General features: G+C 41.6%; 3 protein-coding genes across 3 annotated transcripts; 2 read left to right on the forward strand and 1 right to left on the reverse strand.

Annotated features, from left to right (window-relative positions):
• The first annotated feature begins 19,979 nt into the window (after window positions 1-19,979).
• Window positions 19,980-27,106, forward strand: LOC117538966 (very long-chain acyl-CoA synthetase-like). Its single transcript, XM_034204981.1, has 10 exons — window positions 19,980-20,563; window positions 21,114-21,323; window positions 21,788-21,943; window positions 24,046-24,170; window positions 24,255-24,449; window positions 24,543-24,633; window positions 25,032-25,230; window positions 25,320-25,417; window positions 26,294-26,424; window positions 26,524-27,106. Exons 1-10 carry the CDS (start codon window positions 20,101-20,103, stop codon window positions 26,698-26,700), a joined length of 1,845 nt encoding a protein of 614 aa, XP_034060872.1. The 5' UTR covers window positions 19,980-20,100; the 3' UTR covers window positions 26,701-27,106.
• Window positions 27,107-45,769: 18,663 nt separating this feature from the next.
• Window positions 45,770-54,071, forward strand: LOC117538926 (very long-chain acyl-CoA synthetase-like). The gene is made up of 10 exons (XM_034204906.1): window positions 45,770-46,330; window positions 47,877-48,086; window positions 48,703-48,861; window positions 48,953-49,077; window positions 49,182-49,376; window positions 50,064-50,154; window positions 50,416-50,614; window positions 51,497-51,594; window positions 51,710-51,837; window positions 52,858-54,071. The coding sequence occupies exons 1-10, from the start codon at window positions 45,853-45,855 to the stop codon at window positions 53,032-53,034; spliced, it is 1,860 nt and encodes a 619-aa protein (XP_034060797.1). The 5' UTR covers window positions 45,770-45,852; the 3' UTR covers window positions 53,035-54,071.
• A 2,505-nt stretch (window positions 54,072-56,576) lies between these two features.
• On the reverse strand, window positions 56,577-114,813 carry tjp1b (tight junction protein 1b). The gene is given in 32 exon segments (XM_034204790.1): window positions 56,577-58,282; window positions 59,395-59,538; window positions 60,046-60,263; window positions 60,434-60,453; window positions 60,455-60,897; window positions 61,182-61,236; window positions 61,238-61,319; window positions 61,423-61,641; window positions 63,258-63,349; window positions 64,367-65,218; window positions 66,284-66,463; window positions 66,762-67,112; window positions 67,209-67,309; window positions 67,420-67,630; window positions 67,722-67,804; window positions 67,905-68,000; window positions 68,085-68,269; window positions 69,598-69,817; window positions 69,909-70,017; window positions 70,619-70,769; window positions 71,607-71,712; window positions 72,609-72,745; window positions 75,046-75,190; window positions 75,293-75,388; window positions 75,391-75,460; window positions 76,619-76,725; window positions 77,751-78,072; window positions 78,878-78,980; window positions 79,081-79,205; window positions 79,693-79,749; window positions 107,628-107,778; window positions 114,329-114,813. Coding segments are annotated over 32 exon segments (5,478 nt in total). The 5' UTR covers window positions 114,481-114,813; the 3' UTR covers window positions 56,577-58,187.
• Between the last annotated feature and the right edge of the window lie 4,523 nt (window positions 114,814-119,336).

A 119,336-nucleotide genomic window follows, 5' to 3' on the forward strand; every position in this document is an offset into this window, starting at 1 on the left:
ACATTATAGGTCAAACACTGTCCACACTGTAATATTTAACTTGTGATACCTTGAAGACTGATACTGGCAGATCACTGCACCCTGTACTGTAGACTGAGAGAACTAGATTAAGTTTTCTGCCCCTCCGTCGTTATGTCTGTTTTTATATTTTATATAACGTTAATGAGATATGCTGTGCGTAGATCATAAATGTTTTTTTAAATGTATTTAATTTGTTTTAATAAATATTTTCATATGCTTGCAAATTAAGAGAGAATACATTATTTGTCGTGAGTGTGGAGCGCCTCTTCAGCAAGGGTTGCATTTGATATAAACCAATAGATTTAAAAAAAAAAACACTGGTCTGGAGTCCTCTAAGGCTCGGCTACAAGGATGTGTTTGTAGATACATTTATTATTGGTTTGGGCTTTTCATTGATATTTTAAGCAGAAAAACCTCAGATATAATCGATCTTATCCTTTCAGATTGTGTTTCGTATTGTTGTCGTGTGCAGGCATCACAGTGGCTTTGAGGAGGAAGTTCTCCGCATCTCAATTTTGGGACGACTGCAGGAGATATGATGTCACTGTCATACCCAATGTAGGGGAAATCATGCGTTACTTGTGCAACACACCAAATGTATCACAGACCTAACATTGGTGATACTACAAACCTCACCAAAAACACAACTATTTCAGACCTGTTTTATCCCCGACACAAACCTAATGTTTTCAAATGGGTCAAGTTGACACACAGAACATACAGGTCAAAGCTGCAGCTCTGCCCAAACACTGTAATCATTAACTAGATCAAGCATATTTTTCCATCTAGACAAGCATTCAAATAATCATTTGAAATGTTTGACAGCTTATCATAGGCGGCGCGTGAGGCTCAAGTTTGGGAAGGCTAAATAACTTTTTTTTTTACCTGACGCTGACCGCCCCTGGCGTAAAGAGCGAAAAGAGATCAACTCAGTGAAAGCAACGCCTGCATGCTGACCAATCAGAGCTCAGTGTGTGGAGTTTAAATCTATCAAGTCATATTACAGGATAAAGGAAATACAGTTTAAACTGCCGTTGCAGAGAAGACGCCGACGTGTCGCACTTATCATTCATATCACACTTGATATCACATCATCAATCAGATCATCGATCATATAATATCACAATATTTCCTTATCTGAGTCAGCTTCTCGAGCCGTATCTGGCCGTGGCGCGTGTTGCATTGTGAGTAGCTCGTGACGTCACTGTGTGTGAAAGATACGAAACACTCAACTCAAATGTAATTAAAGTCAGATCCACTGGTGTCTTAGATGGGGCAGTATCATAAAACTGTTGTACGCTTTCAAACACTCGGTAGTTTATTTATTTTTTAACCAGTTGTTATATTGCAGGTGAATATAACAACTATGTGGCTTGTATCCTGGATTATATGTTTAAGTCATCATGGATGTTTAAATTTCATATTTCCTCTCTGAAGAACCAGCACCTTACCGTGGTAGAGAGGTTTGTGTGCCCTGATGAACCTGGGGGCTGTGTTGTCTGGAACCTTGTGTTCCTGGTAGGGTCTCCCATGGCAAATTGGTCTCAGGCAAGGGGCCAGACTAAGATTGGTTCAAAAGACCTCATGAAAGACGACACAAGAAGTGAGGATACCCGGCCCGGAGGAAGCCCGGGGTCCCCTTCTGGAGCCAGGCCCAGAAGGAGGACTCGTCGGCGAGCGTCTGGTGGCCGGGCTTGCCACGGAGCCCGGCCGGGCCCAGCCCGAAAAGGCAACGTGGGCAACACCTCCGCTTCTCCGTCCCGCGGGCCCACCACCTACGGGAAACATCGATGGGGTCGGGTGCGCTGCCAGAAGGGTGGCAGTGAAAGCGGAGGGTCTCGACGGACCAGACCCGGGCGACAGAAGCTGGCTTTGGGGACGTGGAACGTCACCTCTCTGGGGGGGAAGGAGCCGGAGCTTGTGCGGGAGGTGGAGCGTTACCAGTTGGATCTGGTTGGGCTCACCTCTACGCACAGCGTCGGCTCTGGAACCTTACTTCTGGATAGGGGTTGGACTCTATTCTTCTCCGGAGTTGCTCAAGGTGTGAGGCGCCGGGCGGGTGTGGGGATACTCACAAGTCCCCGGTTAGGTGCTTCGTTGTTGGAGTTTACCCCAGTGGACGAGAGGGTCGCCTCCCTACGCCTGCGGGTTATGGGGGGGAAAACTCTGACTGTTGTGTGTGCTTATGCACCCAACAGCAGTTCAGAGTATACGGCCTTCTTGGAGACCCTGGAAAGAGTCCTGTATGGGGCTCCTGAAGGGGACTCTTTAATCTTGCTGGGAGACTTCAACGCACATGTGGGCAATGATGGAGACACTTGGAGGGGCGTGATTGGGAGGAACGGCCCCCCTGATCTGAACCGGAGTGGTGGTTTGTTACTGGACTTCTGTGCTAGTCATGGATTGGCCATAACAAACACCATGTTCGAACATAAGGATGCTCATAAGTGTACGTGGTACCAGAGCACCCTAGGCAGAAGGTCCATGATCGATTTCGTTATCGTATCATCGGACCTGAGGCCGTATGTTTTGGACACTCGGGTAAAGAGAGGGGCGGAGTTGTCAACTGATCACCATCTGGTAGTGAGTTGGGTCGAGTGGCGGGGGAAGCCTCTGGATAGACCTGGTAAGCCCAAACGTGTAGTTCGGGTGAACTGGGAACGTCTGGAGGAGGCCCAAGTTCAGGAGGCCTTCAACTCACACCTCCGGCGGAGCTTTTCGGGCATTCCTTTGGAGGTTGGGGACATTGAACCAGAGTGGTCGGTGTTCAAAGCCTCTATTGCCGAAGCCGCGGCGGGAAGCTGTGGTCTCAAGGTCCTAGGTGCCTCAAGGGGCGGTAACCCTCGAACCTCCTGGTGGACACCGGTGGTCAGGGAAGCCGTCCGACTGAAGAAGGAGGCCTTCAGGGATTTGTTATCCCGGGGGACTCCCGAGGCAGTTGCAAGGTACCGACAGGCCCGAAGGGCAGCAGCCTCATCCGTGGCCGAGGCAAAGCAGCGGGTGTGGGAGAAGTTCGGAGAAGACATGGAGAAGGACTTTCGGGCGGCACCAAAGTTGTTCTGGAAAACTGTCCGACACCTCAGGAGGGGGAAGCAGGGAACCATCCAAGCTGTGTACAGTAAGGATGGGACGTTGTTGACCTCAACTGATGGAGTGTTAGGGCGTTGGAAGGAACACTTTGAGGAACTCCTGAACCCGACAACTCCGCCCTCTATGTTAGAGGCAGAGCTGGAGTATGACGGGGGATCAACACCAATCTCCCGGGGGGAGGTCACTGAGGTCGTCAAACAACTCCACAGTGGCAAAGCCCCGGGGGTGGATGAGATCCGCCCGGAAATGCTGAAGGCTCTGGGTGTTGAGGGACTGTCATGGTTGACACGTCTCATCAACGTTGCGTGGAAGTCGGAAACGGTACCGAAGGAGTGGCAGACCGGGGTGGTGGTTCCCCTTTTTAAAAAGGGGGATCAGAGGGTGTGTGCCAATTACAGAGGCATCACACTACTCAGCCTCCCCGGGAAAGTTTACTCTAAGGTACTCGAAAGGAGGGTCAGGCCGATTGTCGAACCTCAGATTGAGGAGGAACAATGCGGATTCCGTCCTGGTCGTGGAACGACGGATCAGCTTTTTACTCTCGCAAGGATCCTGGAGGGGGCCTGGGAGTACGCTTATCCGGTCTACATGTGTTTTGTAGACTTGGAGAAGGCGTATGACCGAGTTCCCAGGGAGTTACTGTGGGAGGTGCTGCGGGTGTATGGGGTGAGGGGGTCTCTACTCAGGGCCATCCAATCTCTGTACTCCCAAAGCGAGAGCTGTGTCCGGGTCCTCGGCAGTAAGTCGGACCCATTTCCGGTGAGGGTTGGCCTCCGCCAGGGCTGCGCTTTGTCACCAATCCTGTTTGTAATATACATGGATCGGATTTCGAGGCGTAGTCATGGGGGAGGGGGTCTGCAGTTCGGTGGACTAAGGATTGCACCACTGCTTTTTGCAGATGATGTGGTTCTAATGGCTTCATCGGTCTGCGACCTTCAGCACTCACTGGATCGGTTCGCAACCGAGTGTGAAGCGGCTGGGATGAGGATCAGCACCTCCAAATCTGAGGCCATGGTTCTCAGCAGGAAACCGATGGACTGTCCACTTCAAGTAGGGAATGAGTCCTTACCCCAAGTGAAGGAGTTCAAGTATCTCGGGGTCTTGTTCTCGAGTGAGGGAACAATGGAGCGTGAGATGGGCCGGAGAATCGGAGCAGCGGGAGCGGTACTGCAGTCGCTTTACCGCACCGTTGTGACGAAAAGGGAGCTGAGCCAGAAGGCAAAGCTCTCTGTCTACCGGGCCATTTTCGTTCCTACCCTCACCTATGGTCATGAAGGATGGGTCATGACCGAAAGAACGAGATCGCGGATACAAGCGGCCGAGATGGGTTTTCTCCGCAGGTTGGCTGGTGTCTCCCTTAGGGATAAGGTGAGAAGTTCGGTCATCAGGGAGGGACTCGGAGTTGAGCCGCTCCTCCTTCGCGTCGAAAGGAGCCAGTTGAGGTGGTTCGGGCACCTAGTTAGGATGCCACCTGGGCGCCTCCCTAGGGAGGTGTTCCAGGCACGTCCAGCTGGGAAGAGACCAAGGGGTAGACCTAGGACCAGGTGGAGGGATTAGATCTCTTTGCTGGCCTGGGAGCGCCTTGGGATCCCCCAGTCAGAGCTGGTTGATGTCGCCAGGGAAAAGAAAGTTTGGGGCTCTCTGCTGGAACTGCTACCCCCGCGACCCGACCACGGATAAGCGGGAGAAGATGGATGGATGGATGGATTTGTCTAATATTAGTTTACTTTTCATTAATGAAGTATGACGCTGCGCTGTCAGTACACTTGTCCCTGTTTGTGATTGGTCAAATGTAGCTAACCCCGCCCCTTTCACGTGAACGCGCTCTCAGCTGGAGAGAGAAACCCTGGCTTGATTTACCGAGTTGATAACCAGCGCCGTAGGACCGTTTAGCGAGATCTCGTTTGTTACACAGGCCTTATTAAAGGTGGGATATGTCATTTTGGAGAAACCAGCTCGAGTGCGCTACAATTTGAAAATACACAACCGGAAGAAATCTGCTACTTCCTCACAGAGCCCCTCCTCCAACACACACGAACGCGCACATGACCGATGAGGGCACGAGATAAATTTGTGCACAGATGGAAGGCTGACAGGCAGGTAGGCCATCCAGTTATTTTAGCCGGGCCGGCTAAAATGATTGGTCATGCTTTTTACAGCGCCACGGCTTCCACAGATGACATTTTTTAATGGATTTTTTGTCAAAGCACTTAAGATATTCATTGCTATCGGGATGTTAAGAGCATTCCATGGAATATAACAAAAAGTGTATCTCGAGCCGGTTTCTCAAACTTACCTACCCCACCTTTAAGATAACTCAAACATATCCAGGATATGTTGAACTGGCTTCGTAGTACAGGGCACTGGTGGCTCCAAGATAGTTTTTTGCTGTATTATTCAGTTTCTAACATAAATACACAACGTTTTCGGGTTTCCGACTTGGGGGCGTTTTTCATTTGCTGACATTGGAGACAATCGTGAAAATATAGCAACTTTACTCTCAGTTTATCTTCATGTTCCATTTTAACCTGTTAAGCCCGAAGGTCCCCGCCGGCGGGGACCCTGGGTCTTTTTTTCACGATACTGTGTCTCAGGGGATCTTAATATTTAAGAACCTATTAATGTGTTATACCAGATTAACGGAAATAATCTCAGCTAACTGCCGATACAAACCATGTTTACCAAAACAAAACACAAGTCTCACAAGAAGCATCTAAATTACCCCTGAGCGAAAAATGCTAACGGACATTGGCACAGAACTCAAGATAAAAGTACCCTTATTACTTATCATAGCTGCACATACAATATATCCAATTAAAGCTGAGACTCCATAGATTATGTAGGTATATAGTATAATCACTGAGTGATCCGGACTCGCGACAGGGGAAGCAAATACAGTCATCACAACACGTACCTTTACGAAGCTTCTAGGGAGATCGTCTCACAAGTAGCTGTCAATCTGATCAAAGTACGTGTTCAATGGCATTAAAACGAGAAAAAAAACGGCTGAATCTGTTAATCCATAGGTTCTTAACGTCCATGTATAAAAAACTGATTGAATTTATAATCCATAATTCAATTTTTATGTAAATATCGGAGAGTAAATGCTAGCTGCTAATGGTAGCCACCACCATAGATATATATAAACACTAGATGACTCACCCGCGCTGCTGGCCAATGGAGACCGACGTTGCCACTTGGCCGCCATCTTGCTACAGGCAGTTCTCTCATTCATAACATTATGGTTTACTATTTAAATAACCATAGCTTGCTCAATTTTCAACCAATTTTCAAACGGTTTGGTTTTTTATAAACATCAAAGATGTAGTTATGATACTGTATACTTATAGTCATGGACTTTCTTATGAAAATAACATTAAGCAGATAAAGCAATAGCTATACACACACACACAAGGTATTTATATTAAATATTTGCCGGTGTATATATTTCCATTTATTTTTATTATATTGTTAATATTTAAAATAAATTATACAATTAAAATATATTTATATTTTATATATAAAAATCGGTCTCATGTTACCACTCTGTAAGCCAAGAGTTGTTAATTTAGCAATGCCTTAGCTTTAAGAATAGGGACACAACTAATGACAATAGCATATGGTGGTATATTATTTAGATATTCACACCTTTATCAGAAGAACCAAACCAACATAAAATGAGCTCACAGACAGGCCAGTTCTGTCTCATGTATCACAATTATACGAATATATAAATAATAGTAATATGGAAATTAATAAGTTACTTTTTTAACAATTCAATGTTCACTTATCAATACTGTGAGCCTGATTTTTCTTACATTCTCCAACAGAAAACACAACTCAGTGTACTTTTAAGAAATTGATCTTAATAGGCTTTTCCCCTTATAAGGCAAAAATATGTTTTGAGGCTCTGGACAAAAATGGCTATTTTGATTGTAAAGGTTGCCAATCCCTGGGTGTAGTTTCAATGTTTGCACATGTTTATTCAAGTGTATGAGTGACATAGAGCAAGTGAGATGGCCAGTGGTTCTCAAACCTTTTACACAGAGTACCACCTCAAATTATATTGGGCTCTCTTAGTAACACCATCATAGACCTTCCTGGGTACCACCGAGATAAAGGATTTAATATGACCAGCCATATGATGCTCTCATTTGTTAGTGACATTCCACATGCAAATAAAACAAGATAAGATGGTACTTTATTGATCCCAATTTGGGAAAACATTTTTAGTTACAGCAGCATAAGGGACAAAGCATTTTACAATGAATTAGAAATAAGCAAGAAAAAGAAAGAAAAGAAAGAAAGAGGAAAATATACATGTTGAGTTTGGCAGGATATTATATATATATATTATACATAAATATAAGGAATATGGAATATTAATGTTAAATATTAAATAGATTATATATGTGTAAAATGTACAACGTGGTTATATTCAAGAGAAACTATGGAGCAGAGAGTTATCTTCCAGCCAGAGGTGATTTGTTGAGTTATGGCACTGCAGAGCTGCAGCAGTCTGTTGGAGAAGAAGCTCCGTTGACTATCCAGCTGCAGGTGGAGAGGATGGGTGGGGTTATCCATGATGGACAACAGCCTGTTCAGTGTCCTCCTCTCCACCACAGCTTCAAAGGGGTCCAGCTTGATGCCGATGACAGACCCAGCTTTCCCAATTAGTTTATTGATCCTGCTGGTGTCACCGGCTCTGATGCTGCCCCCCCAGCAGACCGGAGCAAAGAAGAGTGCACTGGCCACAACAGACCGGTAGAAGATCTCCAGCATCTTACTGCACACGTGGAAGTATCTCAGCTTCCTCAGAAAATAGAGTCTGCTCATCCCCTTCTTGTGCACAGCATCAGTGTTGATCCTCCAGTTCAGTCCGTTGTCTAAGTGCACTCCCAGGTATTTGTAGTCCTCCACAACAGCCACATCCTCTCCCAGAATGCACAGGGGTAGAAGAGATGTCCTCACCTTCCTGAAATCAATGACCATCTCTCTGGTCTTGGCCACATTCAGAATACTCACAACATTAGGCTGAGGTTCATCTTCTGCTCTTCTTGAAGTGGTTGTGCTTCTTGTTGCTTCCGGCAAAAATAAACATAATTAAAGACATTTTGAGTGTTTAAAATGTGCTGTAATACACAATACATTATTTATTCCTAAACTTGCAGAAAGAAAAACTAAAGTGTGACATTTAATCACATATTTATCAATCAATCTTATACACCTTGAATTCTTGTTGGCCAATGATACACATACCCTTTGAAGTAGGGTTGCCAGAAACTGACCATGATCAAAATCGATTATTCGGCAGCCCTGGCGAATAATAATCGATTAATCGACCGACCCCATATAAACCACCATCATGTAGCCTGTATTAATAATAGCAGCATTGAAATACATTCAATAATTAGCCTATTGTTCCACGAGGAGGAACTCTTTTTACCTGCCGCTTTGTTCATCTTTAGTCGCACGTGTGAGGGAGGGCGGGGTCGGTGTGTAGCGTGCTACAGCAGCAGTCTGCTCTGCACGCAGGCTTCCTCCAAGTTTACAGTAAAACAAACTGGTGGTGTGACCAATGGCCATTTACAATTGTTAATACTATTACTATTATTAGCATTAGTCTATATTTTGGTTGAAACTAAGCCAGAAAAAAATAATAAAACATAAATAATAATAAAAATATATATAAATAAAATCGATTTTTAAAAATAATATTCGATTATGGAGACTGTAACGAATAATCGAATAATCGCTGGCATCCCTACTTTGAAGATGAGCTGGGAAATTGAATACTGTTGGCACAACACCATCTTTAAGCCGGACAGTCTGCCCCGTCCTGTCAAAGTCCTCACTCCTGCAGTACTCACTGCAGAGCAGCGTCCTGCCAGAGGAAACAAAACCGTCCCTTCTTAGGGCGAGTTCCCACTGCCTCCTCCTCTCTCCGGTTTTGGGAAACCTTAAAAACATGAGAAAGGTAGCCAGATATATAAATTATTGTCAACATTGTCCGCCCTTCTTTCCTTTAACATTAAGCAGGGTTCGTACGGGTGCTTGAAATCCTTGAAAATGCTTGAAATTTGAAGTGGTATTTTCAAGGTTGGGAAAGTGCTTGCATTTTGGGAATGGTGCTTGAAATTTAGATAAAGTGCTTGAAAATGTAAATGCTTTACTTTTACAATAAATTGCTGTCTGACTGAATAGTTCGCTTTTTAGATGAAAAGAAAATAATTGCTTCGCTTCTACATAAAACAGCTCTGCTGCGGCCTTCCCGCGCTATGCGCGCGACCTGCAAGTGTTTGTGTTACGTGTGACCTGGGCATTCTGATGAGAGATAGATGACTGTGTGCCAGGAGGTTGCCGTTTCAACGAGCGTTGACTAGCAGAAGACAAATACAAGCCATGGCTAAGACGAGGGTCAAGCCCACGAGTAGCCTCCTGCAAAGTTTGCAAAAATAACGATGTGAGAGTCTGCACTGACGAGCCACAAAACTGAGGAAAACAAAAATAAACCCCGTGAACTTTGGAAATTACTCAATAACCAGCTTGGCTGCAGTAAAAAACTCAAAACGAGATTTTCTAACTTAAACATAAAGACAGATAACAGGCTCATCACAGACAAACTGGATGTGGCCAAGTACTTGAACATTTTTTTCATAAACATAGCCACAACTCTTGTAAATAAATTACCCTCCCACTCAGGGCTTTTTGGGGTAGATCACATCATGACCTACTACAAAAACCTAGGGGTAAGCAAAGATGATTTCAGTCTAGTAAGGGTAACAACAGCAGAGGTACTCATTAAACTGAGCGCCCTCCAACCTAACAAGGCCACTGGCCACGACAATATCCCCTCCAAATTCCTCAGAGACACAGCAACCGCCATCTCACCAGTCATAGCTCACATAATTAACCTCTCCATAAAACAGGGAAAAGTACCCAAAGACTTCAAAATTGCAAGAGTAACCCCCCCTACACAAAAAGGGCAGCAAATTGGACCCAGGCAACTACCGCCCTGTTTCTATACTTACCTCCATCTCGAAAGTCATGGAAAAAAGAGTATATGAACAGGTCGAAAAGTACCTCGCGGAAAAGAAACTAATCTATGAATTTCAATCTGGCTTTAGAACATCCCACTCCACTGACACATGCCTTCTTTATTTGAGCGACCACATCAAACAAGAGGTGGACGAGGGCAAGTACTGCGGCATGGTGATGCTGGACCTACAAAAGGCTTTCGACACTGTCAATCACCCCATTCTGATTGACAAGCTAAAAGCAATTGGTTTTGATAAACTATCGGTGAGCTGGATGCAATCCTACCTGGAGGGGAGAGAACAGATGGTGGAGGTAAACGGTACTCTGTCCCCCCCCCTCCCAGTGAGCTGTGGTGTTCCACAAGGAAGCATATTAGGTCCGTTACTGTTCCTAATTTATGTAAATGACATGTCATCAGCATGTGACTGCAACTTGTTCCTGTTCGCGGACGACTCAGCCCTGCTGGTCTCTGGCAGGAACAGGTTGCAGGTTGAAAAAACCCTCAGCTCCGAGCTCGGCAGAATCTGCACCTGGCTTGCCAATAATAAATTATCATTACACCTGGGTAAAACAGAGTCCATTCTCTTCGGTTCGAAACATAATCTCAGCAAATCCGACGACTTCTCAGTTGCAGTGGGCGACATTATTGTCACAAGTAAGAAGGAAATTACATACCTAGGATCTATTCTTGAGGCAAACCTCTCCTGTGACAAAATGGCATCCAATGTAATAAAAAAAGTCAATCAAAGAACTAGATTCCTATACCGGATCTCCTCTCTGGTAAACAAAAACACCCTGAAAACTCTGGCAGGAGCACTCATTCAAGGGTACTATGACTATGCTTGCACGTCATGGTACCATAGCACCTCCAAGGCGCTAAAAATAAAACTTTAAACATCGCAAAATAAACTGGTCAGACTACTGCTTGACCTTTCATCTAGAACCCACCTCACCTCTGCCCACTTTGACAACCTAGGATGGCTTAGAGTAGACGACAGAGTACAGCTACTTGCAATGGGCCTGGTCTACAAGATCCACTACACCTCTATGGTACCCATGTACATGTCAAAATTCTTCCCAAAGGTCAAGGAATACCATGATCATAACACCAGAGGGAGCTCCACAAATCATGTGAAACCCAGATTTGGCACAAAAAAGGGGGAATACACGTTTCGCAATTATGCCACATCAAGGTGGAACGCTCTTCCCACAACTGTAAAGGAAAGTAAAACTATACTTACCTTCAAAACCTCTCTTAAAGAGCACCTTCGGGGGAGAGCATTGCAAAACTGGCCCCGGTAATGGTACAAATCTCAACCTGTCGTTCAATGGACAGCTTCCCCCCCCATCTATGTATATACTCGCATTTTAGACTCTGTTACTAACTGTATATCTGTAGACTTGGTATGTCTTAAATGTCCGGTTAGGATGTATTAGAACGAAATCTAAAATGAAAATTGTAAATAAGCAATCTGTATGTAAAAAAACTACCTGTATGTAAATTGTAAATAAGCCATCTGTATGTCAAATATGTCTTAAATGACATGATGAATTGGAAATGGGGGACCCTGATGTAAACAAGACGAAAGTCTTTCTCTGGTCTGCATCCCCTTAACAATTGTATGTTTTGAGCTGTACTGTACTGTACCCAATATACAAGCTGTTAATAAACTTTTCAATCAATCAATCAATCAAAGGTACGCCGTAGTAGAGCATTTTAGATTAGGCTAACGTTGCATGTTACGTTTGTTTAAGCTAACGTTAGCTAGCTGAATAGCGAACTCGATTGAGAGATAATATTAATTGCAGAGGACAATCATTTCAGAGGAGCGTACCTATGTTATGTGCGTTACAGTCGCCATCCTGTGGTGTTCAGAGGATGAAGCACTCACGACATTTCGTGTTATAGTCACGAAATATAATCTATTGATTCGACACAGAGCGATTTTGAAAGCAATGTATTTCTACTGGTAGTATGTTTCGTGCCTAAACCAAATGTGACTTGCTCTATCGAAATCAGTCACATTGACCCGAAGACACATTTTCGTTTGTATTACTGGTCTGGGGGAAGCTCGCGAGTGTGTTTGTGTATTTTTGCGTTTGTGTACCGGGGAAACACTCACAAGACCACAACACCAGCTGTTGTTATGCTTGCTGTGACGTTAAGTTACTCAGTTCTCCGCTTGTAATTATGCCGAAGCTTCAAAGTTGTATTTATCATCTGAATTTGCCGAAACAAGTTTAATATTCTGAAAGCCAAGAATTGTTTATTTGAAAACAGATGAAAACAAACTGTCTTTATATAAAATTGAAGTATTATACAAGTAAAACTACATGTTGCTTTAATCCCATGTAATTGTAGAATGAACACAGTCTTCCTTTGAAGATGTATAAGTCAGGTGTCTTGAGTAGTCAAAATTGCCTACAAATCATTGTACACATTTGTAAATATTATTTTCCACTTGTTACCATTGTGAGTCTATTTCTATGCAGCTCTGCGTGATTTTGTAGCTACAATTCAGACTAATACGCTACCAGAGGTGGAATAAGTACTCAGGTATTGTACTTGAGTAAAAGTATAAGTACTCAGATCTTGTAGTGAAATTATAAGTACTCAGATCTTGTACTTAGCAAAAGTAGAAGTACCAGAGTGTAGGAATACTCTGTCACAGTAAAAGTCCTGCATTCAAAATATTCCTCAAGTGAAAGTAGAAAAGTATTCTCATCCAAATATAGTTAAAGTAGCGACAGTAAAAGTAGTCATTGTGCAGATTGGTCCATTTCATAATATATGATATGTTTTATAATGATTGATCATGAAAGTGTTCTCAAAGCTGGTAAAGGTGCAGCTAGTTTGAATGACTTTGTATACTGCAGGGTAGCTTGTGGATTTACTCCAGGTGGAACTAAAGTCTGATTTAACACTTGATTAGATTTCACATCATTCATCCACATCTGTAAAGTAACTAAAGGTATTAAATACATGTAGTGGAGTAGAAGTACACCATGTACCTCTGAACTGTAGAGGAGTAGAAGTACACCATGTACCTCTGAACTGTAGAGGAGTAGAAGTACACCATGTACCTCTGAACTGTAGTGGAGTAGAAGTACACCATGTACCTCTGAACTGTAGTGGAGTAGAAGTACACCATGTACCTCTGAACTGTTGTGGAGTAGAAGTACACCATGTACCTCTGAACTGTAGTGGAGTAGAAGTACACCATGTACCTCTGAACTGTTGTGGAGTAGAAGTACACCATGTACCTCTGAACTGTAGTGGAGTAGAAGTACACCATGTACCTCTGAACTGTTGTGGAGTAGAAGTACACCATGTACCTCTGAACTGTAGTGGAGTAGAAGTACACCATGTACCTCTGACTTGACTTGACTGCCAACCTAAAAGTACCTCAAAAATAGTAATCAATAATGTATTGAAAAGTTATTTGGCTGATTGTTTTATATTGGCTCAGACAGGTTATATGGGACATACAGATGGGTCACTCATTTTGAAATATTAAACTTAGTTTTCTTTTCTTTAATTTTTCATCCTCATGTAGAAGGCTATCACGAAACACACATTTGGTTGTTTATAGCATAAAGAACATCTGATTTAATGTAAGGTAGGGAAATAATCATTTGAGTATGTGTATATAAATATGTAATTTACAACAGCTGTAAGATGCTTGAAAAGCTGGAAAATGCACCTTGAAAATGCTTGAAAAGTGCTTGAATTTGACTTTGGAAAAGGTGTAAGAACCCTGATTAAGGGTAAGGACAAAAATACACACCGAAATTATCATATTTTTGGGGTAATTGTATGTATGTATGTAATGTATGTATGTATACTTTAAGAATAAGACAACCACACTAAGAGTAATAAAAAAGGTGTCCAAAAGAAACATTACATAATTGTGTAAAGAAATGGTAGCAACATATTCTAAAGAGGCTGGGTCAACATCAATCTTGCAATACTATTATCTCACATAGCCCCACTGATCCTGTGTAGCAGGACTTGTAATGTACATACATCCACTAAGTAATTAACGATTATCCTAATTATAGTCATAATATTGTCATATCTTACACGTGATTCCACGGGTTCTTGTTTGCAGACTGCGGCGATTAGAGCAGCCGTAGGCTGCACAAAAGTCAGGCATAGTCTACCTGACTATGCCTGACTTTTGTGCAGCCTACGTTCTGTAAACACAAAGCCAGCAATGTCCTGTATCATAATGTATCTAAAAATGTAAGATGTTTTTAACAAGCCAAACCACTTGGAAGAAATCATGTGTAACTTAAGTTATGTTGAAAAGAAAGAGCAGTTCTGCCTCTCCCACTGGTGTAAAGTTGCTGGGTGAACTTTGTAATACTAGGTCTCACTCACAGCCTCTTGTTATTAGCCAGCTAATAAATACAACCACATACACAAAGAAAAGCTGCAATTTCAACATGTCCAAGCATCCTGTATCATAGCCATGCTAATAACGTTTATAATAAACAAAACAGTTTGTAAATCAGTCAAGATTTCAGCGATTAAAGAGTATTTGTGTGCAGATCACTCACCTTACAACAGCTACCATAGCGCGTACCATATGGAAGCAAACAAGAGACAGAAGTATTCGAATTGTATTAGACACCGAATTTATAGCATTGAAAATAATTACTTTGAAAATCATGTATCTGAATGTTTTTGCTCCGAAATTTACCTATGTGAAATAAAAATGTAAAAATTCAAGTGAAAAAAATTCGAATGTTCAAATTCAGATCCCAAAAATTCGACGTCAAAAAATTCGGTGTATAAAATTCGATGTCAAAAATTGCGATGCAGCATCATCCGGGCTACTCAGACAGGATAAGCAATCGAGCCCTAATGCAATCAAACTGACTTGGCCTATCAGAGCACGGCTTTGTCAGTCATGTGATCACAACAACCCGGGAGAAAAATGACGGAGAACAGCGGGGCTCGCCGCTCGGGTAAGTAGTCAGTTTGTGCTCTTTATCTTACAAGCAGTGAGGGCTCGACAGCATTTGTATCTTACATTAGCTAAATGAGTGAAGTAGCCTTGTGCCTTGCTGTTAGCAAGCTCCGTAGTTATCATTAATTGAAGTGAATCACAACGTTACCGTGTCCTTTTGTATGTGTGTGTGGGGGGGGGGACGGTTTGCAAAGCAACTTAACGATCACTTCGGTTAGATAAGTCAAGTAGACCATGCTACACTATACGAAATACTCTCTTACAAAAGCCCTGCATTTAAACATGTTAATGTTACTTTAGTAAAAGTATGCTAGTATAATTAGCAACAAGTGTTGTTAGAGTATTTAAAGTAGACACAAGTTATTCTATTATATTATATCATTTGATTTATTGTTATTACCGATGCACGAGTTGACTTAACTGTTGTAGTTGGAGCTCATTTGAACAATGAGCTAACTAATTATTACTTTCATAATGGTGTAATGTGCCGACTATTTTCTACATTAATAGATGAAGGTCTGGTTTGTTCAAAGTCTCAAACTAGTAGGACCAGAGCCCGAGAGACTCTAGGGCTCTGAGTAGGACATGCTGTCATAATTACCCAGAGTCCGAAGTGACACCGTTACAATGTTAAAGCTGTTGGATAAATGTAGTGACGTAAAAACTAAAGTATTCAAGATAGTGTAGTGGAAAAGAGATAATGTTTTTTTTTTTAAATGTTACCAAAACAAAATCTCTTGTTTTGGACTGACAGTAATGATTCAAGAAATAGTAGATAAATAAATACACACATCAATGTGTTGTGGATGGAACACAACAAATGGTGCTCTTACCTGTGATGCCTCCTCCACACATTATAACCAGACTGTATCATTCAAACTATAAGTAACAGTTCTAGCTACTTGACTTCAGACAAACAATTCAAAAGACAAAATCAACACAATGTATTGAAAGACCAATCTTTATTTCTCTCCTTTTGTTTGTGTTATTAAACCCTGTCAATCTAAAAAACTGAGCAACTCAACAGTTAACTTTATATTTCTTATTGTCCAAAGCATCTATTACACTATTTGTTCCCCTCTCATATTCACAGGATGGATGATTAGAGACTTTGGGGGAGACCTCAGCTTTATGATTGTTGCTTTGGCCGGAGAGGGCTGAGGGTCTTTCCCTGCGAGGAGTCCTCCTCGCAGGGAAAGACCCTGCAGGCCTGATGGAGGAGGACTTACACCAGCTGCACCTACAGAACTTAGCCCATGCTGGGCATAGCTGTTACCACCTGCACAGGCCTAGCCTGTCAATTAACAGATTAACATTTAGTGTAACTTATGTATATTATTTCGTTTTTATTTTTTTTTAAAATGGTGATGGTTCATGCTTGATAACTTTTAGTTCACATTTCAATAAATTGTATCTGCACTCCTTTTGTCCGTTATCCTTACTGAAAATGTTAAATTACACATTCACATCTGACTGAAGATTGGTACCATTTATTTATGACGTTCCAAACTCGGCGGCACAAGGCACAAGTATTGTGAAGCTCAAAGTGCAAATGCATTTGATCAGCTGACTTTTTTTTTGCCAAACTTTATAGGCCTGACAATCACACTGTCTCTGTGCAACGTAAAACACAAAACAACACAAATGAAGTTCTTGTTAGACTACAAAACTAGTCAGTGTGCAGGTCTTTGTGTTACAATACAAGTGTCTCTTAGTGAATGTCCTGTACTGCTCTTAAATCTCATCACATCAGCTTCTCCTTTCCCTCTTGGATGTTCTTCTGGACCCTCAGAGAAAGAGAACATGGTGAAGCAGTCCTGTCTCTCAGGCATGTCCTTTCCTAACAGAAATATCAAAAAACATATTATTGCAGAGCAAGTATGTTATTTAAGAAAGAGGTGTGTTTGTTTGTTCATAAATATAATGATTTTTTATTTGAATGTGTTTTTTAAATCCAACAGTGTACTACAAAGATAATCAGGTTATGAATAAACCGTTCTAAATTCATCAACATTGAAATAAATGTATTATTAAAATAATATTTAACTGTTATCAAAACTTAGTGCAACTGTGGAAGCTTGCTCTGTCCGGTTGTCTCACTGAAAGACAAAGGGTCGCAGCTATGTGATGTTGCTTGGTAAAATGTAAATGTAACCTTTTGCTAAGAAAGTACACTCAACATCACTGATGTGTAGGTGATCTAGTATTCAGTCATGTTTAATGGCATGTCTATCAGTGTATTGGAGTCATTACTTTATGCATTCTTTGTAAAGCATGAAAAAGGTGTACCTTGGAATCCGTGCTGAAGTTCTCTGCTGTTAGGACTCCAGATCTGTCTCTCCTCCTCTGGTCCAGCCTGTCTGGATCACCTTAAGGAGACTTTGAACAAACAGATGTAAAGTTACATGCATGGGTTACAGACTTCTTTCCATGCAAACAACTTTTTATCTTCTTTTAAAAACAGGTCATAATCTTATTGTTATACTTAAGAAATTGCTGGATATCACAGTCCTTATACTGTATCAGTTTGATTGAGTATTATTGTGTAGGTCCTTTTTATTTTACTGTTACTTTGGATGAGGTTTTCATGAGTCAGTCAAATTTGTTTTCATATGCCATATTCATATGTATCACACACGTAAGGGTAAGACACAAACCTATTGAACAAATGCAATGCAATGGATAAGCTTCATTTCCACTGAAGTCACAGATAACGTCATATATCATATTTAAACAAATCATTTCCTTGTCACTAAAGCATTGACTACGCTATTCATCATCCTTAAATGCAGGAATTAAGTTACATGTTCTGTTCTACAGCCACGATGAGGCTGTTTCTCAAGTGTGAGGATAATACAATTAAAAGAGGCATTGGTAATAATATTAAAAACAACAATGTTTGGGTCGTTCGTCGGATAGGCGGTTAGCTGCAATAAATAACTCCAGTTCAACAAACCATATTACAATATCTAAGGGAGCGTTATTATCTTGAAATGTGACGTTCATATTTTAAAGATACACACATTTAATTGTGAGGTTGATTTAATATACACTAAGCCTCTCTTCAACAATACGTTGACGTTAGCTAGTCTATTTTATGCTATAGTAGAGCATAGCGAATTTAAATGAACCTTAACAATGCATACAGTAACCTAAATAGCAAACTAACTATCTAACGTACAAAGATGACCTTATTTTAGCAACCTCGCACAGAAGCCTTTTGGTATACAGTAGCATCCCACTTAATGTTTTACACTCTTGGATGCTACGCATAGCATCGTTAGCACAGATGGAGCTACGATTGCTCAAATGCTAACCCAACTCTAAACATGCATTAACGTTAGCTTAATAAAAACACCAGTAACATAACATAAAGTACGCAGGGTTGACTTACCGAAGAAACTGCATTCATGGACGGTCTGTTTCAACGGCAGATAAATCCTATATTTGCAGGACGAATAGTCCACCAGGAACCAACACAACAAACACGGCCGAGTTCAAGTAGTGTTCTCCTCATGAGCTGAGCCGCTGTAGCATCACGGAGCTAACGGAGCTAGCAGAGAGGAGCTAGGAGCAGCAGCCCCGTTGTCATGAAGGGGGAATCTAACTATATACAGAATATGTTTTTGTAGATCCAGGCTAGAAACATGTTCATTTTCTGATGTTAAGTTGGACATTTTAACAAAGAGTCTACGGGAATTGCTCCCATCTGCATCCATCGCCTACAGTTTGCAGCATTGGGCTTCACCGCACTGTCCCGGGGTTTGCCGCTTGGCTCTGATAGGCCAGAAGTCGGTTTGATTGCATTAGGGCTCGATTGCTTATCCTGTCTGAGTAGCCCGGATGAGGCTGCATCGCAATTTTTGACGTCGAATTTTACACACCGAATTTTTTTACATCGAATTTTAAACACCGAAATATTTGACGTCGAATTTTTTTCACTTGAATTTTTGGGATCTGAATTTGAACATTCGAATTTTTTTAACTTGAATTTTTACATTTTTATTTCACATAGATAAATTCGGAGCAAAAAAAATTCAGATTCATGATTTTCAAAGTAATTATTTTCAATGCTATAAATTCGGTGTCTAATAAAATTCAAATACTTCTGTCTCTTGTTTGCTTCCATAGTACCAGAGTAGCTGTTGACTGTAGCAAGATGGCGGCCGGTTAGCTACCCTGGAAAATCTCCCATGAGCCATCTAGTGTTTATATATATATCTATGGCCACCACAGCTAGCTGCTGCTTCCGGTCTCGGCGATGCAGCAGTCTCACACATACACATGACCAAATAAGGAATATGTGGGAGTTCCCCTCGATTCCATTGGCTCTGACTGTCAGAAAGAGATGTCACATGTCAAAATCGAGCAAGGGGGGCCAGAGATATGGAAAATCCACCCAAATGGCCCCAGAAGAGGTTTGTTTTTGCTAAATCTGTCTAAAAGGGTCAAATATCACTTGTTTTGCATCAATCTTGATACAGGGTACTTATTATATGTTGTACTTTGGATTCCTAAAGCTTTTAGTCTACTAACCCATCATCCAAGGTTAGTTTTCACTATAAATACAAAATATGTTTTGGACGGACACTATAATTTACAGTTTTTTTACCATGTTCAATCTGAATTTTCTTTAAAATAAAAAACATCTATATTGAATCTGACTTTTCTACATCCAACTCACAGGTTTATCATTAATTTGAGAAAAAAGATTATTAATTTAACCCTTTTAGAAGGGAAGATATGGTAATTTATTCTGGGAATGTCATTTTCGAGCCTGAAACCTGAAAAACAGGCTCGGGGTTTAACAGGTTAATGTTTATCTTTTGTTAATCAGTGATCATTCTGACGACATGATCCTAGATTAGTAACCCTTATGCTGGCTGTGCTCCTCCTTTATGCTCACACCTTTGTTTTATCTCCGTTATAAACTGGTCAGACTTCCACAGGCAGCTGGAGTTGATCACACATCACCATGCTTGTCTGGATACTAGTGTTTGCCGCGGTGGGTCTTCTCGTCCTATTTTTCCGCAATCCGCACTTTTTCCAGGATGTCCAATTCGTGCGTAAAAAGTTGAAAACGAGGAGCCGCATCCTGAAATACATGCAGACCAACTACTCCTTACTGGATCGGTTCATAGACGCAGAGAAGGAGCATCCACACAAGCCGTTCATCCTGTTTGGAGATGAGACCTTTACCTACCGGGACGCGGAGGAGCTCAGTAACAAGGCGGCCCGGGTGTTACTGCAGAGTGGCCTGCTGAACCAAGGAGACACGGTCGCGCTGTTCCTCGGAAATGAGCCCGTGTTTCTGTGGCTGTGGCTGGGTTTGGTGAAGATCGGATGTTCCGCTGCTTTCCTCAATAGCAACATCAGATCCAAGTCCCTGTTACACTGCTTAAAGTGCAGCGGAGCCAGGACTCTGGTCGCTGCGGAAGGTAAGTAATCAGGTTGATTTGAGATGGGCGTCATGAAAACAAGTGCTGGATTTATGTGATGTGCCCTAACTTCAGTGTAGGTTTTTAGGGAGATCAGTCTTTCTTTTAATCAATTAATTGAGTAAACTAATTAAAATCATTGTTTTAATAATAAGAAATGTTTTCGGAGTAGAACTGTCACTGTTTTAAGTCAGTTTTTTATTTTTATTTTGTAAAGGCTCTGGGAGATGCAATTTGCTTTCGACTAGGCCTAATTCATTTCTTTAGAGTAAGAAGTAACTAAAAGTAAACTTGTGTCACGTGGAACTATCTTTTTTTTCAAGTAAATGTCCCTTTAGTGTCAGAAAGGAATGCACAGAGGATAGGCAAACTCATAATATTTTTTTTCAGGAGGTAAAATCCACATTTCAAAAAACAAGTAGATTAAATAAGATCAAAAATAATTGGTATTTTTGACTTCTGAACACTGGTGCATGTGCAGTTAACCACTGCCTCAGCTGCAGGGAAGCACAAAGGTGCAGAGGAGATGCTCATTTTATTTTCTTGTCAGAGTTACAGGATGCTGTGGATGAGGTCTTGCCTGCTCTGTTGGAGCAGCAGGTCACTGTGTTCATCCTGACTGACAGATGCCAGACTGCAGATGTGAAGAGCTTCAAAGATAAAATGAGCCAGGCCTCCTCTGAGCCGCTGCCCAAGGATTTAATGTCACATTTAACCCTGCGGAGTCCAGCAGCCTACATTTACACATCCGGGACAACAGGTGAGTTTCCTCAGGTGCAGAAATCCCCTTTTGAATGAGAAATAACTGACCTGAGTTACCTGGACTTCTTGTTAAAAAAAGTCTCGAGGAATTAAAGTTGAATTCAGTAAGGACACTTTGTTTCTCTTGCATTTCTTTAAGATGAATACAAAAAACATAAACAGAAGAAAGTCTTGATGAATTAAAGTCATTGAGGACAAGTGAAAATGCACATGTTTCGGAAAGTAGAGAGCATATAAATGATGTTTTTCATATTGTTTTGCTGTTTTAATACAAGTCCAACATTTACTCAAGTTCATCAATACATCTTTGTCCCCAGTGGATATTTATCAAGTTGTTTTCAAGAATTTAAAGTAACATGAGTTGATACAAATGGTACAATGGTTATTCTGTGGGTGAAATAGGCCTATTTCTTAAAATGTTCAGTGTACAACACAACATGCCTCTGGCTTCTCCTTCTACAGGTTTCCCTAAAGCAGCTGCGATCTCTCATGCCAAACTGTGGCAATTAGCCTGCTTCCCGTCTCTAGCAGGAATGAACTCTGATGATGTGATTTATATCTGCCTCCCACTTTATCACACCACCGGCTTCCTTGGATTTGCTTCAGCTATTGACAGAGGTAAACACTTGGGTATATATCTAATGATCTGGTAAGGAAATGTTTTAACAGCATCAGTAGTTTTGTTAGGCAATATAGGTGGTGTTATATTGTATTGTTTTCACTAGGGATGCTCCGATCGCCAATTTCGGGGCCGATCGCTGCAATCAGTATCGGCCGATACCGATCGCCGATCCGATCGAGTGGGCGGGGCCTAAATGGAAGATTTAAACATCACTTTAAATCTTCCATTTAAAGTGATGTTTAAAACTCAGTTAATGGGGCTCATTCACTGGAGCTTCCACAAACAACAATCAACTTAATTATTACATTCAAATGATGTACATTATTCAAGTTTACATTCACTTTGGATAACAACACGGGAGAAATTAGCGGAAGCGCTCTCTTTTCCTCTCTCCCCTCTCCTGACAGCCTGTCGGTATCTCATGCAGCTCACTGATCCAGTAATGAGTGACCCGACAATGAAGAATACATATATTTATAATAACTAGTTTAGCTTGTTCCAGAGGTAGATAAAATAGCTAAGTGTGTTAGGTCTAACTCTTACGGTACGTCCACACAGCAGCTTTTCAAAAATCTTGAAAATCTTGGAGCTGGGCGTGTCTGAAAGCTTGGGGATTTTTTGCGACCAACAACCAATCACATGAATCTCCCGCCCCCGACATACAAAGCAAAAAAAAACGGGGATTTTATGCGAGCAATATATAAACTCCCCAAACAGGCGAAAACCTACCAGTTTCACCCACTGTCTCTGCCACCTCCCTCCATGCCTGGTTCCTCCGGTTTGTATCCCGTTAAATAGTTCTGGTCGTAAAGAACCGGGTGATTTGCTACCGTAATTTCTCGTTTGGAATATGAGGAAATGAACTGCGGTCTGGTTCTCCCTGTGTGTGTGTTTCGCTGCGCTTACCTGTCCGGCGGGCGGAGCTGCAGGATTTCTGCTTCACACGTTGCATACCGCTATTTTACTGTCTTTTTCGGACACCTTAAAATAATGCCAGACCGGTGAAGCCATGTTGGCGAGCTTGTTTTGCCGCACACAGAGAAAAGTGTCATGTATTTTACGTCATGCGATCGGCATGTTTAGAGAGCACCGATCGATCGGTAGAGAGTGAGTATCGGCCGATCTCGATCGGTGACCGATCGATCGGAGCATCCCTAGTTCTCACTAATTCAACAAATTAATACATAGTTGGTTATTTCAATCAGGGATAGCTCAGATAATAAAATATAAAGATTAAAGCACAGAGGGGTCGAGGAGAAACCCAGTCAGACTGACCCAATGGCATCGAACCCTAGCAATGAACAAACAAGCGAGCAGTGTATATGTGGAAGAATCTGAAAGACTGATCTCGGTTTGAAGATCCACTAAGTGAGGAGGAAGTGTCTGTTGTAGCAGGAGCAGCACAAGGCTCCCCATACTGCCCTGAACTCCAAGTATGCCAACTATTCCTTCCAGCACAAAGTCCGAGAGGACTCAGAAATAGCCAGCCGCAAACATGACTTCACCGTGGGACCAGTTTGACGGAGATGTTGATGATATTCAGGAGGCAGCAAGGGGAGGGGGAAGCCAATCAAAAGCTGAAAGCCATGATGGCAAAACAATTGTTATTGCCAGCATAAAAAACAAAGAGGAGGTGAGGATTGACAACATCATGATGAAGATGAAAGCACTGAAGTTCGAGGAGGCAGAAGAACAGGATGCGCATCAGCCTGGCTCAGCTGATCTGCATCCTTCCAAAGAAGATCCAAATCCTCCAGTGGGCATTTGAGACATTGTGAAAGGCCTAAAACTTGCTGCCTCTTTTTTTCAACCCCATCAAGTTCAACACGGAGTTTCTGGAACATAATAACTGGAAAACTGTCCACCTCGCAGCCGCATCCTTCCTTGAGTCTGACTCCATCTTTGTCCAGATGGATCAGCGTAACTCTCTCTCTTATCATAGTTTTAGTAAACATTGGAGTTTTGTGGCACAGAGGAACAAGTCCTATAAAGCTTTGCTGCACAGACATGTGTTTGTGGGTCGATCATAGATTTGTTGAGAGGCCAAAATTACCAATCCTATCCTCTCAGTTGTTTTTTTGTCTGTTGCTGTGTGTAGGTATCACAGTGGCTTTGAGGAGTAAGTTCTCTGTGTCGCAGTTCTGGAACGACTGCAGGAAATATGACGTCACCGTCATACAGTACATAGGGGAAATCATGCGTTACTTGTGCAACACACCAAAGGTATCACAGAACTAACATTGATGATACTTTAGTGCTCACCAGATATAAAAATAACAGTTTGTTTTAATGTTTTTTCCCCGACAGAAACCTAATGATCGAAGCCACAAAGTGAGACTTGCAATAGGCAACGGGATCAGAGCCGATGTTTGGAGGGACTTCATCAGCAGGTTTGGAAACGTTAAAATCAGAGAGTTTTATGGAGCGACTGAAGGGAATTTTGGTCTGATAAATTACAGCGGCAAGATCGGGGCTGTGGGCCGAGACTCCTTCCTCCATAGGGTAAATTCCCAGATTTAATTTCACATTATGAGGTTAAAGCTTTTAATCAATGAGCAACGTTTTGACTTTACTTTTCTTTCTTTTATCTTGCAGAGATACTTTCCACACGCTGTGATCAAATTCGACGTTGAAACAGAAACACCTCTGAGGGACTCCTCTGGTTTATGCATAGAGGCTGCCAAAGGTGCATTATTACTGGGGCTGTGGGGAACAGAAGTAGAAGTCACATTTTAAAATGTAAAGAAATGTAGACTCAATGTACAAATATTGTACCATTACCCCCCCCCCCCCCCCCAAGAAAGAAATACAGGAATAAATACAAATGTTTGACATATTTTATACCTGATGGAGTAAAGAATGTGAACTTTTGGACATACAACTGTTTTTAACTATTATAACGTTTTACTCAAGTTGTTACTTTAATACTTTTAAGCAGCTCTTTTATTGAGCAAAAATACTTATGTATAAGGTCAACACACCAGTATATGTGTGTGTATATATTACAAACACGTACCTATGTGTATCTATTTCACATTGTGCTATAGTGAGTACGGGGTCATGATTGTGATGAACTAACTGCAGGTGAGCCTGGACTCTTGGTTTCTCAAATATCCTTGATGGCTCCGTTCTCGGGGTATATGGGAGACCTGCAGCAGTCTGAGAAGAAGAGGCTGCATGACGTCCTGAGGAAAGGAGACTTGTACTTCAACACTGGTGACCTGCTGCGCATTGAGGAGGATAACTTCGTCTACTTTCAGGATCGAGTGGGAGACACTTTCAGGTGAGTGCATTTTGGAGTTTCAGCCACCTGATGTTTGACGTTCAATGACCTTGAACACAGCGTTAATGTGTGTTTGTTTCTAATGCTAGATGGAAAGGGGAGAACGTGGCTACAACTGAGGTGGCTGACGTGATCACGATGCTTGACTGCATTAAAGAAGCCAACGTTTATGGAGTGGAAGTGCCAGGTAACCTCACTGTATATCTACTCTTTGTTCTTTCTGTCACAGCAGAAAAGTGATGAGCAGAAACAGTGAAGTTACCTACAGCCGCAATTTACCAACTGTTGTTTTCATCATTAAATAATCTGTATCAACGGGTTCTGTTGAGTAATGGCCAGTCTAATTTAGAGAATCTCTTTGATCACACAAGTTTATAATTTAATACCTCAGTGTTGTATTTTATATTGCGCCAGGTCTGCCAGGTTTTTATTGGAGTGTACAGGTGTTTTTCAGTAAACAGTCAGTAACATTTTATTACCCTTTTTTGTATAGCAGGTATTCGCACTTGCTTAAATAGGACCCTGGTTATGTAAAGCAGTCAGGGCAAAGTGCAAATAGGTGAGCTGAAAAGCTTTCCAGAAAACATGGGGGAAGTCGTTATTTTAATTTTACCCTATGATTTGTTCTGCTCACTAACATGGTCGACAATTGCAGTTGGCATCAACTTGGACATTAGTTGAAAAACCTCCGATATAAAAAGTATTTAATAAATTGTGCAGTGGAAAAACCGACTTTCGGACATTTAAAACAAAAATTGTAGTTTGTACTGTTTTCAGATCGAGAAATGTTCTGCCTATAAGTTAAATGCATGCTATTTTTCTGGTTTCCACAAGGGGCATTGCTGCTCAATATAATATCAAGTGATATTTCAATTTTGTCATTTTATTTTTACACAGACCTCCTGTGAAGGACATCAAAGCAATTTTTGTAACGTCACTTTACTCCTTCACATGCAACCTGATAACATTCATTCCCTGCTCACAATTTGTAATTTTTTTGAAGCTCAAGCTGAAATGACCTCTGCAGAATATGTTTATTTCACTTCTGTTTAACTTATTTCAGGTCATGAGGGGAGAGCAGGAATGGCTGCCATTAACTTAACTGAAGGACTCAGATTTGACTCGGCAGCTGTTTTCAAACATGTTGAAAACTTCCTGCCGGCCTACGCAAGGCCACGATTCCTGAGGATTCAGGTACTTCAACTCCAGTATTTTCTATACTTTACTAAATTGCTTTGGTTTACACATTTTATTCTTTCCTTCCCTTAATAACTCATTGTTCTGTGATTACAGAGCTCCTTTGATGTTACAGGCACATTTAAGCATTTGAAGATGAAGCTGGTGGCGGAGGGTTTCAACCCAAATCAAATCACCGACCCGCTCTACTTTCTGGATGAAAAAGACAAGAGTTATGTCCCACTTACCGTGGACACATTTAACTTGATCACCTCAGGCCAGATCAAAATGTAAAGTCTTCACCTGATGCATTGTCACATATCAGCCACCTCTGATGTCCAGTGGAGTCTTGCGATTTTATCATATTGGTTCAAATGTGTACTTCTACTTTTTCAGTAATTTCATGTTTATTACTATTTGACTTAAATCCTCCTGTAAAAAGCCTGTTTGAGCTGAGATGAAATGTTATAGTTTTTTTGTGTGAAACAGAGCTGATTCAAACAGTGACGTGTGGACCATTCTGGTCAATTGAGGCCATTGTATGTGTAGGAGCTGGACACTCAGCATGTAAACAACACATTTCTTCTTGTGTCATTGTTGACTTCTTGTTGTCCCCCTCTTTAGGGATCCATTTGAGGAACATTTATTTATGTTTCTGATAATTTTATGAATTAAATTCTACTTATTTTCTATAATTAAACTCTGGGCTTTTATTGTAGCATTACAAATCACACATTCATCTTATTTCTACTAGAACAACATAGTAATGCAGTTGCTTGTTAGTTAGGCCCTGTCCACACAGAGACGAAACGGGTTGTATCCGCTACAGTTCTCTATCTATGGTATAGAAGGTTCGTCCACACGAGGCCGACACGTATACGCGGATAACGTCTCCCAAGGTGGGTAGATCTGCGGATGAAACGCTTGCGGTTCCGTGTGTACGCCCTATATGATCATTTTCTGATAACGATGACGCCATATCCCCGCCTATCCCCACCTCTGCTGCTCACCCCCGCGTCATTGCTGATGTGTTTCGCCAACAACAACTATGGCGGATCACAGGGTTGCTTTCGTGCTCCATACGCTACTGACCATGTTAGTGCAAAATCTACAGCTCCTCTACCACAACCATTAGCAACAAGTGGACATGGAGAACTACATGAACTACTTGTTGCTAAATCCACCGCGGAGAATAAACAGAAGGGCAACCAACCCACCAGGTTAGTGCTAGATCGTATACCTCCTGGGTTTTAGGCGGAAGTGTCTGCCACCCAGGACAAGAGATGAGCATGGCCCATTCTCATTTCACTAATTTCCCCTCACAACCTGGCCGAGGGGGGCTTTTAGGGAGGGGCGAAAGCGCACGCAGCAAAATAATCGTTTTATTTCAATTATGTTGTTTTCGTAATCGTTGCAAGCCAAAGTCGAGATTAAAATACGATTAATTGCACAGCCCTACTACAACACACGGTCAGAAACAGAACCAAAGACACAGAGGGACAAACAGTTCGTTGGCAGAAAATGAAATGGCTGCGCTACACAAAAGAGGATCCGAAAGGGATTCAGTTCAAATATGAGCTTTCCGACCAAGCTGCAAGTTGAAAAGCAGGAGACCAGAGCTGCTCATGCAATTGAACCAAAGAAGATGCACACGGGTCCACCTGGGATCACTGCTGTGAAAAATAAAGACTAACTCACACTGTGCAGAAATGGGAGTATCCCTCACTCCTATGTGGACTTCTACCAGTCTTTGCAAGTCATTCAGGCAGTCTAAATCTAAAACGTACATGATCTGCATGAAATATGCTGTTGTTGTATATAATTATATTGCTATATTGGACATTCCCAATGTTTTAAAGTCTTTTTTTATTTGCCAAACAATTATTAGGCCAGCTATAATGTAATGTATTGTTATTCAGTGAATAACTGATTATAACAATTGATTACTGTTACTTTTCAACTCCAGCCTTTTTCCTATTTTGATCAGATACGCCCTTTTTCTTAGTGTATATGAGATACTAGGCTTGTTTGAGATGAGCGAGACCGACGCAGACCTGCGCAATTGCGACTGCCGTCTTGCTAGTGCGTTTCATGATGGTTAGTCATTTTGTCCGACTTGCTCTTGAGACTCGACTGCTTGAGACGTTGAAAAGACGCCAGCAGCCTTGAGAGCGAGGCGGAGCAGTTTCTCTCCACGAGCTGCAGAAGCGAAATGCTTGATGGGAAACGGGGGGTCACATATTGTAACCCTAGTTCTATAAGCACAGGGGGAGCACTCTACTGGACTCTATGGGTACTACTCTCATCAATGATACGCGAGCGTTCACACACTGAAGTTGTAAATGTAGCCGGCCAATCAGGGCGAGCCTACCTGAATGTGTGCGCATATAAGGCAGCTACACCTCCAGACTGTCATCCTACACCCTCTTCAGCGAGCGGCATAGGAAAGACAGGGCCCCTAAGTAGGACCCCCCCCGTTCTATCTCACACAGGCTCCGCCCTCTACTGGCCTCTGGGTACAGTGGGTGGAGCCCCGATGGATAAACGCTCTGTCGCCCTACAACATCGACCCACCACACTGCCCCTGACCGGCCTTTGGTCAGGGGCCGCACCCCAACTTCCTATCATCCGGTTGTGACCGTGGAGAAGTCGGGGCCGCAGCTTAATTGGCTGGGTAGAGCCTAATTGGTCTGAATAAGCACATAGCTCCACCATGCATGTGCCAGCGCAAGTCACTATATACTGCACACTACGTTTCCCAGGTCCCTAAGGAGCATGGGGAGAATGTAAGTGCACCATATCCCCCACACTCACACACGCTTACCTCATGTAGAGTGTGTGTGTGTGTGTGACCGTAGTGGGGAAGGCTCTCCCCACCTTCCAGCCCTGTATATGGGGCTTACTGCGCACCACGTTTCCCAGGTCCCTACGGAGCATGGGACAACGTAAGTGCATTATGTCCCTGGGGGTCAGATACAGCTAACTGACCCACAGCCCTCCTCCTTTCAACAGTCCTGTGTTGCCCCAGCAAGCACCGACGATGAAAAAGGAGCCAGACATCTCTTAGAGATACTTACCTTATGAACGGGCCTGGCGTAGACCAAGACACCGCCGTGCATAGGTGGACGACTAAAGCCATCTAGCTGTATAACCCTTGACCTGGAAAAACTCCTAGGGTTCTTGGGAACAGAGGAGGGGTTCGGTCTGAGTGTCGGTCTAAGTGTCGCCCAGCTACGGTCACCACGAACCAGAAGGCAACTCGGGTGCACCGATAGAGCGGTCAGTTTGCATATGTTACCGGTCTCATGATTGGGATCTGAGACGGCTGAGAACAATGACAAGAAGTCACATACGTTAGCGTATGGAATTTTCTGCTTTATTCGAAATCATAAAATATATTTATATCTCTCAAAATAACATAGTTCTTTATGTTTCTCAAGAACATATAGAATTAATTAAAACAATAAACTCTGAATTGAAATAAATCAACTTAAATACATGTGTAATATTCCCTTTTCTTTACACAATAAGTGAATTATCTGTATTGTGCATATATACCTTACATGTTACTACACATACTCTGAGTGTGTCATTCACATGTTAACTATTACAAACTAATTCCTTATAAAGCTACACATATTAACAAGAACACTAAGTGTTCTTCATAACTTATGAAACATTTACAATGAGCCTTAGCAAGGTGCTTAGTTAACCACAATAGCATTTTACATGAATACAACACACTACTAACATGGCTAGGCCACTTCTGTAATGAATTCATGTGGTAATAAACTTCTCTATTAACATTGGATTAACATTAACTCTTCTATTCATCTACCAACATTTCTCTAAAGCCAACATTAATTACAACGAAAGGCATTATATCATTGCGTTACAACCGTGTATCGCTAACCAGCTAAAGTTCTAACTTCTAAAGAAAGAATACCAAGCTAACGGCTAACTCGCGCTAGCATCGCGAGCTAAGGTACATGCTAACATGCTAACCGGAGTTGGCTATTCTTATCATAAATACCTCAAATTGCATTTAATTGCTCATTAACCGTGTCGAGTTTTCCCAAACTGTTACTGAATTGATCCGTTAACATTTTATAACATTTACTGATTATTTATGCATTTCTAGACAGTTTACCCACCTGAGAACAATGACAAGAAGTCACACACGTTAGCGCATGGAATGTTCTGGCAATCCCTTGACTTCTTCGCTCTTATCCCAAACCAGAACGTCAGACCTCTAGCCAATGTAAGTGTAGAGCACCATATACAGGTTAAACTGTATAACAGCACACAAACTAAATATCAGTAGATACTTGTGACGAAGCTTGGTGAACATGAAATTGTAAATAAATGTAAATAACAAGATTAAATAGTAGGGTGTCTGCTTTTATGTAACTTAAGCATTACATGCCCCATATTTTACAGTCCGGTACTCATACTCTCTTGGCAGAAGTCAAAGCAAGCAGCAAAGCTGTTTCTTTTTGCTTATATATCTCTCTCTCTCTCTCTCTCTCTCTCTCTCTCTCTCTCTCTCTCTCTCTCTCTCTCTCTCTCTCTCTCTCTCTCTCTCTCTCTCTCTCTCTCTCTCTCTCTCTCTCTCTCTCTCTCTCTCTCTCTCAATGATAGCGCCTATAGGGAGGAGAGCTCCAGAGGCTCAAACGGTTCTGTAACCAAAGCCTCGAGCCCCAATGAAAGTTCCTGTTGCGGGGTGGAGACATACACCACTGGGCGCTGTCTCCTGATCCCCTGCAAAAAACGATTAATAAGCGGTTGGCTAAAGACTGGTCCGCCGACTAATCCCGCATGACAGGACGAGATGGCAGTTGCATACACCTTGACTGTGGCATGAGCAAGTCCCGTTTCCACCAGTAGTTATAGCTAGGATAGAATAGAGCCCAATGTACAGGACAGAGGCTCTAGACTCCCTTCCTCGCACCACGTCTGTCTGTCCTCTGACAGAGTGGCACGTAGCCTGCCCTCCTTCTCGATGGGGCGTACACCTCGCTCTCGATGGGGGCTGCATTGAGCAAAATCCCAAGATACCCCACCTGCTGGTGAGGTATGGGATTGCTCTTCTTCCAATTGACCGCAAACCCCCAACTTGGTTAGGTGTAAGATCAATTGTGTTGTGTGGAACATTGCACATTCCCTGGACCTGGCCATGACTATGAGGTCGTTGAGATAAAATAAAACCCTCATGCCATGGTTGCGAAGCGGCTGGAGCACTGTGGTCACACATTTGCTGAACGTGCGTGGGGATAGGGAATAGCCGAACGGCAATCTGTTGTACTCGTAGGCTATCCCCTGGAAAGCAAAACGCAAAAAACGTCTGTGCTTTGGAGCAATTTTGACATGAAAGCAAGCGTCCCTCAGGTCGATGGTTGTGAACCAATCGCCCGGCTGCACCAGTTCCAGTAATTGTTTTATGGTTAACATATGGAACTTTTTGCAGACAATGTGCTGATTCAGGATGCGAAGATCCAGAATGGGTCTGAATTCTCCTGTCTTCTTGGAAACCAGGAAGTACATGAAGTAAAGCCCCCTTTCTCTGTCCTGAGAGTGCACAACAGACACAGCCTGTTTTTGCAGCAGGGCCTAAATTTCTGTTGAAAGGAAACTTATCTCCTCCTGGGATGATAGATTTGCCTCTCTTACACTCCTGAATGGAGGAGGGAGGCTGCAGAACTGAAGTGAGTAACCCAGTCGCAGTATCCTGTCCACCCATTCTGTCAGTACACAGCTGAGCTTCCATTCCCCTAAAACTGTGTTTTAGGGGACATGCAAGGAGCTGTGGAGCTGCAGCTAAGAAGCTGTGGTACTTTCTGGTGGCCCTCTCCTCCACCAAACCTTCTATGAAAGGAAGATTGGCTTACGTGGCTTTCACGTAGATACAGGGTGCCTCTCTTCCTCTACTTAGACTTCTTACTTTCCATTTCGAATTGTTCAATTTTTGGTGTATTTTTTCACCCCTTCTCCCTTGAACTAGTTCAGGAGAGGGCATTTACGTAGACACGTTATGCCCCTCTGCGTATACTGTTTCTTTCTGTCCCTTTGGGGAGTGCAATTACGTCAAGGTTAGACACAACATACCTCTTCACTGTTATCCCTCTTCACTGGTGTCCCCTGTCCCCTTTTCATAATTTCCACCCTATTCTAAGGGGAAGCATTTACGCAATGTGGTGCCTTTTCATTTCAGTTTCTTACTTTGTATTTCTTCACCTCTTTCTTTTACGATTTTAGGAGAGTGCACGTACACACGTTGTGCCTCTGTTTCTTACTTCTCTTTTCATACCCCTGTTTCTCAGACCTATTCCAAGGGAGTTGACACGATGTGCCTCTTCACTTACTTCTTTCTAAGGATCAAGGTTCATATGGTGAGGGATTCCTTTGAGCGAAATGCGCCGGCCCGTGCCTTTACCTTGGACTTCTATTAGAACTGCTCGGGTCTTGATAGATTGAGTGGGGAAGTTCATGAGATACCGACATTAAAAGGGCCGGTTTTCTGCGGAGGAATTTTGCGTTCACACCAAAGAGAGTACTTAGTTCCGATAACTTTTAACCCCATTTGTAGTGCCTGCTAGAGAGGTGGTACTATCCTGGGGAGAAAAAAGTACCAATTTTGATTGGCTGGGCGAATTGCAAACCACGCCCCGTAAAACTCTGAAAAGTTTTGTGAAGCCGCCATTGTATTTGCTGACATTAGCTTTATTAGCATTAGCATTAGCCCCGCGCACCAACGGAGAGAGAATAACAATGGCAACACAAACAAAACATGGGAGCGGTGGAGTGATGAGGAGGTGTCGGCGTTCTGGTGATTTACTCGGAAGGCTTCAGTAGAAGCTGCTTGAATTTATAATGTACAGCAAACCAAAGCACAAGAGCGGCACTCAAAAGAGAAAGGGCAAGAGAGAACAAAGAGATGTAACGGCTAAACTGACCAAATTAGACCGTTTTTTTGTCATACATCGTCCTCGAAATCTGAATTAATTCGATAAAGTGATAGTGTGATTAGTTCACTGTGCCGTTGTCAGGCTGTGGTGCTCTGAGGCAAGGGCAGGCTGTTGTTGATAGCCTACATGTGGCGCTTATGAGTGGTTGTGTGTGTCCGTGCGTGTGAGAGCGCATCAGCGTGCGCTTATGTTTTGGGCGATTTATATTTGTTTATAAAACGTCAGATTTAACATCTTTACAGGTGGACAGGTCAACTGGCCCGGATGAATTGGACGCCAGCATCCATCTTGTTTGATGTTTTCCCGCCTCCTAGTGGCCAACAGCTCCACCAGCACTACATCTAATAAAATGATTCATTCAGCCAACATCTCTTGAAAACTGGTCTGTGTAGTTAAGTCAGAATTAGGTTTGCATATTCACATGAAAATATAAAATAGTTCATTTAAAGCACATTTACCATTTGTCCCCAGGCTAATTCTGAGCAGTGAGCATGGCAGCAGCTATCAGAGTAACCAGCCGACAAATTAAGAAAAATAATTACCGAAGAGAGAAAGCATTACAGACTACATAGACCTATATTTAATTTTCCTCCCTAGTGTTTTTCTTCACATGTCAAAAAAACGTTGGACTGTTAAATTGTTCAGAAGGCATACATTTTTCGATCTAGCACTAACCAGACAACCATGGCAACCATGCTCGGGGGACTTATTCGCTGCTTTTGGTGTATTTTGTGGCGGAAGTACAGCACCACTTACAGGCCCGGCATATGTACTACGCAGGGGTCTGCAACAGGCGGACCGCGGTCCGGATCCGGACCCAGACGCCGACCTATACGTACCCGCACCTATAATCAATATTAATAGGGGATTTCAATTTTGACGGGGCGATTCTATTTTAACCGCTGCCAACAGGGGCGAAAGAGACGAGTGAGCGATACAGGAAAAGAAACACAGAAGAAGAGACGAGAGATCGGCAGGGAGAAGCGGAGAGGAAAGTGAGTGAAGAGAATAATTAGCGATACAGGGAGAGAACTAAGCGGAGAGGAGAGTGAACAGGTGTGTTAGCGGCAGACAGGGAGAGACAAATAATTACACATGGCGCTCTCCAAGAAGAGGAAAGTGGACAGTGAGAACAGAGCTTGTAACCCTGAGTGGACGGACTCATTCATGTTCATCCTGCCCACTGGGAGCACAGAACCAGTGTGTCTCATTTGTTCAGAGACCGTGGTGCTCATTAAAAGGGCCAAAACGCCACTATGAGACAAAACACAAAGTGTTTGACCAAACATTCCCTCTCAAGTCAGAACTGAGGTCACAAAAAAAAAATTAGCACCTGCATGTGTATATGAGAATGGCCCTGACACAATTTCAGCCCAGATTTAAACTCCTAGCAGGACAAACTCAGCTCAATTCTCGCACTGAATACAAAAAAAGTGAGTGAGGGACTGCAATATAAGAGGGAAAGAAAGAGAAACTTTAAAACTGTTCAATTGTTATGATGTATAAAGACTGATAGTGTTCTATAATCGTCTGAAACTGTTAAGTCATGATGTGAAACGGTTAACAAAGAAAAAGGGAAACTCAAGTTGCTGCTACACTTTATTTTATTTATCTAAAATTAAGCACTTTTAAGATGCACACATTTTCAAAAGCTATTTTATTTATTTTCTCTATTTTATTTTTAAATGCAGCCCGAGAGGAACATTACACATATCCACAGCATGTTACTGTATAGTTCAATGTTAATTGACAATAAATATTGTACTTTCTTTCTTTGATTGGCAGTCAGTTGTTGATTACATGCAGACGTTGATAAAGCTACAGGCTACTTCAATATATATCCCACTAATTCATAAAGCAAGTAAGATATTTTGATGTTCCGGACCTTTGCATGGGGAGATTTTCTCTAACTGGACCTCGTTGAATTTGAGTTGAATACCCCTCTACTACAGCGTTTCCAGCGGGTCGAGCGGTCTCATGTGGACGGACACGTTTCTTGAGCTGATTCCGTGTGGACGGAAGACTTTTTTGATATCCGGTTCGTTTTCGTCTCCGTGTGGACGGACCGGGGTCTTAGTTTCTCCAGCATTTCTTAACTGAGTAAATTGTTAACAGTATAAGTAACATCTCTGTTTTTCTTGCTTTAAAAGAAAACCAGCTAACCATTGTGCATCACTAGGATCATAAACCCACCAGTTTAAATATCAAGGTTATTGTCAATCAATACTGGAAGGCCTGTATCGCAACACACCTATGTGTTGAGTGTGTCCTCTTCTTCTACGTCTCTTTAATTTCACCTCCCCTTTAAGGACATAGGGATGTGATGTACACCAAATGTCTGGTATCTTTCACACAGTGTTGTTCCAGTGTCTACTTGCAGTTCTCTTGGCTTCCCTTGTGTTTGATTAGGCTTTATATGTGACATTTGTACAAGTGAGTGTCAAAGCAGCATAAAGCAGGTATGTACAGAAACATAGTGCCTTTTTTGTATTGCTATGACCAAATAATAATAATTAATAGTATTTAAATATGTGTTCAAAGCTGTGTCTGTAAAATATATTGTTCAGGGATTTAGTTGGATCAAAACTCAAGACTTTGTTTTATTTAAATTCTCAAGTCATGTTAAGTCTTTGGAGTTCAGTCTCACAGCAGGAAAGCCCCAGGTTATTTTTGTGACGTACATTTGACCTGTGTCTCTGTGTACGTCAACCTTTAGAATTAGCAAATTAACTCAGTTTTAGGTTTAAATGTATTAATTTCTGGTTATTGGTCTGTTGGTTTGAATACATACATTTCATTGTCTGCAAATCTAGTTTTAGCCCTGCTTATTACTTGGGACAACCCTAGCAAATAGGCGTTTCAAGAACATTAGACCCTCACCACTTGATATTTGTGTGTGTGAGACTAGTAGCTGGGCCCCTCCTCATAAATCAGCAGACAAAAACAGCTCAGTTTAAGCAGAGCACGCCCCCACCCCTTGCTCAGTTTGCGGATTTATAGTATAGGTTGCCATTAGCAGTGCGTCCATAGTTGTTATGACTTCTGATATGAATATAAATCAGTGGATTTCAGTCTCTGCAGCTGGAATTTAATATCCTTTTCTACAATTATTATCAGAATAATACAACTGCAGTAAACGGGTTTAACCTGGAGGTGTCGCATGTGTAAATCAGTGAAAAACAAAAGTTTCTCTCCTTATGTATCATCTTATTCAATCCACTTTCATGGTGGTAGAGACTCAGGATTGTGGGGGTTAATATGTGACAAACTATCATACCTTTTTAAAACACCACAGAAGACTATAATATGTGTAACAGCAATGCAGCAACAGGAACTTTTATAGCAGGTGCTAATGCATTTTGTCTCAATCTCTCAACAGTATAATAGTATATTATAATTTATAGCTTACTAGTTACTACAGAAAGAGAATAAAAATGCAAAGTTTATTCCAAAAACAGACACCACAATCTAAACCATAGTCAGCTGTGGATTTAATAAAAACTGTTGCTTTGTGCACAAACGCTTGTTATGCATAAACATGCAAAAAGTATATTAAAATTAGGGCTGTCAAGTTAACGTGTTAATAACGCGTTAACGCAACAAAAAAAAATTAACGCCACTAATTATTTTAACGCGATTAACGCATGTGCATTTTTTGTCCTCGGCCACCCAGTAGTTTCAGAGCGCATCGAGTTTAAAATACCATCTACAAGCTGATGCTGACAGCCCCGCTCCTGCCGCCCGCTTGCTGCAGACCACACTTCCACGCTCACCGGCAGGCCCTGACTGGCCATCGGGAGGACCGGGAGAGACCTTACGTGTATTGTTGTTGTTAGCATCTGGTGCTAGCTAGCTGCGCTAACGGATATAAGGAGCTGTTTCAATGAAAACAGAGGAGTGACATTTCGCCGACAACTGCGCCGAGCAGTTGACTTTATGCAGGAAGCCAGACAGTGGGACAATGTACGAAAAGTCAGCACACTCAGCTCGGATAGTGCGCGCAACATGATCGCAGCGTCCAGGCAGCTCCCGTTCGAGCATATGCCTTAGGCGCATTCACACTGCGGTACTTTTCCCACAAAGGTTCATGTGAACTTAGTTCATGTGAACTCTTTTATCGCGTTCACACCAAAAAGAGCCGGTACTAAAATTAGTTCATGTGAACCTTTTTACCCCCTCGAAAGTCACTGCTAGAGAGCAGGGACTTTCGAGCGGCTCTTTTGTGAGAAAAGAGCTATATTTCTGATTGGCTGGGCGGATTGCAAACCACGCCCCGTAAAACTCCCAAAAAGTTTTGTGAAGCCGCCATTTTATTATCCTCGCATTAGCATTATTAGCATTAGCATTAGCCCAGCGCAGAAACGCAGAGAGACTAACTTATGGCAACACAAAATAAAACATGGGAGCGGTAGAGATGAGGAGGTGTCGGCGTTCTGGCGATTTACTCGGAAGGCTTCAGTAGAAGCTGCTGGGACTCCCAGCAGCTTCTACTGAAGCCAGTCCCCAACTCCGGGGACTTCCGGGCGGAGACTTTGGGCGGCAGTATACGCCGTGAAGTGGTTTGCGGCCTGCCAGTAAACCCAAAGCAGAAGAAGAACAAGTGACGTCAGCGGCTTCATTTGCCTAATCCACCCCCACGGACTTTTTCCAGTGTGAACGCGATCTGTACTTAGTTCATGCGAACTAAAGAGTTCACATGAACTAAGTTCACATGAACCTTTGTGGGAAAAGTACCGCAGTGTGAATGCGCCTCTTGAGTTGCACATAGAGAGGCGAAGTCACGCCCATCTACTTCCGGTCCATGGGACCCCGGAAGCGAAAAATTATACATTGAATTCAATGGAGAGAGAAAACGTATCTTTTGATCCTGTTTGAATTGTGCCACGAACTACACATATGATGTTTGTCAATCTTAAACAATCATTTCCATGTCAAAAAAGTCACATTTTGTCGTAAAACTGTTGAAATATAAGACTATGAAAAATACGCGACTACAAAAACTACCCAAATCCCATTCTGGGTCGCGTAAGTGATGTCACAGGCGATAATGCTCCAAGTGGTTGGTTCACTTTTACAAGATGCCTGTATGCTTTGTACCAGGTTGTAATCACAAAACTGATCATACCACTTGCTCGTTCTATCGCTTCCCGTCTGATGAAAGGACCAGGAGTCGCTGGATCAGACATATCAGGTAATATCATAGGTAATATACATGTTGTGCATGGAACATAGTCAAGTTAGCTACCTAGCTAGTAGCGACGAGTAGCGAGCACGTTAGTTAGCATTACATTACTTAGCCTTGTCATTTTTAGTAGCCTTACCATGAAGTTATTATTTTATTACATGAAGTAAACCAAAATGTTAAACAGTAACCAAACATGATGGTAAGTATTTCGTGAAACTTTTGAAGAGTAGCCTACTGCGCCCTCCACCGGGTGCAGATTTACAAATCTCAACCTGTCGTACAATGGACAGTTCCCCCCCCCCCCCCATCTATGTATATACTCGCATTTTAGACTCTGTTACTAACTGTATATCTGTAGACTTGGTATGTCTTAAATGTCCGGTTAGGATGTATTAGAACGAAATCTAAAATGAAAATTGTAAATAAGCAATCTGTATGTAAAAAAACCACTTGTATGTAAATTGTAAATAAGCCATCTGTATGTCAAATATGTCTTATATGTCTTAAATGATATGATGAATTGGAAATGGGGGACCCTGATGTAAACAAGACGAAAGTCTTTCTCTGGTCTGCATCCCCTTAACAATTGTATGTTTTGAGCTGTACTGTACTGTACCCAATATACAAGCTGTTAATAAACTTTTCAATCAATCAATCAATCAATGCTAAGGAAGCAGTTCAGGGAGAGTCGAAGGCAGGCATGGAGCTTTGCATGACATTCTTCTGGATGTGTTTCATTGTGATGACAGTGAGGGTGAGTCAATCTGTTTGTTGGAAAGACAGTCGTTGTGTGCTTATTGAGAGAAAATTGTTAGAAGAGATAATTATTCAAAGTGTTGTTACTTTAAAGTGTTGTTACTGACCTTTTTCTCTTTTATTTTCTTTACCTCACCTGTAACTGCTGAGACCCTGAGGAACATGCACACTGACCTGCTCTGGCAACCTGATTTCCACTGTACGTAATAGTATTTGGTTATGGTATATTATTTATATACATCAAAGGCACAATGCACCCCCCAGAGACACACATGTATTGAGTGTGATATTTTGCATAGGTCATGTGAAATCATCTTTACATACTAGAAAACTGTAGGAGCGGCAACTTGTTTTGAAATAGAATTTTTAATATCCGATAATAAAGTTGATCTGTTTTCTTTATTACATTACATTACATTGCATTTAGCTGACGCTTTTATCCAAAGCGACTTACAATAAGTACATTCGACCAGGAAGACACAACCTTGAAGAAAACAGAATCATATAGGTACATCAGGTTTCATAGAGCGAAACATTTCAAGTGCTACTCCACTGGCTTTAGGTAAGCCAGTCCTTTATTAGTATAAAAGTGCTTCGTTAATAGTTCTAACGCTCGAAGTGGAGTCGAAAGAGATGAGTTTTCAGTTTGCGCCGGAAGATGTGCAAGCTATCTGCCGTCCTGATGTCAATGGGGAGCTCATTCCACCATCTTGGAGCCAGGACAGCAAACCCACGTGTTTTCGCCGATGGGAACTTGGGTCCCCCTCGCAGCGAGGGCGCAACGAGTCGTTTGGCTGATGCAGAGCGTAGTGCACGCGCTGGGGTGTACGGTTTAACCATGTCCTGGATGTAGGAAGGGCCAGATCCATTCGCAGCATGGTAAGCAAGGGAGGAGCGGAGTGGTGTGGGAGAATTTAGGAAGGTTGAAGACCAGACGAGCCGCTGCATTCTGGATGAGCTGCAGAGGTCGGATGGCACATGCAGGTAGACCAGCCAGGAGGGAGTTGCAGTAGTCTAGGCGTGAGATGACGAGAGCCTGGACCAGAACCTGAGTCGCTTTCTGAGTCAGCTGGGGACGTATCTTCCTGATGTTGTAAAGCGTGTATCTGCAGCAACGGGTTGTAGCAGCGATGTTTGCAGTGAAGGACAGGTTGTTATCTAGGGTCACACCCAGATTCCTTGCAGTCTGAGTCGGGGAAACAACTGAGGTGCCGATGTTGATTGTTAGGTCAAGAGTGGGACAATCTTTTCCCGGGAGGAAGAGCAGCTCAGTCTTGTCAAGGTTGAGCTTGAGGTGGTGAGCAGACATCCACTGAGAGATGTCAGCTAGACAAGCAGAGATGCGTGCAACGACCTGGGTCTCTGAGCGGGGAAAGGACAGAATTAATTGGGTGTCATCAGCGTAGCAGTGGTAAGAAAAACTATGCGGGCTAATGACTGATCCGAGCGAGTTTGTGTACACGGAGAAGAGGAGGGGACCAAGAACAGAGCCACTCTTCCCAGCTCCATCCATCACCATTCTCTGTTCCTGCAGGTCCTGCTTGCTAATCAATGCTCATATGTTTTTACACAATTACAAATAAAGTCAATGAATTGTATGACATGAAGTTGTGCTTCATTCGGAGTCAATAATAAATTAATTCTGCCTTCATTCATTCTGCCTTCAACTGCACAATGATTGTGGACTGCACCGACATCCATGTAGCTGCCCCCCAGTAAGATGAACCAAGCAAAGAGGGTCACCATCATGCCCAAGGACATCCAGCTGGCCCGCCGCATCCGCGGAGAGAGGGCTTAGACTGACCTGAGACCAGCACACCCAAACACAACGGCTCTTTTAAGAGCCACCTACAGTTTCAAAGAGTTGCAATCCTACGTTATTATAATGATTAAACTGGTTCATGTATCACTTAGTTTACTGAACCGTGATGAATGAAAGAAATTAGTGAGGTAGTGGTTTACTGAAGTTACAAAGACATTAATATATGAGTAACAGGTCAGTGTAAACACAAGCTTCTGTCAATTATGGATCATTCAAACTATTTATATAAAAATATGTAATAAAGTTCTAAAACAAGTATTCGGTATATTCCTTGATAGCTTTTGGAGAAGGTTGTTTTTAAGTTTACTAAAATCTATCGTTTCAACTGTTTCACTTTATAAAAAGGGAACAGGTGAGTAGAGCAGCATTGAGTTTCTTATTCTGTCAGTAAATTATCCAAGTGAAATGTTTTTCATTATTTTAGTCAACTCTAAACAAATTGATTGTACCTTTTAATAATGACCTTACATGGTCGGCAAAGTTAAATTAACTTCAGAAAATCAAATCTGTTCTGAGAAAAAACTAATACATGTTTAAAGATAGGAACTTGCCATCCCACTGAAAAACAGTCCGTAGAGATTTAAAGGCGTAGTTGTAGTTCAGTCCAACGTTTCATTTGGATTCATTTGACAACAGTCAACTATTTTCATAAAGAATATATATATTTTTCAAAGTCAACTTTATTGTCAATCTTACTCAGTTTGTGTTTATAGACAGAGAGATCAAAAAGACATTTAAATACAATTATACAATTTACAGATATGTATACAAATATATATATCCTATATACACCATCATGTATAATGATGGTGTATGATGTAGAAGGAAGTGTGGTAGATAACAAGTAAGGCCCAATCCCAAACCACTCCCTCGACCCTACCACTCCGTGATGGAGTGAACTCCGTCTGTAGCCACACTCGCAGCTCAACGAGGCTCCCTCCTGTCAGATGGAGGGAGTAAATACAGCAGCAAGCTTTGGGACGGCCTCCCCTCTCTCCGGCAGAAACAGGAAATGCCGTAACTGTATGTAACAACGGTTTCAAATCAGCATCTCTTAGACAAAAAATGTAAATTAATAACTCAAATAAAACTCCAAACATCTTTCATTGTGTTACTTTTTTGTAAAGCTCTTTTAGTTTTAAACCTGATGTTTATAAGCTTCTTAGTTTTTGCAACAGTCTGTAAATGTACACAACTTTATAATAAAATGCGCACATTTACCTTTTTCTAGACTAAACACAGGTATGATCCTAAGTTAAAACATATGAGGTTATCATGAGGTTGTTAACATCGCAGTTTATCAGTGGATGTTTGCTGGAACTACTTGTAAACAGCTTGTTTCCTGACGGACACACACAGCGTTGAGACCGGTCAGGTAGAGACCGGTCTCAAGTCAGCACCGCTGCAGACTCAGTTGTTTGAGGGCTTGATAGCCCACTCCCCCTCCACACCGCTCCACACTCGTTGGTTTGGAACAGCCCTCAATATGGCGGACCCTCCGCGTGAACGCGCAAACGGAGGGGTAGGGTGTAGGGGGCGGTTTGGGAATGGGCCTAAATATAGAGTTACATACAGATCCATGTTACAGCAAAAGATGGAATAACTAAGAAGCACGCAGTATAATAATAATTACATGCAACAATTAAATAACTGCTCAGCATCTCCACCACAATCCCAATCTGCTGTGTCCTGTTATCCTCCCCTCTGCATAACACCCCATCACACATACCAAACACAACGCAGAGTCCGAGGGTGTTAAGAGTATGTTTATTTAAATGTCCTCCTCTCTACTGGCCAACACAGGGAGCATATGCTGGGTGTAGAAGTTCTCCAGGAGGAGGAGATTTCCATGCCATGCAGGGTCTTTGGGGATGGGGATGATGATCGCCTCCTTCGTGGTCCACACAACAAAGTAGCAGAGACTCCGGTCTGTGATGTGCAGCTGCCCTTGGACCTGGTGCCAGTATGAGTGATTCTCCTTGAGAATATATGACCCACCCTCCTCACGAAGACAGAAGGATGGTAACTGGACTGCCTCCGTGATGGTCATGTTCCTCTGGCTGTGTGGACACTTCACCTCCAGTAGGGCAGATGGCTGCACAAGTCCATCGGGTGATGCTCCCAAAACACCCGACTCACTCACAAAGAGACCAGACTCGATTCTAACACTGTCACTTGATAGGCCTCCACAAAAGCCTTCACCCCTTCGGCCTCGTTTACAACCCCCCAGTTGACAGTTGACGATGTCTCTGGCCAGTGGGTTGTATGTCTCCTCTCGCTGTTGGTAAAGTTGAGACACCGGCTGGACTACTTTTTAAGTGCCAGGCTTCCTCCACTGGCACTCAACATCTGTGGAGCTGATCTGCCACATGGCAAATATTGCCAATGCTGCAACGTGGCTGCATTTGTACATCCCCTGTGCACAATCACAGACAGCGCTCTGCATCGCGCCATTGTCTCCCATGCAGATCTGTAAAAATAAAGTAAGTACCATTTGTTAGCATGCTATAATAGATTGAATGAGCAATAATACAAGGATGGTCCGGATCTGGGGGTGGGAGGGTTTATTTTTCCATAGTTTTGTCCTCTTGTCTGATTGTTGTTATTGTTTGTTTTTTCTGTATTTTTTGTAATTTGAGCTGTATTGGTTGTGATTGTACATTGTATTTTTCTAAATGTGTATGAATACATTTTTGAAAAACATTTGATCAACAATAAAAAAGGATTTGGTCAGGATCTAGACTCAGTGTGTAGTTTATTAATTAATCAATGCTCTCTACATTAGGAAAACACATACCAGTGTACCAGAGGGAGTCACACACAGCTGTGCCTAGATAACCAACATCCTGGAATCTACACACAGCAAATAAACTCAAATGACACAACGAGAAAAAGGAGATCACACATACAGTATAGTCGATATAAAACTGGCCGCTTCAATCTGAAGAGCAACTAAAACAAAACACGGGAGTGTACCTTGTTCTTGTGAACACTAATGTTATCCACAGCATACACAGAGACCACGAATTTCTTAAGGAGAAAACTAGTTACTAAAACAAAACACGTTAGTGTACCTTGTTAGCTAATGTTAGCTAGCTGACATTAACGTTACACATTGCACTCATATTACTCACCGAAACCTTGTAAAGCCGGTCCCGCTGCTCTTACAGAACCGACTAACTCCCCTTTCGTGTATGTACAGCTCTCAACATGCCCAGACTTGAAGTGATGTTCACCTCGTTTTATACTTTTCGACTCATTCTGAAAGAAACAGGTGATATTTGCTAACGTGACGGCCGTCTTTGTGATGGTGACGCGTTTTGTGCGAGACCAGAGACCTGTAGTTCACTGAGCGGTTTCACACAAAAAAAAGTGTAACTTCACAGTTTTACGACACATTTTAATTTTTTTGACTTGTAAAATGTTCTTTTAAATTGACAAACATCATATGTGTCATTCGTGGCACAATTCAAACGGGATCAAAAGATAACCTTTCTCTCTCCATTGACTTCAATGTATAATTTTCCGCTTCCGGGGTCCCATGGAGGCTCCCGGAAGGGGAGGGACTTCGCCTCTCTATAGCTCCAACGATCCATCACACAAACACACACACACACACACACACACACACACACACACACACACACACACACACACACACACACACACACACACACACACACACACACACACACACACACACACACACACACACACACACACACACACATACACACACACACACACACACACACACACACACACACACACACACACACACACACACACACACACACACACACTTTGTATTGTATTATTGAGAGGTTCCAGGTTGAATTGAGGCGAATATTTGTAATGTTCAGAGGTTGTTGTGTTTAATATTCATGAGAATTGTTGTCATTGTTCAAATGATAATAAACATGTGCATAAAGCATATTTGTCCACTCATATAAGAGTATTAAAAACTTGAAAAATATTCCTCTAAGGTACATTTAGAACAGATAAAAAATGTGCGATTAATTTGCGATTAATCGCGATTAACTATGGACAATCATGCGATTAATCGCGATTACATATTTTTAATCGACTGACAGCCCTAATTAAAATACATCCTGCTCGCTGCAGCCCGAGGTACCCAGCACGTGTCAGAACTTCAGAAATATGCGTTGGTCTCGCGACACTTTAACAAACAATCGATGCAGCTCGTGGGATAAACAGTTTATGAGGCAGCTGTTTTGTAGTTTGTTGTCAGCAACGTAAGGCTAGTCCCCACAGACTCACATACATAGAAATGTGTTAATAGTTATCTCAGCATTAACTGAATTATTTGATAAAAACCGTAGCCTTACTACAGGCTGATATTAGGAGTCGCTAAACATATCGTAGTAGCAGCCTGCATAGACTTAAGGGAACATCGTTGTCCACAATCATAAACCTTCTCCAGCAACTGTGTTTGTGCAACATAGCTTGAGAATATTCCAACACGATAATAGCAATGAATTTGGATATAAATAAACGTGAAATTAGTTCACGGTGGCTGAGAAAAACAACCGGTCTGGCAACCAGAAAACACTCCGGAATGAAGGAGGGGTCAGCGGGACAAAGTTGAGCACCGCCCCGGGTTGAGTGGGTGAACCTTGTCACACACTTCACATGAATAAAATTCATTTCTCTGCCTCTCCGTGACACATGCCTCCTGCGTTGTGGTCTCTGCAAAAATGTACATTTGGTTCACCGTTTTAGCCGGACTGGCTCTTCTGTCCCTCTCCTTCATCAGGACACTTTTCCCGTACTTAGGCGATGACTGCGCGTACATCCTGAGGAGCATTAAACTCGGCATCAGGCTCACCAAGTACAAGAAAGGCAAACAGTTTTACAGCGTCTTGGACTGCTTTTTGGATGCAGTGAAGAGCCATCCGAATAAGATCTTTGTGCACTTTGAAGGGCGGGAGTATACGTATGGAGAGGTGGATAAACAGAGCAACAAGGTGGCCCGGGCTCTGCAGACTGAAGCCCGGCTGAAGGAGGGGGATGCGGTCGCCTTGTTTCTGGCCAACGAGCCCAGTTTCATTTGGACTTGGCTCGGTTTGGCCAAGCTGGGCTGTCCGGCTGCTTTGCTCAACGTTAACATCAGATCAAAGTCTCTGCTGCACTGTTTCTCCTGCTGCGGGGCAAAAGTGATCATTGCTTCTGAAGGTGAGTTGCAGAAAGATGGTAAAAGTGTCAGGGGGGCGCATACAATGAGAGTGGGGGTCTTCGGGTTTTCCAGTTAATCTGTAAGCGTGCACAATAGTGCAAAGTACAAAGGCCAACAATGAGGTACAAGTACTTTCAGTGTTTACATTTTGTGCAACTTCCAGTGTTGCCTTTACTCAAATGCTGTGCTCCAATCACAGTTTGGAGATGATTGAACTAAGTAGTACAGTACTTTGATTGTATGCTAATTCATTATACTACATGTTTAGTACCAAATTAGTACCATATGATAATTTCACATATTCTTTTTATTGATCGAATTACTGGAAAATGCTATGGAATATTCAGATTTGTGGATCTAAGATTTTGGCCATATTTCCCAGCCCTACTTCATTACTGTATTTCCCTCTGACAGCTGTATTTACCTTGCAGGAAAGGATTTTTTTTAGCCATGCAATTTACATACATTTGATAAGATAATAAGATGATCTTATCAACATAGTGACCTTTAAGTTTTCTTCAGGTACACAACAGACAGCAGACTGCAAAGGTAGCTCCTTTGTTTTGAATTGAGCCTGAGAAACCAACCATTCCTACTTTGGGTTGTAACTTTATTAGAGAATGAAAAATAACATGAGTTGTGAGATTTTTTAATATCCTATGATTATTAATATTTTACACACACTATGTACTGTATGCTTCTCCTTCCTGAACCTTTAACACACACACACACACACACACACACACACACACACACACACACACACACACACACACACACACACACACACACACACACACACACACACACACACACACACACACACACACACACACACACACTGGGCCCGATGTTCTGTAGTGCTATTACGCCCTGTCATTTAATTATTGGGATTACTCACCGTTTTAGAACATTGTAAAACTTGTTTGCTACTGTGCTGCTACTTAAACCTAATTAACAGATCTGAGTTGATCTTCCTCTGCTGGATTACAACTCAAAGACACTTTGATTTGAATATTCTCATCAACAATAAGGCTACATATTGCATTTGTAGGTTTGTAGAGGTTCTAATCAGCCTTTATGAAGACCTTTTCCTACAGATTACAGGCTGTTAATGATCAGTTTGTTTTAGTCTGCACTACCGGTGAGAAGTTAAAACAAATGAACAGGATAAAGACTGAAAGATGTGTTAACTGTTATTATATGAAAGGCCACATTTGATAATAATGAGTTGTATCACCCAGTCCTAATCTCCAACAGTAGTTGAATCACTTTCCCTCATGGTTTCAGTTACTTCACTGTACATTCAGTCCTGGATACTGGGTTCATTTGAGGCACTCTGAGAACTTGTTTCTCCGCTCTCCCACTTTAGAGCTAGAGTTCCCCCCCAGGAGAAATACACACATTTAGGCTGAATATCCTGCACCATGTGCTCGTGTCCCAGTGGGATGTGAGGTAACCCGATCCAAGCCTACATGTGCTGCATTGCGCAACACAGCGCTCTGACATTGTTGTGCAGAACTTGAATGCCTCTCTGTGTTTCAGAGCTGCAGGGAGCTGTGGAGGAGGTTCTACCGACGCTGACGGAGCAAGGCATCAGTGTGTTCCTCCTGTCAGAGGCCTGCAGCACCCCGGGAATCAACTCTTTGTCTGACAAGATCTCCCATGCCTCGGATCAGCCAATGTCCCGGGACCTCCGGGCCAACGTCACCATCAGGAGCACTGCTCTGTACATCTACACATCGGGCACCACAGGTACACCAGGAACTCCTCTGAAAACTGTAGCTAAAACTGATGCACTTTTATATCCTGCAAGTAATCCTGAGTGCTTTTGAGGGGTTTTCCTTTTGCTGAGGGTCCCCTTCAGAGAGAGTTTTCCTTTCACACACTCCCCCCCCCCCCCCCCCCCCCTGCCTGAATTCCTCCAATGGACTCCTTTGTTTACTTCCGTGACATAGTGTCAACAAGAACCCTATCTGCTCTGATTGGTTAGCCGGCCGTGTCTGTTGTTATAAGAGATGTGTCAGAAATGTCTGGCCCCTTAGCTTATCACTTACAATGTGTTGGAGCGCTAGCCAATAGAATTGAGAGTGTTCCATAGTGATGTCACTATGTTACGGTATTTAAAAAAGGAGTCCAATGGAGGCATTTCAGGCAGGGTGGGGAGTGTCAGGAAGAGAAACTCCCTCTCGGGGGATTTCAGCTTCTGCAGACCAATTACACGCACAAAAAACCTATGTAACACACTACAGGAAAGGGAAAACCCAAAAAAGCAAATTTAGAGTGCGATGTTCCTTTTTAAAATGTATTGTACTAGCTGTGCCTGTTTTATGTAAGAACCTGAGATGACTGTATTATTTGACTTCTGAAGGTTTGCCTAAAGCAGCCGTTGTCACCCATGAGAGGGTTTGGGCCGCCTCCTTCATCCAGGCAGCGTGTGGCATCACATCAGAGGACATCTTCTACATCAACCTGCCGCTCTACCACAGCGCAGGCTTCCTCATCGGGATGGTGGGAGCCATCGATAGAGGTAATATAATCCTCCTCAAACTGAAAAGCACTTACAGACAAGTGTTGGCCATTTAAGAAGCCGATGTATACTTGTATTTATGTATTTGCAGGTATAACTATTGTTCTGAAGAGGAAGTTCTCTGCCTCTCAGTTCTGGGACGACTGCAGGAAGTACAATGTGACCGTGATGCAGTACATCGGGGAAACAATGCGCTACCTCTGCAACACACCCAGGGTAAAAGTGACCTCAAACGGCTTGTTCAATTGTTAAAGTATAAATTTGATGGAAATTATGAAGCTTTTTATGTCCCTGTTTGACTCAAATCTTACTTTTTGCAGAAAGACAATGAGAGGAACCATGGAGTGAAGGTCGCCATCGGTAACGGAGCCCGCACTGATATTTGGACAGAGTTTCTGGATCGCTTCGGGGAGATTAAAGTCAGAGAGTTGTACGCTGCCACCGAGGGAAACATCGGCTTCATCAACTACACGTCCAAGATCGGAGCCGTGGGGCGGGTCAATTTCGTCCACAGGGTACGTAGAGGAATATGTTTGCAGCAATGTTTTAGTAAAGACTGAAACATCTTAATAACTATGAGATAATTTGTCATGAAAACTAGTGCAGACATTCTTGCTTTCCAATGGATTAATCCTAATAAGACTGTTTTTTCCTTAATCGCTAGCACCATTTCCTGAACTCAAATAGTTGGTTTGAAGTGTTCTTTGGATAAGGATAAGCCTACTGTACATCTAGACACTGAAAATCACAAGAAAGCTCCAGGGGTATATTTTTTGTATATGGCATTAGTCATGTTAGACCTATAAACATCGTTTATACTCTAGTAACTGTTGAAAAGAGAGTGCCTTGGACTTTTTTGTGATTTGCATGATATGTTTTATGTTGGTCATTCTTTAACTTTTTCCATTGTGCCACCATCAGTTTGGTATACATTTTCAGATTCCAAATAACCTCAATATTAATGTTGGTACCATCAGCCGAAAGCACTTTGTTATTAGTTCTACCTAGCAAATGTTAGCATGCTATCGCGCTAAACTAAGATGTTGAACATGGTTAACATTATACCTCCTTAGTATCAGCATGTTAGCATTTAGCTGAAATCCCCACTGTGTCTAAGTACATCATCACAGAGATGCTAGCGTGGCTGTTAAAGTTGTCCGACACAATATGACTCTTACTGAATAACTTTTTCTCTCGTCTAGTTTTTCTTCCCGTACACTTTGATCAAGTTTGACACTGAGAAGGAGGAACCTGTGAGGAACTCTGAGGGTCTGTGTATCGAGGCAATCGCAGGTGAGACACATTCACAGTTGAAAAAACGTATCTATTTTCTTATTGCACTTTCTTTGACATAAGACCAGCAGTTCCTCATCGTTGACTTAAAACCGCAAACTATTTCTCAATTAGTCGAATAAAATCAAGCAAATTTACAACAATATATATTTATTGTTTTTCTTTTGATTAAGCAAAAAAGTAGCTCAATAGTAGGTCAATAGCGTGACCTCGAGTCTCAGGGAAACTGTGATTGACATTTTGAATGCATCTTGTTGTCAGGTGAGACGGGGCTCATGGTGGGGAGGATCACTCAGAGGTCTCCCTTCGTTGGATACGCTGGCAACCATCAGCAGACCGAGAAGAAGAGGCTGCGTGACGTGAGGAAAAAAGGCGACCTGTACTTCAACACCGGAGATTTACTCCGGTTTGATGAGATGAACTTTGTGTACTTTATGGATCGAGTGGGTGACACTTTCAGGCAAGTAGCAACTCACTTTGTGTTGATGTGTTAGTTTTTTGTCTCTGAATAGTATGTTTTATTTTAAATGTTTCAGCACGGATACCTCAGATCTAAACAGCTCTGTGTGGAGATACCCTTCATTTTTTGGGAAGATACCTCGAAGCTGCATACAATTTAAAAGAGTCAATTCATTTTCTTTCTTCACATTTATAATACTGGCTGAATTGGAGGGTTGCAGTTACATAATTTCTAACTTTGGACTGCCCCTAGCAACTGTTTGCTCCCGGCCTCTGCAGTCAATGTGTTGATGTATCCCAGGGCTAGATACTTAACCCCGTGTTTCTCCCGATGGCATCGCCAACGGTGTGTGAATGTGTGTGAATGTTAGCTTCCTTGAGCAAGTGGCACATTTGAGGGGTCGTAAAGACTGGACATAGTGCAATTTACCCCCCATTTATACATCATAAGCTTTATTTCCATTAATTTCCACACAAATCCAGATACTGCATCTTCTTAGTTTTAAGGCAGCCTAAAAAGGAACTTATGTTGGGGGTCAAAAGCCACTGATCTCATGTCTATCTCTTTCTCGTAAACGAAATATCTTGGGAACACCTGGACGGAATTTCCTCAAATTTGGCACAAACATCCACCCGGACTCTACCGATAAAGAAGGATTAGGGGGTCAAAGGTCACTGTGACCTCACAAAACACGTTATTGGCAATAACTCATGAATTTATTTGCCAAGTTTGACAATTTGATGCAACTGTAAACTGCAGCTTGAGTTGTGAGTCAGCAATTCCAGTTTCTTAAAGTCTGGTGCTAGCCAGGTCAAGTCATTTGGGATAACATGTTGCACAAGTGTCTCTTATTTTAATTCATGATGGTTGATGTTGTTGCAGATGGAAGGGAGAAAACGTTGCCACATCAGAGGTTGCAGATATTCTCACATTGGCTAACAGCATTTTGGAGGCAAATGTCTACGGTGTTAAAGTTGAAGGTAAAAACACTTAACGAAACCACAGATTGCAGTGTAGACGACGAGGATAAATGCAGTATTCCCCTTGTTGCTTTTTCATATTTTCTGGATGTATTTAATTAAATTGTGTGTTAAGGTCACGAGGGGCGGATCGGCATGGCAGCTGTCACTCTGAAAGAAGAAGACTTTGATTGTTTGCACGCCTACAAGCAGGTCGTCAACTACCTCCCCGCGTACGCAAGACCTCGATTCATCAGGATTCAGGTAAATACATAAATGTATATGCTTTTCTGACTTTTCCCATGCACCTTCTGTCTTGTGAGGTCAAACATGATCCAACCTGGTTTTGATTTGACCTCTTTTGTTTGTTTCTGAACCTCTCTGTTCTGTTCAGATCAGGTCACCCTTTTAAACTTGGATATCTGGATCTAGATTTTAAGACTTTTACAATCAATAGTATTTGGCATCGCCTCTTATCCAGCAAACAAGCTCTACTTGTTGGAGGTCGTTGTGGCTGTACTCTCTAAGGAGAACTACAGACACTACTCAGGTCTGAAAGAATGCCCTCAACTCCTCTGCATTCTTTGGTAGAAATAAAATCCTTTTTATTCACAGATATTTCTCCCCAAAAGGGGCTGGAACTGATCATCAGTCAAAAATATAAAACAGTATAAGACAAGGCTCTTAGTAGTGAAGTTAGATATGAAACATTATTGAGTTTTCAAGTATGTTTTTGACCTTGGAAATAATACTTTAAAAATAACAATAATATTAATCGAAAAGTATTATGTCTACATCAATGAAATTATACGTGATCATCGGGTTAGTGCATTATATTATGCAGCAATATATGTAACCTTTTGTATGAAAGCCATTTCAAACATCACTGTTATTTACTTACTATTTAAACAATTTTTTATTTAAGAAACTTCATTATTACACCACATCTGATACCTAACCTACACCCATGTTGCAACTGAGAGTCAGGATGTCTGATGTTACTGATAACAGATCTGCTATCAGTGCTCTTGTTTTCCCTAATTTAAAATATGTACACTTCACTGCGAGGAACTGGCTGGATGTTATAGCTTAACATGAGACTTCTGTGGTGTTACAAATAGAGTCAGCTGCCTGCATGTGTGAGGTGTGAAATGTGGATCTGTGACTCCTGGCTGTTACCCGATACGCTCATTATGCGTCCCTCGAGTGTCGTTCATTGTTTCGTTGTTTGCTTTCAAATATAAGAGAAAACTATTTTTAAAGATCCCCCCATGTGTCTTGTAGCCCTGCCTGGAGATGACTGGGACGTTCAAGATGAAGAAAGTGAAATTGGTGGAGGAGGGATTCGACCCGGCTCACATCGAAGATCCTCTGTACTTTTTAGATCCGGAGAAGAAGTCGTACGTTCCCCTGACGGAGGAAATCTACAGAGCGATCGGTGCAAGGGAAATCAAACTCTAACCTCATCATTGAACAAGACGATTGTTTACAAAGATGCAACATTTCATTCATGGAGCTTGTTTATAAAAATGAACTAATCTCAGGAACGGACGGACTATGAAGCGTTACGTCATGTTTCAATAACCTAATTTTACTAACATTTTTGATTCCTCAAGTTGACCTCAGCTCTAAATCTCAAGAATATGAAAGTCATTTACACTAACTGTTTGTCTCTTTTTTGATTTAAATACCCCTTTTAGATCAAATATGTCTACCTCCCGAATATAGAAAATTGTGCAAATCACCATTAAATCCTTCTGTTGACCCGGAAAGATCTTTAAGCTGTTTTAAATTAAACATATTAACGTTTTTTTCTTACTTCCCCTCGCAAGGTAAACTTCCTTTTCAGCAGTTTCTTACCCAAGCTGTACGATGTGAAAAATAAATGCTGCCCATATCTTTTCTGCGGTTTGTTTGATATATATTTTGTCCGGCGAGACATTCATCCACAGTCATATGAGAGCTGGATTGTAAAGAAATTGCGATCCCCGGACCAACTCTTCCCATACATCCTGTACCACAAAGCGTACGAAACAGGCGAAAACATGGAGTATCTTCAGATACATGTTTACTTGAATATATTATATATTATAAGCAATCCTACACTTGGACACTCAGGCCAAAAGGAGCGACTCAATGTAGGCTTGCAAGTGGGAAACATCCAAGATTTTGAGGGAAGAAATCTTTATGACTTTCCATATTTAACGCGTCCACTCCCGACTTTGAGAGAGCAGAGGAGCGTCGATCGTTAAGAGTCTCTCTCATCACCTCCACAGCGTAAGACTCCTCTGTTTCTGTCACTGCCGAAGAACCACAACTAAACCTCATTGGCAGAAAATGTGAATATCCAGGGTTTCAAGTAGAGATATGGCAGGTTAGGGCCCTAAATATTATAATAGTGCATGTGGTAATTACCTGAAAATCAGCCTTGACAAATGTGTGTGAAATGATTATATTCTTGTACATTTTATAAATTAAACAGATTGACCCCCAAATAAGAAAAAGTGTAAAATTGTTATTTCAAGTACTTATATACAGTTGCAAGAAAAAGTATGTGAACCCTTTGGATTCTCCACACATAGCGTTGTGTGTTCCTTCCAAACAACTCAACTTTGGTTTCATCTGTCCACAGAATATTTTTGCCAGTAGTGCTGTGGAACATCCAGGTGCTCTTTTGCAAACTTCAAACGTGCAGCAATGTTTTTTCTGGACAGCAGTGGCTTCCTCCGTGGTGTCCTCCCATGAACTCCATTCTTGTTCAGTGTTTTACGTATCGTAGATTCGTCAACAGAGATGTTAGCAAGCATGTGCCAGAGATTTCTCTAAGTCTCTAGCTGACACTCTAGGATGCTTCTTCACCTCATTGAGCATTCTGCGCTGTGCTCTTGCAGTCATCTTTACAGGACAGCCACTCCTAGGCAGAGTAGCAACAGTGCTGAACTTTCTCCATTTATAGACAATTTGTCTTACCGACTGATGAACATCAAGGCTTTTAGAGATACTTTTGTAACCCTTTCCAGCTTTATGCAAGTCAACCATTCTTAATCATAGGTCTTCTGAGAGCTCTTTTGTGCGAGGCATGGTTCACATCTGGCAATGCTTCTTAAGAATAGCAAATTCAAAACTGGTGTGTATTTTTTATAGCGCAGGGCAGCTTTATCCAACACCTCCAATCTCGTCTCATTGATTGGACTCCAGGTTGGCTGACTCCTGACTCCAATTAGCTCTTGAAGAAGTCTTTAGCCTAGGGGTTCACATACTTCTTCCACCCTGCACTGTGAATGTTTACATGGTGTGTTCAATAAAAACATGAAAACATATAATTGTTTGTGTGGTATTAGTTTAAGCAGACTGTGTTTGTCTATTGTTGTGACTTAGATGAAGATCAGAACACATTTTATGACCAACTTATGCAGAAATCCAGGTAATTCCAAAGGGTTCACATACTTTTTCTTGCAACTGTAGATATGTTAAATATTAGATGGGGTCAAAGATAAGAGGAATAAGAGATTTTATGTTGAGTTGACACGGCTTTAGTGCATGTCCACAGTGTGTGTGAATTTGGTCCATAATGTTGACAGTATGTGAGGTACAGCTATGTCTTACAAGCTACTTTTAATAATTAAACTCTGGTTGTCTTTTTCCCCTGACCCTTTTTTATGATTGTTTAGATAAATAGTAGCTCTTGAAATGATCTTTTCAATACCAACTAAGCAACATTGTTTATCAGTGAACCTTTGCACTGATCTTCTGTTCACTCTTATATCAGCTTGTAAGCATGAACATCGCACTGTCAGACCTCAGTTTTATGATGTATTGTAAGAGGGATTGTTTTGGTTTTAGCTTGTTATTCTGCCTCTAAATCCTCTGTTAATCTAGAAGCCTTTGTAACACATTTAAAGACAGTAACTTTGACTCTTGGGGGTGATTGACTTTTGACACTGATACTCAGACATTGTCACAAGCTTAGTCACGTGACCAACATGTTGACATTTTGGATTTATCTGAAGTTGAACTTTACTCCCCCCCCCCCCCCCATTACTCAGTAAATACAAATTGAAGCCAATTTGTCAACTGCAGCACTGTGATGTGGAAATCTGAAATGACTTTTCACCGAATTAGGAGACATCTAGTTATTTTTTCATATTCTTAGAATTAGTCATTTTAACTTCCTTTTTTGTTGAAACACCATAACTGAAGAATCCTTTAAGCCAGCTTTATACATTTAGTGGCTAGCATACCTAGCTAATGCAGTCTAATACACCTGCAATAAATCCCACCTTCAGGAAAGTTATAAGGCTGTTATAATGCTATATATAGTACTAGTATATAATACTGTAGGGTCATTTTGGAGGCTGGAGTGTGTGATGCTGTTGGATTGTATTGTATGATGTTTCTATTATTTTGTCCTCCCTTTTTACATGCCTGGTGGAAGGTTAAATAACAAATACCTCTCAGTATAACACTGAGAGTTCAACAGCAGCCTAAAAAATACCATCAACACTTCTCTGAAACAAAAACACTTTCATGAAGGTAACATTTACTGTAAGACTGTTATAGAAGAATGCATTAGCTAGCAGCTGAGAGCATGTTTTCAAAACACGTCTGGAGGGGTATTTCTTAAAAAAAGGGACTTATTTCTGGCACAAAACAGCCAGTGAATCAGAAATAACGCCAGAAAATTCATTGGAACATCAGTACTGTTGTGGTTAGCAAAGCAATGGGATGCATTCCACTCTCTCTGTTATTCGTTAAATAAAGACTGTCAGCACTAGATTAATATTAGTGTAAGCAGAATCATACACCTGACAACTCAGAGTGAACATGTGGAATAAATAGTGAAGCAGCTGAGGTCGGCAGAAAACGAGAATCAAGCGTTGTGTTCTGACAAAAAAGACTCCAAGTTCAGAAACCACACAGGAATCCAGAAGACAGCGAGGGTGTGTCGTTATGTAAAACATCTGGAAGATTCCATCAACACAACACACTCATCCAAGCAGCAGTTACTTTAAAAATGAAATTTATTTATTAATACAGTGGTATACTTAGAAATGTGTTGCAAAGGAAAACAAAAGAAGTTGAACCGAATAAAAATAAAAATAAATAAAAATAAATGTCAGCCACACGGGAAATAAACTAGTGTTGGGTTGAAGCAGTGTTATCATATCAAAAGAAAGTAGTACCGATGTGCCATAATAAATTGTCTATTAGTACAAAAATACATTTCAGGGCACACAATACAGCATCCAGTATCACAAATAAAGGGAGGGACCACTCTTCACAGCAGACCCCCTCAAGTACATCTTTTAAAATCATTTAAACCAAGCACTTCTCTATTTTGTAAATAAGAATAAAAAGTTTTCTGACTGTTTAAAAATGCCTTAAGTAGTGTGTGTATATGTTGGTAGAAAAGTCAGACTTATTACTGCTTATGTCAGTTCCAAGGCTCAGGGGTATAACCAGAATACAAACATAACCAATGTAACCGCTTTCTCTTTTTTTAAACAAACGTTTTCTCTTTTATACAAAATAACAAAGATGTACAAAAGTTCATTTACAGAGAACCAAGGCCATATACTAGCAATATGTACAGCCACAATTTAAACATCTTCTAGCTTTTTGTATTTCCTCAGACTTCATATGCATAGCAGTAAAAGAAAGCATACCTTTTCATCAGCCTCAATTATTCTCGTGTGCTAAATCCAAGTTCACCGTTTATGAGAAAATGCAGAGACAACTTTATCTTCCGTAGTGATCGCTATAACTGAAGGATCCGATGTTTTTAAAGTTTCACTGAAAAGTTAATATGCAGATAAGGCATCACTGCTTGCAGTGTACGATGGGATTTTCATGTGTTGAACTTAGTAGTAGCAGGCTTCTGGACCTGAGTCATAGCACATGCATAGATCTCTAGACAGCAGGAGTTTGTAAAATCAAGTCAGTATATTTATCTACGGTAAAACATTGCTACAAAACATCAGTTTAAACAGAGAGAGCCTCGTCAGAACCAACGGGCGTCTCAGACTAATACTTAACCTTCATTCTTCTTTATTATTATTTTTTTTCCTTCATGAGTCAGGCTCATTTCTCAAGTCCTCAGAGATCCTTCACGAGTGAAACGCATGACCACATAACTCACAAACAAAAGTTTTGCATATACTAACTTTGCTGTTTGTGAGTGTTTCTTTTTTTTTACAGTACGGAAAAAATCCCATTGCAATATTAAATGAGTTTCCAAAGTTCTCCTTTCTCTTGCACTGCTCTGACCTTTTACAAAATGAGCTAAAAATGTCAAAACGAGAGTATTCAGTCTGTGGCACGGGTCATGCATTCCAACTTCAGTTCCTTTAAATAACTTGTTTTTAATCTTCATTTTTTGCAAGCCTTGAAAGCACCGGGGGAGAAAAACAAAGTAAAGAACAAGAGTACAGCGTTGGGGGTGCTGGACTCCTCCTTGTGTAGTGTTTTCTTTTTTTCTTAATGTTTGGGCACAGTAAACAACATGAGAGTGTCAGGTTGGTACTTCATCGCCCCCCCCCGTGGAGAGGGAGCACGGCAGGGGGAACTGCGCTCCTCTGTTTTCACATTCAGTAACAGGCCAGCTGTCGCCCTCTTCAGAAGTGGTCAATGAGCACTGACACACAGTTTGCACCCACCAGGTAGTTGGGGTCTCCGGGGAGAGATTTGTTCTGCCAGGTTTTGGGATCACCTGCAGGGAAACAGAGACATGATGTCAGCCGCTGGAGGAACTGCTTTACTCTTTAAATAACAGATACAAAACACAGAAGATGCTCGAAACACACATTTGAGGATGAGTGAATGCATACATTAATGCAGGAAATGAAATCCCTTTGCTCATCATGACTTCATGTAATCACTTGATGCTTAATGGATCATTTAATGAATGTTAACTCAGTTACTTCATGCATGTTTATATGCTTCCAAATGAGTTGGATTCAAATGACAGAGTCTGGTTAGCTTTTGTAAAAGCACAAAACTACCAGTTCTCATAGAAATGTGTTTTTCTGGTTGTCAGACGTGAAATTCTACATGTAGCTGCATGACCCAACGTCATCTTTCATGAGGCGGATGGCTTCAGGCTTTTTTCTCCTTAAGTCCTTTCCTACAGTAACTTTAGTTCCGAGTAATCTTTTGACAAGCAAGAAGAATGTATAGAGCGTTGTCTCTGCAAACATGAAGTTCTTTTAGTTTTATTTTAGTCAAAAAAATGTATAGGATTGCAAAGCTCAAACAGTGGAGAAAAATAATGAAAATAAATGATTGTTATTGTTACTATTACATTATTATTGTCAAGATTGTTTTATCCATTCATAAGGAAAAGCTATTCTTAAAACCCAACACCATTTAACAGAATGTTGCTCCTCAAAATAATTGATTTGCATGTTTAAGAATAGCAGTTTTGGAAAAGGCTGATCATTAATTTCATCACCAGTTGTACTTCGATGATTGTAAGAGAGATGGAGGATTTGGACCGTATGTGATGTTTGGCAATGTAGCTTGAGAGAGGTCAGTCGAAATGACTTTAAAATAGTTGAAACATTTTCTGTGACTGACTCAAATCTATTAATCCGCTTAATGTTTTTTTCTATGCAGAAGCCCAAGGGTTAAATAAACAAGGCGCCTCATTTCACAAGCAAAAAAATAAGAAAACTCAAATCTCCAAACAGCACATGCATGAAGAAGAAGTGAGGGGAATATGGAAAACAAATGAGTGATTCAAATGAGTCGGTCACTGAGAAACTTTCGTCTATAATCACAAAAGCCAGCCCAAAGACCCCAGAAGGACAGAGGACAGCGTACCCGACGAGGAGTCGGAGGATTTTAGAGCAAAAGACCAACCATCAGGGGTCATAGACGCACAGTGAGGGAGGCGCAGCTCCACCGGCTTCAGGAACTTGAGTCCATGCGGGCCACACATCACCAGTGGACTTAGCAGCGTTTCTCCTGCAGGACACAACAAGATTTAAATTCCACAAACATGCAGGATTTAATCAGCACACAGGATTATTCACGAGCCAATCAGGAGGCGACATGGAGACGGCTGCCAGGCCTTCTTGACTGAGAATCAACTGTTAACTGACCCGCCAGGTTAATTACATTATCACACTCCCCTGCTGCTTAATGGTCATTTTTAAAAGTCCTCTAAATATATCTCATGGCAAGGATGTTATTTTATTTAAGAGCTTTTTTTAATTACATAACTACAGTCTTGCAGATACATCAGCAATTTATTCAGTACCATCTCTTTAGGGCTTTTAGCTTCATACTACTTCTCATAAAGAGTTCTATGTTTGTTTAATTATACAGCAGCATCGATGTAAAGTGTAAACATAATATATCATGTAGAAATTCATTAGAGAAAACATGCATGGAGCCAAATATACATTCAATTAAATGTAGTTTTTTCCTCTGAGATGCAGTGACTGTTTCTAGGATGTAAGGAGGACTGACCTTTCTCCTTGTCGAGGGGGGGCAGGATGCTGTTGTCCCGGCACACCTTGAAATAGATCTCCTGCTCCACGCTCTCGGGGATGGCCCCCTGGGGGATAATGATGCTGACGCCCGTCTCGATGGAGCTCAGGACCCCTCCGTTACAGTTGAAGACCCCCCGGGCGGTGGCCACCACGGTGTGTCCTTCATCCTCGTCGTCATCGTCCAGCGTGCTGGGGCTGAGGGACGGAGGCACACAAGTCAGCATCATCACTCATAAATGCGTAGGCAGAGAGTAATGCACAGCAGGGGTCGAGAGGACGGACCCCCTGTGGACAGACACGTGTCTCTCTGTCTTTCAGCGGCTCAGTAGTCTGCTCATATTGGATGTGAAAGTGTACAGTCTCACCTTACAGGGATGGCCTTGGGGAATGGCGTTGATGTTATTGTGCTGGTATTTGGGCCTGTTGTCTATGGTGCGGGTGAAGGTGTCCAGGCCGCTGTCGTGGTCCAGAGGCTGGGGGGACAGCTGGGGCTTCCCCCCGCTATTGCCCACCATCCCGATGAGCTCCGTCTTCACCTGGGTGTCGTTGGGCAGCAGGTTGTGGTTGAACTTGGGGCTCTCAAACTTGCGCTCAAAGGGCCGCGCCGTGCTGGTGTACGGCTTGGGGACGTAGCGGTTGTAGCTAGTCGGAGCGTGACCACCCAGGGTCTTTGGCGGTGCTGTGTCAGTGCCGTTGACCGGGGGTTTGTCGGGGAGGCCCCTCGGGGGTGGGTAGCCCCCCGGTGCTGGCTCGTCCCTGCTGGGCGGCCGCAGCGCCGGTAGCTCAGGTTTAGGGATGGGGGAGGTCAACGGCTCCGGTATGGAGTTCACTGGATCAAGGAGGATACAGTCACTTAAATATAGTCTTTGTTAATCTATTATATCCTTGCACTGTAGAATTTCGGTTTTTAATTACATTTACAGTAAGCACAATAAAACTGTGTTGTTACATTTACAACATTGCATTATAATGTATCCTTTTTTCAATAAATAAGAAAAAAAATGTCTCAGTGTAGTTTCTTATCATTTAGCTTTGACCTAAGAATAAATTAAAGCTGTATTACAAATTGTGAAGAACATTTTATAGACAAAAAGAACAATTGTGTGAGCTTACCCTCGTTGGGGCTGAGCTTGGGCAGTGTGTTGGGCGGGATGGCGGACGCGGGGGGGGCCGTACTGTGATGACGGGCTGATTATGGGCAGGGGTTCATATCTTTTCTCCACTGGACTCACCTTCTCAGCAGACTCAACTCTGCAACAGGCAGACACAAAGAAGACGGTTAACCAAACATTAAAAGGTGTGCAGCGGGTGTGTCTCCAAAACTCTTCAGTGCTGGCAGGAGGCGCGGCTCTACCTGTTGTATGGGTAGGACAGCTGAGCTGGTTTGGGAAGGTCGTGGAAGCGGTTGATGCCAGGGCTGGGTTGGCCCATGGCCTTGCTGTCGAAGCTACGGCGGTCAAAGTAGGACAACTGCTTCCTGTAGTACTCCTCATCCTCATCTGGGTCATAGTGGTTGGAACGCATCATGTCATCCAGGGGTTTATTAGTGTGGGGCTTCTGTGGCTCAGGGGCCCTGAAGAGGAAGAGAGACAAGTCAAACAGCTGCAGAGACTCAAACAACAGGGACGGACAGCCGGGTCTGGCCTAAAGCCTGCTCGACAATGTTTCGGTGGAATATATCCTGATCTCAGCCTAAATGTTGGTAACAATTTATGAAATTATGAAATATGTCTGAAAACCATCTGGACATCCCAGACAGAGTGAGGAGCTCAGGTCTGTAACAAGACTGGTGTCGAGCTTCTCACAGCAGGGAGCAATGAGGTTCACAATGAGCCTGCTAACATGCAGAACTGGTCATCTTGGTAGAAACTGCTGTCGGTTAGTCTAGTAGCTCTGTAGCCCCATCAATGAGTAACTATTCCACGTCAGGTATTATGTATGCTAGCAGCAACACACAGAGTTAACTCAATTATACAAACATGGGTTAATGATTAGAGGTAACAGAGTTACTCTTTATTTTGTTAAAGTTTCAGCTATTCTGTTTACAGTTCTGTCATCAGATTATTTAATACGATTTGTTAAAATATTGTTGTTTCTTTTGATGTGAAATATTATTTATTTAATTTAAATAAAAAGCAATGTTAATTTTGTTCACAATTTGTTAAGTTCATTTAATAATATATGTATTTTTGAATCAAGTATTCATCTTTATTGTCTTCATTGTTAGTTTCCACATGCCTAAAACAACCTCAAGCTACATCTAAAAGTTGATGGCTAAATGAGAGCGTTTGAGAAATTGTGCAAGCCATACAGTAATAGTCTGAATAGTCGATTAGTCGTTTCATTAATCGATAGATTAATCGATTATCAAATTAGTCGTTTGTTGCAGCCCTATGTTATCCCATGTATAAATAACACGTTCAGCAACTCTTGCAATTTGGGATTTTATTTTTGGTTGGTAGACCTCGGTGAGCCGGTCATTTCAAAAGTAGCTCACCAGCCAAAAAAGTGTGAGCACCCCTGGTCTAAACAAATGACATGTTATGTCTTTCCCTAGCCTATTTTTCTTCTCCTCAACGGTAAAAAGTCATGAGGAAAAGATACCGTGGTGCTAAGAAAATCCATTGAATTTATTTAAGACAATTAGATATTAGTACAGTAAAAACTCAACGCTGTATGATTCAAGATATTCGTCCTATAAAATACAGAATCACACCTAAATGAATCCACAATGCTCAATCATGAAATGCTACTACTAAAAAGTGACAGCAGATGTTATTGACTGCCGGATGGTGTGTAGCTTTAAATGCTGCATGGAATTGTGGGTTGGTTTTTATCTCCTTTTCTTTGGTAAAGTGTGGTCCAGTGTATTCTATGCTAAAAGTGATAAGAAAGTAGACATTGAAGGACATTTCCTTAGCATTCAGAGAATTTGACCAGCTCTTATCATGGCTGCCACTTAGTTACTTTCGGGTCATTTCACTCAGTTAAGATTTTCTGATCTCAAAGTCTATTTGCCCACAGCACTGGCCTTTGCATGTGTTTTTTTTTGTCTTTGCACACCACACCAGTCTGGCCTGCTGCACAGCGCCTTGTGTCCACTAGGTGGAGCTGGAACAACGAGCCTTTGCAGGATCTGAGGTGTCCTTCAGCCTCCTCTGCAGCCGGGGGTGTTGTGAGGACTCTTACCTATAGGTGCTTTTCTCCTGCTCCAGGTTGCTGAGGGAGTTGGCTTTGAGGACTGGGCCAGGTGCACTTGCAGGTTTAGGAACATCTGCAGGCTGGAAAGCAAAGGTCTCTTTAGTTCTTCTTGCATCTGATCCAGAGTTCTGTTCACATGAATGATTTGCATGCACACGGATATGTAGCACTGTGCCTGACATCTCACAGGCCAGACGATCAAAAAGCAGACGCTTTTCTCACAAAAACAAGCTTGCAGTTTCAAGTCTTACATTTCTGCAGTTTTTTGACTGATGCAGCTGCTGTTAGGGGAAAACATAATTTAGCCTCTGTGGAGTTTTCTCGGTTTCCCGTGCTGCTTTTCAAATACTTGCTTATCCAAGAACACATTTTTAAACCTCTGTTACAGCTAATGAATGCTCCAATTTAACATTTAGCCTAACATGACCCACCTTGTACCAGACACTACTGGTAAATATATATTGAGTATAAGTACGGTCCTCTTAGTTATAGTTTTTATAACTAGTTTTAGTTCAGGTCATAGCTTAGATTTGAGCTATCTTTTTTTATTTTCCTATGTCTTTATCTACCTCCTTGAGTACGACTTGCCTGTCTCTTACTACCCTATTTCTTTCCTTTAGCAATGTTTGTAACTGTGATGTTACCTTAGAGTTGTAAATAGAGTAGCAAGGGGGAGTAAACCTATTGATCAGTCTATCAACAAAGAAGGATCTCTGTTTTGATTATCAATGAATTACTTAAATAGTTTGTCATCCAACAAATGGCACAAACTGCTGTTTTCAGGCTCTTAAATATGCTTTTTTTAAATATCATATTTACCTAGATATTTTTGGGTTTCGGATAAAACAAGACATTTCAAGACAACACCTTGGACTGGGATGGACATTTGTAACTATGTTCTGAGTTTTCGTAGACCAAACCACTTATCAATTAATCTAGAAAACAATGAAAGGATTCATTGCTACTGAAACATTATCCTTAGTTGCAGTATTAGTGTAGAATGTAGAGTTATTACATGACTTGGTCTACCACCTAAATACATTCACACCAATAGAATAAATAGCATATGTGTGATTGATTGTGTGTGAGGATTTTACCCTGAGTGCTGATTCTAGTCCTTCTTTAGCGCGGTCCATGGACACAGACCGTTTATTCTCAAACATCTTCACTCTGTTCAGCACCGACTGCGGCTTCATGGCCGGGTCATCTTCCAGGTCTTCCCTCAGCGGAGGAGGGAGGGGTTTGGAGCCGGGAGTGGTCGCTGGCTCACCTGGGGAGGGCAGGTTCTCCGGTATATGGGGGGGAAGTGGAGGTTCGGAGTTCATCATAGGGTCGTGCGTCCCCTGCTTGAAGCCCCTGCTTGGAGGCCCGGGAGTGTAGGCGGGCCTCAGACCAGAGTCACTGTAATACTGCTTGGGGGGCTCCGGCGATCGGGGTGAGTTAATCGGGAAGCAGTGTGGTTCTGCATCGTAAGGAGAGCGGGCGTCATAGCCAGCAGGGGGTGGGGGCTCGTCGTAACGAATGGGCCCGGGTTTACTGTGGCGGCGTCTTCCATCGTAGCCCACTGGTGGGGCCTCATCGTAGCGCGGCTGAGGGGGGCTGTAGTCCCGCCCTGGACAGTCGTCAAAGGGGGAGCGGGGGCTGTAGGCCATGGGTTGCTGGTGGCCCGGCTGGTACGCCCCCCCGGGCTGGGACGAGGTCTGCTGGTCGTAGGGGGGCCACTGCTCGTTGTAATGAGGCACACGGTTGTCGTAGTGCAGGTGAGAGTCAGAGTTGTGAGGCTTTGGTTCTGTGTAGCCGCCGCCGTCGTATCCGTAAGGCGGGTGGTCGTATTCACGGTATGGCTGTTTGTCCTGGTACGGCGGCTGGTGACTGTAGCTCAGAGACTGCTTCAGGCCATGGTTGATTCGCACGGGGTCCTCCATATTGTACAGATCTTTCTTGTACATCTGTGAAGAAACAACACTGAATTAACACACACACACACACTACATCATCATGTCGAGGTTTCAGCAAATCACCATGATGGAGGACAGAAAGCACTCAGAGAACAATAGTTTCCCAACACCAGATTAAAAATAATTTCAAGATGAATAGTTCGATATAAACTGAAACCTTGAAGAACTGAAAATGTGAAACAATAACCAAATCATTAGAAAATAAAATCCTCAAACCATTAAATTAAGCAATCAATTCAAAGTGCAATTACACAAGCAAACCCTTGTCCATTGTTCAAAAACTGTTCTGAATGCCTGTTTGACAGGAGGCCTCTCAAGAATGATAATAATCCATGTGGACACGTCTTGGTTTTACACATTAACACATTTATAAATAGTAAACTCACAAGCAATTTGCACATTTCTGAGAGGCCTCATTTCAAACATATGATGTGTAGCCTGTAGACAGCAAATATAGTTACAGTACTTCCTATGGAAGAGTGTTGATTTGTTGGCATCATATCAGGACAAAACGACTCAACAGAAGACACAATGCAGTGTGCTGATGTAAGTTTGTCATTCCGTGGGGAGAATTGCTTGAGGGAAATCATTACCAAGAGTACTGTCTGCAGGTTAGCGTTCATCATGCAACCAACATTCAGTTTGCATCTAATGCAACGTCAAACTACAACAGACGACAAATCTACCATTACGATGCCAATGTAAGTGCTACTATCGTTTATCTACAGAAGAGACTTAAAGCTGAAAGGAACCCAAAAACATTAGGAGCCATGCAAAGGAAGTAAGAGCAACAGTTAGGGCTGGCTGTGGATGTCTTCACCCGCGTCAGAGACTCAGATGCCCCAGTCCTTCTGGTCTCCCAGCCCACTGTGGTGCATGTGGACAAGTCTGTCGCACATTTTCTGGGAGCCAGAGGCACACAGTGGGCTCAGTGAGGCACACAGTGTGGGCGTGTCATGCAGAGAGCAAGTGGAAAGCATGTGCGAGAAGACAGGCAGTTTAAACAGCAGGCTGGGGCCCAGGCCCGGTCCGAGTGGCTGGTGAAACAGCGGGTACCTTTGTTTCTGGACCAGACTGGTGGGGTTCAATAAGCTCAGGGGCAGAGCTGGGGCTGCTAAGTGAGTCAGCCTGAGGAGCTGCGGCTGCAGCAGGCGGCTCCTCGGGGTGCAAACCCTCAATCTGTACAGACTGCTCAACAGCAGGGGGCGCTACCACCGTCTGAGCAGCCTCCTCTTGCTGTGAAGTATTGTTAAGAGACATTTATAACACAGCCTGCATACACAGTACCGCTCACCCCAACACAGACCTTTTTACTTACACTGAATCAGTTTTACACCAGCCAGAGAATGTGGTTAGATGATAACATACCAGTAGCTTCTAAAACAGGTAAAAAAACTTAGCAAAGGACATTTAATCTTAACAAAGGTCAGGACACAACACCGAACACAAAGAGCGATTCCTCAGCGCTGCAGTACTTAAAGCCATTCATCCTTCTCTGAGGAGCACAGCCTGCAAAGCTAGAAATGAACTTTACCTGCTGCGGAGCGGCCATCTTGAAGCCAGCAGGGTCTATGCGGCTGGCTGGGTCGGGCTGCACAGGGTGCTGGTATCCAGGGTAACCAGGGGTGTCCTGAATCACGGGCGGGTCTTCTCGCACGGGCTCTGAAGAGCGGGTGATGGCGGGCTCCGTGGGCAGACCCACCTCGTCGTTCAGAGTCTCGTCCAGCTCCTGGTCCGTGTACGCCCCGCCCTCCGTGTCCGTGTCCTCGTAGTCTGAGGTGTGGCGGCTGTCGGTGCTGTACATGGAGTACTCACTGCCCGGGGCCGACAGGTAGGACAGGCGGTCGTCATGGATGTCCAAGTCGTCCTCTGTAGTGCCATCAGCCTGAGAAGAAATGATCATCCCATGTGTGACTCAGTTACACTAAAAGAATGATAGAAATATTGCTCATTAAAATAAAATATGAAAAGGGTCTCTCACCTTGCCCTCTGACACCCACACCAGCTGGTTCTGCTGCTGCTGGGTCGTTTCTTTCAGAGCTCCGTACCAGCCATCGTTCATATTGTTCATGTTGATGGTGGCTAAAAGAGAATATTTTCAAATGAAACCAGTCACTTCCTGAAGAATAAGATTTAAGAGCAAAAGAGACAGTTTGCATATTGAATGTTCTGTGTTCTCTCTGCACACTCACTGGTGAACAGGTGGTGATTATTCTTCCTCAGTTTGAGGGCTCTCTCATAGAGCTTCCTGGCGCTCTTCCTGGACTCTGAACACAGTCTGGTCCTCATGTTCTTCACGCCCTGCTTAGTGTCAGGGTTAAGGAAGACTACAATCGGGTACCACTGAGCATAGTTCAGCCTGTCCACAGCATTCGGGGTGATGTCCAGGACAGCATGTTTGTCCTTCAGGAGGAAAACAATAGGGATATATCAGTGACAAAAGAATCAAAGCTATGTTATTGATGCATTTCATATGTAGAGGAGGCCTACTCACTCTGTCAATTATCTGCTTGATGGTGTGAAGACGAATGATTCCTGAACTGCGTTGGTCTGTTCCTGCATCTCTCGGTTCACTCTCTGAAAACAAGGTTGAAGAGATTTAAGAACGTTACTCAAAGATGTAGTCAGTTGATGTTATACATATAATGTATGTGCAGTATAATGCATGCAAACATACTGGCAAGCTCAAAAAGATCGGGCTCTTCTCTCGCGACTTTTTCTCGGGCAACATCAGCGATCGGGCCAAATATCACCACAGGTCTCAGGAAACCAGCTGCACAGAAATATTAAAATATTAACTGACTGAGCTATAGTTTCAAGTTGACATATAATAATATAATATAATATAATTACTCACCCTCTCTCAGAACGACCCTTTCATAAGCCGGGAACTTTGTTTGGACTGGCTGTGAGGAGAGGTCCTCCCGGCTCTTCCTCAGGTTCCTCTTGGAACTGCGAAGACCACGAAACCTCCAGAAGTCGGCCCTGTCGCCCCCTGCTGTTTTAGGAAGAGTGTACTGCACACTGGACAGCTGCTCCGCTCTGTCGACAAACAGATGTATTGTAACAAAAGCTAATGGATGTGTGCTAATTGCCACAGGTAACGTCAACACTGCGATTAACAAAATACACTAGATGGCAATGATAATATTAACATGTTTATCATAAATAAGGTACATTACTGACTGGTGTAGGGCTGTACTACTACGTTTTCTTTTTTAATGTTAAAATATTTTTAGACTGCAGTCAAAAATTAGGGCTTTGAAGGATAAACACCAACAAATATGTATTGCAGTAGATTCAATTAAGTCAACAAAATTACAACACATCATATTCATTTATTTTATATACTTGACTGACAATGCTGTTTTTCACACAAGGTGTTAACAATCCGACACAAACTCGACTGGAATCTAATTCTACCCATTTGATAATATTTATAACATAAGTATACCCTTATCTTTATCTGCAACTGTACAGAAATAGCGGGCTTAAAAAGAATAAACAGACGGAAAAAAGAAGAAGATAATGCTGCATTCAAATGTTGATTTATAATTCAATAACCGCATAATGAATAAGTCTTTCAACCAGGGGTGTCGAACTCAATTTCATCTTAGGCCACATTAATAATAATAATAATAACAATTATATTTATATAGCGCTTTTCTTGAACCCAAAGATGCTTTACATTTGGGAGGGAGGGTAGACAAAAAAAACAAACAAAAAAACATTAGCATCATGGTTGCACTCAAAGGGCCAGTTTTATATATAAGACTATATAAAAATACATATATCAATATTTAATATATATAAAATAATGTATTATATTACATTATTGCCTCTGCATTGGATTATTATCGGATAGGATAATAACTTCATAATTAACTACGTCTGAAAGCAGAAGTCTAGGGCAAATAATTGCAAGTCTCTTCAGTGAGCATTTGACAAAATGATTCAAAAAGAAAAGCCACATTTTGGGAAAAAGTCAAAATAAAATTAAAAGACATTTTGAAAAACAAAAGTGACATTTTGAGAAAAAAGCAAATTCTAAGACAAAATGAATATTTTGAAGAAAAATAGTAAATTTCTGAGAAAAAAGGCAAATTTGAGATGCATTGTGGGACATGTAGTTTATGGGTAACATGCTTCTGTAAATCGGCATGTAACCGTATAATAAACATATTATATTCTTTGCAAGCTCTTGTGGGCCACAGAAAATGAAGTCACGGGCCTGATTTGGCCCCTGGGCCTTGAGTTTGACACCCCTGCTTTAAACTATTTGGTGCAGCCTACATGCACATCACTGTTTGAGATAATTGACAAACAATTAAAACTAAAGCTCATAAACACGTCTGTCTGGACGCCCCTACCTGTTTTTGTTAGGGATGATCCCCCTCTCCACCTCTTGGTGGTTCTTTCCGATGCGAATAGCAAGCCAGGAGCCTAGCTTCCCGTTGTAGAGGGTGTCCACCACACGAAACACCTCTCCCTTGTTGAAACTCAACCCATACGGAGATTCCTTCTCGTACTCAAAGTGCGTCCGGATGTAGAAGGAGTCACCGACATCTGACTCAACGATCCGTCTGTACACTGAACAGAATAAATCGAGTCAAAAACCTCTGGCCACTGTGACCAACAACCCAGTCATCTCTCGCCTCATCTCCTTACTCACTTCACTTACCATCTTTCTTCTTCTGGGCTAGAATAGTGACCTCTTCACCCTTAGGAAGGTCAAGGAGGAACAGCACCGCCTCCTCTCGGATTATGTTTGCAAAATCTACATTATTTACCTGGAATTTAGGAAAACAGAGGTTACTGCATTAAGCTTTCCTCAGAACAGTGTCACTGGTGTGTAGTACTATTAAGTGAAGAAGTAGCTTCATTGTTCAAAGCCTGCTTGACAGGAGGTGTGAATCTCTAAGTTGATAAAGGTTTACATAGCTCTTCCTGTTCTCAGTATTGCCTAGGTAACTGCAGGTTTTACTGCACTGCAAGAACTCAAACTATTCCTCTTTTTACTTGTAGAAAGGAGGAGGAGGTACAAACAGCAAGACATATGGCTTTAAGGAAATGGGACAAACACAGCTAGAGGAAACAGTTTTTTTTGTGTGTGCTCCCTCTGGGTCATTGCTAAGAGACCGGCCTGAAGGTACAGGCATTTTCATGCACCCAGTGTTTTAAACCATGAATATAAAAAGGGAAAAGCTTGCACAGAGGATGCATACCCCATCAAACAGGCTGTTTACTGACACTACAGGGTGTAGGAGAGGAACATAGAAATAGTTTTTGACATTTCAATCTCAATTTAACAACACCTTCATTCACAAACAACCACTTGATTTCAGGCGGTCAGGTCATACCCTTGCTTTGTTAAATCATAAAGTATCTCACCCTGAGAATTTGGTCGCCCTCCTCCAGGCCCTCCTTAGCAGCTGGGCTATCCTCCAGCACGCCGGCTACGAAGATGCCCACGTCGTTCCCCCCCGCCAGACGCAGCCCCACACTCTCCCCCTTCTTAAACTTCACCAGCTTCATGCTTGGCCTGAGGAAAGGGGATAAAGACAATACTTAAGCTTATTTATTTCAACATGACACTATTTGCTGGCATTTCCCTCTTTTCAATGTAAACCTCCATTTATGTCATCGTTGAGTGACTCTTGGATGCCCTCCAGATTTCTCTTTTGTTGACTTGATTTAGTCTTTAGTGAGCGTACAGAAGCAAAGATGTAAAATTGTTCTGTAGAAAGAGAGGGAAACATTCCTACAAGGCATTTGAATATCATTTAACAGTTTTGCTGTAATAATAATAATAATATATAATTTTTTATAGCGCCTTTCAGGAAACCCAAGGTCGCTTTACAAGTCGGGTAGGGGGGGGGAGTAGGGGAAAAAAGGCAGACAGGTTAAGGGGGTGGGGGGGGGGAAGTAGCGGAAAAATAAACCTATTAAACTAACTATACAGTGGCGAAAGCCTTGGTAAAAAGGTGCGTTTTGAGGGCTTTTTTGAAAATGTCCAGGGTAGACAGAAGTAGTCACAGTAAACCGTTTCTCTCACGCACAAACATTGTGCATCCAGCCATAATAAAAGCTGCTTATTCAACTTGCCAACAAACCCGTGTGTGCAGAAAAACACATTTCTTAACAGCATTGAACTCTATGCCTTGGGCAGCCAAAATGCTTTGTGCAGACAACTGAGGGAGCATTTAGGAAACCGAAAGGGCTGCTCCAAGATGTGTGCTGTGGTTTGCCCTGCAGTCACGATTCCTTCCTCACAATTGCCTTTTTGTATTAAGTCAACAGAGGCTGATGGAAGGAGGCACTCACAAATGCCACATATCAGGAGACTTTAATGGTTACCATATTATACTGTTAACATTACCGTAGGATGCCATCGTCATGGGTAGCGCTTGGCACGGGGGCATCAGAGGGGCTGACTGGCAGGTCAACATCTGGCTGTCCAGGCTGAGCATACACAGGCTTTGGCTCTGAATACAAAATAAAACACAAACTTCATTTATCACTGCAGACAGATGATACACATGTTAAACTGCACCAAACATGCTTAAAACAAAATATATACTCCTTGAAACACAGTTGAAACAATACTGCAGACACACATGTTAAAGTCAGAACAAGTGCATTAATGAAGTGTTTGAAGCAGGCAGTGTTATCGCACAGACGCTTGCACACAAATCCACTGGAGGCACAGAGTGTCCTGAGCGCGGAGGTCGAACAGAAAGGCAGCAGAGTGCTGCAGGCTGAGAGGAACGTCAGACTCGATCAACTCATACGGTTTATTTTCCCTTGGCTCCGGGCGAACTCAGCCAGGCTCAGCAGGCGATTGGATCCAACTTTCATTTTTCTCTAGTCGTGCTTTTAAAAAGGGCAAAAATGACTGGTTCAAACAAGACTTCATTTTATAATGAAATAAATAAATGTTCTGCTGCTCATGAAGGACAGGGAAAACCAGGCTACATGTTGTATTTGCTCACAAGTCACAAGGTACAATACAGAATGTAAGGATGTACTGACTCGTCTATGAGTTAATTAGTTAAAATATCCCCTTGTTTCTTTATCCTAAAGCCTTTTATCATCTCTGTTAACTTTAATAAGTTACTTGGAGTGAGTTCTAATGATATGGTGCAAGATGTACAGGAAACAACAGTTTCTAATTGGTCGTTTTTTTATCAACAAAATAAAAGATTTTTCACATTTCTTGTCCTCCTCTTTTTTGTGAACTCCAGTGCATGTTGATCTGGTCTCAGTTAGTGCTGACTGGGATTTATGCAGTCTTGTCATGGAAAAAAAGGTAATTGACAAACATATTTCGTTCAAGTACACAAACGAATCACGTTTAAATGCAGATTCCTCTCTCACGGACCTGGGAGTGGAGGAAGTTGTTTCTCCTCTCTAGCAGTGGCCGCCTCCTTGGGTTTGGGCAGAGGAACCTCCTCCGGGAGCTTCACTGGGGTTGAAGACGGCTTCGAGATTCGTTCGTCATCACGACTTCTGTGACTGCTACAGAAATAGATGTTTTTGTACAATTTATCTTTAGAAAAGGAATATGTGAGATTATAAATAGTGTATTCTGCAGATGTAGAGCTCGGAGGCAGGAGGAGAACTTTAAGGCTACATCTCGACTACAAGCAACAAAACTACAGCTGAACGCCATTCAACACAAAACCTGAGATGAGTTCAATTCTCTCCTGACTGCAGTGGACACGCACTAGCTGAGTCTTGATTGTCAGTTCACTCTTGTATGCTCTGTTTTACAGCAGCTTATTGTTAGCATTTCAATGTTTGGCTTTGGCTGTAAACCAGCACAGGTTTGACTTTGATGCCAGTTAATAAATAAAAAACAGTCAGGCTGTGTAAACTGTAACCCACAGTGACCCCGGCCAATTGCGTGAGAGTAAATGATGACAGAATTTCCCCGTGTTTTGATAAATGCAGAGTTTCCCGATGTGTTTCAAATGAGAAACCAGACGGGAAATGAAGTAAGCAGAGCAGGATCTGAGGCTCTCACCTCCTGCTCACTGGCACAACTTCACTGGCAAAACACTGCTTTCATTTTGATTAGGTAACAATCCCATTTGAACCGGCTGCAGAGCGACACATCTCTTTCAAACCCCTCCAGGAGGAGGCCCTACTTTTAACGGCCAACTTCCTGAACTGAAAGAAAAGGTCACAGGTCACTGATCCACGTTCAAATAAATAATAACATCCTGTCCTAACTAATCCTTCCTGTTCATTAACATACTCGCTCCAGTAGTTGAATGTGTCATAAATGATTGATCAACAACATATTCATAAATGTGAACGGTGCCCTAACAATACAATCTTTTCAACCAAATGTGGCCAGACATCCACAGATATAAAGAGAATCCTACAGAAGCTCAGCCACATGGAAAAGGGATGACAGTTGACACTAATAGCTGCTGACGGGCCTTTGTTCCTCTCCTGTTGGAGCCATGTTGTCTTTGTGCCAAACGTGTGGTTTGCCTACCAAAACATTAAGAGACACGAGGATCCTATGACACTTCCACCGGACTCTATCATCTCAAGTCAAAACAAGACAGCGCCCTGAATAATTGATGATGAAAATGATCAGCATTATTATGAAGTAACATCTTCCTGTTGGAGTCACCTTTACCAAACGTTTCTGGCAAGAAAATCTGTTAAATCTGTGACTCTGAAACCCCCTCAACTAAAACTAGATCTACATGTCTATTCATCTACATTCATTCTATCCAGGATTTACTACCAACACTATAGCTAACTACTCACACCGAGTTATGGTGACAAACTTACGGTATTCTCCAGCTGTTAAGGGAATACAAATGGCAGACAAATCGCATTTAGTAAGTGTTAGTGAGACTGTACTTTTGCTAATACAGTTCCCTTTGTTTGGCATACACCATCATCTGAAAGACTTTTCCAGGTACCACATTACACAGAGGATGTTAAAATCTGAACACAAAGTAATTTAGGTTAAGCACTGTACTTTTACACTAAGTAGACCATCATTTTGACCAAGGTTGTCTCTCTTTGCAGCAGTTGACTTTTATTTTTGCTCGGGTCAATAAGCAGTGTGAAAGGGGAACCACTCTGGTGCTCTATTGAGTTTAAATGAAGAATTAATGAGGTTCTTTTAAACAAGGTTACAGTCACAGAAGTGCTGAATGGGCTGATGGCTTTTATTAACCCAAACATAAAATCGAAGGTCCTTCACAACCACAACAAAAACAAAGAAGCCTTCTTAATAAACGTTGACAGGTAAAAGCACAAACACAATGACAAAATCAGTTATATGAATAGCTCTTTAAAATAATAATATAGCTGACTATAACTACGATAACTATACAAACCATTCATTATTAATAAAATATTAATTAATGAGTCAATTATTTCCTCAACTAATCATGTAGTTTCAAATTTGTCAGAAATGTGTTTCAGCTCTAGCTTAAAATATGAAAATGTTTAGTTTTGATCACACAATAGGTCTTTGCTGTTATTAATATAGTTTTGTTAATATTACATCTCTGGTGGTAACAAATCACATTGCTTGTTTTCTTAACACTTTGATGCCAGATTATGCATTTTCTTCACTTTTTGTGATTTATTTTTTGTTGAAATCCTAATTATTGTTGCTGCTGTGATGCAACTGTTTTATTCGCAAACAAGAGATAGATAGTAGCAAAAATAAAGAAGCAAAACTAAAATGACAGATTATGATTCAACACAGTTTTTGTTTCCTCCGTTACAGCTAAGAGACTGAAATATAAATCTATATTAATGTATGTTTGTATGGATTTTACCTGCCATTGCTGATCTGTGGAGGCGAGTGTCGGGAGTGGTCTGAGGGTTCAGATCTTCGGTCTGGAGAGCGCGAGCGGCTGCTACGATGTCTGTCATGCGATCGATTGGAATGGTCGGATGCCAGCGAATGGATATCTGAAATGTCTGATCAAACAAAAGAGACACTGCTCAACGACTGAAATACACACGGAAACACTGGCTTTTGAGCCGATCCTCATTCCTGTCGAACACTAACGCCACTCTCACCGTCTCTGTCGGAGGCGTTGGCTGAAGCGAGGCTGTCATCGAGGTCAGGGATGTTCAGCAGGGTCGCCCTGTCGTCCCTCTGAACCACCATTTTAGTTTGCCCTTTGACCTTTCTATCAGCTTCTTGGCGTCTATCAAGGAGAGGTTCTCTGTCACTGTGCCGTTAATCTGTGGGAGTCAGAGAAAGAAGCTATTAGCCATGACAAAGATATACAAAATAAGAGAGATCAAATGAAGACTTCCTAGTTTCACATTTGAATGCAATAAAATGGTGATATAAGAAGTTTAGCTTGAGTTACAAATGTATTGTGTAAAAGGTACACTGATTTGTCGGGATTAAATCAATGTGTAGGATCAAATATGGGCTGTATTGTAGAACATTTGTAATTCTTTACTTTTATCTTTTGATTAAGCTCTCATTTCTTAAAGGTGGGGTAGGTAAGTTTCAGAAACCGGCTTGAGATACACTTTTTGTTATATTCCATGGAATGCTCTTAACATCCCGATAGCAATGAATATCTTAAAAAAAAATTCATCTGTGGAAGCCGTAATACTGTAAAAAGTACAACCAATCAGTTTAGCCGGATTGGATTGCCGCCCTGTCCGTCAGCCTTCCATCTCGTGCACGCACAAATGTATCTCGTGCCCTCATTGGGCGTGCCGTCATTGGGCGTGCTGTCATTGGGCGTGCCGTCATTGGGCGTGCCGTCATTGGGCGTGCCGTCATTGGGCGTGCCGTCATTGGGCGTGCTGTCATTGGGCGTGCATTGCAGCAGTACTTCAATGACTCGCCAGCAACAGGCGGCCACTTTCACCAGTCTGCTGACGTCATGTGCGTGTTCATGTGTGTTGGAGGAGGTGCTCTGTAAGGAAGTCTGAAGGAAGGGGCGGATTCTTTTCGGCTGTGTACTTTCACATTTTAGTGCACTCGAGCCGGTTTCTGAAACTTACCTACCCCACCTTTAAGTGCTAACATGAAATAAGATCACATGACATGTGTTAGAAGGCTGGATGTGAGAAACGATTGGTTCAGGACAGCTACAGTTCAAAAAGAAGCTAGTGAACAGAAAAATCCACTTGATGCGTTCTCCAAAATGTGAAAGCACTGAGCTACATCAAGCAGGTATACTGTTAGTGCTGTTATGCAACATTAGATTGTGAAAATAAATATAAGGAATAAAAGGTACAGCGACTAGAACAGCAGTAACTGTACAAGTAACAATAGAAAAATCCATAAAATAATGTTATTTTAAATAGTTTTGCTCATGTTCAACATCCTATGATCTCTCCATATCAAATGTTGATCATGCTTCCTGTCTTCCTCACCTTCAGTACCACGTCTCCCTCCTGGATGTTGCCGTCCCTGGCTGCCAGGCTCTCGGGGGAAATGTCCTTGACAAAGATGTGGCTGGCCAGGCGGAGGCCATACTCTGCTTACAAAGTGAACGACAGCAACAAAGAGCATGTTAGCACAGAGTTCACGTGACCACACCGCACTGCCTGCACTTCACTGTCAAGCCGCTGCTCCCGCTGGGATTAACAGTACTGATTAAAGAAGATTAATTGCTCTTTTACTTAGATTTACTTGAGTGAACTTGGATTTTGCTGCGTCTGGCAAGTTGTATTTACTATGGCAGTTGACCAAGGCTGATTTGGAGGTCTTATTCTCTCCTTATAGCCGGGCTCTAACAGTGGGTTTAATAAAAGGGAAGGTGACTTCCTTGATTACTTCAGAAAATCTTCTTTTATTTTAATTTGTAATTATTTGTTTATTAAAATTGTTGTCTTTATTTCAGTTTATTTCTTTATTTTTTCTTGTTTTATTTCCCCCCCCTTACACTTATTTAGTAACAAACAATATTGTTAATGTGCTCTGTGACCTGTACAGTGTTTCCCCTAGGTTTACTGCTTTGGGGGGGTGCTGCCTGAGCGGGGGGGGGGATATATATTTTTTAAATCCTCTGGAGCAGAGAGAGGGGCTGTGGATTATTGATTTATGCATCAGTGTTTCTTAGGGTAAAAAACACTAAAATCACAACTTAAAATGAAAGCGTTTAGTTTATTTAATAAAAGAGCACATGTTCAATGTGAAAAGTGACAGTAGATTAGTTGCAATTTGGTGCTATATATATATATTAAAAAAAAACAATTAATAAAAAAATTATTATTTTATTTTTAAACACCTTGAATTTCAGGGGGGGGGCGGGGGGCCGCGGGGCTCCGTTGGCGCAGCGCCCCTCCAAGACAATGGTAGGGGAAACTCAATAGGTTGTTAAAGGGGTGTGGGCACATTTTGATTGCTCGGAATGTGCAGCATATATCATTACTTTGTGAATTTGAACTGAATGTACGTGCCTTGTATCACTTGCTTTTGTGGAAAAAAAACCGAGATATCAATTAAGATATCTTCAAAAAAAAGAGTGCCCTCCTTTTTCATCCCCGACATTGTGAGCCTCACCTTCATTTTTGCGGGATTTGACAAGTGTGACCTTCGCGGGGCGGGGGGGCAGGTTGTGTGAGCGGCGGTCTGAGCGTGGGGAGATGCTCCTCTCCCGCGAGCCGCTGCGTTCCCGTTCCCGTTCCCTGTCCCTCCGCCCGCTGCCACGCCCGCTGCGCCTGCTAATAGCCCCGCCCACAGCGCTGTAAGCCCCGCTGCGTCCGCTCCGCGTCTCGTATATCTCTTCGTCGTAGCTGTCCTCCTCCTCGTCATGCTCTGACATCGTTTCCCTCTCCCCCAGGCGGCCCATGGGGACATGCACCTTCCTCTTTCGCCTGATTGTCTGGAAATACGATAGGACATCAGTTACAGGAATATGAAATCAATCACTCTCTTATCATGCACTTTCTCCTACTAGGCAATTCTGGAATATATAGGAAATATCTTAATAGAGTGCCACAGTCCTAAAACCCGGAAGTAAGCTTCTTCCGGTTCCTTCGCCAAAAAGCAATGCAATTTCTCCATAGGATTTTGGAAAATATCTAGAAATAAGGTCTGTGGTTGACACAAATTGAAGAGACAGATCACGTTTTGTTCTACGACATTAAATACATCCGCAGTGACCCCACTGGTGATTTTTGAAGAGTTTACATGTCTGAAAAACGATGGTTGTGTTACATGTGGCTGAATAGGACTACAGAAGTTGTCGAGGCCGTTGTACGTCATTACGCCGAACACGTAAACACTCCTCTAAGTTAGTTTTTCCAAACTGTTAAAACAAACGCTTCAACTTGTGCAATTTTGAATCTGTATTTTTGAATATGGATCTTAAGTTGTAGTTCGTTTATAGCATAAATCTATCTGGCGATTAGATTTACGATTAGAAAATTATAAAAGTAGGGTAGACATGTGGATATTATCCGACTGAACAAAACATGATCCGTCTCTTAAATGTGTGTCAACCACCAGACCTTATTTCGAGCTATTTTCCAAATTCCTATGGAGAAATTGCATTGTGTTTTTGTCGAAGGAACCGGAAGAAGTTTACTTCCGGGTTTTAGGAAGTAAGCTTGTGGCACTCTATACCATGCATGGTAACATACATTAACCAAATCAAAAGGAATTCAAAGTAGGATGTTGACACTTACAATTTTGGCAATTTTCCCACTCTTGCGAAGCTGCTGGACTGCGTATGCATGCTCCACGTTGTCCATGGAGACAGCATTGACCATAACGACTCTGTCATTTTCCCTAGAGAGAGGACACAGAGACAGGCATCATGCCGGAGTCCTTCTGTAGCAGGAAGTGTAATTCAATACTAATACATGTCAATAATAGAACAACATCTTACTGCAGCAGGCCTTCTGCTGGACCTCCTTTCAGCACATCCGAAATGACAATGGAGGTCTCGCCACTCTGAAAATGAGGGTTATCCCGACCTCCTGATATGGCTATCCCGAAGCCAAACCCTGGTGCCTGCATGCAGAGAGACAAAGATTAGGATGTTGATGTGTGGAACAAAATACTATGAATCAGAATCAGAATACCTTTATTGGTGCATGCATGATATAAATAGGTCTGAATACCGACAGACAGACAGAGCTAAGTGAAATAGTCGACTGGCATATTCCACTTTTTCTTTTAAACGGTACAAAAATATACATTATTACGAAGCATACTCCAAATATTATTCATTTAGCTTTTGTCTGCAAAAACATGCACAAAATGCAGTTTTGGTGTATTTTTGTACGCTTCATAGACAAAAAACATTAACAGAAAAAGCTCTGATGTCTGCTTTGTCTGTTCCACCTGCATCTGTTCACACAGTAAGCACACTTAAGAGGATGCTGAGAAAGAAAGCACAGATAGCAGAAACAGGCAGAGCACAGAGATACTGGGAGCAGGAGGAGTTTGAACAAAGACAGATGTAGAGAGCATCTGAGGGCGGAAGGCTGACACGTACCCTGTGTAGTGTTACTGTGTGCTGTTCCCAAATGACAGTCTCCTCCATTGCGGCGCTCTGGAAGACAGAGATAAAGCACAGCGTGATTAACAAGAGAAGGCCTTTTGTCTCCTGACAAAGGGACACAGAGGGTCGGTCATGTGACCTGACACTTCCCTCGAGTTAACACCAAACAGGTTCAAAGTCATTCAACATCTTCAATACAGCTGAAAATATATCAATTTAACACTTATCCAAAGGACAAACCTATTGTTTTCTCTCAAGACATTGGTTGAATGACAGAGTTCATTGGAAACCAGTATATTATTGATTACTGGTAATGATGTTTTGAGCAAAAATGGCAAAAAATAATTGGTTGAAGCTTCTCAAATGTAAATATTTCCTGTTTGTGGGATTTGGGCGATTGGTTGTCAACACACTGCATTTTAAATGTATCCGAACTAACAATGATTTTCATTATCGATTCATCTATAGACCCTTTCCCCCCCCGTCAAGAAGCAATAAATCATGTACCATGCAAAAATAATTATTCAAACTGATGAATTGTAACATTTCAGTGTTCGAGCTCATTTGCTCCTTAATGGATTTTCACAGCAGCACAACTGTGACTTTAACCTTTATCTCGATGTCTGCAGCATGGTCCATCAGGAGCTTCTCCATGTGAATAATGTGGATGTGATGAGCACAATCTAGCTAATTGCCTCCATAATGTGTACGCTATGTACAGTAAGTGCACTTTTGCAGTATAATTAATCTTATCTTGGATTGAGGGAAAAGAGGCTTTTTTAAATGATTTGCATCACTCCTGCACGGCAAAGAAAGGAATGGAAGGAATACTATTAGAGCCTGCACTGTCAAATATAGAGAGCACACACTGAAAACAATAACCGGACTAGTATCATACACATTTTAAAAGACAATCATATCATTTGAGGTAAGCCCATTTCCACTTCATTCCCTTTACTGAGTTAAGAGTTTCTATTAAGGGAGGCAGTCTCAGTGTTTCTGGCCTCTTGACATGCGAAATCTAATAAGGATGGGAACTGTCACATCCACTATACACATACAGCGCTGCACCCAGCAGCTTATTGAGTTTGTTTCAAGTTTAACACTGTTACCTATTTACAGTGATACAGATAGCACTGTGCTGTGCTTGGTTTTATCTGCAGTACACTCACACGTTACCAAACAGACCACACACCGTCAACATCCTCTCCCCTAAAGTAGACCCACAGTGAGACGTGCCATGTTTACACTGAATACAATCACACAACACATACTCTATATGCATTACATTAATGCACACAATGCTCATACTGCACATATTTCTTGTATTTTTTTTTTAGTCAGTTTATTGAACATGTCAGAAACAAAAACATACAATAATAATATATATATATATATTCTCTTTTTTTTTTTCTCACTCAAATGAATAATTATAACAAAGTACAAAAAAAATAAAAAAAACAATAATAATTCTCAGATAGTCTGTCATGTTCAACAGGGGCAAGAAGAAGCTTAAAAAAAACTTTTCTGGTCCCACCCCCCTCTAGCATATATTTTTCTTATACATAAGACATTAGGTCATCGTCATCAGCGACGTGTTTGTCTTGTTAATTTGTTTGCTTTTTGTTTGCTTGTTTCATATTCCATATCCTATAATTCCTTCATAGCATTCGATTTCCATGTAAATTACTGCTTTATTGTATTTAACTATATTTTATTACGGTGTCCGTAAACTATTTGTTGTTTTATATTAGATAAGATAAGATGGACTTTTATTAATCCCTCGTGGGGAAATAGATTTCTTGTTTTACATTTTATGTCTGCACCATGACACCAAGTCAAATTCCTCGTATGTGTGAACCTACCTGGCAATAAACCTGTTTCTGATTCTGATTGATAAAACCCTGCTAAGTACGATGAGGTCACACTGACAGTAAGTCTTTGAATTAAAGCACAGCCTCCGTTACATGAACACCACAGAGGATGAGATGACGGTCGCCTCCTTCAGCTGTTGGGTCATCAACACTGTCCTCTGCGCCCCACTTCTTATCTCTCCTTTTATATCATTTCACCTCCACCACAATCTCACGACACATTAGACATTCAATGACTGCGTATAAAATACTAGCAGGTCCATTCCTTTGGGGGAAATTACAACCCACATCACAGCAACTTAATGCAATAACCCCCATTTGTCATGTAAATTGATCCGACGAGTGTGACCTTAATGGGTGAGACTGTCGCACATTTCCCTCCTGCTTTGCCGGTAATTTCTCTGACACCTCCAACACTTACAGGACTTGTTGGGAAGAGTGATCTCATGTTGCGGCACATTAAAGTGCAATGAGAGTTGAGCGGAGGGAGATGAACGTTACATTAAAGGCAGCATCACTTCTAGTGCTCGAACTCTCAGCTGACAACATTTTAGTAGTAATTTATTTTGGTCCTTACTGAGATTATTATATTCCTTAAAATGAATGCATACAAATATTATAAACAACAATACATATTGGCAACAAGGGGTAGGCTAAAGGTTTTTAGAGTATATTCCTAATGGGAAACCCTTTCACTACTAGGTTAACAGAAAAATTAGCTTTTTCAGCCATTTTATACAAATTGATAAACATATCTCGTGTCGTGTGTTTACAATTCCATTATCAACATTGTTCTTGCTTTTGTTAATTAAACGCCTTGTTGGCAGCTTCTAACCCCAAACATCGAACGTCTTCACGTTGAAGATAAATCTGCACATCACCATAAAAATGTGGTAAAGTAGGGCCAACCAGTTCAAGTGAATATGAGTCACAGGCAAATGGAAACACTTTTCAGGGAGATAATGTCTTCAATGTGGGCTATCTTTAGCAACGTCAACGTATGATGGAAAAGTCTAAGGATGTAATTTAGCTGGTTGCTGCCGTCCTGTTTATTGTTTGACCCCCCAGACCCTTCAGCACGTCGTCCTCATGTCTGTCTCGACCTGTCGGCTAAGTGCCAAGTGTTAGCCCGTGTCTGGATACAGGTGACTGAATGCATCGCCACAAGTGGCCCCAGACGTTTGGAGCTTTGGCAGCAACAGTCTCAAACTCCTCAAGTAGCTTATGGTTGGATTCACACAAGGAGACGGGGACAAAAGTTTGCACAGGGGAACCCCCCCCCTGGCTTTTTATATTGAATACACTTCCCCACTTCCGAGAGAAAAAAAAGACATCTGAATATTAACAAGACGGCTGAAAACAGGGGCAGGAAGTTTTCTATTCGGAGGAAGAAGATTTATACCCGTATCTTCTTCATCAGCGCTGTGGAAACGCTGATGCAGAGAACTCCCACATTTCCTCTACATTTCAAGATGGTGTGCCACTGAACTGCAACGTTATGGGAGGTGCTGGTTTCCAGTTGACATTCCTACTTCCATAAATTCTTTATTAGCATTTATGCAGCGCTCACACAAACGAATACAGTTTTTCCCAAAATCCCCTAAAATCCCAAATGAGGCAAAACAGAAGGAAGTGGAAAATAAATGAAAACTAAACAGAATTGTAGGAAGGGAAAACAGAAGACACACATACACACACAGACACACACCTTTTACTTTGAAGGGATGTAATTTTGCTTTCTCCTCCTGCAGAGCTCGTTGCTCTGGTAACAGAGGGGGCACAGTGTGGTGTTGTTCGAATGGCCTGACATTTTCAGGCCGTGTCTGAAAGTTCCTCTCAAATGTGTGTGGGAGGTTTAAAAAAAAGACGGCTGAATTAATTTAGAAACAAAAGTTTTGTTTCGCATTTTAAATAAGCGTTCTTTATTAGTTGCTAAATGTGTATCCTAACACATTCAACACAAAAGGCTCCAAGGCCTCAAAAGTACTGATATCTGTACTGTAGGAATTAACAAAGATACATGACTGGCAGTACAATCAAATAAAAATACTGTACACACATGGCATTTTGTCTTCAAGCCAACAACCAATCCAACACTTTATTGCCCTATTCAGAGCCAGGGACACTAATCTCAAAAGTCAAGTAAACAACATAAAAGCCAGTGTTTGAGTCCACTCTGCACTGCTCTGTGTACAGTTTGTACTGAAGTCGTGTCAGCATCCAGAGACTGATGAGTTTTTGTGGCCCTGTTGTGTACGCCCTTTATGGCCACAAAGTCCCGGTGCCAACAGAAGCTTCATGCCACAAGCCAGAGCCAGGGCTGGCAGCCGCTGCTCAGCGGAGACGCACCATGTTGGTTGGGTCATGCTTGGGGGATTACAACCAGGGAACTTTGGAGCCAGCACTACAACACAGATGGATCACACAGCTGAGGGCAGAGAGGACAGGAAAGCTGTGGTCAAAAATGGACTGTATGGAGTCAATACACAGACTGCTAATGACACAATTCCTCAATAAACCCATACAGATGGGCTTTATTGCTCAGCAGAACAAACTATTAAAGCATGTCTGTCAAAGAAACTCTCACATCAGCAGTTTAAACCACTAATTACCTCATGAATCAAATTAGGGCTGCAACTAATGATTGTGTTCCATAATGGTAGAGTAGAAATGATTGTGGAGATGATTAGGCTATTTATTTCTAGACTGAAATTTGATCAGAAACTACTCTGATAAAGTATAACTTATTTTCTCTTGAGTTTTATGTTTTTAGCAAAACTTGCAAAAGCTCACTGGTTCAAGCTTTTCAAGTATGTTCTTTGTTTTCTTCTACTATAGTAAAGTGATGGGTTTTGCACTCTTGGTTCGACATTGTACTGCGTTTTGACTGGACTGTTACTTTCATTATATTTAGGTGTGCAAACCATTGTCTTGCTTTAACATTAAGTCCATCACATGTTAATGGTGAACAAATGCAGATCACATTTACCCAAAGTCCTCATTGACATAGGCTAAAGTATTGTTTTGTCCGACCAACAATCTAAAACCCCAAAATATTCAGTTTATAGTTACCGTACACACATCAGAGAAGATTAGCAGATAGTCATTGGAAAAGCGGCAACCAGATTACCTTTGCCATTTTCTTTTCACAAAAATGGCTAAAGTACACAAATGATTTAATTGTGTACTACAAAATATAAAAGGTTATTCCTAAATGAATCCATATACTGATCATTTCAACTGTATCTTTGTCAAATACTGGTATTTGGTACCTGGTAATAGGCAGTCAATTATTCAAAGTAATCTATAAGGCACTGATTTCAAATGAAGCAATGACCAAAACAAGTAGTTGTGTGACCTGGCAGGACAATTTCAATCAAGTGCAATAATAATACCTGCTGTTTGGCGACTATTGGCAAGTCTACCAGCCACTTTGGCAGCATACTTGTCTTTTGACAGTTCTTTTCAATTGCAGATTTGGCTGTTAAAACAGTAAACGGAGCTGATCTTTGGGGTCGCATTGCAAGCTAGCCTCACATCTCTTTCATCCGTCTCCAGATTGTTGTACTGTAGCTAATACAAACACATAGAAACTAACTGATGTATCCAACTGCTTTGATATATTACAAGTAGGGATTAATGCCTATGAGGTGTAAGGTAAAAATCTGCACCAAAAGAAAGTAGAAGAATATCTCAACCTGGAGTCATCACAATACCCAACACGACCCATGAAGACGGAAGCTAAGATGGTGTTTCATTTTGTATTCACTTTGGAGTTTCATTCAAATGAAAGAGAGCTGGCTGCCCAACTCTCTATTCAGCAGAAAAACTAAATCTTCCGAAAAGGGAGCTGAGGCACTATGGTGGGGTGCTCAACTCTCTGACAGAGAATACATGTTGTGCTGTAGTATGGTTTAGGGGTGAGGCAGAACCTTATTCAATTTTGACCGCTCTGGGACAAGAGTAGCTAAAAATAGCTCTCATTAATTCTGCCGTTGTGATGCTGCAACAGAGAGGTTTAAGCGAAATGTGCAGCATGAACACTGGAGTACGTTTATACATCTCATGTTGGATTAAACGCCACAGACTGGCTGAAACAAATGATGCAGTACAGCATAGAGAAAACATTTACTTTCTCTATTTGTTGGATTTGTCTGTGAGGCCTGAGGAGAACAAAGGGACGTCGGTCACTTTCACAAAGCCTTTACAGTGCCAGTGCAGGGCAGATATGACAATAGAGGAAGCTGGGATATTATATAGATAACTGTATTTTACAAACAGTGGGACTGAACAACATTTCAAGTACTCAATGTTGCGGTTTAGCTCAAACAAAATCAACTTAAGAAGATAACTTGTAGATAGTTTAAACCGTGGTAATGGCAGGGTTTTCCAGAAGCTAGTAAAGACTTTAGTGCACGTATTCCCTTTTTTATCCATGTACTTTTTTCTTTTAATGTTTATTTTATTAGCTTTTCTTTTTAATGACTGATTTTAAATGCCATTTTCTTAATCTCTTTCATTTTTTGTAAAGCACTTTGAATTGCCTTGTGTTGAAAAGTGCTATATAAATAAACTTGCCCTGCCTGCCTTGCCTTGCCTTGCCTTCTAGAAAACCTTAAATGTATCATTTAAATGACGTAACTGTTCGAGCCATTTTCCTTTTGTTATTATTGTCTGAATGTTAGGCTTGATAATAATATAAATTAGATTCAACTCTTAATTAATCAGGTCTTTTTGTGAGTCACGCTATGGTTTTTAAGGCTCACTTATTTGTTTACGAAATGTGCGTCAGTGTCACGTGCATGGCTATACGCCTATATATGGTAGGTTGATAGGACCCAGCTGAGGCTGATGAGACGGGGACACGGAAAAGACTTTTGCCCGTGTTCTTTTTGTTCTTTTGGAGACTGTTAACTTCTATTTAGTATGAAGCCAAGACATGTGTCCTGCTGTTTATATGCCGTCTGGACTAACGAATAAAGCTCCTCTGACTCCACCACGTTCTCCGCTAATTTGTTTGGAAACAAAGAGAGGTGCGTCAGAAACCACAACCCCGATAGAGGCGGCTATTAAGACAAGGATTCAAACGCCACCACAGCAACTATGCAACACATTGCTTACTCAAAACAAGGATACTTTTAGGACCGTATGGAAGTGGCACTGCGGCCAAATACAGAAAACAACAGGATCACACTCCACTGTGGCTGCTGGCAGTGAAGCAGCAAACAAGTAGAACGAGATGATTGATCACTTCAGGAATTGAAAACGATGTGCTGACAACCGCTAAAACTCCCCTGCTCCGGAGAACATATTCAGATGCTAATGAGGGCCCGTGCCTAGCACCAGTCGGGGGTCCCCTGAGAGAGAAGGGACACTCTGCACATACAACATGGTTAGACACTGTGCTGTGGGTCCTCTAATGGAGAGCAGATAGTGGGAGGGATGCAGCAAAGCATGCGTGATAGGAAGGTTAACGGATGAAACCTATTAACTCTGACATAAAACTGAATTACAAACCATTACAGCCATCAAAGACACACATTATTTAACAGCAACAGTAAAGCAGACTTCTACCTTATTTCCTTTCATCTTTTTGATTGGTTGCTTAAATATTCAGCTAAATCCTGATGCATTGAAGATCAGATGTACTTACACGAGTTCATCCTGGTGACTACAGAACACAAACAGAAGCGACTCCTCAGTAGATTCCAGCAGACGAACATCAGCAGCCTCAGTGTTTAACCGCACCAATCAGTGCTCGCAGGAACCGGCCCCCGCCTTTCTTTCCTTTCTCTTTCCTTGGCTCGGAAACAACTGAAATCACGACCACAGGTGAGGGGTTAACAAACACAACCCGAAGCTATACCCGAAAGCTTCCTCTGCAAACCTCTGTGTCCTCTCCCAACATCCTTTTCTTCACAATGTGTTCCTCGCTCCAACTCTGTCCTTAAACGCTCATGGGATCGGAGCGAATCCCCTCTGGCTTGGCAGCGATCTGTGTAGGATCTGCAGTTCCGCTACAGCACGGGACTCCTCTCTACTAGCATCCATCCGCAGTGTAAACTGCTGTATCGGACTTAACCCCTGAGGCGCCGTGTTGAGCCGGAGCAGGAATCATCAAACCTCTTTGCATGTGGGACATTAATACGCCCCTCCACCCCAGGTGCGCTGCATGGCATGCACACATTATGCTCAGCACGTCAGTGACATCCCATCGAGGATTACTGTCCGTCAAAATGACAGTTAATCATATACAACACACAAGGACATGTTTCTTAAACCGCGACAACACAAACACTAATACATATGACCTCCAACACAAACAGGTTGCTAATAAAGCAATTCAAAGCTAAATTAAGAAACAAAGTGAAAACTGAGGATGAGATGCACATGTGACTTGTGTAACGTCCCAGGTACAACGAGGAAGGACATTCTGAGGATTACACAATCTGTAGGGCAACACAATACTGCATGTTTCTCAGCAAGTATTTGAGTACATTTATTGATTATATTTTCACTTTGATGGACGGCTTTAATGTGAGCAGAACTAAGTTATTTTGTTCTTTTATCTTTCACATTAGTACAAGATGTTAAACTGTTCTACAGGAGATTAAGATGGACTTTTATTAATCCCTCGTGGGGAAATTGTTTCTCTGCATTTGACCCATCCTGTGTTAGGAGCAGTGTGGGGAACGGTGCCTTGCTCAGGGACACCTCGGTAGCACTTGGTCTTGCCGGGACTTGAACTGGTGACCTTCCAGTTGCCAAGCCAAGTCCCTATGGACTTCGCCCAACAGCCTGCATTTAATATCCCCTCCAGCGAGTTCACTACTTCATAGACCCCATCCCAATGTATAATGGTGTTTGTGTGAACTTCAGCAGCTTTATTAGGAAGAAGCTTACTGCAGTGCAGTTTAGACCGACACAGAAAACAAACCAAGAGCATTGTTCCCTCCCGTGGGAAACATCTTATCAAACAGTACTTAGTGGAAACACTTTCAGGAGTGTTTATATTGGTATCATCTTACCACATTACTGTGAAGATGTATGTTTTCTATAGAGTCTGGCGTACTGCATGGCTGGCTGCACAAGATTGTGAATTCATCCTGAGGCAACTCCAAGCATCTGCCAACAGCATTCGTGCTGAGGCGCCGCCTGTTGTCCATGAAGAACTACATTTTCCTTCACCACCATAACAAAATACATGAGTTGATATTTGAGGCTGGGCCGTCCTTATCTTAACGATTTGTCCCAGGTCGTGCTGAGACCGCTGAGAGCAAGGCAAGAAAAACGAATGCACATCGTAGTCGGCGAGCAACATTTTACTGCCCACCTCATATTAATGCCCGACATGATCGGAAGGGTACAAGGCCGCTCAGGGCGCCTTAGTTTGACATTAAACTATAAACTATCCACTCAACCTCATGCACTTAAACATCCCTTACTGCCTGTAATACACTGATTGCTCCTCATCATATTCTTGACATTTATGAGACTGTTATTACAGTTTATTAAAACTTTATGTAAGGGCATGATTTGCATACCCTGTCATTCAGTTCTCCAGCATGGAGGTAAACCAGCAAGGACCACCAACAAGACCGCAGTGTGCTGAGAAGGTGTTTACATGTTGTTGTTACACATGTTTTTGTAAAAGACAAAATGCATCACAGTGAAAATATGCAACAAACGCACAAATTGAAATGAAAAGTAGATAAATAGAAAATAAATAACCCAAAATAAACCATTCTGGTCTGCCAACCTGTTATAGAATGTCACAAAAAGAACCATCAAGGTTGATTTGAACACAAATAGGTTGTTTCTTTTTCCAAACATTTAGCCCAGATTCATCATTAAGGTAGAACGCGGCTCTAACACCAAATCAAGGCCAGTGGGTCATGACATCCCCTTATCAGTCAGGATCATGATTGAGTTGGACAAGCCTGAAAGACACCCAATCACCGCTGGCTAAAGAAACAAGTTACATCCCACAGAGCGGAGCCTGAGAGTTGTGACAGATTCCACACGTAGTTTGCTTTCTCCACCACCTTCTCCCTATCAGCCTCCAAATTAATTATTTCTACATCAACCTGAAGTGGCATGAAGGGAACTCAAGCTGCTAAACGCTTCAAGTCAGAAGCTAAGCCTCTACTACGTCTTTTTTTAATACCACATGCCTGAATACCGAATGCCAAGGTGTGATTACGCTCTGTGAAATAAACAAATCTGCTCATTCCTTCTCATCTCTTTTCCAGCACATGTATTTAATTATCAAGAACCTCAAAAAGAAATGTCGTCCAGACAACTGGAGTTTCTATCCAAGCTTCAAAGCTCTGCTACCATTGCACACATGTTAATGTTTATGTAAAGGTCTAATGTTTGTCTGGAGTGGCAAAATATGTGCAGGATGAGTCCAATAGGCAGTCCATCGGACCGAACGGCACACACTGTCTCGTAGAAATGGTCTCGAAAACACAGATACCTAATAAAAAAACAATCAAAGCTGCTTTTTTAAAAATACACAATGTCGCATTACTTTGAGCTAGCCATGAGGTTTCAATTTCAAAAACGAGGAAGCCAGCGGCAGCATGCAAACATTACTTGCTGTGCTAAACATTGAGTATGTAATTAATGTTTACATTAGATTTGTGTTTAGCCAGTATGATAATTGGCTTTCATTACAAAGATAGCTGTCATATTAGTGATGCTAACACTTTCTGTCCAACAGTGTAGACCTGGTTCCTCAGACAAGACAAATCCCACCTTTTTGAAGGGCACATATTCTGATGCTTTTCATTTGTTATAACACGTTTCACAATCCATGTTGTGTTATTATTTGGCATTATTACAGTGTGGATTTTCACAGATAATTTCCCACAAAAGACAATAATCTAATTCAAAGCGTGAGTCTATTTGTGGACTGATTTGTAGGCTGTAGTCAGTGATCATAGCCAGAGCACATGGAGCTGGAAGTCAGCTCCTGAACTCAATCAGCCCAGTGGAAGTTATCAGTGCCGCACACAGAGCACATAAGAGGGCAGGAATGTGCTGATAAGCTGAGCCTCTGACCTGCAGCCCGCCTCCTCCCCGTCACTGTGATTGAAATGAGGATGACGCAGCCCATGAAAAGCCATGATGATAAGGGATGTTTCTGCACTATACCAGAAAGGAGGTTCACGTTGACATGTGATTGATGAGAGATTGTGCAAGCCTCCTTATCCTGATAATTCCACACCCCTTTCAAAAAGGAATTTACGATGGACTTGATTTACACAGGCAAGCTTCTGTATTACTGGAGCTATAAACATAATGTATATGTGCCATTTGTTAACACATAGACCTACTGTACGTTGAGGACATGGAGGTTAATGTCATATTTTTAAAGAAGTGTTTGCTAGGAAGTCTTAGCTTGGCCATGTACCAAAGCAATGACCTTTCAATGTCTGAAGCAACTATCAATTCATCTTTCAACAACTCAACCATCTTCAAAAACTAGCCTAAAACGAGGTAGTATCAAATATGTAAGGAGCCAAAGAAGATAAATCGACTATTCAAATCCAGACCCAAAAGATGTAATTGACCAGGTCTATCAGTAGGTGTCTCTACTTTGAATTCTATTTTTTCAATGGTTTGTTTGTAAAGCTTGAAAAAAATAGGCAACACAAAAATATATAATGTCAGTTTATGATATGCTGAGATGTGTGACTTTGTTGTTGGCATTTCTCTATTAAACTCTCTATGGAACGTTAACTTATAATTCATCTTGAGCCAATAGAGAATGCAGAGTAACATTTGAGTGGACTTAAAGAGGGTGACAGGATTAAACTGGGCTGCAAAGCAGAACAGAAATCCTGCTAAATTGAAAGAAAAAAGGATTAGATCTATTAGCTGATGCCGGGCGAAACTAGGAGTGTCAAAAGTTCATCTCGAAGTTACACCTCTCTTTGGATGAAAATATCAGAGTGATTCTAATTATACATAATAATCTATGGTGTAAGCAGTGATATAGTGCTTTAGGAGAGTGAAGGCTAAGTCATTAAATCATTTTCATTTTTATTCTAGTGGCACCTCAAGGCTATCACTATCCCATGCTATCTTCACATCCTCACACCAATATGTAGGCATTGTTTTCCTTCTCACAGTTAGACCACTAATCTATTCAAAGAGAAACCTGAGGACATTCTCTTTTATATTCATAACATAGGCCATGTGGTTTGGAACGTGTTTGCATAGATAAGGTTTAACAATATAGTAGTCTCAATATTTGATAATAATGCAGTAATACAGTCTCGTGAGTTTTTCTGTAATGTAGGTCTGTTATAACCATATAACCAGCAAGAGATAAGCCTCTTATTTCACTCCGTTTCTACAAATACACAGGACTACGAAACTGCAGTCACTTTGAACTTAAGTAGGCAAAATATCAAATACATATGTCCTTTAAAAGCACGATGACTCAGATGACTGCTGATCCCATGACAGCTTAGGTCAACATGATTTAAAGGCCAACATGTATGGCTGCCCTTGAGCTGCAAGATATTGTCTTGTCTCAGGGGACATGCTTTCAGACCCATCCCTTGTCTAACACTGCCATCTGAATTTTTAAAAAACAGTTTAATTGTGCAATGAAACACTTAATGGCTGCCACAAATATATATGTGTGCCAACCTCACTTCATGTGAAAGATCTGTTGAACTGCTCAGCTTCAATTTCATAAACCTGTTTCTATCACGAGGCGAGTGATGACATATTCAAGTCATTGACTCAAGCTCTTACAGAGTACAATACAGAGATAACCTCCACTAATTCATGATACTTTCATTGAAAGATATACCAATTATACTTTGTATTGAATGTATCTTATTGTTAGAGAATAAATGTAATGTTTGTTTTTGCTTTAAGTAGTCATTTGGCGTCCATTCAATTTGAAACCTGCTATCACTCCATTATAGAAACCAGACCACTAAAAGAAAAACAAGAGACAACTCAATTATATGAGCAAGCAATCTACCTCATACAATTCACAACGTAAGTGAATAAAACATGAATGTTGAGGTAGGCCATAATGACAACTTTAAGAGCATATTTAATACCGGACAGTATTCATGATTCTGACATTATGTAATCCAATCCAAGGATGTGAAATATGTTTAATATCCATGTATATGCAAATCAAGCAACTTTAGGTTTTCATTGTTTATTTCTCACATCATTCAAATTACTTCAGTATTTACTTGTATCTTTTAAAAGGAGTAAATATATTGAAACCTGCTAGATAGTATCTACTTTACACCTGGTATTCATCTCCAGGCTCATAATGCTTTACTTTTGCAAATCAGATAAATGGGAAAAGACTATGAATGTTGTATGTTGTTTGACCATACCAGTTGTAGTTATGACTAGTTCACAGCAAATGTAACGCAAAACGATAACTATCTACAAAACAATACTGTCCAGTGTTGACAATATTCAACAGGTGATGACTGGTGCTATTTGTTCAAGTTAACAGTATCCATCCCTTATGTAAATAGTGAGATGTTTAGCATAGATGAGCTATAAGCTAGCCTACGGGAAAACCCCCAAAACACAGCTGACATGACGCTATTATGACAGCTGGTACAGTGTCACCAAACTAACAAGCTAACTTTAGCCAACTGCTACCTAGCTTCACCAAAGACCCACATTGGGTTTACAAACGGACCATCAAAACAAAGGTGAGCCATCGCTTGACCTTCCCTTTCCATTAAACACCAGGATATCATATGTGTAGCAGCTGACCTCACGACACCACTCCCTGCTCTCCCTCTCTCAGTCTGACACTTTATTAATCTTGTGCCCCCTTTATACCCTCTTGGTCAAATCAACCCCCTAGCTGGCCGACATTTTGTTCCCGCAGCTAGGCTAGCTCATCCCGGTTAACGTCACCTGGACGCTCCGCGCACTTGACATGGGAACAACCGGTGATGACAGCTCCACCGCAGGGCATGTTGTGACTCCATATTGCCGCTTATGCAAGCTCCGCGGAAATAGGGCACCGTTATTCACGTTTTCAACCAGAAGATAACGTTAGCATGTTGGGGCAACTAGCTAAACACCTAGCATTGCGCGTAGATGCAGTTCGCCAGCACTGAGGGAGCGGAATTACCTCGGTTATCGCTCGCTTGTTCCCGCAGACAGCCAGACACACATCCAGTCAGCGCCTGCGGCTACAGAGAAACAAAACTCTCTCTCTCTCTCTCTCCTCATCTCTCCTCTCTCTCTCTCTCTCATCTCTATCTCCTCTCTCTCTCTCTCATCTATCTCTCTCTCTCTCTCTCTACTCTCTCATCTCCATTCCTCTCTCCTCTCTCTCTCTCTCTCTCTCAAATATACGTACTCACGGATGATCGGAGAAACCCCATTCACCTTGTGTTTAAGCAATGCTCCTCCTCACGGCGGTGGCATTGTGATAATCTGAACAGAAAACGGCAATGAAAAGGTCTTCCTGGTGTGGCTCCAGAGCAGCAGCCGCCGCACTGCAATGGCAGGCAGTGGATGAAGCTTCTCCCCCCCTCTGCTATCACACTTCGGCTGCCGTCACCGCCGCGGTGACAGTGACAGGTTCGCCTGGAAGAAACCATTCCGATCTGTCCGCGGGGGGAGGGGTAGGGATGCAGAAAGAGGCTACCGAAAGAGGCTGTCCACAGCACCGCAGCAGCAGCATCAAGCGCCATTCCAGCGTGAGAACAAGCGTTCATCGGAGAGGATGAAAATACACCGAGGAAGCGTTATCAGCTCTTCGAGAACACAGGGGAGCCCACTATGTATATGTAGGAATGGATGCGGCGGTTATCATAGTGTCATTTGAAATACCCAAATTAATAAGGAAAACAAAAATAATGCCTAAATCTAAAAAAAAAGTGCAGAAGTCTATTGCATTGCATTGCAGTAAAGACCCAATGCATGCTTATCGTCCACATTGATGGCATCCTCACTGCGGAATATCAGTTTCACATATTAGACCATAATATTGAGAAACGAATTACAACCACGTTAATTCTAGGGTAGGTAAGTTTATGAGTTGTGAAATATTTCGACCAACCAATTTTTGATTTGTGAACTGATGACAGGAGTCCGGCATGTAGGATAGACATAGCTATGCAAATGAACAATAGATTTGCATTGTGTTTTGGTTAATACAAGTATTTTCATTGGCCAATTTTGTGCAAAACAATAAGAAACTTGTTTTTAGTGTGGGTGGTAATTGGATGATCAGCAAAGTAATTAACAGCTTAATCACCCAGAAATATTTTGATTTGATTTAGATTCAACAATATATCCAAACATATTGAATAATCTATATGTTAACTTTATGAGCTACTAAAATAACTTCCTGTTCCATGTTAAAAAAAATTCTCTATTGCCCCAATAGTGCAGTATGTTTTTTTTAAGCAAGACTGCAAAAGGCCTAACAGTCCTAAGTGGACACAAAGCCTTGTAAGCTTTGCCTTTGCTGCAAGTGACGTAAGGGGTTATAATTTATCTTTAAAGAGCTTTTAACAGACATCCTGATCAAACAGAGAGCTAATAAATCGGTTTGAGGATCAGAGAGCTATCAAGAGCTTTGTTTGCAGTGAGAGTGAAACTACATTACCCTCATGCACCATAAGAGAGGGGTGTTTGAAATAGTTCTTTATATTATAACGTTAGCGTTATTTGATCATCTTATCTGATCAATATATTTCATCCAGGTTCTGAACAGCGCTGCATACTTTAACAAACTTTGATGAAGCATACTTATTTTACACCTGGAATGAAAACTTTCAGCAGATACAGCAGACATCTTGATTATTTCTTCACCTTCTGAAGCATTTAATCAATTTGTCAATTAAAAAGAAACTAATTTGAGACAATAATTTCCTCGTGTATGGAAAGCCTTAATATTGATTTCACAGATCGAATTTCAAAACTGAGGCGTTTGATTGATTCAATATTCTCTGAGACAAAAGGCTGGAGAAGGACAAGTTGCTTTATCACTGTGTGTGTGTGTGTGTGTGTGTGTGTGTGTGTGTGTGTGTGTGTGTGTGTGTGTGTGTGTGTGTGTGTGTGTGTGTGTGTGTGTGTGTGTGTGTGTGTGTGTGTGTGTGTGTACGTGCATAAAGAAGAGAACTATATTTATTTCAAAATAATAACTTCCTGCAAAATATGCTGTGGTGGATAAGGATTAGAGGCCCTTAATGTGGAAGATATTTCACTTTGATGTTTTTTGTTTTGAATGTGAAAGACGTTGTGAAAAAAATAATCTATTCGGATATCACTTTTAACTACCGCAAAACTCCTTACAGGGAAAGCTGAGGTAGGCTACTTAAGTAGTAATGACATGCTGCATAAAGCCATTTAAAATGCAGAAGATAGAACTAAAATCCACCCTACAGTCACGATGCTCAATACTCCTTCCCATGGGGTATACGGATTTAATCAATATACAGTAGAATGTAAATTGTGCACTGCACCAAACTCCACTCTTAAGACTCCATCGCATGCACTTTAGTTTTTCTGTGCTGGCCTTCCCTAGAAGTTCCTAATTCTTTGCAGAACCTTTACTTGTGCATTTTATCACTTTGAGATTGTGTGACCGTTCTTGTCACCTCTACCTCTGGCACTAATGAGCGCAGGAGAAGATAGGGGCTGAATGTAATGCTGGAGGAGCACAGAGGTCCCGCAATGTTGCTGACGTAGGGAGACTTGCCGCAGATTTCATTGGAGCATCTGAAGGAGAAGAGGGGGGAGGCCGGGGCCTCTTGAATCGAAGAATGCGAGTTGTACAAGGTCATAAGAATAAGGAAAACATATATACCCTGTGGAAAAACTAAATATGATGAATAGCAGTTGTAAATATAGGAACAAGGAAACTGCTCTGAAAACAGTGAATGTGACCTGCACCTCCACATTTTTGTTGAGTGTTCAGTGATAGTGATAACATGCAAACCTTTGGCAGTGTGTCAGGACAGTATATGTCACTGAGCACGAATGACGGTTTGACGACAGCATTAATCATCATGCATCGCGGTATTAAAACTAGCTGAAGTACTGAAGCAGAATAATGTAATCACCCCCTCTGGAACTGCATGAATGTAAAGTTTTTTACAGTCTGCATGAAACTAAACTGGCTCTGATGTGAGTTTATGCTGCTTAATGTATCTCTGTTGAAGCCCTTGAAATACCCTCTGTTAATGCTACAGCAGTGTTTGCATCACTGGCTCCAACAGCACAGAGGGAGTTTCACATGCCGTGCAACAGAATTATGCAGGCCCTCTCCCCCATCAGCACATTTCAACTCACAGACAGGATCCAAACCAGAGTATAACTGCAAGAACAAATCACACGAGCGGGAAAGCAAATTAGAAATTCACAGCAGGTTGGCTTTTAGAGTGCTCTGCCCCTGACGGCGAGTGAGTCACCTCTCAGCTGCACAGGTCAGGAAAACAGTCTACTAAGCAAAGGTTGGCATGGCTATCTATGAGCTTTAATGACTGCAGCTATCAAATGACGTGACAGACGTTAAACATAGCACTGCAGCAGAGGAAATTAAATGCTTTTGTCTAAAAGCAATCTGAGAGAATAGATTTTGTTATGTGACTCTGTGTTGCCAAAGCTGCAAGATGAGACTCAATACTTTGTGCTACTTATCTTGTTATCCAGTCTTTGGTTTTACAAATTGGAGTACATCAAGGTAATCTCATAAGGGAGTGAGCTGGCTACTGTACAGAGGCTTGTATTTCTGAGATTTCTGTGTCGTCCTCTGTCAGTATCACTGACCTCTACCATGAGAAAGCAGCACACTCACTTGACAGCCAACCCATTTGCTCAGGACAGAAATTCCTTACACGAGGTGTCATCATAATATCTCACCATTCCATGTATTATGTGCAGCACATTCCGAGCTAAGGATAGAGACAAGGGTCCGTGATCCAGCAAGCACAAGATATCTTGTAAAGTCAGCACTTATCAAAAGGTGCTTTATAGAGGAATGAAGTGTGACCTCGGTGAAGCAGAGTTGAGGATGTACAGCAGTGAAATGCAGCTGCAGCATGCAGGAGGCACAGTTTCGCTGCAGCCTCCTGATCTCCGTCCTGCTTATTACCAGCTGACTTTACAGCATGTGATTGTAACACCTGTCCCACAAAAAAGAAAAAATAGTTCATCTTTAATCTGGAGCTTAACATTTAGACTCTGAATTAAATGCAGCTGGCTTTAATTTATTCTTTTGTGCGCTCAGATGTTATGTAAGGGCCAACTAAAGCAAATAAACAACAGCTTTTGCAAAGGACTAATTTAGTTATTTGTGATTTTCTTTCTTGTAATTCAGATGGAATGAATAGTTTATATATTTTGTGCAAAGGGATGCATGTTTGTCATTTTTTGTGATGCACCTGCCGGAGGGGATATGCTGCAATTGAACTAGGCGGTGGTGGCGAAGTTGATAGGGACTTGGCTTGGCAACTGGAGTGTCCCTGAGCAAGGCACCGTTCCCTACACTGCTCCCCGGGCGCCGTTCAAAAATGGCAGCACACTGCTCCTTACACAAGATGGGTCAAATGCAGAGAAATAATTTCCCCACGGGGATTAATAAAGTATATCAAAATCAAAAATTCAATTGTTAGTATAAGTGTCCAAATAAAAATATATATCTGTCTATCAATTTGCAACATTTAAAGCACTAGCACTTTAAAAGGTTACGCTGGCTTTAGAACACATCATAGCACAGAGACAGCTCTGGTTAAAGTCACAAATGACATTCTAATAGCCTCTGACAAGGGACGTGTCTCTATTCTTGTTTTGCTCGATCTCAGTGCTGCATTTGATACTATCGACCATGATATCTTATTGCAAAGACTAGAGCACTTAGTTGGCATACAGGGAACTGCTTTAGGCTGGTTTAGGTCCTATCTATCTGAACGCTCTCAGTTTGTACGTGTCAATGATGAATCTTCCACGCAAACCAAAGTTAGCCATGGAGTGCCACAGGGCTCAGTGCTCGGACCTATTTTGTTCACATTATATATGCTTCCGTTAGGCAATATTATAAGGAATCATTCTGTACATTTTCATTGTTATGCGGATGATACTCAACTATATTTATCAATCAAGCCTGATGAAATTAATCATCTAAATAAAATTCAAGACTGCCTTAAGGACTTAAAAACGTGGATGACCTTAAACTTTTTGATGTTAAACACGACCAAAACTGAAGTTATTGTACTTGGCCCGAAGAATCTACAAAACAAATTATCTAAGGATATACTAACTATGGATGGCATTAATTTGGCCTCCAGTGAGACTGTAAGGAATCTTGGTGTTATATTTGATCAGGATTTATCCTTTAACGACCACATAAAATCAATTTCAAGGACCGCCTACTTCCATCTACGTAACATTGCAAAAATCAGGCATATCTTGCCCTCAAAACGATGCAGAGAAACTAGTCCATGCATTTGTTACTTCAAGGCTGGATTATTGTAACCTCTTTATTATCAGGGTGTACCAAGAAGTCAGTCAAGTCGCTTCAGCTGATTCAAAATGCTGCAGCTCGTGTACTAACCAGAGTTAGGAAAAGGGACCACATTACTCCTGTTCTGGCTGCCTTACACTGGCTCCCTATAGAACACAGGATAGAATTTAAAATTCTTCTTCTCGCCTACAAAGCCCTTAATGGGCAGGCGCCATCTTACCTTAAAGAACTCATTATACCCTACTGTCCTACTAGGGCATTGCGTTCCAAGAATGCAGGGTTGTTGGTTGTTCCTAGAGTCTCTAAAAGTACAATGGGAGCCAGAGCCTTTTCTTATCAAGCTCCACATTTGTGGAATCAGCTTCCAGTTTGTGTTCGGGCGGCAGACAGCCTATCCGTTTTTAAGAGTGCGCTTAAGACCTTCCTTTTTGATAAAGCTTATAGTTAGGGGCTGATTAGATTCAGCCCCTAGTTTTGCTGATATAGGCTTAGTTTGTCGGGGGACATCTTACTTCTTCCTTCTCTCTGTCTATACCTGTGTACTCTCATGTTCCGATTAACCCAGCTTCCCCAAATGTCTTTCTTTTTGGTGTCTATATACGCCGGGATCCGGAGTCATGGATGATCCTGCGCTCCTCTGTCCTGGATCGCGAGCCCTGGATCTTGAGTCGTGGCTGTGGTCCTGGATCATAGGTCCTGGATGGATATCCTCGTGGATTCATCTTCCTATTATACACACATGCATTTCCAAACATTTGGACTACCTATGTTGCAAATGTATTATCTTTTCAATTTACACACGGCATCTATTGCACATCTGTCCGTCCTGGGAGAGGGATCCCTCCTCTGTTGCTCTCCCTGAGGTTTCTCCCATTTTTTCCCTTTAAACTGTGGGTTTTCTTCGGAAGTTTTTCCTTGTACGATGTGAGGGTCTAAGGACAGAGGGTGTCGTATTGTCATACTGATATTTTGTACAAACTGTAAAGTCCACTGAGACAAATGTAACATTTGTGATATTGGGCTATATAAATAAACATTGATTGATTGATTGATTAGTATTTTACAATAAGGTAGGAAAAAGGATTACAAATAAAGGTGTACAGGATGACATCGCCCAAACTAAAATCTATATTTAAATAAAATCTAAAACTATGTACAGTGAGGAAATACATATTTTCCAAGATTCCCAAATGAACCTGTAATCTCCATTATCTCCTTTTTTTCCCACCAACAGCTGAGAGCTCAGACATAGCAGGTGACATGAAATGACCTCACATCCCGGCGCCGCGTATCATGTGACATCAGGCCTCCAACCGCCAAATCCTCCCTGGATCAAACTACAGCATCATGTACAGTTGCAAAGAAGCAATTGCCTAAGTATGTTTATCCCAGGAGAGGAAGCACTAATGCTAATAAAGATGAACAATTCCAATCAGTTAATGTGGACACGTGTATGAGAGAGAGGTCTTTTATTGCAAAAAAAATAGTGAGTTAGGAATCATTTAGCTTTTGAAGACTACACCATTTTGCAGCAGTAATCAAGAAGCTAATAAAAGGGAAGGGAATAAAAGCTTTTTAGAGCAGCAGGATCCTGATCAATGCGATTGTGATTTCACAGACAGCTGGAAACCGTGACGGCAGATTAATCATCTATGTTAATTAACCATAAATACTCTGCAGCTCCTTTCACATAGGCCAAGGGAGACATCATCTCCAAAACCTCAAATGCTGTTTAAAAAATCACAATATAAAATGATGCAACCTACCAGTTAAATTATTAAGGAAGTGGCTGTATACTTTTTTATTTTTCCATTAAGCAGACCTCTACATTAGTTTGGATTAATAAGAGGTTGTCTATTCATTGCTTCTTCCCAAGAGAGCCCCTTTGGTCGGGATGAGAGGAAAGCAATTAGAGGCGTTGGTGGGGTGGGGGGGGGGATCAGGTGCTCTCTTCGGACCGGGCAGAGGAGGCATTGTGGAGGGCAGGTGATGGGGGTAAGGGAGACAGGAATGAAAAAGGGAGAAAAATCACCCAGGGGTAATTTACCGCACTGCGGAGGGAAGCCAGACAATGCCATAAATCTCCACCGCTTCTCAACTGGAAATTAATTTTTCATCACAACTACAGGTGGGCCCATTGATGAATACAATAGGAAACCACTATTATGTGGGGAACACTGCAAGGTTGCCCCCTGTGCAGCACAGCAGAGGAGTGTGAGGTTAAACTGAATGAATGCCTGCTGGACTTCATCAACCAGATGAGCATCAAGAGTCTTCACAGTGTTTCCCATTGAAGCAGCAGCACGACCCACCTTTCTTTATTAACATGAAGCTGAACATTCATAAAAACCCAACTGCACATGCAACCCCTCCTTTCTGTGTTATTGCATCAGCTATGCAGACATGGATGTTTCTCTGTGTTCCTGGACATATAGGTAGTAAAACTCTGCCCTCTGCAGGACTCCAGGTGAACATTATGTATCTGTGTTGAGCATGATGCATATTTGCAGCCCTGCAAGAGGAAATCTATAAGAATAATTATTCATGTGGCGTGAAACAAGCGTGAGGAAAGTGAATCTGCTTGATTTCAACCCTGGCTGGCTTATGGTGCACGCGTGATCTGATGGAGAGAGACACAAGAAGGAGCCGAGGTTGTTCACCCACGGGTCTGCCATGATGGGATGCTCCTGAGTCTAAACAGCATATGGCGCCTCTCTGGGCATCCTACATGTCCAGCATCACAGCAGGCTGCGTGATTCACACACTAACACAGCAGACACACACATTTTTCAATACACAACATGTACACTTCTTCCATTATTCATTTTCAAACACAGCATGTTAGCCAAATATAGCACATGGGAATGAAATGTGCTTTGAATTTGTTTGCGTGTTCATACATTTGACTCTTAATGGATCTCTGTTGGGTTGTGACATGTTTAGTCTAATAACATGTAAACCAGTATTGTCTGATTTGTCATTCAAATGATCAGCTTTTACATCACATTGCATGTTACTCATTAAGGTAATTACGATTTTATTTCTGATAGCAATAGGAGAACTGAAACAATAATTCAATTAATTCATTAGTCAATTCACAGAGAATTACTCGTCGATAATTTGGATATCGATTAATGGTTTTAATCACAAGCAAAACCTTCATCTTTGTGCTACTAGCTTCTTAAATGGGACAATTTCCTGGTTTAATCAAATGTATATTATTGTAAATTAAACGTTTGGTTTTGAACAATTCAGAAAAAAGTGGGCATTGTGTTTAAAGATGTTTTAAAAATGTATAACGAAACAACTAATACATAAATAAGGAAATTATCATCACACATTTTTGGTTGCAGCCCTAATTAACAATCTACAGTACGTTCATATTTTGGATAAAGAGATGTCCAATCCTGGATATAATGTTATATATTTGTTTGAGACAGCAGATAAACATAGGTAAATCTATAGCTACCTGTAAAATGTAATTTGAATGAATACAAAATATATCCCCACAAAAACACTTCATGGTCACCTCATGATAATCCATCACAGGACAAAGTAATCTAGAGAGCGACCACGACTGCGGGCATCAGATCCTGCGATTGATTAACTTGTCTTAAGGGACGGTGTTTCATTCTTCATGCTTGACTTCCCCACCAAGGCCTCCATCTTGATTCCTACAAACATTACATCATCATGCTGCTTGTCCTTCACTTGACCCCACACTCAAGGGCTCAAATTGGGGGATAGCATCAAGCCCTCCTAAAAAATAAGCCTACATTATGATGAAAGCTTGTAAATTATTATTGGACTGGGAAATATTGTATGTGAAGTTGGTTTAGTTCTACATTGTCACTAATCCTCGGCTCCGGGTGGTGCTTACCGCCCAGGTCTCTTCTCCTGATATAAATCATGCCCGAAAGTCAATAGAGTTGTTGAGATTTATGAGGGTTTGAGTTGTTCTCTCTTCAAAATGATTTGTTGTAGATGGGAGACACAAGCCCGACCATAAAAACAATTCAGAAGCACCAGTCATTTTCTTCAGATCTTCGACAACCAAGGTCTCCTTTGAGAAATGAATGAGCGCGTATTCTGATCTAACTTTGTTACTGAGAGCAACAGGAAATCTATTTGAGGGCGTCCTGACTTATGGATATAATGTAAAACTGAACAGTCCCCATTAAACACACTGAATAAGCACGCATTAAATATTAACATAGCAATTACCCACTTTCAATTGAATTTATTTTTGTTGCTGCTGCAAACTCAACATTTTGCTCCAAGATGTGTGACATAATTTGTCCTACACACACACACACACACACACCACACACACACACACACACACACACACACACCACACACCACACACACACACCACACACACACACACACACACACACACACACACACACACACACACACACACACACACACACACACACACACACACACACACACACACACTGCAGAGTGCCTACAGTTACCTGCCATATGTCTCATCAGAGGACACATAGGCAGCCAATGCTCCTGAGTCAGAGCCTCCAGAAATATACTCAACATCTGCCACCCCCTCCTTGCAGCCTGTGGGATCAAACACGCAACCTTCACATGCATCACACATGACCAGCTCCACCTCAGTGTCACACACAAACCCCCTCTATCACCTCCAACCCTCCCCCAAGCTTGTAACCTACAGGACCAAAAAAAAAAAATCATCCACGCGACTGTGTTACATAACAGACCTGTCTTACCAAAAAGAAAATCAGCTGCTGCCCCCTCCCCCTCCTTCCAATAAGGCCTCCTACTGTAGTCGTGATAAATCTCCTGCACCCACCCCCTGCGCTCTGCTCCCCCTCCCCTCCGTCTCTTTCCACAGGCCTTGTAGTGTGTCTCACTCAGGTCCGGCTTCCACCTCCACGCCTTCAACACACGGGAGCCATCTCTCTCTAACCGGCTCTGAATATGTAGATTGGTTAATTCAGCTGCAGTTGCTCTCTCCGTAAATGCATCTGCAGCACTTTCCGAAGACTGAGCAGCGAATAAATGCTTACGCTGGGGCTTTTTTTGGTGCTGGTTAGGGGGGGGGGGGTGCCTCTGTCCATGGCAGACTGCAGCCAAGGATGGGATTTTAGATGTGGGATGGGGCGAGCAGAACTAATAAGAGATTAAGACTTTGACCAAGGCAAAGCTTAGCACCCAGTTGGGGACCGATCCTGATCTGTTATAGAGTCATTTGTTTAATTGTGCTTTTCATCTTGGCTTAGTTGCATCTGCTCCTGCTGTTATAGCTTCTCTGCAACTCACCTGGTTATAGCCTCTGCAGCAAACATTCCTTTAACATTTTTCAAAACAGCTGAGAAGGCAGGAAAAACACTGCATTAAAAACAAATCTTTCCCCAAATCAAGGCTCGTGAAACAGAAACAGCAACCTCAGTTTAGCATCCCCCCTGCACCATGAGCGCTGCGTGTAAAATATGTTTTTCCCATTTTTATGATGGAGTGAAAAGCACATGACAAACAAGCTGCATACTGAGGATCATCTCAACATTGATCCATATGAAGCACACATGGCAAGGACGGCGCATCCCCTGGGAAAGGTGACAGTGACAAGTAATATTTATTATCATTAATGCCCAAGGTTGTGTCTTTAAGTACAACATAGAAAAGTCACAGAGTGGTTGGTTGTATGAGATTAGTGGTGTGAATAATAATAGGATGTGTTTGTTAGAACAGATGGACTAATGCATCTCCCTACAGCTTTAAGCAATGCTGTAAACACTGCTGCTTCGCAATGGGATGCGGTGTTGTTGATGAACAGAGAAAAATAACTCCCACTAAACACAAAGGCACCGGGTGCATTAAAGACTCTAGTTTCCCCCCCTTTCCATCTCCGTTGTGCTTTCTGCAGCCTTAGCACTAAAATCTGATTCAAGCTTTCTGTGAACAAGTGCAATGCTTGCCAACACAAATGACAGCTAGAGTGGGACAGGCGCCAAAGTCCTCCCCTGACTATCGAGAGAGAAAAGCAATCAAAAGAAGCAATCGATATAAACAAAGTCCTAACTACTATTGATTTTATAGCTCTACACTGATGGGCAATGATAGCTATGGACCTACATTCATACACTCAGTTGATTAATATCTTCAGTTTTCTGTTAAAATGACCAATCAGGTGACATGTTCTGTTGGAAATGACCGCAGATCCCAGAGGCTCAGAGGCAGTGTTGTGTCTGTTGTGACATTTTAGTGGGATGCAATGGAAACTGCTCCTCAGCTCAGCATCCTGCAGTCTCATCACTCACTGTAAGGCGGACCGTTACTTCCATCAGCTGCATTTGAGTTTGGGCAAGTCAGCAAGTTTTCCTCTAGTGCACACACAGCCTGTACAAAAGAAATATACCGTGGAAAGCCAGGAGCCCTGAGCTGGGCTCTCAGTCTCTGGTGAGATAGTGGCCTCTGAGTGGCATGCCATGAAGACAAATGACATCGATGTGGTGAGCCGCTCTCTGTGACTTACCGGGGAGGAGAGGATGTGAGTGACACTACACTGCATTTTTTTCTCTCAGGTGAAGGTTTATGATGCTGTGTATGGCACAAAACCAAGGCCACCATTAATCAGTCAATTACAGCCTAAAAGCATCCACTGTTGGGTTTACTAGATGGGAAGCAAATGGTGACTTTGTAATAACTGAATAGGTCTTTTGTTCAATCAATCATTTTATGCAAATGGCCTTTGCCGTAGTATTTTCCGAGTTTTTAGCCTTGCTAGTTGAGTGGCTTTAGGGATGGCAATGTCAGTCTGTTGGTTCACTCATTTGCATGAAACGGAAATGTTTAAACAAATATTGGAGGTCTTGCCATTACATTTTTAGCAGACTTAATATTCTTCAGAGGATGAATCCACAGGTAATGACTTTTGTGATCCCCTCCTGGTTGACATTTTTGCATTTGGAAAAGTTAGATTAGTATATTTACTGCTTTTAAATCTGACACATTTAACTATATTGCCCAGAGGATATATCCTACTGAATTTGGTTATTCCTAGTAAAATAAATAACATCTAATAAAGTGATTGGCACAGATGATGTGGTCCCCTCACTATCTGCAAGTGCCGCCACAAGGTTGACATTTATGACTTTGATGGAAGTGTCTCAACTAAATACAACGAAATTCAGACCATAACACATGAATTGTAATAACTTAAACAATAACTTCTCAGATTTTCCATCTAGTACCTCAATTTGGTACAAAACATTAACTAGATTCCCATCAGCCTTAGCTGTATTTAGTGCTGAGTAGCAAATATAAGCAACATGCTAAACTAAGATGGTAAACATGGTTAACATTGCAAAAGATTTACATCAGCGTGTTAGCATGCAGCCTCACAGAGCCCCACGAGCGTCTGCAGACTCCTCGCCTCGTTAATAAATCAGAGAGTGGCTTCCAGCTCTGTGGCTGTGACACAAGCTGAGAGTCGTTACTTACACACGAGTTAAAGATAAACCCTTGAGATACGCTAAATGGTATTTCAAAGAACTTAACAATAGAAACTATGAAAACAAATGTATGTATGTATGACAAATGTTCTCTTATGTTAACCTTGCTGACCAATGCATCAATGACTTAACCATCTCAGTGATTGTTGTGATAATCTTTAATGAGATGGAATGTTTGAGCTGAAATCACAGTCACTTAGAAAAAAGGCGGAGAACAGTGGGGAAAAGATAGCATGGCTCTTTACTCAATACTATACAAAACTAAATCTGCCCTTTAGCCCCTTTACAGCTCCCCAAAAAACGCGTAATAGTTAATTGTTTTATTAAAAAGTGTAAAACCCCCAAAAATACAATATGTCATTGGCTGTGAATTCATATTTATGTGAATTCACATTTGTGGAGCGCATCCACAAATGTTGAACATTTCTTTAATTATGTAAAACATTGACATGACACAGGAACAACTAGCAATGCACATGCATACAAGTTCAGTAAATGAAGGTCCTGTGGAGTGATGCAATATTACCATTTCAGGGTATGTTCCTTTAAGTTTGACACATTTCAATAAATAAAGCAAACTCCATACTAGGGCAGATAATGCAAGGAACCATAGGATTTACTAAACGGTCAGCAATGTGTGCAACTTGCAGGAGACCATTCTTGATTCCTATATCAATTGCTGCATCTCTTCTTTACGTGATCCTCAATGATAATTTGTTGTCATTGTGTCCTGTTTAACTCACTGTGTGTATGCTTTACTCTAAACAAAAAAGAAAATAGTTGCTTTTTGCAACCTATTGAGATGTAAGCTTTGGTGCATGGTTTCATATATTAAAACAATAATCCTGTGGTTTCTTTCAGTCACTTTTTATAATCAAATACAGAGACAAACTATTTATCCTGCAGGATATTCTCGCGGGACATGTATCTGTCAGTACTATAACCAAATCTATTTCATCTCAGGACTGTGACTTGTGTGTTCTGTACATTTTGATCATACATTATAGTGTCTGTGGTTAGGTGATACAGATCTTAAATGCATTGCGTTTTACTTTACGTCAGTTTACTTACGTTGGAGTCCAGGAGGTCGAGTGAGTCCAGGCTCTTGCTCCTGTGAATGCGGCCCTTGATGCGGCGGAGTGATGGTTTGCCCTGAATGGTGCTCACTGAGGAGGCTCCTGTGATGGAGCCAGCGGTCGGGCTGGGGTGCTGGGGGTGTATCCTGAGGTCAGTGAGGAGGGGGTGGGAGGAAGAGGATGATACAAAAAAAAAAAACACTACATCAGGGCAAGTAAGTCACATCCAGAATTGTTGAATGTATCACAACAGGACACAATGCCATTGGCAAGACCGAAGAAGAGGAGGAAGAACATAGCGGTTATGTTTCTGCCTCTTAAAAGGCCACAGTCGCCCGCTGGATAAAATGGATTTAATGTCACAAAGAGCCCTGTAGGGGAACGGGTTGGGGCTCAGGAAGCACTGCAGCTTCAGACTCTGAGGGCCAGAGCTGCTCTGTGGCCCCGGCAGCCAGACTGAAGCTGGGTCATGCTGAGATGTGGGGAGGAGGCCCACTTGGCCGACCTATTACCAATACTCTCAGGAAATGTTTCACCCTTCACAAATGACATACTTGCAGCACTGTATGAAGCCTGTTGACCACATCAGAACTCTCCACCCCTCATTTCCTTTGTGTTTTCCATGGTCGTTTCTTAATTTCTGTGTAATGTGCTGTTTGCCACAAAGTGAATTTCCCCATAGGCATGAAAAAAAGTGGGGAATGATATGGATAAATTAGTTTATCAATCCAACTACTGCAGGGTTAATTTACAAGACTTATCTATCAGTTCCCATCAGCAAAAACATGTGGGTTTGCTATCCTGGCTCCAAGATGGTGGAATGAGCTCCCCATTGACATCAGGACAGCAGATAGCTTGCACATCTTCTGGCGCAGACTGAAAACTCATCTCTTTCGACTCCACTTCGAGCGATAGAACTATTAACGCAGCACTTATATACTAATAAAGGACTGGCTTATCTAAAGCCAGTTGAGTAGCACTTGAAATGTTTGGCTCTATGAAACCTGATGTACTTATATGATTCTGTTTTCTTCAAGGTTGTGTCTTCCTGGTCGAATGTACTTATTGTAAGTCGCTTTGGATAAAAGCGTCAGCTAAATGCAATGTAATGTAATGTAATGATAAGAACGAAACATATACAATATGGTGGTATGACTTTGATAACACACCATTTATGAATTGCGTAACTAACTGCCTTAACTGATTAAGGATCATTACTATCATTGATAACTAAAATATTAAGCAGAGTTGGATGGACAAAACTGGTTCTATTAAAAATGACACATTGAGCATTTCTCACCAACATTACATTTAATGCAATTGTGTTAACCAATTGACGGTCTCTTTTTTCTTAATGTAATTCAGCAAAAGCTGTTTCCCATAAACACACAGTGCTCATTCAGCAGTGTAGTTCAAATTAACTAACTCATTCTCTTCTCTTCAGTCTTTTCTATTATGGAGAACAGTCGGTCTCAATGAGGATTTACCTAACACAATATTCAATGAGGGAAAATCCTGTCTTCACAGTTCGACTCGGGGACAGTGGATATCCATTAGCGTGCGCATCAGCTGGCCCAGAGGAGCTCCCGAGGTTTGGAGACTCAGTGAGGGTAAATTACAAGAGAAAGGAATGAACAAAGATGGGAGGAAAGAGCACACCACCTTCCCCTTTCTCTTTGCATTAAGTCAATAGTTGCCTGAAGCGATGCAAGGTGCTTACTGGCTGGAAATGCAAGGTAAAAAGCCTTCTGCAATACATGCAGTCAATTACAAGCAACCTGACTTTGTTCTCATAAACGATACAGCAAACATGACTAATGAGAAAGCAGCTTGGACTGTTTCACTGACCCGGTGCAGTCCTGCGCATTCAGAGGCTCATTTCTTGGATGTTGATTCGGAAATGGATTTCAGCCAAAACACTTCAGGCCACAAAGGGAGAACGTAACGTAGTGCCAGCAACTGTGCCGACTCAGATATAATGTGCAGTGAGTGATTTCACGTCGCTTTTGTGATGAATTCTTCTTCTCTATTAAATATTCAGGTATAATGTGTTTCTCTTGAGGTTCAGGAGAATACATAAAACTGTGGGACTGAATGTTAACATCATCTTTTCATTTTATCACAATAATGGATGAGCGCCATTTGGCAGGTGACCCAAAACCATATTGCCAGAGCTATGGAACGTCAAAAGACAATGTAATGTTAACTTTGACACATTTTCCAGAAACAGAATATAATCTTAGAAGATAGTTCCCTTTGTAAATTCTGCAGATTAGAAGTTCGAGTCCACTTTATGTCTGACGGCTTTATAAAAAACTATAGCCAGGAGACAGTAGACTCATGTTAGTCATTAATGGTACAGAAAAGAAATGGTTAAGTTTGAGCATAAAGACTGGAAACAGATGGCTCTGAAGGGTAACAAAATCCTCCTAACAGCACCTCAAAAGCCCACTAATTAAAGCTAAACCTTGTTTGTTTAATTTGTACAGAGTATACATTAGTTTTAGTTTCACAGGGGGTTATGTGCTGGACTATTTCTCGCCCCGGTGCAGTGACTTCAGAGAGTCTTGTCATCACTGTTGTCTCTGCTCCCAATCAAGAAATATTCCCAGCAGTTACTCTCCATAAAATCACAACTTGACGCTTTTAAACTTTGATTAATGTACGGATTTAACAAACACAATATAATGTGTAAATTAGTGAGCGTTGGAGGAGCTGGTAAGCAGTTTTTGTGAAATCTCGGCACACCCAGGCTATCTGCTGTTTCCAGTATTTATTAGGCAGAGAGACATGAGGCAATAACTAAGAATAATACTGAGCTACTTGAAAAAGCAGGGTGTACTGCTTGGTTGATTTCACAGTATCAAGACTTAAGGATACAGTTTATTGTTTAGTAATGTGCTAAATAGGAGCGTTGATCCTTTATTTGGTGTTTTGTTTCAGCAAACAGAGCAGGCGCTTGATGTTTGAGTTTACAACACAATAAGAGTCTGTTTGACCCTGGTTTGATGATGGCATTATGTCTTGGACCTCTGTGAACAAAGAAATATCTGCTTCAAAAGAAAATAAAGAAGTGTGGTAATGTAGTTCACAGATAAGGTAAGGTCAAGCATTTGATGATGCTATTACAAAGAAAGGATGAGGAACACACACACATTACTCAGTTGCAGGACTTTATGCCGTCACTCTGTTTCCCGTTCGCCCGGAGGAGCATTCAGGTACGATTAGTTGAGGCAATAACTGCTACTGCTTAATCAGCAGGTCAATAGGCAATGTTACGCTTCATTCCCCCCATCTTTCCTGCTGCTAATATAACACTTAACAAGAAGAGCAATCCTGACCAGAGACTGGTACACACACAGACACAATAAAACACATAAAGACACACACTCACAATCATATTCAACATTGTTCCTCGCCCTAAATTAGTTACTTCTCTTCTGTAACCACCTGGGCTGTTTTTGTTTTGTTTTTTGTAGTAAAGATGCAGGTTAAAGATAATAGGAAGCATTACATAAACACAATAGACTTGTTGTAATATCCCTGCAGGCTTGCAACAGAGTGTAAAGTTCATTAAGCCAGGTTAATGCTAATCTTTGGCTGTGTTCAGTGGGGAATGTGTTTTTAAGACTCCAGGCAAGATGAACATCTGTTTGCAAAGACTAATCCTAATTTAGAAAGCTGCTGCTATTCAGTCTTTATCAAAGGCAAACAGAGCTGTGCCTCCTCGTATTTTGGGAGAATGTTGATGCACATGGCGCACAAGGTTTCTGCTGGGTGGATGGTGTAAGTGTTCGGGCAGAGCCGTGTGTAATCTCACCACCACATGCTGAGAGATCAGCAAACCAGGAAGCAGCTCTGATCATTTGATCAGAACTGGGACAGAGTTAACTCTGCAATTACGTAAAGAGCAACCTTAAAAACAGGATGCTTAAATTCTGAATTCAAATGCCATAAAGCATTTTCCGCTGTTTAAATCTGTGTCTTTCAGTGATGTAAAATCCTGTTTTATGCTAACTGTGTTTTTGAATGACCTAAATGTAATCTGCAAATACATAGTGCCTTTCCAAATCCTTGGGGGAATGTAGAGCGGACAAATACAACATCATTATTGTATTTATGGAGCTAACATAGCAAACTTGTATTTTTTTCATTGCTCAGATGCAGCACTGTGTCTTGAGTATTTTTATTTTTTATTTGTGTATGGCCACAGATTATTAACGTGGATCGAGTGGTATTGATCTTAAAGGTCACTTTAATTAAGTTATCAATATCATTTGTGGAAAAAGGTTAAACCAATAGAGCGTCCTGCTCCTAAGTCCGGGCAGAGTCTAAATGAGGCATACTAGTTTCTCACAACACATAACAATGCCAGGTTTTATGTAAGAATATGAATAACAACTCAAATATGAAGATCTACAGTGTACTTTTGTACACTGTAGATCTTCATATTTGAGTTAATAGTTTGAAATGTGGTGCTACATGTCTGATAACTATAAAAACATTTGACGCATGCACATTGGCTTTGATAAAAAATGAATGCAGCATTCGTTGAGTGTTTAATGATTCATGAGGTGTCGAAACATCCAAAAACTATTAAATAAGGAAACTGCTGACTATATAAGATGCCAACACTTTCATTAGATGGACACTTCTTGTGTGTAATGTCATATTTTGTTGTTAAATATATAGTTAAGAAAGACATCTGAACAGCCTTCCTCTTCTACCACCATTTATAAAAGGTTTGCGCTGATTATTGGGTTTAAATTACCTTACCAATTTTCGCCAGTTGTGTGTCATTTTCTTTCAATTATGTTCCATTTAATTTAACATTAAAATATAAAGATCACAGCAACGTGATTTACAAAATGGTTGTATTTAGCGGAACACACATCGCATAAATGAAGTGAAACATGTAAAGATCCCTGTTATGGTCCTTGAAATTACACACTAAAATGTTTATGAAATAGAACACATTATGGATCAGTCAGTTGGTGGATATGCTGCTTTAAAATCTAACTAGTGAAAATCCATTTAAGGTCAGAGCTTGCTCTAAGAATTATATAATTAGGTTAGCCTATTGTATCAGCGCACTGCTAAGAGGAGCTCCTGCGAAAACCGACTTGCATATGGAGATGAGAGTATCAGATCAACAATGACAGAAGAAACATGAAAGGAGTCCTCCGTCTCAGTGAAATTCCCTTTCTTCTCCTCAGGGAGCAATTGGGCTATAAAATGACTAAGCAATATAATTAGCAAAACAGACCAAGAGATTAAAAAAGTTGCATATGACCCCTGGTGAGATTACAGCAACGCTTTGACTTTGGTGACATCACCACTTGAAGTTTATACCAGATGGTGGTCATGTTCTTGTGAATGCTAGAATCAAAATACAGTTAAGATACAGTAAAAGCCTTTATCAAGCCATTAAAACACCTCATTGTAGACACATTATTTGCATTATTTAAACTTGGAGGTATTCACATGTTATATATAATTCAGGTTGTGGCTGTGCGGGTGTCGGTAAATCTCCTTTGATCATGATAATCTCACTAAAGACAATATGACCCTCAAGAGATTTTCAGCATCAGTGTTATGTCCTTGCTTCAGACACGGAAATGGTTTAGTTAGGATTTAAAGAGGTGATGATAATAGTTAAGCCTCTGACACACTGGAGCCACGCCAGTGTAACTGTATTATGTGGTAAAATGATCCACACCGTGCGATACATTTTGAGTTTGTGTGAAACACTGCTATCAGAGTGCCATTGAGCCTATTGACTCCTAATTAACCGTCTTTGCTTTCAAACAAGATGGTAATCCGGCTGTAATTAGGGATACTATGTCACACACGATGCCGCCTCAGCAGCAATCTGCTTACAGCGAGGAGAAGTAATGAAAGGAGGCCTGTCTTAAAGTAAACAAATGTACATGGCCGCAGGAGGAGAAAGAGGGACAATGAGAGGTGGTCAATGCGATATACTGAGGCACACAGAGTAATGAGGACACTGAAGAGGTGGAAACACAAGACACAAACACACATGCTGAGAGCAGAGTATGGGTGGAAAATGTTTAATAGACATGGCAATGAGAGGTGTACAGAGGCCTGGCTGCAGCACAGGAAATAAAAACAGGAGAGGATCATGTTTCATGCTTTACATTTTATTCATTAGTTACAACACAGCAGTGGGGGTAAGGAAGAGAGAAGGAAGGGTGATGGTTTACCATGGTTAGCTTATTGAGGATGACATTTCCAGTGACAGCAGCCATATAATAATACATCCAAAGCACATGAAGTTGGAGGCAAAGAAACAATGGAAAGGCTATGACATCACCCTACGCATTCCACTTTACAAACTGATGGAGAGGAAGGACACATCTACAGCCACTGGACTAAGTGTCACACGCACACATGCATGCACACAAACACCCAGCAGTTGCCTCACACTGTGTATCGACCTCAGTGGGGTTTGTGATCAACATGGTGCAGACCGGCCGCAGTGGCTGAACGCGATATTATGTCATGTTGGAGAGTGAGGGTGCAAACCGTGGATCCGTGACCCGCTCATTTTTTAGAAGAGATGTGTGAGGCGACAGCTCGGCTTATCACAGCACCCCTTTTTATTTATTTTGTATCCCAACCTGCATTATCATCATCATCGCTATCATCATCATCCGCACCAATATTCATACTCACCACATATGCTTCCTGGGTGGAAGACAATGTTCTTTGTTGGAGGCGGTCACCCCCAGAGCCAGCTGCATAACAGTAATGTATTTCTGGTAATTCACCATGGTACTGTCCACCGCTACAAAAAATCCAACCCAAAGAAAAGCACAGGTGATCATATATTTCTTTATTCCCTGGCATCCGCCTCCGCTGCGTCTTCCATGCTCAGCATCACAACGCCATTTCCAGCGCTGAAGGACTGACAGTGAAAACACTCCCCAAGGAGCAGAGGAAGAGGTGCCGTACCGCTGCGACCCATGTCTGCAATGACACCGTGTTTTAGCGCTGATCCATCCGATGGGGGGTTTCTTCGCGTGTCTCTCTGTCTCTTGTGTGAAAATACGGTCAGGATTTGGACATTATTCTCCTTCCCTTCCTGCCTCCTCCTCCCTCCTATCCAGGGCTGGAAACACTCTCTTAAAAACGCTGCAGCGTCCAGGCGTCCGTGTGTGTGAGGTAGGGGAGAGAATGTGTGTACAGTGTAGTCAAAGGGGAGGAGGGAGAGCAGAGGAGGAGGAGGAGGGGAGGGACCGATTCATTTTGAAAGGGACTCAGTTGTGGCACATCTGTTTAGGAAGTCTACGGTTTGTCTTGAATTACTTGTCAACCAGGGCTTATTTAGAAAGTTAATTGTTTTTGGGTCACACAATACTTCCTGGAACAATTGATGACTAACAGGGGCGGAACTAGAAAGTCGGAGCCCCCTTCCCATTACCCCTGTAGGTAGGGGATATTTGTGTGGTAATTTCCTGTTTTCTGTTGTTTTTTCCCAAAATACATTTAAGCAAGGTTAAAAAAAAAAAAAAGCAGCGATACATTAATTCAATTTTTCTGCAGTGTTTTTATTGCAAATTTTGCATTTATTCTAAAAAACGTAGGAGAGAAACTACGCGACGAGCGTAGAGGCATTGTCATTAGTAACACCTGTGCTTTCCGGGTAAAGACTGCTGTGAATAATAAAGTAATAATCAGTCTGCACTGATGGTTAGCTGGCCGGCATGGTTGTGATTGGTCAACCAGTTAGAGATAGCAAAGGGGCGGGCCTTTGCCTATCACGTACAATGTGTTGGAGTGCTAGCCAATAAAAGTGTGAGTGTTTCATAGTGATGTCACCATGTCAGGGAAGAATACAAAGGAGTCCAATGGAGGCGTTTCAGGCAGGTGGAGTGTGTTAGAGAAACTCCCTCTGGAGGGAAACATAATCAACCCGGTATCAAGGCAAGACGTGAACATGTGACGATTTACCATGCTGGGAGACGTGAAGATGTCACGATTTCGTCCCTTCAAATGTGACAGTTACACGGCATTGTTAACATCGCCCAACAAGTGGAGATATACCCGGAAATGCCAAGCAAAAGCTACCCCGACGGTTGGTTGTTATTGTCAATATTAATATAATAATGATTTATTTTTTAATAGTCACACTCGATTTCACCGATTTTCTTGTTGCCCCAGCTGGTCAACACCTCTTTTAGCAGAAACAAAGGCTACATTAATGTATTAAATCGATGTTAATCCATGTGTGTGGATCATGGTGTGGATGTGGAATTAACGGACGTGACGTTGTGCGATTGCGTTGCAAGGCAACAGCTTCGGTTCATGTTAATTTACAAACTCTTCAACTAGAACCATAGTTATATTTAAAAACATTTTAGAAGGCCTCACAAAATACTTTAATGTAAATAAAAATGTAAATGTGAAGGAATGTGTGTATAACAAAATACATCCGTCATTAACAATACTGGAAACAGACGTAGGCAAGATCCTCAGCTCGGTGATTCGATGGTTTAGCCGCAATGCACGTTGGGAAATGGTGTTTATGCGATGTGAAATCCGGAAAAAAAAAATCTAAATAAAATAATAATTTATTCTGAGTGTGCTTGCTTTTCTCTTTGAAAGTCATCACATAACGGCATTGTAATACACGGTTCGGCTGCATTAAATATTACATATCTGCCGTAGTTCTCTATTTATAGAGCCCTGATTGTCAGGTCATCATTGTAAATAAGAATTTGTTCTTAATTGATTTTCCTGGATACATTCTAAGTTAATAATGTTAATGTTAATAATAAGTTCTACTACTACTACTACTACTGATTAGAAGACTTCTGGACAAACAGGAAGAACTGCCGCCAAAACTGAAAACGTGACGTGGATCATAAATATATCAGCAATTAAACAACATCTTCAATTTCTCTTCACACAATACGTCTCCTTGCAGTATCAATACTAATTCGGCTGACTTTCATATTTGATCCAATTGGTAGATAGGTTATATTTACACCATAACGGTGCACAACTAATTTCCACACACATGGATTAACATCGATTTAATACATTAATGTAGCCTTTGTTTCTGCTAAAAGAGGTGTCGACCAGCTGGGGCAACAAGAAAATCGGCGAAATCGAGTGTGACTATTACAAAATAAATCATTATTATATTAATATTGACAATAACAACCGACCGTCGGGGTAGCATTTGCTTGGCATTTCCGGGTATATCTCCACTGGTTGGGCCATGTTAACAATGCCGTGTAACTGTCACGTTTGAAGGGACGAAATCGTGACATCTTCACGTCTCCCAGCATGGTAAATCGTCACATGTTCACGTCTTGCCGTGATACCGGGTTGAACATAATACAGAAAAGGGAAAACCCCAGAAAGCGTAATGGGACTCTTTAAACGTATTTAAAGTAATGCCTTGCAAGAAAAAAATGTTCACAACATTTTAGGAGCTTTCTCTTACACTTTGTGACCTTCATCAGTTAATTGGGTAAACTTGGAATATCAATCGTGAACATCTCATATCTTTGGTTGTACATCTGCTGATGACGGCCATACAATGTAACAAACAGCTCAACGGGAATGTTTCATGAGCTTTCAGTTCAATCTCATCAACTCCTTCATCAGCACATTTCCAGTGAGAGAACATCGCGCTAACATTTTCTTTGTCAAATCTCAAGGTCAATATTGAACCTTCACCTCATTTGAAGCCCTATTTACTCCATTTGAACAATGTCAATGCAAAGTGTACTCTGAGTGTAATGATGAGGTTGTTTTTTTATAATAGGCCTCGGTGATTAATCTAAATCCTAAAAGTCCGACTCAGTTAGTTCCCTTTTTTCTGTGTCCGTCTGATATTAAATAAATGAAGTCAGCACATCTCAATGTCAAAGGAAACAACCTGTATTTCTGTTAGCTTTATTTATGTGTGACACAAAATGGCAGATGGTAATAAGATGGAGTTAGTGGTTGATTACAATTAAATGTCAGACATAATGAAACAGGGGGGCAGACTATAGATAGTAGTCAGGGACCATCCTTCTTTTAATCTAATCTCATACGTCATATTTTCTTGAAGTGGACAGTAATGTAATGATGTGGCCAGAGAGCGTTTTAACTCTGCACATCACACACATGAAACATCCAGTGACACTGACCATATGGAGCCTATTAAAGCTTAAAATGAAAAACTAAAGCATAACTAACAACTAAATATAGTACTACATGTTTACATAATGCTATAGTGTGATTTCACTTCACGTTGTATTTATTTGACTCTGGCCGGGAACTGGAGCTACGCACAGAAAGGTAAAACATTTTATAAAATAAAATATGCTATTTGGACCAAAAAACTAGATCTCACTGTCACATAGACATTTGTTACACTTGCTTTACTTTCCATCACACAAAACTGCAAGTTGCACCATCATGTTTCTGTCCAAACATTGCATTTATAATGAATTTGATTGTCAAATAAATGGGCAGAGCAAATATCGATTTCCAATAGTACCAAAAATCATTTAAAATTCAAGAGATGAGAATCCACGTACTGTAAGAGGAGGTATAACTCTTTTAAAGTCAAATGGGTGAGAAAAGTAATAGCCAAAATAACTACTTGACACCAACTATTGGACATTTTATTCAACTTATTCAACCTTCTTTTTATTTTATTTGAATTTTTCCAATCAAAACACCTCTTGTAAGAATGTTAACAAATTACTTTTAATGGATTTATTACACACATTCTGGATTTAAAATAATTCCCTTATTGGATTATAACCCCCTTGTGTTTTGAAGCTCTACCTGCAGTCATGTACTGTATACATTTTGCTACTTTTTATTCCCGTTTTTGCACTAATTCAAACCTGAAAGATATTAACTGCTCCCTATGGTTCCTCACTTCCTGAAATACTTGAGCTATGACAATGTTGGGAACTCTTGATGTTGTGGATCCAAGTTATAAATCAAGGCCTGTTTTATTTCTGCCTAAATCATAATGAATATGTTTATCTTGTCTATGAGTAATATATTATTAAAGTGACATATTTATGATGTTTGACACATTAAATATGCCTCTCAGTCCTGCTTCACACTAAACAGTGACTTGGTATTTGTTAAATTCATAGCGGTGCAGTACAGTCTGTCTCAGTGGACTGTGCCCACACCACCTGTCATTAGCAAACAGAGGCTGGCGTGGGTTGTTTTCCAGTCAATAGACTGACACACTGGTGCCTTTCTAAGCTTCTGAGTAAGTCGATTAGTCTAGACTTTGAAGTCTTAGAGGAGTACAGAAGTGCTCACCTGAGCAGAGGTGCACTTCTCACTCTCACTAGACCAGACGGACTTACACAAAGATGCTGAACAGCACTCGAGGTCGTGGTGAGGCCAGATAAAGTGAAACTGAGGATCTTATATCTATCTGCCATAATACAATACCACAATAGCTATTATACGCATTATGTGATAAGGGGATTATCTGGTGCATTAATTAGGAAAAATCTGACTGAAGGATATGCTGAGAATTAACTTGTGTCCTTCAGAAGATTTCCACAATACCTACTGAACTGACTGAGCATGGCTTTGACATCATCAGTGTCAGGGGAGTGAATCCCCCTGTGGCCTTTATTGATGAAAATGTATGCACCCATCACACTTTAGTGCTTTATGGATGACAGTATTCTCGTTATGCTAA

This window comes from Gymnodraco acuticeps, unplaced genomic scaffold (assembly GCF_902827175.1).
Source record: "Gymnodraco acuticeps unplaced genomic scaffold, fGymAcu1.1, whole genome shotgun sequence".
Taxonomy (NCBI): domain Eukaryota; kingdom Metazoa; phylum Chordata; class Actinopteri; order Perciformes; family Bathydraconidae; genus Gymnodraco; species Gymnodraco acuticeps.

Bases quoted from the DNA above. Each gene is read 5' to 3' on its own strand.
- LOC117538926 (XM_034204906.1), top strand. From the start codon at position 45,853: ATGTACATTTGGTTCACCGTTTTAGCCGGACTGGCTCTTCTGTCCCTC. The intron at 46,331-47,876 runs GTGAGTTGCAGA...TCTGTGTTTCAG, and splicing joins AGTGATCATTGCTTCTGAAG to AGCTGCAGGGAGCTGTGGAG. The intron at 51,838-52,857 runs GTAAATACATAA...TGTGTCTTGTAG, and splicing joins CTCGATTCATCAGGATTCAG to CCCTGCCTGGAGATGACTGG.
- LOC117538966 (XM_034204981.1), top strand. From the start codon at position 20,101: ATGCTTGTCTGGATACTAGTGTTTGCCGCGGTGGGTCTTCTCGTCCTA. The intron at 21,944-24,045 runs GTAAACACTTGG...TGCTGTGTGTAG, and splicing joins TGCTTCAGCTATTGACAGAG to GTATCACAGTGGCTTTGAGG. The intron at 25,231-25,319 runs GTGAGTGCATTT...TTCTAATGCTAG, and splicing joins CGAGTGGGAGACACTTTCAG to ATGGAAAGGGGAGAACGTGG.